Source organism: Sphaerodactylus townsendi, linkage group LG01 (assembly GCF_021028975.2).
Source record: "Sphaerodactylus townsendi isolate TG3544 linkage group LG01, MPM_Stown_v2.3, whole genome shotgun sequence".
Taxonomy (NCBI): domain Eukaryota; kingdom Metazoa; phylum Chordata; class Lepidosauria; order Squamata; family Sphaerodactylidae; genus Sphaerodactylus; species Sphaerodactylus townsendi.
This window is the reverse complement of record NC_059425.1, coordinates 138,416,539-138,526,385: the sequence shown is the minus strand read 5'-3', so window position 1 is coordinate 138,526,385 and position 109,847 is coordinate 138,416,539. Positions and strand designations below refer to the sequence as shown.

The following is a 109,847-nucleotide window of genomic DNA, read 5'->3' as shown; positions in this document are numbered from 1 at the left end:
GGACTTATAAAGGTAGGTTGGCTGTTGAATAGGAATCAGGAATCAGGAAAAGGGGAGTTGAGTGGGAATCAGGAAAAGGGGAGAGGTATGGGGTTTAATGGAAGAGAAAGAGGAAATAGTGAGGGAGGGGGAAATAAAGTGCCCCCCCCCCACAAGTCCTTGTGGGTTCCTGCTTCTAATGTCTCTAATTTAAACTCAGGTCACAGACTTTCTTTGATGTTTTTATTCTTGTTCATTGTGCTTTGCTTTTCGTTGTGTTGGTAATTAATATAACCTTTCTCTAACTCCAATATTTCTCTGTCTCCCATACTTGCAAGACTGTCTCTCCCCATATCGCCCCATTAGGCCCCTCTGTTCATCGGAGGAGGACCTATTGGTGATCCCTGGCCCTAAGGCTATCAGGCTGGCCTCTACAAGGGCCGGGGCTTTTACAGCCCTGCCCCCTATCTGGTGGAACAGGCTTCCAAGGTAGATTAGGGCCCTGTGGGACCTGCAGAGTTTCTGCAGGGCCTGTAAGATGGACCTGTTCTGCCAGGCATTTGGCCTGCCTGGTTAAATACATCGCTGCCATTTCATCTGGCCTCCTGTGGGCATAAAAGTGGGGTGGGGGGAGGGGAAACGCCATCTGACGCTATATGGTTCCTGGTTTTATTATTGATAATTGTTTTATGTTGTGTTTTTAAGCTGTTTTTATTACTGTTGTTCACCACCCTGAGCCCCTAGGGGGAGGGCGGTCTAGAAATTTAATAAATAAATAAATAACTGGTATGCATAATTAAATATGGCCAGAAAAGCTATCACATTTGAGAGAAGCATATCGGAAATAAAAACATGTAATAAGAAGAGGTGTTTCCAATATATGCTCTTATATTTTTTAATCCATTTTCTCGATATCCTCTGGAGTTATATACCATCTGTAAAACATCTTATACCAATTTTCTTTCTGCAGTTGGCTAGAAATTTGGAATATGGATAAAGTCACTCAAATATTTAAGCATTCCAACTTCACCTTTAATGTCTTCTGTAGAAAATTAGTATTATGTGACCACCCAAAATAATAATGATTTTTATTAAATGATTAATATCCATGGAAAAATTAAATCTTGGCAAGAATTGAGGAAAAAGGGAGAAATTTTCAATGGATGATATGCTTCCAAATCATTTCAAGACTAAGGAGAAATTTAAAAATAACAGGTGTCCTGAGAGAAATGTCAGATTTTGAAAAAGAAATTGATCAGCAGAAACAACACCTAATGGGAAGAATCTGTAAGATATTATGAAATATGATTCAAAAACGGAACAAGTTAAGGATTATATGATAAAATGGATGCAAAACTCAAGAAGAGATCAACTTTCAGCAGTGGGAAACATGGATAAATACATTAAATTTACCACTAGCCAACTGCAGAAAGAAAATTGGTATAAGATGTTTTATAGATGGTATATAACACCAGAAGATATCGAGAAAATGGATTAAAAATATAAGAGCATATATTGGAAATGCCAAAAAAAACCCCACCTGACTTTTTTTCATATTTGGTGAACTTGCATCAAAATAAAAACATTTTGGATATCAATTTACACAGAATTTTTAAAGAGTGGTTTTTTATTTTAGATTGTATTTTATGTTCCTTTAGTATAACTGATAATCAGTTCAGATCTCCTTCCTCAGTTTGTATTCTTATATTCTTTTCTCCTGTATCTTTTGTTATAATATTTTGTGAAAAAATAACATTTTTTGTTATTTAATTGATCAAGCAATCTGAAGGAGCTAGAAAAGATTCTGAATTGTAAGGAGGTGTCATTGGCAACCAAGATCACGTAAGCTCATGGTCTAGTATTCCCTATTACTATGGATGGATAAGAAAGTTGGACAATGAAAAAAGCTGACAGGAAGAAAGCAGATTCTTTTGAAAGGTGGTATTGGAAGTGAGCATTATAGGCTCATTGGGTGACTGTAATTCAAGGACCGCAACATTAACTGGCAGCTTGCTACTGTGAAAGAGCCATTGCAGAGGAACCACTGCAAGCAAAGCAATCATGTCACTTGACTTCACCCCACACATAATGCTTTTCAGAACAAGTTCATATTCAGCCCTGAAACTGATGTGGGTTGACCATTCTGAAGCAGATGTAGCCCAACTTCACACCTTTATATCACTACTGATGAGTTGCCTATTGGTGCAATTTAAAGAATGCTTTCTTGTGAGTAAGCCCTCATGAATAGTACTGAGTAGGATTCTGAGAATACCTGCTTAGAATGACACTGTGTCATTTTTTTAGAGCAGGTACTTGTTTTTTGTAATGAATTATATGTAGATCACTGATGTTCATATACTTCGTGTTAAGACACATCTGCACAGCAATTTCCCTGATTTCAGGATCTGCCCTTATTGCGTTTAACATAGGCCTAAAAGACTAAGTGTTAAATTTAAGATTCCTTCACTGGCTGCCTTTCCAAGTACTTCAAATAATGGTGCTCACTGCTCACCTTTGAAGTTCTACATGACTTAGGGCTGTGGTGGCGAACCTTTGGCACTCCAGATGTTATGGACTACAATTCCCATCAGCCCCTGCCAGCATGGCCAATTGGCCATGCTGGCAGGGGTTGATGGGAATTGTAGTCCATAACATCTGGAGTGCCAAAGGTTCGCCACCACTGACTTAGGGCCTACATTCTTGAAGAACTTCCTCCTGCCTTGCTCTGGTGTGGCAACGCCACATTGCCCACCAAGGCCAATTATCAGCTCTTCCATTGTGCTCTGGCTGCTGCAAACCCTACAAACAGCCTCCCAGAAAAGATCAGAGGGGCTCTCACCCTTCTGCCTTTCCAGCTAGGATCAAAACAGAGCTATTATGGAGAGTTTGGGGGCCACCTAAATAATGGTGAGCAAAGGAATGGTGTGGATATACTTTGTTTTTAGTGCTGTTTGTAATGTGTTGCTTTACATTGTTATCCACCACGGCTCCTGAGATGCCTGGGAAAAAGATACATATATAAATATTTTAAACAAACAAATGCTGTTTTTCTCATAGTTTCAATGATTTTGTGATTACTACTTGTAATTTCACTATTTTCTGGCCTCTCTTGTGTATTTCTAATTTTTGCCATCTGATTCCTCATAATCATTAAAAAATGGCTTGCTATGTTAAAGGTGATGTATATTTAGGAACACACCATCTAAAACAGTTTTGTAGAAGTGTTTGAAGTTGGAAAAAAAGATTTTTTAAGAAAGTAAAAGAGAAAAAAAACCCCTTCAACATGCATTTGATTTAGCAAGGTGGCACAAGAGACCTTGAGTGCAAAATGGTTTTCACAAAGGAACCTAAAACTGAGTTCCTGTTGCTAAAAGGATCTTTCATGTTACTTCAGATCCCAGCAGGTGCTTTTAATTTATTCTGTGAAACAAACGTGCTATTTGTGGAGAACTATCCCTTCCTATAAACTATTCTTAAGGCAAACTATTCTTTCCATTCTTTCTCCTTTTATCATTTTTTCCACGAAAAATGTCCTTTTCAAGTATAGTTTTGAGTTTCTATTCTTCATTTTTTAAACACTATCCTCTCAATAAATGTCTGAAAGTGAAAATGACATTTCTTGTATCAGCCAGCATGTGTGGTCTCTATGTTATTCCTTTTAGAGGGAAAGTAAGTATGAAATCTGTTACCAATGATAATGAACACTCTCTTTTCAAAAACAATTTTATGAAATAAAGAACCCATAAGCAACTACTTGCCTCTATAAGATTTATAAAAGACCAACATGTAAATGCTGGAACTCAACAAAAACATTCAGTTCACAAAGTTAATGGTCAGAGTCACATTGTCGTAAATAACGGGAACTGCAGCTTAATTTTTCTGAAATCTCCCTCTCTGATGCTAAAGGCATCATGTTGAGGCATGAATTATAACTAAATACCTTCAAGCAATCCCTCGTTTGTAGTGAGCTCAACAATGGCCTTTCTCATTAGACTGCTGAGTGTATTTCCTTGGCCACAGATATTAGCCAGTAGAGTTCACAGAACACTTACAAATGCCGCAAGACTGAGAGAGAGATTTTTCTAGCCACAAAATGTATTGGTGTTAGTGATGAGAAAATGTGATTTGTCTTTAACAGAGGTACCACCTGGAAGAAATTACATTTTAATCATTTTAAACAATTGTGTAAAGGATGCACATATATGCATGATAAGATGTTCCTCTGAAAAGCCCCGAAAGAAAAGTAAAGGACAGATCAATAAAGGGCCTTCAGTGGTTTTTTTGCTACTGACCTACATCAGGACTTTGCAGGCTGGAAGAATAAAAATCATTCTCTGCTCAGAATATCTTCTCCAAGGGGAGCTGGAAGGACTGGAAGGAGGCTGGCATAAGCAAAACCTTTTCATACAAGTTCTGTGCGTGGAATGAAAAGTGGCTATCTATTCCCATTTCTCTCCCTGGTTTATTCCTTGCCCTGATTTGCCTAATGCATTTCATTGATTAAGGCCTATGTCACTCTCTCTCACACGTGTTTTCTCCACCTGGATGTAGGATAAAAATATACTCCCATGCTCGATGTAAAAATTGTGCAAGTGTCTGTTTTTTAAACATGTTCATGCGTTGGATCCAGAGGAACAAGTGATCTGGCATGAAACTGACCCCACTGGCACCATGCTACCTGGAGTTTTCCCACACATGACAGTAATAGAGACACTGTATATCTAACATGTCCTCTGCTCCATGGGATACCCCACATCCATAACACTGGAGGCTGAAGGAGGCAAGGAGCTGTTGATCAATTAAAATGAAAGGGATATATCCAAGAAGGTCCAGTCTAAATGTATAAACAGCCAGGAAATCATACATGCGTGTATTTCTGAAGCCCCAGTATTAACATCCCTGACTTTAGTCCTGGTTTAATCTGCAGTGTCTAACAAATGTACATTAGCTTGTTTTTTTTTTCTGCCAGAGGAGTTTGTTTAGGTAGGATGAACTGTGTGATGCTGCCATCTAGAGGGCTACAGTGACATTACAGCCAACACAGGGAGCGAACAGAACACATCCTAGGGATCCTATCAGCCCACTTCTGGCAACTTTGTGTGTGTGAGTTAGAAAGGGGGGATTTACAAACATGAATACACATATATAGTGGCAGCACGTGCATGTGTCCGACTTTGTGTATGTGCAGTGGGAAGTTGCTGCAATCCCAACTTCCAACCTTTCATACCTGTACAATAAAATCCTTTGTTGAGGACCCATTATGGGTTAATGAAAAATATATTGATGGCATAAGCCATCATTATTTGCAAACTGTTCTGGTTCATATTCAGGTTCCAGTTGGTATATTTTTGACAGCTATGTTTTAGTGTAGATATGATACATACATTCATCCTCATGGCTGAAGTGACCAGTGTGACTCTGGGGAATAACAAATGGGGAGCTCACCAACTGCTTGCCCCAATGGGATGCATGAGGACAGGATGATTTCTTCAACCTGAGTCACCGACAGCGATTTTTGAGCTGTCCTACTTGAACACTTTGAGATGGCCTAGGAAGTTGTGACAAGGAGTGATGGAACTGAGAAGAAGAGTGATGACTTCTGGAATGACCCAGCTGTCTGTAAGATTCAGACCCACACTGGCTAACAGACAAACTAGAACCTTGATGCTGAGCCCCAGCTGCAGGTGGTGAAGGAAGACTGGCATTGACATCTCCCTCCCTCTCTGGCCTTGTGACCCTTTTGGCAGAAAATCTTCCTGCCTACAGCTTGGAGGGGGAGGGGGGAGGGAGCACACTGTTGGTACAGGAATGTCTGAAGAAAAGCTTGGTACTCTTGTCCATGGCAGACCTGCACATGTGTAATCCAGGTGTGCCTGCACAGAAGTCCACTCAATGAACAACAGTTAAAGGTAAGCACAACATTGTTTTTCTTTATCCCTCTAGGCTCAGTTATCATTTTAACAGCTCCTGATGTTGGCAAAAGGATGTAACTACATATTGCACTATAAATATCATCTGAACATGATGAGGAGAGAAATCCCTCTACACTTTGCCTGGAAGAAAACTATGGCACATGATAAAAATGAACAACTAATCTGTTACCGGTATGTTCTATTGTCTTGGGTATTCTATTGTTCCTTTATGTTTTATTTTATATTTTGGTTTCAAAATTATAATAAAAATTGAAATAGATTGCCTGTACTTCTGCATAAATTTTGATAGGAAATAACATGGGAAAGCCAGAAGACTACACGATTTTTCTGAATGTGTGAATAGACACACACACATTAATATGTGTGTAAATGTATATGTGTATAAATAACTTTTAGTAGATCCACAAGCAAACAATGCCATTGCCTTTCACAGAGCAATCCTAAGTACAATTACACCCAAGTTTACTTCAGTACACTTTGAAGGGTGTAAGTCTGCTGAGGACTGCAGTGATATTTGACTGCCACCATAAATTGGTGTATCTCAAGTCTTCAGGTAGTCACATTTGTCTTGGTTTGTGTGTATTCCAAAGTCAATGTCATTATTCTTGGAATTTGGACAATTAGTGTAATTTAACAACTAACTGCGGTGAACTTGAATACATATATGACATCTAAACTTTGCTCTTCAGATGCCCTTCAGACACACTTCTGAAATGGACAACAGCAACTACCAGTGCCAATTGTCTGTGGAAGGCTTCATTTGCTTAATAATGAACTTACCAGAAACCACTCATTCTAGGCAAGGAAGAAAAGCTTGGGTCAAGTAAGGAACGAAGGATTGTCATTCCAGTGTCAACAATTTGCCAGCCCTGAAACCAGTAACGACAACACTTGGATATAAAACGTATAGGCAAGCTATGTGGAGGGTGGAGAATGTACACTTTGTTTGCAAGACTATAGTTCTGGGGAACAGGAGTTATATAATTTAATTTTAATTTTCACCTCTTGGAGCAGAGGCTTATCTATGGAAAATAGCAACTATGGCAAGCACTAACATTGTGCCCCATCCAAACATCTGGCACCTATAATAATCAAAAATAACAGTTAGAACATACAGTCACTAAGAGAAACTTAGGAATGCCCTTTGTTCAACTTTTTGGTTTTGTTCGTAGAATAGCACTTTATGTGTGATTATTTCTCTGGAGTAATCTCTTAATGCCAGATCCATTAATATGCCTTTCACAAAGTGACAATGTAATGAGAAAATCACAGTTCCTGAAAGCTGGAGGCAGGTGTAGAAATAGTATTAAGAACTGTTGTAAATTCTTCATTTAATTAGCCAGATACTCAGCCTGACACCAACATTCTGAAAAGGTAGGCAGCCTCTCTATAGTACAGAGGAAGGGAAGTAACCGAAGCAGTTCTTGATGCAGAGACTCATGTCCTTTATACTGGGAAACCAGGAGGAAGCTACAGTCAAGCCATGACAGTTGCTCTGTGAGTTCTGTTTTTCATATTACATTTTATCCTTAGGGACAGCCCATCTGGTGTTGACTTGCATATGTAAAACAGTCATCACAATTTAACTACCGAGCCATTGTTTTTCTATCACCTGGTATCAGTCCAAACATCATGATCCAGATGTATCTGCATCAAGTTGCATGTAACAGTTACAGCCTTTAGGTGGGGATAAACACTCTCACAGGAATCAAAAGACCTATTCAGTCAGTTCAGCAGATCTCAGATATGTATTGTGATGTGATTAGGGATGTATAACCTCCCAAATGTAGACCCGAATCTACACCAGCCACTGTGTGTGGATCTTCACTGAACTGGGACATGCACTTTTCAACTGAGCATACACATTTAATGGAGTCATCAGTGATAAGACTAAAAATGATGAGTAGTGTTTGCCAAGATTCATATCTGAATCCAATGGAAGTGTATGTTGTGGAAAGAAATGTTGAGACTTATAGATGTCAGCTTCTCAGTGAGGGACATCTAACAGCCTTATGTTGCATGTTCAAGAAAGACAAAAGAAGAGGAATACGATAGGATGCTAGTGAGCAATAAATAACTTCAAGTTAGTGTTGAAGCTTGTAGCAAAAGAGTAGGTTTACATGCTTTTCCCATGGTTTCAGTCTTGCCTTAAGATATTATCCATTTATACCCAAACTAACTAGTTTCTGCTGGCCTGGTGCATATTGAGCCCCCAACTAGAATATGAAACAGGCCTTCCCTTCTTTTGCAGCTATTATATGTTGTATGTCCAAATGGATCACAGGTAATAAGTGTTGACTCCAATGGTGAAGGTGCATGTCTCAGCAAGACAGATGAGGTGAAGAATTGGACTGTTTATGGAAAGGAAGCTGCCTGATTTCCATGTAAGGCTCACAAACACTGAGCAAACAAAGAGATTTTGGAACGGGTTGATCTAGAAATGACACATTATGATGGTACTCTAATTAGATTAGACTTTAGTTTCGGTAAGGATTAGGACAAAGTAGAACTAATCTCTTGCTTAAGAGAACAGAAGAAGTGAAGCCAGTACTGCAGATAAACTGCCATAGGTAGAGTGGGAGCATAAGAAGGGAGAAAGGCGAATGGCTGAGGACAAAGAGGCTGGCTACAGATTGCGAGAGCTGGGGAACCTTGTGTGCCAGAAAGGAGAGGCGGCAGGTGAGACCTCCTCCCTCACTACTGAGGCCTGCAGACCACCTGTGGAACTGGCTGACACCAAAGGGCAGCAGGTGACCAGGTGGCCCTTGGGCAGAGGTGCGCCACAAATACATGGATTTTTGGAAATAGCTGATTTATGCTGATATATAGCTGATATATGAGTAATACACTATGGGAGCTATGATGTGTTAGTTATAAAATGAACATGCCTGAAGACCTTTCATTGCCATTCAGCGGTCATGGTCTAGCATGGAAGTAGTTGGGTAGTCCTGCTTATTTTTTGTTTTGCCTTTAATAACAAAGTACAAACATGTAAATGAAAAAAACCATAAAACTGAACAAGATGGGTTCAGAGGCTGAGAAATATTCTGTTTGCAAATATTAGAAAAAGACGCATATGAATTAATACCAACTTAAAAATGGGAGATTATAAATATACTACATGGATGCTATTTCACCTGAAAAGATCAGCATTGCTTTACCTGTTCTTTCAGAGGAACACATTCAGACATTTTATCCATTCTGGCTATATGCCATCCTTTGATGTATTATTTCATTTAGATGGATTAATCTGATGACAAGCTTTGGCAATCAGTATTCTGTCAGCAGTTCACTGTATCTAAATTAACTTAGATATCAACTTTCTACTGAACTTGCTACCCTCCTTGGGATGGGTTGCCCATCTGATGACATTTGGTCCTTTATTACTCATCAGGACTTCTACATACATACATAGCCTTTATTGGCATATACATTAATCATAAAGTTACAGTACAAAATACAATAAAATCAAACAATTTATAAATGTATTTAAAATTGTCAATTATCTCAGATTAGAATTTTGCAACTGACTCAGAATAATCCGCATCTGCATTGTCCAGGAGAAATTTTAGTTTCTGTTCATCTGCTAAACCATCACATTGCACAAAGAGTTATGCCCAGTATTTTGCCCTTATGTGCTCCTTTTTTGTGTAGTAGAACAATGTATGTAACCGTATATACTCAAGTATAAGTCGACCCGAATATAAGTTGAGGTACCTAATTTTACCACAAAAAACTGAGAAACTTATTAACTTGAGTATAAGTCTAGGATGGGAAATGCAGCAGCTGCTGGTAAATTTCAAAAAGAAAATAGATACCAATAAAATTCATGAAGGTATCTCACTGGTTGTACAGAAAAGTTGACTGAAAGCAATCTTCATGATCAGAGGACGAACAGGATGAAGGCAAGAACGGAGACTGCCTGGCTGCTTCATGCCAAAAACTGTGAGTACCCACAAGGCCTCCCTCAAAAATGGCTCACTAGAATTTTAAAAATATCATTAAGCAAGGCAGTTTTTAAAGGAAGCAGATACTGTTTGCTAGCACCACCTTGTGAACAGTGTACGCTTTTATCCTTGCATGTTCAGGGACATATTTTATTCAAAGGTAAGATTTAGCCATTAGGAAAATCTACAGTGTCTCTTTGTCTCCTACCACACTTTCTAAATAGCACAGAGGGTTTTTCTGTCCTTAGAACTGTAAGACTCTCTCTTTTCAGCTTTAATTTGTACTGCATTACAGAGAGAAATTTGCACAAAAACTCAGCTTGACCTGATTTACTAGTAACAAATCTTGACTTGCATTTTGCCGTCTTTAAATGCTACAAGTTCAATGGAATCTCTCTCCAAGAGGATGTCATGCCTGTCAGAATACAAATTTCAAGGGCACAGAGTAATACCTAACACAGCATTCAGAGCCAATGGAGCAACTCTAATTGCAAAGACTGTGGCTTTATAAAAGCTGGAGGATTTACAAGCCTAGCTTTACATAAAAACACAAAAGGAAATGGTGAATTTAATACTCAAAGTTGGATGCAGGCAAAATGCTTCTGCCACAGCTGGTGTGATCTCCTTTCTCGGTGTGTAAAAGCTCTGGAATTACCATATATACTCAAGTTCCATCTTGGAACTACTGTATATACTCGAGTATAAGCTGAGGGGGGCTTTTTCAGCATTAAAAATGTGCTGAAAATGTCGACTTATACTCAAGTATATACAGTACTAATGTTTTACTTGCCCAGTATTACAAGGACAAAATCTTTCAGATTTAGGAACTCTTTGGTATTTGCCAGCTATTAAGGCAAAGGGGACTGCATTAAACCTTGCCTTGGTAAAAGTACATCTCAATCTAGGGACAATAAAATATTGAAGGTATTGAGGCATGCATCCTTTACCTCCAACTATAAGCTGATTTGCTGGAGAGCAGGTCTTGTTTGCAGCCATTAGAGATTTTTGATAATCCCATTCCAGCAGTCTATCTTTTAATAATCTATTGGCTTCTGTATAAGTAAGCATAAGTAGGTTGTTTAGAGAGACTCCAATCTCAGTGATTTTTTCAATAATTTTTCTATACCACATTGATAAATTTAATTCAGACAGCATCAAGTTAGAGAAGCTTCCGGGTTCAGAGTGGTAGTGAATGTTTAAACATTATTTTATTACTCTGATCCAGACCAGACTTGTCAAGGTATTTGAATCTAACTCAGTGCATAACGCTGTGTATGATACACAATTTGGGAGGCCCATAAGCTTATGCAAGAATTTAGAATGTATAGTGTTTAGGACCACAGCATACCGGACCACCAAACATTAATTGTGGACCACTTTTGAGTTGAAAGCCATAATTGTGGTCGGTACGTACTGATTTCCTTCTGATTAAGATGTGATATATGTTGAATGTCAGGTCAGTAAACAAAACATCCATTATCCAGTAGATAATTCAGGATGAACAGGTTAACTGGATATGTATTACTGAGACCCAGCTAGAGGAAGATGGTGGTAGATTCCTCTCAGTTCCCAACACATTTCTTGATGCATCACAAGGCTCTGCCTGGTGGGACATCATTAACTTGCTCTATTGTAATTCTATCAATTTAACAGAAAACGTGCTTCTTGAATTTTGACTGTTCTGATTTTGGACTTCTCAGATAGTCCACCAAATCATTTAGGCTGCTCTGTCTCCCTGTCTAAGCTGACCAATGGGGGCCTCCAGCACTGGTTTCATAGCCACCATAGCAGCCAACAGTATCTCACATATACCAGAACATGTTACATACTTATTATTTTGGAGAGGTTGCAACAATGATGGTTTCTGAGTGACTCCATAAGTCATTATCAGGTGGGTTTAATGTAAAGGTAGCACAGGACCTCCACAGAGGTGGGCTATCAATAGAATACCTCTGGAGAAAGCTGATATTCTGGCAGGGGCGGAGTAAGGGGGAACTGCGCCTGGGGCACACGCATGCTCTGCGCCCTGCCATGGTGCCACCATGGAACACCCCGGCCCTGCCCTCATTGTGGTGCACACCTGGGGCGTTGCACTCCCCCACCCAGTTAGCACTACACCACTGTACTCTCGTGTCAGGAAGCTATGAAGAAGATGCCATCTGCTCAGAGACATCAACTGTCCTGGTTCTTTCTAGAGCAGTGATGGAGAAATATTCAAGCTGCATCCAACTGAATATAATTGACATCTTATCTTATCTCCTACTCTGGTGGGGATCGTGTCATTTAATAATGCTACTTCAGGCTGAGAGAAGTCTATTAGATGTAGTCCCCTAGGATCAATTAGTGAATATCTTTATAATATACTATGACCAATTTGACAGACAGTTTCTGGATGAAATTGCTTATATCTGGACCTCACATGAATTAGAGAAGTCTTGTGATTTCTATTGGTCAAATTTCCATGGATACTTTTTTATTTACTGCAGTGGGTAAAAGGATGTGGATAGAATATTAAGAGTCTTGAGATGCTACATGTTTCTGGACTGCTGCACCACCTAGTTAGCAGTGATTTGTTTTAGTAGTGGATGACGATAATCAATGCATGATTCTGCAGTGCATTGTTTTGTGTATTATTTTAATCTTTTATGAATTCTGTCATTGTTATACTTTGCTATGTTCTTTAGATGTTGGGAGACTGTTCATACAGCGGTAGAAAGATTGCTGTAAATGCAGATTGTAGATTGAAGCCAGTAGGGTGAACTTGTGCTTTGGGGCATTGACATCCATAAGCCTGAGCACAGATCACAGGTGCAGGCCCTTAGTAATGATAACCAACCGTAGATGTTAAATGGGAATACGCTAAAAAATATAAATCTTGGATTATATATCATCTTGGTTCAAAAATTCAGGGGATTCTTATGAATACAGACTTGGCATAAAATTTCTTTAAGCCAAGTAAACAGCAACTCATTTGTCTGTCTTTGAGCAACAACTCCCTCGAAACTGAATTTAGATGTAATCACTTTAGTGGGTTTGTTTAAAGAGAACTGATTGATTTAAATTATGACATAACACAATAATGATTAAGGACATATGCTGAACATGCTGCATCCAGAACTAGTGAGTCTACTTTGGAAACACTGACTCTGTAATTTTTATGCATGTACTGAGACACTGTGTGTTATTCTTAGGTGACTTTCATGCTGCAAGCCTAATTCAGTGTAGTTTGCAGGGGCATACTAGTTCTGGATGCAGCATGTTCAGCATATGTACTTAATCATTATTGCGTTATGTCATACTAGTACTAGATGTACTAGATACTGTTTCATCAAGTGTGTGTGGGGTGCAGCCAGATGCTGGCTGGGTCCCCGCGCCCAGCCTTTCCTGCAGTGTGGCAACCTGGTTGGGGCTTGGCAGCTCTCCCCTTGCTGGGGCACTGTTCACTGGCTGAGTTGTTTGCTGTGGCTGGCTCCACCCCAGCAGGCTGGGGAGGGCATGAGCCAGCCTACCACTGCAGCGCCTGCCCAAGCCACCTGTCCAAGCCACCCACCACCGAGCCCCCTCCTGGCCTCCCTGCAGACCAGCTCCTGCCCTCCCCAGGCCCTCTGTCATGCAAATAGGCTTGCAAGTCATCTGCTTCTGAAAATAAGTCAGCAATGTTTACTGGCAAATGGTGATGAAAATTTTGTTGCATATTGTGATTTAAGGCCTTTGCTGTCAATTGTACATATTGTTGTTATGCATTGGTACCAATTTCTTGCTATTCTAAGCATTGCATAAATTTGTATTATTGTATATGTTTGGTGTAAAGCTATGTTGCCTATGTTATTAGAATACAAGTAATTATAGTCCATTACCATATTTTATTAATGGGTATGAGTAAGAATACATAGTAAATATATGCTGTTAGATTATCAAAATGAAGAATAAAATAAAATGTTTCCAAAACTTGTAAATATATCAAAATTTAATAAATATGAATTGTAATAGTTGGAAAAATGTAAGGCAGCAAATTTCATTGAAAGATTTTTTTCTCCTAATTGTATTGTTTGTCAAATTTTTTGAAAAGTAATTAAAATATTAAAAAAGAGAAGCAAATATCTCAACAGTACCCTGAGAAGTAGATCATAAAAAGCTATAGAGACTAGGTCAAGTTTGCACAGATTAAGGCTGTGACGAACTTTTACAACCTAGTGTCTGGGGTTGGGGGATTCCCCCCTCCCTGGATGCCTCCCTGGCCCCAGGCCAGGTCCCCACAATTTACCGAGGACCGGGAGAAGAGCCCCAGCCCCAGCCCACCAGAGAACAGCATGGCGGAGCCTGCTTGCCTGGGCAAATCAGGGCCATGTGGCTTGAACCGGGGGCAGAGCCGGAGCCACAAGGGGCCTGACGAGCACCCGACCAAGCTGGGGCCCATGGTGCAGGCCTGGACGAGCACGGGGGCATCAGTGAGTGCGGTCCTGCAGCCTTGCTTGCCTGAGGTCCCCAAAAAGGGCTGGCAGCCATTGGGACCTCCCCATGCAGCATCTGCAGTCCCAGGGGAGGCGGCCAACAGCCCAACTGAACTACGCTTTGCCGGCTGGGCAGGAGGCAGGATCTTGGGGACACCAGCCATTCCTGGGAATGGATGGGCCCGGGTGGTTGGAAGGGAGTGGGGCAAACCACAAGGAAGGGGCAAGCGATTGTGAGGAACGGGAGGGGAAGAGGATTTAAGGAAGGAAGAGGAGGAGAGTGGAGGTGGAGGTGGAGGAGGTATTGGAAAACAGAGAGAAGCAGGAGTTTGAGGAAGTGGATGAGAGTGAGGGACATGGACAGACGGAGGGGAAGAGGTCTGTGGAAGAAGTGGTGAGGAGGTGGTTGCTATAGGAGAGCCAGGGCACCCAACCAAGCTGTGGGCATGCAAGCTCCTGGGCACCGCAGGCCAGCAGGCCAGCAGAACAGGTCAGACAATACCCAGGTAAGGGAAGGTGGGAAGGACCAGGCCTCAGTGGGTGGGGCCAAGGATGCAGAGCTCCACAACTTTATAGGTTCATGTCTAACATTATCAAGTGGTTCTCACTAATCTCTTTTCAATTCTAGTACAGCATATGCTACATGTGAACCAGTGTAAAGGCTGGTAATTACTTGACAGTATTTTGTTATGATATAGAAAATAATGTGATGGCATGGTGCTTTGTTCACACTTGGAATATAAAAATTAGATCTCATAGACCATGCTAAATCATTAGTAAAATCAGAAGCAATAGAAAACTTCGCAATTTATTAAGATAAAAAGTAACAGCTAAATTTTGAATTTTAGCACTGGCAACCAGTGGGAGGTTTTGGATCAGCACTATGCCACATCCACCTTGAACCTGAAAATGACATCATTGGTGCAATTTTCTAGGATTCCCCCCAAAACTGTGGTTTTACTAATCTCCACCCCCATGCAATTTTTTTGAGTTTTATCAAAAAAGTGATTTCTATACAAATCCTTGGGAGATAGAGCCAGATTGGAGCTAGAAAAGCACAGTGCAGATACAACCTCCAGCAAAAAGCCATGATTTGTTCTGCTACAGCAGAAAAACGGATGTCTGTCACCAACACTGAATTTGAATTGAGCTACTGTAAGAGGTTTGTTTTATCTTCACAGAGCCAAGGGGAGTATTGAACATCTCCCTCCCATCCACTGGTTTCAGAAACAGGAAGGTCTCCACACCCTTTGGAGCCAGCATGGTGTAATAGTTTAAGAGCAGTGGATTCTAATATGGAGAAGTCTTCCACATGAAGCCTGCTAGTGATCTTGAGCTAGTTACAGTTCTGTCAGAATTCTCTTAGACCCACATACCTCACAAGGTGTCTGTTTTGGGGAGGGGAAAGGAAGGTGATAAGATGCTTTGAGACACATTAAAGGTAGAGAAAAAGCAGGGTATAAAAGCCAACTCCTCTTCTTCCATAAAATAAAATACTTATGAGAAGACATGGTCCTTCTTTGGGTTTCTCCTCCATAGCAAATCCCCTCATTTGTTTTATAAGTTATCTTTACTAGATTCAAATGCTTGTTACCATTTAAATGTTAAGTTTTAAATTGGCTTGCTGATTGAACATATGTGTAATCTGTCTCGAGTCCCAGAGAAAAGTGGACTATAAATGAAACAAATAAGTAAATAAAATTTAATTCATTCTCTTGAAGTGTCTTCCCGTCTCCCTGGACATTACCCACATATGATTCAATAATCACTTTCAGCTTACATCTTGGTAGCCTCTCTTGAGCCCAAAGAACTCAAGTTTTCCCATTGTTGCTCCTCCCACGTCCTCTGTCCTGACATAGTTCTTTTCATAATTTATTATTATGAGGTCCTGGGCAATTAGAAGTAAATAGTTCATCTGTCATCCATGATTTCCACAAATTAAAAATCCCAGGTCCAAGGGCCTAACTTAAAACAAACCATATGATAAATTGTAGGTAGAAAGAAGACTAGTTAGAAAATGTGCATGCTCTTCATCTCTTATTCTACCATTTACCCGAAACATTGCTTTGAGCTGTTTTCCTACTTAATATTTTCTGTTATTAATAATTTGAAGTGTGAGGAATGAAAATATGGCATCAGTTTTACTAACACAGCATGATTTTTTTAAAAAAACATCTGAATTATGTAAGCAGTACAAACTGACCTAATTAAACATTAACCAGTTATTTGTTGCTCCTTTTTTAGCTGCTTTTCAGCACGCTCATTGCCTGAGATGATTTCATCTATGTGAGCAGCAGCGGTATTTATTTGTGATGTGTCCCTTTTTCCTTGACATGCCCAATTATGCATGAAAAGCTTTCCGTATGCAATATTACTATTAGGAAGGAAAGTACGTTCACATTATTTAAATATACAATGCTTTTGCTGGATTAATCTTTCCAAATAAGCAAGTGATGCAGCTACATTTCGATTCTTGGGTTATAAATATTCCAAATGCCATTGAAAGTGTGAATAGTATGGTTGCCATTCCAGTGTGAAGAAGTTTTTATGTAGATATTGTTAGTGCCATTCACAGTTCCACCCCGAGCAGAATTATACCCTTCTAAATTATACCCTTCTAAACTCATTCAATAGACTTAAGAGATAACTCTGCTCAGGATGGCACTGTACATCTCTTCATCAGAACACTTGTTACAACTCGACAGTGAGCAATAAAGTGATCTTTGCAGTAGTGGCCTAGAGTGTCCAACAGTCTTTTCAAACCTATCCTAATCAAGGAAACCAAAGCCATGTCATCGGCATATAGATTTGGTACCTTTGTTTTCCCTGTTGATGGGGACATGAACCTGAGGCCTTCCATTTTCTTTATTATGTCATTTATATAGACATTGAATAGCACAGCAGCAAGCACACACCCTTGCTTGACAGTATCTGTATGTTTCCATTGTGGGCAAACAGTAGCGCCTTGGAGCCGATTGAGAAAAATATTTAACGTTATTCAAAAAGCATGTGCGCACAAACACACGCGCGCCAATTTCTCTCTCTCACACACACTCTTCCTAAAGAAGAAATTGCTAACTTAGAAAACCCCTAAATTGAACTACAAAAAATTTAAGTTCTTGGAACATATCTCTGAACACAATAAAACAAATTGCTACAACATGTCAGTTTTATACATAAACTGGTACATGGCACAAATTTCTTTGATCAGGATATTTCAATCTCTATTTTATTTTTTTCTTAATTGCATTTATATGACTCAAAACAAACCTTCAGAGCACTGCTGTAATTTGACCTAATTAATAAAATCATGAAGAAAAGTCCTGAAGTTTGGTTTTATGATTGCTGATATTTTATGTTGTTTTATGTTCACTGTCCTGAGCCTGCGGGGGAAGGCGGGCTATAAATCGAAAAATAGAATAAAAATAAAAAATAAAATAAACACATTCATTTCATAAATTTGATAATAGTAACAGATCTCAGATTACATAGCAAAAAGGTTGACAAGGAATACAAAACAGTAACCACCATTTAGAGAATTAGGTCGATTCCCCACTGGAAATTTAATATAGTTTAAACCAAGTTTTAAAATAAACTGTACCTTTTCATCGGGGTTTCAACCTCCCTATTGCAGATTTATTCTGCGAAGACATGTAGGTCTACATTGGGTTCCGGAAATGCAGCACTCCCCACAAAAAATTGATCTCCGTTTTTTGCCTCTCCCAATTGGCTGCCATGCCGTGCATGGGCGGATCCCTTCTTTCCTGCAAAAAACATGATCACGTCATGATGTGATCACGTTATAATGCTAGATGCGTAAGCACGTCCACCCCTGCCTTTTGTATAAAACATTAGATTGTTTAGGTGATTAAACTGGCGTATGGCAAATCATTTAAGTGGCTGCGCAATCTCACGTTCACCGTGCTCGCATGTTTTCCCATGTCCTCCTAGTGCTTGCATTCTCTTCGGACCCAAAAGGCGAAAATGAAACCAGTAAACGTTGCGCGCACATCGCTAAGTCCCAGCGACCGCTGATTGGTCGATGGGATCTGCGTCACTCTTTAGGGTGGGAAAATAGTGAAGCTTAGTACCTCATCTCTCCCCTCGAGACTGGAAAGAACCATGGCAAAACAGAAATTTGCTCTTCCAAGTAGGTACACAGAAAACGCGAAATAAGGGGAGAGATGAGCAACAAAACCGGGAAGAAACCCCCTTTCTCGGTCAAGCAGTGAGGAGGCATGCTTGAAACCTCATCTTTTCGTGTGAGTAACACGCGATTAATTATCCGTGGGGAATTGACCTTACATTGGGTTTTTTGCCATCAAGTCACAGTTGACTTATGGTGACCTCTGGTGAGATTTTTAAGGCAAGAGATGCTCAGCGGTGGCTTGCCATTGTCTTCCTCTGCATCATGACTCTAGTCATGAGGTCTCCTATCCTTGGAGGTCTCCTATCCAAGTACTAGCCAGGGTAAGAGCTGAGAATGTGTGGTGACCCAAGATCACCCAGCATAAGAATGGGGCCTTGAATCTGGGTTTCCCAGGTCCTAGTTCAGCAGCTTAACCACAATATCACATTGGTTCTGCCGTGTGCCTACAAGATGTTATAAACATTTGCAGGGGGTGGAAGGTGTTGGGAATTCATTTCATAATTTTTTCCTTTTACACTTATCTCTCTAGGAGAGTTTCCTTTTACTGCACTCACACACAGGACTGGGCTGATCCACAATTAACTAAGTGTAAAAGGAAAAACACTTACATTTATTCAAATATCTTCAATTTCACAGCCTTGTTTCAGTTGAGAGGTAGATAGAAAGAAATCTATGCTAAAAATATACTTCCCTATACAAATGGGCAGCTATTGTGCCATCATGCGCATGCAAGAATGTGTGGCACTGTAGGAAAGACCTACAGAGCCATCATGGAACAACCATGTGCCAGGACAAACGATAAAAAAAGAATGGCTGCAGGATGAAGGAGGAGGAAGTCAGTGGGTGGTCTCCTGGCCCTGACAAGGAGGGCAGTCAAGAGAGGAACAACATACTTCGAGAGACACAGCACCCCCCCCCCCCAATTGTCCAGGCGTGCAGAAGGGGGCACTTTCAACTGAAGGGGGAGGGTAAACAGAAGATCTCTGTACTATTGTATTTCATTTATTTCATTTATTGACTGCTTTCCCCCTTATGGTCTCAGGGAGACTTCCAACAATACACAAGTGCAATATCAATATAATAAAACAAGAGTCAAAATTCATATCAATAAATCATCCTAATATCTTTTGGCAACTAGCATTCAGCAGTTATAAAATCATGTATGTGTGTTTGCCATAAGCTATAGAATGGTGCAGGAAATGGTTCTGAGAATTGGTCCAAGAACATGAACAAGCTGAATTTGCTTATACCTTTAAGATATATTTCAATCAGTGTAGCCAGTAAGGCTGTTCGCTGGTAGAAACTGTGACTGCTGCTGCAGTGAAACAGAGGAGAACAAAATACCTTTATTGTTGAGGAGGTTACAGTAGAAGTGGGGATGCAAATGTGTGACTCTGGACAGGCTTGCTGATCTCACTTCGCTTAGTAGCCCGTGTCAGAGGAAGCTAGTTACAGCTGCACACTTGCATAGCACTAACTGCGGCATCTTCTGTGCCCCCCGCAGTTTCTGGCAACAGCAGGAATTCTCCTCCTTCTTGATTACTGTGGAAGCCAAGTGTCTGGAGGCTCCCATTAACAATCTCTTTCAATAGCTGCCGAAGCCTGTTATTTTCAAACTTCATACCCTTTCTACAGTGACTGATCTTTTGAAAAATCCCAGGATATTTGCCACAATGTCCTATGAGCTGAGGTAAGGACACGCTGCATTGCGTGCAAAGCTGTTAGATTAGCTATTCTTGCACAAACGGAACATGTGCTGAGAAATGCACCCAAACTCCTATGTAGTTATGTGTTGTAGGGGAACATGATGAACAAATAGTCTTTTAAGATGGTTTGTGTGAAATTTGTCCTCTAATAACCCCTGGTAACATTTCTGAAGAAACTCAGGGGCCCTGGGAATACAACATACAAATCACTGAAATAAAGTAATGAGATTCGTTACATCTCTCTAAACAGAGTTTGGAATAGCATTAATGAATTTGACAATACACAAGAAAATTCCATTTTATTGGTACTTTGATGTTATAGATATTATGTAATAGCATATCTATTTGAGACTTGAATTCAGAGAAGAGAAAGTGGAACATAAGCACAATAGAATTTGCTTACCTTTTCCTTCTTCCTGAATCTCCTTGGCCTCTGACAAGCAACTCCTGGGGTCATGGGGCTTTCGGTAGAGTACAGTAGAATGTAGCATGGAGGTGGAATGAAGAGAGAGGATAGAATGGGAAGAAATCAGAGATCCTGCCTTGGGTGACTAGAAATGTCCTTAACTTGTGTTACCGCTGGAGAAATGAAAATTATGTTTTCTTTCTAAAAATAACCTTCTTGCACCAAAGTACATCCCATGGAGCCAGAAAATGAAAAGAGCATGTGTGTCAGTGACAAAACTACTGATTGGAAACAAACATTCCTTTCCTTTCCTTTATTTTGTTTCAACATATATGTAGGCATTCTTTAGTACGTTGTAGATTCTTTGATGTTACATTAATCTTGGTTTGATTTTAATAACGTTTGTAACCATTTTGGGGAAGTTGTTGTTTTTGGGTAGAATATGTATGTATGTATGTATGTATGTATGTATGTATGTATGTATGTATGTATGTATGTATGTATGTATGTATGTATGTATGTATGTATGTATGTATGTATGTATTGGAGTAGCTTATAACAGTTTGTATTAGAACTCAAGGAAGTCAATCCTGGAATGTAGCAGAAGCCAGCACCCAGGAAATCCCATCATCACTAACAAAAGGACCTTTTGACTTACAAAGGATGGACTCAGGATGTGGACTGACTGTTGGAAGATGTCACCCTGTTTTACTATTGGACTATTTGAAATTTTACTCTCAGGATCCACAAGCTTATTGGACTGTTCACACTCTTACTTTCAGGATCCAGGAATTCATTGGATCATTTAAACTTTTCTTTGTCTAACACTCTCAAGGAAGCAAGAATGTGCAACCTTTTTTCTGGGATTTGATCTCATCTGCATTTGCAAAAGGACTGTTTTCTCCCTTTGGTGTTTTAGGATATTTTCTCTGTATTAGATGGAAAGGGACCCCCCCTCTGGTTTTACACTGTGGGGGTGGGACTGCCCAACACCCCTTTTCTGGGTTACTGGGGAAAGGTATAAAAGAGGCTGACGCACAGCTATGTGGGGGTTCCTTGCTGAGCTGTTTTGAGGAATCACTTGCCAATAAAGAATCTCTTGTTTTCGAAGAGTCTCCGGTCTCCTGCACCTTTCCTCTTTGCTATGCTGCCAAGAGATGAAATCACTTGAATCACCCCTAGATTCACTCTAAGTTTCCGGGGCAGCGGTAACCGTGTGCAAAGCAAGGACCTCTGTATTTAAGCCACACCATTTACCTTGAAGCATTTCTTCCCTGAATCCTTAACACTTCAGTCAAACAAATGGCTAGACTACAACTGGCAAAATCACAAGCTATTATAAATGAAAATATTTCACATAGTCATTTAATGACAGGGTTCTCTGTTTTCTCAGCAGATTACAACAAGCGTACACTGTTAGCGACATTATTCCTTAAGCTCAAATAGAGGAATAAAATGCAATTACAGCATTATTTGAGAGGATCATAAATTTTAATTAACTCTTCACATTTTTGAGCTCCTGAAAACAAAAATGGTCTGGCCTGCTGGCAATGAATAAAATCAAGATAGATGTGTACTACCTAAAAGCTGATATACCAACATGATAAACTTTCTCAGCTGCCACAGTAAACTATTTGGAACCAAACTTATAACTGCAACACCCATGTGTGAAGCTATGAATTTACACAATGATGTAACATTTTCAAAGACTGGTTTCATATGAAATTTTCTGTATTTTCTGAACGTTTAAAATGTAAATTTTGCACTGTCAGGAAGAGAGATCATCAGCTATCCCTTGTCAACAGTGGTTGATTTGTTTCAGACTGCCCCAGTATTTCTGGGCCCGATATAAAGTGCTAGTGCTCGTCTTAAAGGCCCTAAACAGCTTAGGTCTAAGGTACCTAGTGAACTACTTCCACATGGCTCTACTAGCTTATGCTCTGAAGTCAGCACTTTGTTCTTGTCAGTACATTTAGTCAATAGGTGGAAAAATTGTGTGTACAGGTCTATGGGGCACTCAGTTCTAGTTAAACAATATACTTCATTGGCTCCTGTCAGAAACCAGACTTCCATTTTATATCACTGCTACAGTTGTAGAAGGCTACCATCTTTCACAAGGAAAGAATTGGGGGGGGGGGGGCATTCCCATTTCTATTATTCATTCCTTCTGCTATCACTAAAATATTTTAACAGGCAAAAACCAGGAGAATAACCAAGTTAGCTTATCAAATTTCTGACAAGAATCTGTACATTTGCTGTGTTGTTGCATTAAGTAGTTGAAAGTGTCTGTGAAATAATAATTTTGCTATTTGCCTCACAGAACCTAACAATCTAGCTTATTTTACATTACCATATTAATCCCCTGTGTATTACTTTTATTTGGAAAAAAAACTACCCTGCCCTAGCCTTTCAAATTTCTAGCTATGATGGATGGATAAATGTCCTCCCCCTACCTGTCACTCACCAATTCCCTGTATCGCTTCTTTGTGTATGTGTATATATTAAGCAGCTAACAGCCATGGAATTCTGGAGGAGCAAGAAGGGAGGGGAAAATTAAAAATAAAATCCATAAAACTGCTGGTTTGAAGGCACAGCTAGATGATATGGCATCCCCAGGGAGGCTACAGCCATTTTACTGCAGGAATTCTTTGCAGAAGAAATGACACTCTTAGGTCAGTGATTAAATGTCCTGGAAGAGTGAAATGTTTTCCCACTGGTTTCCCATAACCAGGGGCAAAGCTACAAGGGGATCAGGGGATGCATATTGCACTGGGCGCACGCCTGGGGAAGGCCCACAAAAATTCAGGTTTGTAGTTTTTGTATTTTTTAGTGTTTTTTCAGTTTTTTTCCTGCATGGGGTGCATTTTTTAGGCTAGCAGACTTTCCTGATGATACCACCCAGGTTTGGTGAGGTTTGGTTCAGGGGGTCAAAAGTTATGGACTCTCAAAGGGGGTGCTCCCATCCCCCATTGTTTCCAATGGGAGCTAATAGGAGATGGGGCTACACCTTTGAGGGTCCATAACTTTGGACCCCATGAACCAAACCTTACAAAACCTGGTTGGTATCATCAGGATAGTGTCCTAAATATACTCTGAAAATTTGGTGCTGCTAGCCTAAAAACTATGCCCCCTGTAGGCCAAAAACTGAAAAAACACAAAAAACACAAAAAACACAAATGGACATGGTGATGGGGGCCTCAGATTTTGCAACGGGCTCCATTTTCCCTAGCTACACCTCTGCTGATTACTGTGATTTTTAACGTCAGATTTACATTTACGTCCATGTATTCTTTTGGGTAGAAACTGATTTGTTTGTCCAATAGAGTAAAAAGGTCATTGATGACCACAGATGGCATATAAACATTTGGAAGAAGAGCAAGTAAATGCCTGATACAAATAAATGAACCAGGTACAGCTGGTGTTGTTAGGTCCAGTGACTGCATGGAGTGCATATGGGAATAAAACAGTTATCTTGGTTTATTATAGACCTTGCTCCCATAGTCCATGTAGTTTTGTGCTGAGTCTAGCAAAATTATGTATTCAGATCTATAATTTTTAGGCATTTGTACATAACATTTACTTGATATGTTTACAGTTGCTTTTCTGCTTTTTAAACAATGGCCATTTGTGCACTGACTGTCTGCCACACAACATTTTGATTCACAGCCCTGCTACTTCTCCCATGCCGCCATTTTCTCTAGCCCCTTCTTTCCAGGTTGTTTGCTGCCTCTTTTTTCATTTCTTTTTTCTTCTTTTAGACATTGTTTCAACAATCTCTTACGGGGCTTTAAATTCAAAAAAATGAGGCCCAACTGATCCCTCAGAAATGTTTGGGGAATGCCTACTGCGTGGACATGTTGGAGTGAAAAAACAGTGTGAAGTAAAACTCTGCTCTAGCGTGCCCTGCTTTCCCTGTGCAGGCAAGGCAAAAATCACACTTTCTCCTTTCTTGGAAACTGCAAGCTTCCCTGATCTATGGTGTGGTGAGATCTGAAGGGGTGGGGGTGGGGAAGAGAATGTGTGCAATTGAGAATCTGACCTGAAGGTAATGTCCACTTGACTCAAAGAGACCAAATGTGCACAAACACACCATTTAAATTCTTTTTTCTATTATAGTTATTTTGTCAATTCATTCTCTTTATTATATTCAGTTTTCATTTGTTTTTTTATCCCAAATAGTAAAAAATGGATTTTTAAAGTATTGTACCCTTCACCTAAGGAACATCTATGGGAAATTAAAAGCACATAGGAGAAAACATTCCTCATGTACAGGCTTCTAGAATGCTCCTCATGTGGTGTATTGGTTAAGAGCAGTGAACTCTAATCTGGAGAACCAGGTTTAATTTTCCACTCCTTTACATGAGTGGTGGACTCTAAAGTGGTGCTCAAGGTTTGTTTCCCCACTCCTGCACATGAAGTCTGTTGGGTAACCTTGGGCTCACTACAAAACCTACCTCACTGCAGTCAACCCAAAGCCTTTACACTTCCTACGTAGGAATAACTTATAACTGATGGGAAGGTTTACCGTTCTGAAAAATCCTGATTCCTCCAAATCATAAGAGGCTGTGTGAGTCTCCTCAGTTGGTATAAAATGTCTGACAGATTCATACAATTGTTCTTCATAAGACAGAAAAGTCAAAAGCAGGTGGTGACTAGGATGCCCTGAGACCCTGAGACCTGGGGACATCCCATTTTTGCCATGATTAGTTCCCAATTTTCTATACATAAGTACAACTGAGTGTGAGCCTAGAAACAATAGGAACCTGGATTAAATTTACACCAAAAGACACTGAATTATGCCAAGAAAGAAAGGACTTGAGGGAAGCTCCTCTATCCATCAAGTGTAGACCCACCCCAGGAGGGATTCAATTGAGGGTTACTTCATCCAAAAACCTCTGAGCCTCTTCCTAAACCCAGATTTCTAAAACAATAAGGGATGAGTCAATTCCAGCAATTTCCCAGCTATCTAAATGACAAGACAGGGATGTTCCAGCTCTTCCCCAATTATAACTATGCAGTTATAGATAAATAGGGAGCACTTTAGTCACACTCAGTGCAAAAGGAAAAAAAAATCTCCTCTCCACAATACGGCGAGACGAGTTTGGATTTATATCCCCCCTTTCTCTCCTGCAGGAGACTCAAAGGGGCTTACAATCTCCTTGCCCTTCCCCCCTCACAACAAACACCCTGTGAGGTAGGTGGGGCTGAGAGAGCTCCAAGAAGCTGTGACTAGCCCAAGGTCACCCAGCTGGTGTGTGTGGGAGTGTACAGGCTAATCTGAATTCCCCAGATAAGCCTCCACAGCTCAGGCAGCAGAGCTGGGAATCAAACCCGGTTCCTCCAGATTAGATACACGAGCTCTTAACCTCCTACGCCACTGCTGCAGAGGATTTCTTTTCAGGGGTTCTCTTTTTTGACTGCTCTTTTTTGACAGAATGCACTTTCATTATCCTCACATTTCAGTGCCACTACACCTTCAGCTCTTCATCTCAGGCAAAAACCTATCCCTTGGCTCCACTTTTTATAGCTGGTTTTGCACTTATCCTGTTACCCCAGCTTTACAGTTGACTTCTCCTCTCTATGATCTCATCTCTCTACTCCACAGACATGCTGCTGTGCTTCCCTCCCTGCTTTGTCAATTTCATCTCTTGAAGCAGCTTCTTCCCTGCCAAGGAAAACTTCCCCTTCCCTGTTTCTCTTCAGGACAGGCTTGTATGTCTTGTTATCTTTTATAGGTTTATATTCCGTGCAAGTAGGTAGTAGTTTTAAGGAAATGTTATGGTGCATTGTTTATGATACTGTATTATCATCCTGTAATTTTCATTACTGCCCTACCTTATTGCACAGATTAATTTTCTCTCTTTGTAAAATAAAACCACATTTATTTGAATATTTTGCCCCATTTGTCAGGGTGATCTGTATCTGAACTTTGGTTATCTAGACTTTGGTCCAGATACATAGGCTAAAGATTCCAGACGTTTGTTCCATGCAAGCAGGGGAACACCTTTGCATGCTATCATTCTTCCTTTTCCTCAATAGATTGCCAGTGAATTAATATTTCATTAACCTTTTTTGTCACGATTCCAAGGCCTTCTTTGACATACAAAGTTTTGCAGGGTGTGATAAAGGTGTATTGATTCTAGGGCCATTTCCGCACGGCAGCGGAAACGGCTGGGTCGGCGCTTCTTGCGCCAACCCGAAGCCGCTGGGACCGCGTCCCTTGCGGACAGCGGTCCCGTGCGGAAGAGGCGATGGCAGCCGGCGCTGCGGATAGCGCCGGTGCTCAAGCACGACCCGGCTAGTCCCTGGGCCTCCGGCGCGTTGCCGAGGCCTGGGGACACTCCCCCCTGGCCCTGCGCGCCTGCTTGAGCGGCGCAGGGCAGGGGGGCGTGTCCCCAGGCCTCGGTGACACGCCGGAGGCCCGGGGACAAGGTGAGTGCCTGGTGGGGCAGGCTGACATGAAGCCGCTGCCGTTAAACCGGCAGAAAGCGGCTTCATGCCGGCCTTTCCCCAAATAGAGCGCTGGGAAGCGCACTGAGGAAACGCTCAGCTTCAGAACGGCCGGGTGGGCCGAGGTGCTGGCTTCAAGCGCGTTGCAGCTGCGCCCCCCCGTGCGAATGGCGGCCTGGAGACGGTGTTTTTACCGTCTCCAGGCCGCCATGATTTGCCCGTGCGGAAACGGCCTTTGTTTCCTGAAACCCTACAATCTTTGTGATGAATTTGATTATAAAACATATTGTGAATTATTTATAACTTGAATGCAGACTGTGTTTCATTGTATTACCCAGGGATATAACCTACATGTGTTGTGCTTTGTCTCTAGTCATTTAAAGAAAAAGCAGATGTCTTTTAGTAAAACGACAAATTGTGTCAGCAAATTGTATCTCCTTCAATGGGCCATTATTTTTCTGCCAGACTTTCAGAAAGCTGATACTTTATCCTTTAATGCAAATGATTCACAGAACATTTCCTGGATTATCTTCTGGATCTTGAAGTCAGTAATGTCTAAGACCCGTTATGTGATTCATCCTCCAAACTGAGACTGGGTAAAACATTAGCTCAGAAAAAGAGAAACATGTAAGATGCATTCGTCAGTTCAATGCATAACATAGGAAATATTAGTCCAAATAATGATGTTGATCTGGTGGGGTTTTGCATCTTCTCTGACTGGATTTATTTTCTGTTTGCCTCAGAGACCCAGAGCACTGGTCGCATGTTTTTGGTATTTAGAAGACGGCAAAGAAAGAACTGTTGCTATTCATAAGTCAAGAGGGCCGGCAGACCAAAAACTTAATGCAGCAACAATAGAAAAAGAAGGGTGAGGGATACAGTATATCCATTTTGAGAAAGGGTTTAATTTGTGTTGGCAGTAGCAGATCACAAGAACATAAGAAGAGCCCTACTGGATCAGGCCAGTAGTCTAGTCCAACATCCTGTCTCATACAATGGCCAACTAGTTACTCTGGAGGACCAAAAAAGAGGGCATCTTGGCTGTATTAGTATTCAGAAGGTTATTGCCTTTGAATGTGGAGATTCCCTTTATTCACAATGACTTGTAACCACTGATAGATCTATCAACGAATCTGTCTAATCCCCATCTTCATTCTTAGCTTTATTGTTTGTTATCAGTATTTACTTTGTTGTAATGTTTACTGTTTTATGATGTTGTAAGCCACCCTGAGCCCTGTGGGGATAGGGCGGGGTATACATCGAATTACAAAAATACAAATTAAAGCTCTCTATGTCCATGGTCCTATGGCAGTGAATTCCACTATGTAAATTCCCAATTTTAACCACTCACACAGCTTCAGCTACTGACTGTTGATTCCAAACGACAAAAACAAATGAGTTTCAATAAACTGACTAGGTATTCTAGACAGATAATATTCAATGTTTTTAATTCTGAGTTTAGTGAACGAGAGTTCCATTACTGACAATGCCTACATTTTTATTGGTGCCTGTAATAAATGGAACAAATTATGCTCTCTGGAGATTTAATTAGAATTTTCTAGCTTGTTCCTGATGCAAGTGTGAGCTTTCTAATATACTGATTGGTGTTCAAGTTGATAATTCCACAATGCTGCTGTATAGTTTTTTAAAATTCCCTTTCAACTTTGAAATAAGATGCTAAAGACAGAAAGATGAATGCATATCCTTGTAGAGACCTTCCCTTTGAGAATATTTCCATCATTTCTTTCCTTCTTGTGCAGCAATTAATAGCTGAATGAAATGTTCTGAATAATACCAGCGGAAAGCTGTTCATAAGAAAGTATGAAAGGCCATAAAACATTTGAGCTTAGGGGGAAGTTCTGGTGATAGATATTTTTTACAACTACTACTACTACTATAGGGAAAAGATTCAATATATACTTACTGGTTCACTGTTAAATAAATATTGTAATTGTTTTATGACTTGAAAAATTAGATGTATTCAAGCAGGATTGGAAACCCCTCTGCCTCTCTCCATTTTCTCTTCTTGTTTTCCCCTACCACTACCTTTGCCCTTCTCTACCTCACCTTCTCCCGACCTATTTCTTTCCTCACCCTCATGTCTCTTTTCCTCCCCTTTCTGCCTCTTGCCCTCCCATTGCTGCATCCTTCTCCATTACTGCTTTCTCTACCTCTTCTACATTTCTGCCTTCTCTACATTTCTGCTTTCCTGCTGTCTCTCCTCTTCCAATGCTCTCACTGCCATTTCGTTGCTATTCCTCCCCTTTCTGCCACCATCTCCTTCTCTTCTTCCCACCATCATATCTCCCCTTCTCCCACCGTTGTGATCACCTGCTCTCTTTGCCTTCTGCTTCCCCCTTCCCTGCCACCTATCACTCTTAGGTGATTTCCTCACTGGCGATTAATCCTGGGATAGTCACCTGAAATATCCAGGTTCCCTCGAGATCTCCTCACAGCCGAACCATTGAACACAGATAAGTCCTGCTTCTGGTGCTCCCCCCCCCCCCTTATCATGGGATTTTCCTGGACCTGCTTCTATATGCACCTTTTTGAAAAAACACTCCAATGGGAGCTTAGGAGATGGGGCAACACTTTTGAGTGTCCATAACTTTGGCCCCCATGAACCAAACTTCACGAAACCTGGGTGGTATCATCAGGAGGATGAGATCTTGTAATGTAGCACTGCAAGATCTTGTTTTAACTGAAGGTGAACTTAAATCCTCATTGCTTTTTTTAAAAAAAAAGGTTTTAGATTTTTTTTCTGAAAAAGTTTTTTTAGGTTTATTTAACATTTTCTTGATCCATATCTGGCCCCATTGCATGGATGATTTAATCCACACTCTAGGGCAACACCCAGCACTAGATATTAGATGTTCTCTGATCTTTACCTCCTACTTAAGGATGTATATTTTTGTTTTGTTATATTATTGTTCTGAGTCTTTTCATTTGCCAACTTTAATTGCCAGTGTTTCAGATGGATTTTTTTTTCTTCTATGGATTTTTAAACCATTCGTATGCTATTTTCATGCAACTGATGCAAAATCTGACATCAGTTGTAACATTAATAATTCTATTGAATTTGTTAATAGTATCAAGAAGAAAAGAAGATGGCAGTTCCATGTGAGTGGGGAGAATCCATGTGGAAAAACTGTTGATTTATAATTGAAATTACATATTCACAAAATTTGGTATCATCCTTGCTCTCATCCCTTCTGTCTTCCCCTTGGATGCAAGACATAGGAGATTTGCAAATTGACAAGTACATAAATAAAAATGCACTGTTAATTACCTAAGGCAGTAATATTTATTTATAGCTAGTCTATTTAATGTACTTTTAGATACAGGTTAAAAATTCTATTTACCTGTAATCTTTTCCCTCTGCAAGGCACATTTCTCTCTATTTTCTTTTACACACAAGGGATACATATTCTGTAAACTCAGTCACTGATTACCCTCTAGTGGTTGCTCAGGAGATAAATTCTTGAATGTGCCAACCAAAAGGAATGCCAGAAACATCAGTCATTTTGCATACAGAAATGAAGCATATACCACAGCAAACTGATAAATATTTGTACATCTGGACCAAAAGATATATTTTATCTATTATTTATTTATTGGGGGAATGTATTTGGATCAAAAGAATACACACACACATATACAGAGGCAAAGTAATTGCTGAAAAACAAGTGTGGGTTGTTATGATGATGATGATGATGATGATGATGATGATGATGATGATGATGATGATGATGATGATGATGATGATGATGATGATGGTAGATTTCACAGCTGCCAGATCTTTAGCTGGCTGTTGGCCTTTCATTACAATTCGAGCCTCACCCAGAGGCCTAGGAAGTTGTAATGTATTTTCAGGATGCAGAAAGGAAGTGTTCTGCCATTGGATGCTGATGAATGAAGAAGGCTGTGAAGAGGTTCAGGGTAAGGGTTGAAGGGCAGGGAGCTGGACTGTACCGCCACGCACATTCCTGGGGACTCATCCCGCCACTTCAGAGCACGACACCAAGCACAGGTGATCAGAGGCCAAGAGCAATAAACTTGTCTGCACAGTAATCAATCTGATGTCCATATGCAAAAACCGACAAATGTTTAGTAGTCCCAGGTGATAGTGTGGTTTGTAATCTGTTTTGATTGTATTTGGCCGTAACGGTGTTGTTAACGTGAGTACTTTTTCACAGCCTGTCTGTTAACTTCGGGGTGACATTCAGCATGTTTTTTGCAGCCTGTTTGTGAATGTTGGGGTGACATGCAGCATATTTCTTCACAGCCTGTCTGTGGACTGATGGGTTTGTTTTCAAATAGGTTCACATGAGTTGTGGAAGGCGGTGTTAGAGTGGCACACCATGGTGAAGGACATGAAGGATGTTTAACTGTCACCCTTAGAATGTTTGTGCAGCATGTCTATGGAGTGAGGGGCTGGTTTGCCCTTAGAATGTTCGCGCAGATGGCTAGAGATGAGCAGTTAAAACAGTAAATGTAATAACTCAAGTAAAACTAAATATTTTGAAAAATCCTTTGTTAGTGAGCACCTAAACCACATCATAAACCGGTGTGCCAAATTTCAACTTTGTAGGTTCAGTGGTTATTGAGTTCTTTTGATGAGTCAGTGAGTCAGTCAGTGGTATTTCGCGTTTATAGATATGGGATAAAATGATTGGTATAATTATTCCTATAGCACCATGGTGGTGAACCTATGGCACTCCAGATGTTCATGGACTACAATTCCAACATGGACTACAATTCCAATTGGCCATGCTGGCAGGGGCTGATGAGAATTGTAGTCGATGAATATCTGGAGTGCTACACGTTTGCCACCATGGTGCTATAGGAATAATTATGCCAATCATTTTATCCTCTGGCTGCAAGGATTGCTGAGATAATGCCTGTGAAGGACTCTAAGCACTGAAGAAGAGAATTACATAACTGCTAAGTGTTGTTATTAATTTAAACCTGGGCACACAAGAACTTAGCTCAAGGGTGGCTTGACAGGTTTAGCAGAAGCCTGTGATAGCATAATTCAATATTTCCAGAATAAAATCAACTTGTGTTTCATAGATTACAGCACAACTTTTGACTCTGTGAATCATAAAAAGCTGTGGTTGGTTTTAAAAGAAATGGGTGTGCTACAACATATGATTGTTTTGCTGAGCAACCGGTACTCTGAGTAAGAGGCTGTTAGGACAGAATATGGAAAAACATAATAGCTTCCAATTGGCCAAGATGTATTTTTTCTCCCTATCTCTTCAATCTGTATGTAGAACATATCATAAGGAAACTGGATTAGATTTCAATGAAGGTGGACTGAAAATTAGTGGGAGGAACATTAATAATTTGAGATATGCAGATAACATGACATTACCAGCAGAAAATTTCTAGCTACTAGACTTACACCTTGCTATCCACCTGAAATTGTCTTTGTGACAGCTTCTCAAAGGCATCTGGCTAGCCACTGATAGAGGCAGAATGTCAGGGCAGGTCAGCAGTAGATGTTCATGGACTACAATTCCCAGCAGCCCCTGCTGGCCTGGGTTAATGGGAATCGTAGTCCATGAACACCTGGAGGGCCTGACACCTGTTCTCTAGATGATTTGGGAAGAAAACAGAAATGACAAAATGTTCCATTTATCATTTTTATTTCTAGGATCTGCTCCTCTGAAATAATTGTGCTACACTATCAGTGTGATGAACCTTCCTCTCTAGAGGGCACATTAACACAGATTTACTTTCTTCATTTACAATGTCAGGAAAGGGTTGCAGGCCCCTGTAGTGGGAGCCATCCTGGATTCTGGTGCTGTTTTCCACCTAAATTCTATCCCTGATGACAACCTTTTAACTATCTTAGAAATATCCAGTCTCATATAAATGAACATGGAAAAGCTACTGTTGGGTGCCATGATGTTGTATACCATTGGAAGAGAGTGAAAAGGGAGAGTGCATCGGAGAGGCTGAGTTTAGAATCTGAAAAATATGATCCTGAAAAGCCATTTGGAATTTCAGTTTCATAGAAGGGCTTCTTATATGCTGTTCAAGTTGTTAGATTGTGAAGCACCTATTTTAGATATGGAATTCCAGCTAGCATTATAAGTGATGAAACCCATCAAGGTTGATAACAGGAAAGCAAAGAGGAAAAAAAATCTAGACTCCCCTATGCTGTCCCTCCAACTGTCCGGGCCCTGCGGGATCTTGGCGAGTTCCGCAGGGCCTGTAAGACCGAGCTGTTCCACCGGGCTTTTGGAGAAGCTGGCCGCTAATGGCATCCCCCTTCCCCCTTTTTAACTTCAGTGGCCCTTATTCATTTCTGGGCCTTTCCGTCTCCCTCTCAAGAGGGGCTTTTTAGAATGTCTGGATGCTATATTTTGTATGCTGTGTTTTAAATGGCCTTAACTATTTTAATGTTTAGAGCCTATATTTATATTGTATTTATATTTAAATTATGAGAGTGTTCTTTTGTTAAGTTATGTTGTTTATGTTGTACACCACTCAGAGCCCTTTGGGGGTGAGCAGTATAAAAGTCGTTGTCGTCGTCGTCGTCGTCGTCGTCGTCGTCGTCGTCGTCGTCTTCTTCTTCTTCTTCTTCTTCTTCTTCTTCTTCTTCTTCTTCTTCTTCTTAATAATAATAATAATAATAATAATAATAATAATAATAATAATAATAATAATAATAATAATAATAATAATAATAATAATAATAATAATATCATTACATTTGCTGGGCAATTAGCCGGAGTCTAGTGAATTCTCTTGCAGTACCATCAAAAGTGAGCAGGCAGCTTTTCTAGCATCTTTGACAGAAACCACAGAAGCCACCTATCCACCAAACATCTTCTCTCAATTTTAAAAAAGGTTTGGTTTTCTAAAGAACTGATGACTTTCTACCATATTCTTCAGTTGTTATTTATATGAGTTTGTGCTGTCTTATTGTGGAAAGCCCTTTTTCTTCATATAGTCTAGACTATGTTGGTTGATTTGGGGGTGACATATGGTATTCATTTTAAGTTATAGAGCTGGAAGGAACCTAAAGGTCTCAAATGCACAGAAGTTCAAATTTATTCTTATCTATCAGATCAGGGCAGATTGGTTTGATCAAGATGTTCTGCTAACAAACAGCAGAACTACTGAATGCCCAGATGACTGAATGATCAAAGGGACTGTGTCTGGTAAGAGTTTTCTTTTTCTTCCTTGCACCAGCCTTTTGCTCCCTTTTGTTCTCTTTATCTTTCAGTGTGTCTGATGATATACCTTCCCATTTTCTGCATCTGCCAGCAATATTCAAAGGCAAGAGGCTTATCAGAGTAAGTGGGCTGAAGATTGCAGCTTGTTTATCTTTTCTTTGTATCCATATGGATTACAAATATTTCTTTTTCTTTCCCACCCAGGCTAATTTGAAGTCTCCTTGCCTACACAATAGATGTGGTTTAGATAATTACGTAGCCACGTTTAATCAATACATTGTATGATCACCAAAGTCAGAAGCTCTAGTATGAGGTTTACATTAGTTACAATGACAGCATTCTCTATTTCCTATCTCTAGGGCCTGCTTTACACATGGAGAGGTGGTAGAATAGTATTAAGTACCTGAAGGTCGAGAAAATATAAACCAAGGGCTACTAATTACAAAATCATATATATGTATGTGTGAGAGTGTGTGTACACACAAGATTATTTGTAGGCCAAAAACTGAAAAAATAATAAAAATATCAAAAAACACAAACAGGGGCAGAACTTCGGATCATCCGGAGAGTCTCCCAACAAATCCCTGAAATTTTGGTGCTGCTGACCCCAAAAATTCGCCCCCTGTAGGCCAAAACCCAAAAAACAATAAAAATACAAAAAAATCCCACAAATGGGGGCAGAGCTTTGGACATGTAATGGGGAGGGGTTGAACCCGAGGTAATTCCCCCCACCTATGTCCTTGGATTTGAATGTGCATTTATCAAACCCTACTCAGAAGCTCTAACTGCTATATGACACTGGCTTTCATAGGGGGGCTGCTATTGAACAGTAGGAAGCAGTCAGGCCAAGTTGAGTCATGCAAGTTAGTCTGTATCAAGTCATCCAGTAGCTACTGCAAGGCCCATGCTTGGCCTTAATGTAGAGTTGCCAACCTCCAGGTTGTCTTGTAAGAAAGAAAAGGGGAGGTGGATAAACCAGAGATATTGCAATATTATAAATCTGTATCCAATGGCTTAAACCACGAGCAACATGGGTAATTTTATCCATAATGTAAAATACACAATTTAATTAAAAATGTTTTATATGGTGTAATTTTCACAACTTTATACATTTATAATTTGTATTGGAGTGGGTACAATTTTATATAAAGTACATTTACAATTTGTATTACAGTAAGTACAATTATGTAGAAAATAATACTTCATATATCAACTGTTGGTTCCAAGTAAACACAAAAGACGGGGCTAGTTAACCTATGATATTGGTTAACCTCGTAATGCCTTCTTAGGCCCCTCTATTTTAAATGAAATAAATCCTTATTCTATGGGTTTATAATCACAAATTCTCCTGTGGACTCTCTTCGTAACCATCTATCTCTAAGAATTTTCATAACTTGTAGTTCTCAACAAGAGTTGTGAAAATTACAAGATATAAATAATTGCTTATCAAATTGTGTGTTTTACACTGTGGATAAAATTACCCACTTTGCTCATGCCATTGGATACAGAATTATATTGTTGCCAAACCTCTAGGTTGTGGCTGGAGATCTCCCACTATTACATATGATTTCCAGGTGACAGGAACAGTTCACCTGGAGAAAATGGCCACTTCAGAAGGTGGACTCTGACAGCATACTTCATTAAAGTCCCTTCCCTTCCTAAACCCTGCCCTCCTCAGGCCCCACCCCCAAAATCTTCTGGTATTTCCAACTGAAGCTGGCAACTCTACCCCAATGAATACTCCCTCAAAAGGCCAGAACTACCTTATTTCTTCCCCCTTTTATTCACCAAAATCAACCCTGGAATGTTGCTGTTGCCAGCAATAGCCACTGAGGGTATCCATTTTTAAAGTTACAGTGTCTCTTGTGATAATTTTGGGTTTTTTTGAACACCTTAATTTTTAAAAAAAGTTTTCACATTTTTTTCTGCAAACCTTACACACTTTCAGGTTTATAGAAAGATCTTTTTTGCTTGTTCACAACTATCACTAGATTTAAGTAGTCCCAGATTTGGTTATTTGAATGTATGATGATTTACTATCTTTTAAAAAAGAACCATTGAAGCAATACAGATCTCTGCTCATACAATCATGTTTTTATATTTGAGTTTCAGTTCCCTAGTGACATTTGGCTTAAATGCCAAGTCAGCTGTTCACATGCTGTTTCTGATACAGGTAGATCAGTTTTGTCCCAAATATTATTTTCCCCCTTGGGGCTGTACACTGCAACCTTAAGCAGAGTTACACTTCAAAGCCCATTGACAATGGACTTTGAAGGGTGTTACTCTATTTTCATTTGCACTACTTCAGCACAATTCCATGAACACTTTCCTGGCAGAAAGCCCCACTGCATATACTGGAGTAGGATTCTTAGTAGACTTGCTTAGTATTGGTCTCTTAATCACATTTTTCTTGGGAGGAGAGGAGGACAACAGGTATTATCTGTACCTTACCATGTACTTCCAATCTGGGTGTGTTTAGAACTTTCTTTTCTTTCTTTTTTGAATCCCTTTTTTGATACCCAACATGTATACATGTATTTACAACATACTTTTCTACTCATATGTTGGCTTTGAAATCATCTTGCTGAGATGGTAGCATTCCTCAAGTCTAGGTCAATGAAACCTATGTAATTATGTATATGTAATTTATGATAAGTGTATTGGTTTCCCAATAAGCAACATAAACTTGTTTGAAAAATAGGGGTGTGACACACCATGCTAATCTGACTCATAGTAACTGATCGCAAAGTGCTGATGCTGATGTGGGACCTGCATTGTAGGAGTTATCACTTAAGAGTGTTTGGGAAATAATTAATTCAAAATATAGCAGCTATAGGCCTGATTCTGTCTTCTTGATTACAAAAGTGTTTACATACCAGTACAAAAAGTGCTCCATTGAGTTGCAGTTGTTTATGGGCACAATTCTGACATTCAAAGTTATTTAGGGCTTTGGACCAGGATATGTGAAGAACTGGCTTATCCCATACTAAACTGTCCCCCAATTAAGGGTGCCTAAGGAGACCTTCTTTTGGGTGCTCCTAGTTTCAGTAGTGAGGTAGATCATGGATGAAGATACAACCTTTTCCAAGATGGCCCCACATTTATGGAATTCCCTTTCTAGAGATATTCATATGGTCACTTCTCTGTTAGCTTTTATGCACCAGATGCTGAGTCTTTAAATAGAGCAACCTCGCCACTGTAATCCACGCAACAGTCACTTCGAGAATAGACTACTGTAACTCGCTCTATGCTGGCCTACCTTTGTCTTTGATCTGGAAACTACAACTTGTCCAAAATGCAGCCACAAGGCCACTCACTGGGGCAACCGGTCGTGATCATGTAACACTGATCTTGAAAGAGCTGCACTGGCTGCCGGTCGAGTTCTGGATCATTTTCAGAGTATTGGTATTGACCTTTAAGGCCATGAGCGCTGTTGGACCCACAGAACAGATGCTTCGGAGCAGCAGCAGCAGAAGCCCATTGCTTCACATCCTGCATGTGAGCTCCCAAAGGCATCTGGTGGGCCACTGTGAGTAGCAGAGTGCTGAACTAGATGGACTCTGATTTATTCCAGCAGGCTATTTCTTATGTTCTTATATCTCTAAGACCACATCTCCCCATATTGTCCTCAAAGGCCCCTCCGCTCATCGGAGGGGAACCTTTTGTTGATCCCCAGCCTGAGAGATATCCGGCTGGCCTCGACAAGAGCCAGGGTTTTCTCGGCCCTGCTCTGGCCTGGCAGAACAAATTGCCAGGTGATGTTAGGACCCTGTAAGAGCTTTCACAGTTCCACAGGACCTGCAAGACCTGGCTGTTCCACCAGGGCTTTTCCACCTAGCCAACCGGATTGAATAGAATGGTCAACTCCTTTCAGCTTCTGGGGGTGGGGTGAAGGGAACGACAGGATGATTTGGAAGGGATTATGTTCGCTATCTGTGATTCTTCTAATATATAATTGTTATTGGTGCTTATAGTACTGTTGTTTTTAATTTTTGTATTGTTTCTATTTTAAATGTTTTAATGAATTGTATTAATTTTTTGTGACCCACCCTGAGCTTTGCAGGGATAGGGTGGGATATAAATCTGAATAAACAAACAAATAAATAAAATCTGTTTTTATTTTGCTGCTAGTGTTCATTGTTGTTTATTGGTGTAATTGTTGATTTTTAAAAAAACAGATGATGTTATGAAGTATGCTTGCATGCCCAGTAGTCTGACTTGTTAATTAATGGGGATGGTCCCAATACCTATTTATGTTGTGTTCATGACAGCATGACAGCCAGCATAGTGATATAGTGGTGAAAAAGCAGTCTGGAGAACTGGGTTTCATTTCCCAAATGAAGCCTGCTAGATGACCTTGGGTTATTCACAGTTCTTTCAGAATCCTCTCAGCACCATCTATCTCACAAGATAGATGAGGGGAGAGGAAAGGAAGGAGTTTGTAAGCCGCTTTGAGACTGCTTACAGGAGAGAAAGGCAGGGTATACATTCAAACTCATCTTCTGCTGCTACTGTTTTCTTTCATAACATTGCCGTACAGAGCAATTGATATTTTTGAACATGCACATTCTCATATAGCCCAATTGAATAATATTTCATCAATCTTTGCTGCATTAGTGCTCTTCTTGACAGACAATTGTAACAGACAGTTAACAGTCACAAATTATATAAATCAGTCAGAAATAAATGCTGTTTTAAAAAAATAATCCATTGGGTATTCATTTAAATGGTATTTATTTATAGCATTTTTGCACATGCACAGTTCTGAGGGGACAAAAATTGATACACTTCTGTTTGACAGGCATTCAAATAACTCAGCACTAAGCTGAATAGATGATCACCTACATCTGACCATCACTTGAATACTATAAGTTTGACTGTAAACACACTCACTGCAAAATTTGAAGCATCCCTACATATAATTAGCTCCTGTTTATTAGCCACCTGAACATTCTCTGATGAGAAAAATAAGATATAAATATTAAAAACATGATGGGTTTTATCCAACAATTAGGTGGCTAGCAATGGAAAGTTTTATGTTTCATCAAACAATAACTTTTTCATATTTAAATGATGCTTGGAGAAGTCAGCACCATGGTCTGAGGGATTATATTTTTTATTCCAGGGTTCATAAAATCTACTCCAGAATTGATATGTTTTTAATTTCCAGAGCCTTGATCCATTGGTGAATGGAACTCACAATGACAATTTCCTGTAATCATGCAGTAGTCAGAGAGCTGTTACTTCTTGAAGGAGGAAAAACAATACACTCTGGGACATATGCACAAAGTCTGTAGGCATTAAGGAATTTAAATTATTTTTGAACGTAATTTAACTGAGGAATTTAATGAACTGGGGAGGAATTAAGGGAAGAAATATTAGTGTATATTTATTTATAAAGAAAAAAAGAGTGGACCTCGCATTTGGTGACTGTGAATGGTCACCGTAACCCTCCTTATCTTTCCCCCACCCCCTTTTTTTGTTGCCAGAGAGAACTTTCCTTAAGCCTCACAGCCTAAAGGGCTCCAGAACAACTAAGCTGTGTAGGACAATAAGTATATAGAGAGATAGCTTTTATTGTTTTTGTGTATCCTGACTCTGCCAAGCTGTAATTCTGCTTTATACATTTTTTAAAAAACACTGTTTGTTTTATACCATTTCTCCTTGTTTTATTCATTTTTTTAAATTACTGGTACAAGTTTACTGGCCAAAACCAGAAGCGCTTTGGATATATTACTGAGTCTGACAGAGCCCATGCTGCCAGAGTGTGTCCTTTCACAAACCTTCTAAACCAGGGGTCGGCAACCTTTAACACCCAACGAGCCATTTGGACTTGTTTTCCACGGAAAAGAAAACACTTGGAGCCGTAAATATTTTTTGACACCTAAAATTAAGATAACACTGCATATATTCTCATGCAGGGAGAAGTTCCCTTCTTTGGGGCCCATTTTTACCCATCAAAGCAAAAAAAAAAGAGGGGGGGGAGCCTGTTGTTTTGTACATTATTCAAATGACCAGCAATAGAACCCCCATTTCACACATTTCTCTTTTCTTGTGTTGAAAGATACTGATTACGCCTCCCCCCCAAAGAACCCCCTCAAATTCCACTTGGATGGTGGATCAAAACTGGTGCCTTTAATGGGGTTGCAAACTTCCAGCGGGGGTGAACTTCTCTCCCTTCCCTGAGAAAATGTCTGCCATGGAGGGTGGACCCGACAGCCATATTCCTCACTGAGCATGGCCCCCGCCCTGGTCCCAAAAGCCACAGCTTCTGAGAATCTACCCCCAAATGTCCTGGGATTTGCCCGCTGGGAGTTGGCAACCCGCGACAACCATGGCTGAGGATGATCCCTTCCACAATCTACAAGCTTACCCTCCACTGGCTTACTCTAAAGTAAACCTTCCAAGATCCACGTGCAAGGCTTTCCCCATGCGTGCCTGCCCTCCTTGGCAATGCAGAAGCAAACAATTCCCACCCACCCCCGCCTCCCCATCAAACAGCCCCGACGAGTGCAACCATGCAGGGCTGCAGGTAATAACTCCTTTAAAACCTGACATCGTATTTCCATCCTCCAGGAAAGCCCCTGGAGTTCAGTGGGGCTGCTGAGGGGTCTGCAACCCAAGGTGGCACTGCTGAGGTCCCCCATGTGGTCCCACCCCCTAAGAAGGACCCGGGGGAGGGGGGAATGAGGTCACCCAAAGCAGGGTCGACCCCTGACCCCCCATTCAAGAGGGGCGGACTAAGGTTAGGATTGCACTGAAAATCTGCGCTCCTGCAGCTCCCTCCCTTTTCCCGCCTTTCACCACTCACCTGTTCGTGCTCACTTCGGCAGCACATATACACTCACCTGTTCAAGAGGATTCATCAGCGGTGCTCCACCCCGTGCCATCATCACCAGCATCAGCCAACCGGGCAGCTGAGACAGGAAAGCCAGAAGTAACTTGGGATAGCTGTCTCAGGCTGTGCCTCTCTAGGAATGGAGACTCTTTCCCATTAACCCTTAGGGCGACTCTCTGATGAAGGCTGAGAGGACCCACGTGGAGCTGCAGTGCAAGGACGAAAGAGCCGCATGCGGCTCTGGAGCCGCTGGTTGCAGACCCTTGTTCTAAATTGTATGCAAGGATTTGTTGCTCTCTTTCACTTGAGCTCCCCCTATACTCAGAGACCCCTTCTTGCAAAGGCACACATCAGCCAGAAGTGTGTGAATGCGAAGAGGGTTGGGTTTATGGAGAGGCAGTTGTATCAGTCAAACCAATGGCTCCAAGAAGATTAACAAATGGATTCCAGCATAAGCCTCGTGTAAATCTTATCCCACCTGCTCTTATCTGTGAGGAGAAAATCATTCAGATCAATCCTGTGAACCTTTCTCAGGAGGAGGAGAAGTTGGGGCAGAGGGTGGTGTGGCATGAGGGACTGGGAGTGGGGAGGGTCAAGGGTAATCCTGAACTATCCATCCGCAAACAGACAATGGCACAGCATTTGAACATCCCAGACTTTATTGAACAGCAGAAGGATAGCAGTAATGAGGTCTGATGAGCAGGGTTACAGATGCTGTCTAGTGGAGCTCCTGTACCTCTTGCAGGGAGCCATGGGGAAACAGTATCTTTCCATCATTCAGAATGGTACAGTGAATGGTGCAGCCATTTTCACTAGTTTGGACTAGTGAAATGGCAGCCCCAGGGCAGAGTGTAGGATCTATCTAGTCATCACAGCCATCCCATTTTTCACCAGGAATGTCATCATCCCAGATCTTCTCCATGTAGAATTACTTCTGCACAGTTGCCAAGCAGAGACATAGGCAATGCTGATAGACAGCAAGGCGAGCATGGCCACTACAGACATGCCTGCAATTCCATCACCACCACAGGTCCATTTGCTGACATATCCCTTCATTGCAGCTATCACATCAACTCTCCCTTTTCCTTGTAATGAGCAGCAATTCAACTGTCTCTACTTTATCTGTGGGTGCTGCCGCATAGTGCTGCTATCCTGCAAGGCAATATGTGCCACTGATGTTTGGCCAGGATCCCTGCCAGTTTCTTTCCATCACAGGTAGCACTCCCAAGCAGACTTTCCTGAGCGTATGGTCCATTGTATTTCATGCAGCACATGGGTGGGTGGCTTGCCTCAGCTGCAAAAACCAGCATTGTCAGGTTGGGCATGCAGAGTGGGGGTGAGGAGAAAAGGGGATTGTAAGTGCAGACTCCCAGCCCAGGGGTTTCTGCTCCTGCTTATCTTTGAGGGGTGCAGTGTGTCCAAGGATGCCAGCCAGGCCCAGCACTAAGGCAGACACCACTGGCCGGGACATGGAGCTGCTGCCTGCCAGCAAGCCCCCCACCCCACCCCCAAGGCACCTCCAAAGGTGCAGGGATCAGCCGCAGTAAGGAAATGCCATCAGGCTGGACATTCCTCATCTTCCCCCTTCAATTGCCAGGGAAGACAGGGTGAAGCTTATTGTTTGCGGTCGCCCAGGCCTTGGTGGATGGTGGCAGGCGGCTCTGGCTGTACTAGCCAGAGGTGGGAGGTGTGAGCCACAGGTTTAAACTGGGAGTGTAAGGTTGTGGTTTGATTTTTTCTTTCTGTCTCAGCCAGCTTGGCCTTGGTAGCATTCCATGAACTGGGCTGCGTGCCCGGGATGGTTGCACTCGTTAACCTTGCTGTCTGTGCTTATCATATATGTTTGAAGCTTGCCTTTTTCTATCGTGGGAACCTGGGCTGGGAGCTGTGGGCGGGAATAGAATCGTCCGTAAAAGCGATGAACGGTGGGGGGAAGGTCAGAATCTGCATTTCGTGTACTGTGCATCTTGAAGTTTAAGAAATAAAGAACTCTCTGAAGTTACTGAATTTCTAGTCCTTTCAGGTTCCTTACATTATGCAGATTCTCACAACTTCGTTTTCGGATTGAAAGTGGCTCTTAATCCACTCCATCCATTCCTGTGGATCTCTGATGTCGTCCAACATGCAAAGATTGAGATTCCGGGGTCCGCTGGATGCAGAATACGAGGAGGGTGCGGTAGCCCCCAAAGAGTGTTCCCTCTCCTCCCTCCCGGTGTCCACTGAACTGGAAGAGCCGGCGGAATCCATCTCCCTGGTGACTCTCTCTAAGCCTCGGCTCAGCCGAAGCATGGCCTTTCTCCAACTGCAACAGCAAGTTGGATGGCCCGACGCACGGTCTCAGCCGAACGTCTAGAAGTTCGTCAGGAGTTCTACGATCCAGGTGGCGGGGTGTCGATGGATCGTGCCCCTCGAGAGCGGCACATCACCACCCGCCAACATGTGGATTACAAACCAGTGATGCGGACAGTCACCGAGGAAATTGGAGTGTCGACCATCCACGGAGACACCCAGGGGTCTCTGGAGAATTTTTTGGATTGCTATCTCGATGAGCCTCCTCCTGAACATCAATGGCAGAGCACCGGAGTGCGTCCGAAGGGTTCTCGCTCTTCAGCACTTCAAGATTCCATGGAGTTCACCTTGCCTGCGACTGAGGAAGCAGCCAAAGGGGTGGTGGATTTAACACGGGGGTCCCGGGTTTGGCTTTCCTTCGCAGAAGATACCCGCGTCCGAGATCCTCCGGACCCTAAAGAGCCTCAAGGGGCGACTGCCCTGCCTAGCATGGAGCACCGGACTTAGACCGCTGGGTCAAACAACTGGAAGCTCTCGAAGTGGCCAAGCGTGATTGGCAACAGGAACGTGAAGCCCTTGAGAAGGAACGAGAAGCCCTTGAGAGGGAACGCGAACAGCAACGCCAAGAGTTTGAGATGGAACTGGCGCGGGAGAAGGAGGTCCTCAGGCAACAATACCTCCAGGATCTTACAATCCATGATAAGGTGATGGAACAGTCCAAGCTTGACCTCCAACGTCGGCGGGACAGTTTGAAAGCTCTTCAAACCCAGAGTGAGGTCGACTCTGCGATACAGCGGGCCGAGCGGGAAAGACTGCAGCGTGAAAGAGACGCCCTGGATTATAGACGGAATGCCCTTGCACGCAAGGAGAGGGAACTTACCGAAATGGAAAGAGTGCTCCAGATGAACAGAGAGGCGTCTCAGGCTGCCCCAACCCAAGCGGACGCTGCAACGAGGGCTCGACCCTCCGTCGCCCCAACCTGAGCAGATGCTGCAACGGGGACTCGCCCCCCCCGTTGCTGCAGCTCCCGGAGCCGCACTGATGGGTCCTCCTCACGTAGGGGGCCCCCAGCCACAACCTAGGGTGATTCACCCCCCAGCACCAGGACCGCCCCCGCTGGCCAAGCACCCGCTCCTGCCCCACGGATGGCGCCGGCGGCAGGCAGAGGCTACCCTCGACCTCACATCCCAGCATGTTTTGACGGGACCTCTTCTAAGTTGCCTTATTTTATCCTACAGTTGGATGCCCACATGCAGGAGTTTGACGATTTTTATCGTTCAGAGGCGGAAAAAGTTCGGGATATCGGATCCGTGTTGGATGGAGAAGCTGCCGAGTGGTTCGTGGAACTTTATGAGGTGGGGGCTGATGAACTCCAAACTGTACCTGCACTATTCCAGGGGCTCCGGTCTTGTTTTGAAGATAAAGACGTGGTTAACAAGGCCATTAAGACTCTTAAAACCATTAAGCAAGGCAACAGATCCTTTGCGGATTTCGCCCGAGAATTCCGAGTGGCGGCTAGCAAACTGCCGGATTGGCCGGAGCGCATGAAATGCGAGTACTTCTATGAAGCGGTAGATCCTGATATTTGCACCTGGGCACTCATGCACCGTGAACCACGCACTATAGCCGAATGGATTGAAGTAGGCAGTGCCATCGCCAATCGCCTCACTCGTTCTAAAGCAGGAAAACAGCCAGTGACCAAAGCCACGGCCAAACCAGCTGCCGCTGCCCCACCGAAGAAAATGGGCGGGGGACCACTGGCCGCCGAGTCCACGTTGGAACTCCGCCGTCGCCTAGGATTATGCCTCTATTGCGGGGGGCCAGGCCATATGGCAGCCAACTGCCTGAAGAAACAAAAGGCCCCCATCCTGACTCCACGCAAGCTGACAGCGAAATCTCCTCGTAAGCCAGGACCAAAAAGCCCTCAGGGAACGTCAAAAGCTGTATTTGAAGACGACCCAGAGGAAATCGAAGACAGCGCTGAGCTAGAAGGCGCTGTGAGTCTTTCGTCGGCCCCTGCAGAGGAGAATCCTGCTCCAGACGCGGTGAGTGACGGAGGTGCCCCCATAACTATTATGACCTCTCTGGCCAACACTACTAAACACACGCGCATCCTTGCGTGCGCCCTAGTAGACTCTGGTTGTTCTCACTGTCTCATGAGACCCCAGGTTGCGGAGCAGTTGGGCCTTAAGCGCATTGCCCTAGCCAAACCCATCCCATTCACTCAGATGGATGGCAGTCCATTAGTTAACGAAGGTCCTGCCCGCTTTAGAACCCAGCCGGTGCTCCTACGTTGTGCGGAACACTGGGAGAGACGTAGCTTCATCTTGGCACCGGTCGCCAAACATCCCATAGTCTTGGGCATGCCTTGGTTACTGTCCCATGAACCAACTATACTTTGGAGCCAACGTATCGTCCATTTTACGGATCCCTCTTGTGGGGATCATATGCATGAAGGGGAGCCACCAGAAGACCCTAACGAACTGCCCGGTGGCCCTCATCCCGTGGCTCTCGACGTCACTCCCAGCTCTGATTTAGACAGCATCCCCAGAGTCTATTGGGACTTATCCAAAGTGTTTGAAGAACAGGAGTGTGATCAACTACCCCCCCCATTGGGATACGGATTGCAAAATTCTGTTAGTTCCAGGAACTCAACTCCCCAAGGGTAGGATATATCGGATGAGTCCCGCCGAAGAGAGGGAACTTCGTGCCTTCCTGGATAAGAACCTAGCTCGGAGATTTATCCGGAGGGCTACCAAGAGTACTCACGCTGCTCCTGTACTGTTTGTCAAAAAGAAGGATGGGACCCTCCGGCTATGCACGGACTATCGGGGATTAAATGCCGTCTCCATCTCGAATAAGTACCCCTTACCCCTAATCAAGGATCTCCTGGATGCTTTGGGAAAGGGCCGTATTTTTACAAAACTTGATTTGCGTGAAGCCTATTATAGGGTACGGATTGCTGAAGGTTTTGAACATTTAACAGCCTTTAATACGAAATTTGGGCAATATGAATACCTCGTAATGCCCTTCGGATTATCTGGGGCCCCAGGGGCTTTCCTGTCACTTATTAATGACGTACTGCAAGACTTTCTATTTAAAGGAGTGGTTGTGTATTTAGACGATGTCCTTATATATTCACAATCTGAAGAGGAGCACGTTCGCCTAGTCAGAGCCATGTTGCAACGTCTCCTTGACCACTCCCTATTCGTGAAGTTATCCAAATGTGCCTTCCATCAAACCTCCATGGATTATCTGGGTTATCGGATCTCACCAGAGGGGCTGGAAATGGATCCGGCCAAAGTGGCTGCTGTAGTCAATTGGCCCATCCCAACTACCCGCAAGGAACTCCAATCCTTTCTGGGTTTCGCCAATTTCTACTGCGATTTTATTCCTCAGTTTGCTAAAATCGCCTTGCCCCTTACTGATTTGCTTTGCACCAAAGGAAAAGGCCCGCTGGCATCTAAACCGGGGGCGTCCCTCCTTTGGTCTCCTGTGTGTCAGGAGTCCTTTCAATTACTAAAATCAGCCTTCACCACAGAACCGGTGTTGAAGCACCCAGACCCCTCCTTGCCATTCGTGGTGCATGTGGATGCCTCGGACAAAGCACTGGGAGCGGCCCTACTGCAGAAAAATAAAGATAATAAACTTGTTCCGTGTGCTTACTTGTCAAAAAAATTCTCAGGTCCTGAACTCAACTGGACAGTGGGTGACAAAGAAACGGCTGCTATCAAAGAAGCGCTGACTACTTGGCGGCATTGGTTGGAAGGAGCTGCCCATCCCTTCCAAGTATGGTCGGATCATAAAAACTTAGCAGCCCTTTCTACCCCACTTAAAATGTCGGCCAAGCAATTAAGATGGGCTGACTTTTTCTCCAGGTTTTCCTTCTCGGTGCATTTTTTCCAGGCAAGAGCAACAAGCTAGCCGAAGCACTGTCCCGCCTCCCCAAGGGGGTGGACACTTCATTGTGAGCTATCCCACGTACCATCCTCTCGCCTTCACAACTGGGATTGGCAGTTACCCGATCCCAAACATCTGCCCCGTCCCTCCTCCTTCACCGATCATTCCAGATGTCGTTTCTCCCTTTCTACACCAGTTGGAAGAGGCGGGGCGGCATGACGTCTCACCGGGGGACTCCGATCCCCTTATGCAATTGAGAGGGGGAGTCTGGAGGAGGGGCGAATGTTGGTACGTCCCGCCGACGTTGCGTAAGCAGGTCCTGTTAGCTGGCCATGATGCCAGGCAAGCGGGACATTTCGGATTTTTAAAAACGCTGCATTTGCTCCTACGGCAGTTCTGGTGGTGCACCATGCGCAAGGACATTGAAGGGGCTGTCCGACGTGTGCTGAAGCCAAATCCATTCCGGGCAAGCCTCATGGTTTGTTACAACCCATCCCAGCAGCTTCCAAACCCTGGCAAATAATCTCTATGGATTTCATTACAGATCTCCCTGAAAGCCATGGGAACACCGTTTTGTGGGTGGTGGTGGATCTTTTTTCAAAACAGGCACATTTTGTTCCATGCCCCACCATTCCCTCGGCCCCTAAATTAGCCAAGTTGTTCATTCAACACATCTACCATTTGCACTCCTCCCCGGAAAAGGTAATTTCCGACTGCGGCCCCCAGTTCATTTCTAAATTTTGGAAGGCATTCCTGGAGCTTCTGGGAACCACCTCAGCGATTAAGCTGCCCCATACCTGCGATGCAAAGTGGCCGGCCAATTCCGAACGGACCAACAGAACTCTGGAACAGTATTTACGTTGCTACACCAATTATCATCAAGATAACTGGTTCAAATTACTGCCCTTTGCTGAATACGCATACAATAACGCGGTTCACAGTAGTACCAACAAAACTCCATTTGAAGTGGTGTCAGGACACTCCTTTCCTCCCTTGCCCCTTCTCCCAGACCAGGCGTTGCAGCCCCCGGAGTTTGGCGATTGGATCAAGTCCCTAGCAGAGGGATGGAAATCAGTGTCCTACTCTCTAGCCCAAGTGCAGGAAGCGCAAAAAGCCCAAACAGAGTTCCCTTTGCAGGTCGGGGCATGGGTTTATTTGTCTACAAAGAACCTCCGAGACGTGCACAAATATTCCAAGCTGGGCAAGAAATTTATAGGGCCCTTTCGGATTACTCAAGTGATCAATGATGTGACTGCTCGTTTAGAATTTCACAACACATTGAGTAACATTCACCCTGTGTTTCATTTCAGCTTACTCTAACGGGCTCCAGATTCCGATGCCTGGCGCGACCCATCGGAGGCACCCCCACCAGTGATTATTGACGGCCACAAGCATTATGAGATTGACGCCGTTCTGGACTCCCGCTATTCTCGCAAACGCCTACAATACTTAGTTTCTTGGGTGGGATACCCTTCTGGCCATAATCAATGGATTTATGTCGAGAATATTGATGCCCCCTCTTTAATTTCTGCTTTCCATAAATCTTTTCCCCACAAGCCGGGTGGGGAGGGAGTTTTCTTTGGGGAGGCAGAATGTAAGGTTGTGGTTTGATTTTTTCTTTCTGTCTCAGCCAGCTTGGCCTTGGTAGCATTCCATGAACTGGGCTGCGTGCCCGGGATGGTTGCACTCGTTAACCTTGCTGTCTGCGCTTATCATATATGTTTGAAGCTTGCCTTTTTCTATCGTGGGAACCTGGGCTGGGAGCTGTGGGCGGGAATAGAATTGTCTGTAAAAGCGACGAATGGTGGGGGGAAGGTCAGAATCTGCATTTCGTGTTCTGTGCATCTTGAAGTTTAAGAAATAAAGAACTCTCTGAAGTTACTGAATTTCTAGTCCTTTCAGGTTCCTTACAGGGAGACTGGGCAATGACTTTGGAGACATCAGTCATGGAAAGCCATGGCAGTCTGTCACAGGGAAAGAGGCCAGCAGGAGGACTCAGGAGGCACGACCCAAACAACCACAATCCCCATGATGCCAGCAAGGTGTCAGGGGCAGGGAAAGGGACAGAGGAAGGATAAAGAGGGGGATGAGGCAGGGGGGTGGGGCAGGAGGACAGGAGCAGAAGGAACAGCCATTGTGGCCAAGGAGAGGTGGGCTTGGCTTCAACCTGCAAGACCTGATTGGTGGGAACTGGGAAGGGCTGAAGAGGTGGGCCAACACTGCATAAAGGAAGAGATGGTCATGGCCAAGGAGGAGATTGTATCTGCAGTTCTTAAGACTAGGGAACTACATAGACTGTGGAGGAGATGTAGTTAGTGAACCTTCCTCCCACACCTCTGAGGCCAAGTAGGCCCTGGAGGGCCAGGAACCACACAGATGAAAGAGATAGTCCTGCCTTCTGGGGGAGCGACAAGTACTTGGGGCCCCTTTGAAGGGGGTATACTGAGCTGTTGTGTGTCTGACTACAGAAATTAAGTATTTTAATGGTTCTGAACAGAGAGACCTGTTAGTCAAACTGCAACAATGTTTAGTCATCTCCTTGTATGCTTTTCCTGCAACCATGATTCACTGAGTGTGTGTGACTGGCTGTGCAAGTGGATGATGTTCCCAGCTGCTGCTTGTGTGATTGGCGGTGCTACTGTCAGCATTCTAAGCTACACTGGAATGTGCCACTGTTGTGGTTGGCCCTTGAGCTTCCCCTTTGCATGAGTACCTTTGGACTATGGCATTGTGTTTCTGAGCAGTTCCAGACTGGGGCAGCTTAGAGAGCAGGCTAACACCCACTATATTGCAGACCCTATTCCAAGGTTCTACACTTTGAAGTATCCTTGACTAATTGGACGGTAATTAGAGGGGTTTGTTCTATTATTTCTTTATAGAAAATCACTTGTTTTTAAAAAATATAATTTAACTAGTAACCATACAAAAATGAGATGTTACAAACAATAATTTCACCAGCATCTTAAAAAAAATTGTTTAGTTAATACATCTGAAGTAGTCCTGCATCCCAGGCTCAAGCTATGGGCCATGGATCAAGAGCCCTTTGACTCTTGTCCTTTAACTTGCACCCAAGAGCTTATTCCTCTGGCTTAAGTTCTATACCCTGTCTCACAGAAATATAAATGTGTGGCAGGAAGTTGTTTGGAAGAAGTAGCATGCTTCCATACTAAAAAATTATTACCATGCATAGCATAGCAGATTTCCCGCCAAATCATACACAAGGCAGCACCACCCTTACAATTGCTACTGAGCAGCTAGGGTGCAACAGCTGATTGTGTGTGGCTCCAAGCTGCCTGGTCCTTTCCCTTTCTGCCTTCCCCAGATTTGTCCACCCCCCTCTGCTCTTCTGGGAGGTGCTGCAATGTCTTGACGAACCAACCCAGCTGCCAAGCTGCCACTCATCATGTTGCGCAGCCTGCTGGGGCTCTGGCACAGCACAGCCATCAGGAAGGAGATGAGCCTGGCAGGTGCATCCTTGGTGGGGGTGCTGCTGCTGTTGGTGGTACTGCTATTGTCTGAGTGTCACATGTAGGGTGAGTAGTGGATGCCAGATAACGACTCTGAGGCTTTGCCTACTGAGTAGAAACTTGCTTATACCACACCTTAGAAACTGCCTTTGTATCAGCAATGTGATGTCATTGGTGGAATCACCACGGTCAGTTAATTGTGTGATACTCATGAGAAATATCCAGGTTTCAGCAAGAACTTCCCACTGCTCAACCACCGAACACGGATTCATCCCGGTTCTGGTGCTTCGCTTCCCCTTCTCATGTGTTTTTTAAGAACCTGCATGGAAGTGCAGCTTTTAAACATGCGCTGAAGCCGGATTGGTGGAGAGATTCAGGAGTTGAATGTAAGTTTGTTTTCCCGCTGTTGGGAGTGACGTGGAGCCTTCCAGCCAATCGGAGCGCAGTGGGCTGTGTGCAAAGCATGCTCAGCCCTTTTTTTGTTTTATGCTGGCGGAGGCTACGTTGAAATGTGGCTACAGGAAATGTGATTTCTGTGCCAACCGTAAACTAAAATTAGACTTTTGTGCCAGTGCAGCTACGTGAGTAAAGAGTGCCGAAGCCACGCATAAACGTAGCTTAGTATGAAAAACTGCTACTGTTCTATCTATGCACGAGCGTGTTGACGTAGCTGCGCAAAAAAAAGTTTAAAAAATACCTGCCCCAACACAGCCAATCAGGACAAGAAAGAATGCACTGAGCAGATCGCGCGTTCGTGGGTAATGCTGCACTGTTTGAAACCGTGATAGACATCCATGTCCTCATCATACACAGGCTGCAGAGGGGAGGGTGAAACCACAATGAAAAGGTGCCGTTTCTTTTGAAACCTGGTTGTACCCGGCTTCTCAGCGGGGAAATGCCCATTTCTTGGGCAAACCTAGAGATGACATCATCTGCTATTGATGCAGTGGTGTCCTCCACATCTCTGCCCAGTCTTTCTCTGGGTACCAGCTATTCTCTGATAACCAGAACCTCAGTAAATCCCTTCACCTTTTCTCCTCATCCTTGGTCTCTGGATATGGGAAACCTTTCTGTGCAGCAGTGACTCATGCATGGAGAGGGGCATAGCATGTGAAAGCTACTCATTATGTGAGCCAGTAGAGAGCCACAATGCCAGTGCTATATGTGTAATCATTACTTTTAGAATGCTACAATGCCAAAATGGAGCCTTTGCTGTGTACAAGGGTTTGCAGACATCTCCAGTGCTTAAATGTATATAACAAGATCATGTATATAAAACGTATATAACATAATGTAATTCATACCTCATACTGTAGATGATGGTTTTAACTGAAAAAGAAGAAGTAGCAGTGGAGGGAGATGGCATTTCTCTCTCCACGAATGTGGAAGCAGAGGATGAACAGTATGACAGTCAGCAGAACCAGTTAATGTGTTTTTTTTAATCTTAAGGTTTTTAAAAATCTTTTAAAAATCTTTATTGAATACAAAATCAAAGAAAATGCTAAATTTTATATACTAATACACATCAACAATTTAATATCCACAATTATATGTTTTGGTTTTTAAATAACATGATCTCTCAACCATTGTCCAAAAACAGCTTGTTCTGTAATTGTTCTAGAGCCACTGAGAAATTATTAACAGAAAGAAAATAAATTTCTAATTCTCCATTTTAAATTCTCTTTTTATATTGAAAATTCCAAAAAAACTCATTAAATATAGAGAAGCAGCTGCCCCGGACTCACCCGGGCCTGCTTTTGCAGCTGGCTGCAAGGAGAGTGGCAAAAAGGCCAGCAGATACCCTGGTCACGTGACAGTGGCCTGTCACATGACCAGAGAGGCCTGTCAGGCATGCCTATTTGAAGACCTCAGCCTCTTTGAAGAGGCGATTGGAGAGCGAACCCTCCCTCCCACCCTGTTTTCATTGTTATCGGTTTTGTAATAATTGTTCATACTGATATCTTGCTGGTTATTGTCATGTTTTTTCCTTGTCGCAGTCTGTGTGGTTTTTGGGCATTGGGGCACATCCATTTGGGGGAGGCGCAGCTTGCATGCCAAGACCTCCCCTCAGCTGGGGGCCTCTATTTAGTGATTTCCAATAATGGATTGGCTGCTGATACTGTCAGAGTACATGCAGTTAGATAAACTCTCAGTTATTGTTAAGGAATCATTGTGGAGCAAATTAAAAAAAACCTGGAAGGAATATTTGCAGTTTGTGGAAAAGAATTGTACAAAACAAATCGTAGTAAATATGTGTTAATGGAAAATTAAATAGATATACGGAAAATTAATTATATATAGACATACTTAGAGTTACACTGGAAATATTTTTAGAGGAATTTGAATATATGTTTAAGATTTATAACTTGTTTGACATATAATTGTGGGTTTTTTTCTTTAATTCTTCAGATTCAGTCAACCCGATGGGGAAGTTCATAGTCGGTTATGTTATACTATTTGGCAAGGGAAAGGCAAGTAGAATAACTAAGTATACCAAATGTCAATATGACTAATTAGATTAATTTTATGATATTAGTGAATTTGTGTGTATTATGTATTGATAGTTTTTTTCACTGACACTATTTACTACTTCTAACTATGTAAATATACAAAATTCAGGCTACATGTTGCAAGCAATAATGCTCTGGCACTTAAGAGACATTTCATTCATTTCTGTTAAGAAGAAAGATATGTTGCAAAAAGCAATCCTGGAACCTCAAATATATATATTTTAAAATACTTAAAGGATTATGTAACTGAAAATGGCAATGATCTGATATCTATTCCATTCACAATAGTGCCATTTCACAAAGTGGAAGGAGTTTGTCAGCAAATGCAGATCCTTCGTTTCCTGAGTCTGATCCAAATAGGCTTTAGGTCAGGTGCTCTGTAAGCAGATTTAAAGAGTTCTAAAATACATCTGACTGCTATAAAATGTTCAGATCAGTATAGCAAGGGACACTTCAAGATGCAAATGTTACATCTTCTTTGAATCTGCTGCAGCCTGTATTAAAATAGTATATATATATTGATCCTGCTGACTTAGAAAAACAGCTGTAGTCTAGAGAGCAAAGCATGATGCATGTTATTCTGCACTGAGCAGCAGATTGTTGCCTTAGCAACTCATGTGTGTCCAATTAATGCCGCCTTGCATTCTGTAGGATGGTCCTAGCATCTGGTGACTGAAGAGATATGGCCTACTTATTTATATATAGCTTTATTTTCAGAAGTCAAGCATTAGTTGATAACACTGTACAAAATATGCTACTTGTTTAAAAAAAGGCAAGGCTTAATTAAAAAAAGCATCTTAATAAATCAATGTTGGTTTAATTGGACTGGGATTTTTTTTGTGAATGGATTTCACAAATATGGCAGTTGCACGTGATTATTTCAGTTCTACATATTGGGACAATTCCTATTTTCTGAGTGCAAAAGAAAAATAGTAAAATTTCATGGGCATTGAAGCAATCAAAGAGATCATATGTAACTCACACAGCCCTGCAATGGAATACTTGGGATAGAATAAAAGACTGAAGATAGAAAGGCATGAAGGGTTCAGGACTTCACAAAATAAAATGTTATGAAAGAAAATTCACAATCTGGCGTTGTGGGTTTTCCAGTGTGCTTGTGATATGGCAGCCCAAACCCCACAGGCCAGAAAACTCACAACAATCAATTGATTCTGGCTGTGAAACCCTGAAAATTTACGAAATCTGCCTCAAACAGAAACATCTTCAAGAATGTCCTTGATGTAACTAATTTTCTGTTGTAATATTGCTAGCCTCCATTTCCCAACAGGTCTGCCTTGGAAAAGGAAATGGTATTCCATTGGGATGCAGGTGTGCTAATTCTGACTGAAGCTGTTCCTACATTTCCCCCAATTTTCCCATTTAAAACCTGAGGTGGTCTGGAACGGTGCCATTGCTGCACCACTGTAATGCTGATTAACAAAAAAGAGATGGAGATTGTGATGAACCCCCACACTTTCTTTAACTTCTTCAGGCAAGGAAACCGCTGTCTGACCTAGTTTGTCAGATTTTCCCAGATTTTCCGTGTCAGGGACTAAGGCGCTTCATAAATATGATAGCATATGGTATAATAAAAGCACTTCCCTCAGTCCTGTAAATGACCGAGAAGAAAAAAAGATGCCCATTGACTTAAACCCTTTCTAAGAAAATTAAAAGGTTTATTAACAGAGAGGAGATGGGAAAGGGAGATGAATAACTTGGAGATAAGGAATGGATGAGGCAAAGAAGGCAGAATGATTATATACACACTATTTAGTTTTTCAAGCACCGCCTTATCATTTTTAGTTCTCAGTTACAGTTCAACTTAGATGATATGTAGCTGTTTCTCTGATGGTACAGTTCCTTAAGCTTAAGATGTTCTGGCTAATGGCTTGTTCACACACACAGGGTTCTAACAGGCTTAATAATATTCTCAGTACTCTCACACAGTACTCTCACTTAACAGTTAGAAAACCCTCAACAAAAACATAAAACACTCTACTGAGGAAAAACAAAGCAAAACCCAGTACCCCAGACTAACTGGTACACAAGAATTCTTCCCTTCCCACTGGTTTATATCTATGGCCTTCAGCTTGACCTCTCAATAAATCCCTCCACCATTTCTCCCTCCACCATTTCTCTGGTGCAGTCTGTGTATAATTGCTTTCACACACACACAGCTCGCAGGCTGATATTAGTAGTCAGTCACACTCTCTGAACTACTCCCCTCAGAGATGTTATGCTTTAAAACTCAGTTAGGGCACAATAGCTTTTAATATGTTCTCCGAGGACGCTAACCTCCTCACGCTTTGCATCATCATGCCATTAGGCCAATCAAAGTGCAGGATGCCACAGCCAATCAGGTGACTTCTCCTGTTTCTGTGCCTCTATGTCTCACTCTGAAAGGTGAATGATAATAGCTGCAGACAGACCTTAAAATGAACCTTTAAAACACACATTTCTGTGCAATCTGTTACAGAGATGGAGAGAAGATCAGGCTAGAGAGAAGAAGAATGAAGACGCTATAGCCTGGAAAGCTTCACTGGGATCCAGAACTGAAGCAGGAAGAGGGCACTGAAAGCAGCACAGTTCAAGTAGCTTAGTCTTTTTCACAGGGAAAGCCTTAGAAACACCATAAGGCTTGTTACACTGCTAACTTTTGCTTGGCAGTGTTGCAAGATTGATTCGGGGAATGAGGTGCCAAACGCACTCTTCGACTAGGGCGCTGTTTATTCTAGGGCCAGCCCTGCTGGTGTGTTTGTGCTTGCTCTCCTTCGTTGTATGAACAATGAATGCACTGACCTGTCATCTGTATCAGGCTAAAGAGACGAAGTACTCTTGTACTCTATGTATGTCATCTGATTAGGGTTGCCACCATGAGTTTGAAACATTCCCAGAGATTTGTAGGTGGAAGTTGGAAAGGGTGGGGATTGGAGAGGGGAGGGATCTCAGCAGATTAAAAACCACAGAGTCCACCCTTCAAAACCACATATTTCTCCCCCTGGGGAAATTGATCGCTAAAGCCTGGTGATCAGGCCCCAACGGAAGGATGGTTTTCCTGCTCTGAGGAAAATATGAAGTTGAGAACTCAGCATTTCCCTCTTAACATACAGCTTCTTCCTTAAGCTCAGTTCATTTTTAATTGAGCCACTGTTGCCTTCTCAACCAAATCATCTCTGAATTAAATTAAGCATTAATATTTCGGCTTTGCAGAATGTAACATACCAGAATGTATTCTAGGTTGGATAAAAATATTTTCTGTACTTAAAAACAGCATACTATAAAAAGGTTATTAAATTGGAAAGAACAAGTTTAGAAGGTTGATTTTCATTTTTTTATTTATTAATAAGCTTATACAGATCTTACAATGGAATATTTATAAGCTCTACAATATCTTTAATTATCAGTCCATTCCACAGCCCTGTTCACTTTTGTGCGCACAAGTTGGTATGTTGATATACATTGTACAAACGGTTGTCTTTTGTAGCATTACCTTTTTTTAAAAAATAGTCAAATTTACAAAATTTAAACCAAGTCTTTGTAATATGACCCGTACGTAATGTGTCTGGTTTGTTATCAAGGGCAACCACTTTTTGTAAACTGCTTTGCATATTTAATTTCAGTTGCCAAGCACACAGAAAGTATGTTCACTTTACCCACTAAAACTATTTGGGTGCAAGATACCAATAGGGCTGAAAGACAACTCAGCACACGTCTATCAGTTATGACTATGTAGGAATTTTCTCCCTCAGAAACATTTTAAAACTTTTAAAAAATGAAGCAGTTACAAGTTAATCCTTTTTAGGTGCTCATACAATCACCCCAGAAAAGTCACACTCTGTCCTTAACTTAAGCAGTCTTGGCAAGATAATACAGCTCATAGATAGTTCAATTCTAAGGAGAATTACTCCAGTCTAAGCTCATTTATTTCAGTGGGCATGGACTGAGTAATTCTGCACAGGATTGCTCTGTAAAGTGGGGGCCTTATCTTCATATGGAGTATTTAAAGTAGCAAGTATATATACAATATACTTTTACAGTATGTACATTAATAAATAAATATCAAAAATAATCATCTGTATTGTTCTCAGACCCCTGAGATATCTATGAACAAGTGCAAAAATTAAGGAAAAAGTTTGCCCTGACTGATCACCTGTGTGTGGTGTAGATGTTCTTTTTACTGTTTTGTTTTACAAAAGGAAGGAAAAACTGTTCATTTATGGAACAGAGCCAGGGATTATAGAAGAACCATGAATACCTCCAGCTAATAATGACCAATGCTGATAACTGGCTTAGCAGACTGCAATGACTCTGTCCATGGTTCAGTTATTTTATCACGCAGAACTTAAATTAAAATTGTTTGTTTTCCTATTAACATTAAATTGGTTTCCAGTGGTTTCTAATGATTATTCATTAATCACAGTTACTTGAAACTGTGGTTCAATAGGCATTATCCAGGGTCAATAAGGACTATGTTCAGCCAGATAAACTTGCTTATCATGCCAGGAGTTTTTATGGTCAAGCGTTTTTTGATATTATTCATATAAATATTCAGATGTATAGCCAGTAGGCTACTTTATAAAAGTGGACGACAACAACAGTACTCAAAGGCACTAGTCCATATGAAAGAATAACACTTTACTTTTAAAAAAGTTAGTGTAATTACTTTTGATAAACAACAGAACTTCAAATTGTCAGACACACTACAATATATTTTGATTTAACAACTCTTTTTGGAGTGCAAATTGTCAGATATTCCTGTAACAATATATTTTTAGACATTCCTAATGTCAACCCAGCTTTTTACATGAATATAATTGAAATACATATGTATGACCCCATCCACCTCTGTGATTTTTTGTTCCACATTAGTAGTCGCACATGTGCACAAACACCTGAGATGGAGCCCAGTGCTGACCTTTCAGATAGAAGACATACTTTGGGAAGGGGAAATTAAGCAAGAGGTCTGAGATGAGGAGTGCTTTAACCCTTTCCTGCTCTATCAAAATTCTGCCTTCTGTCCTAGTAGCTTTTACCTTGCTTGGGTCTCAAAGTGTTCTTAACATTCAATGAACTTCTCTTTAACTTGTAGTAAGTATTGTGCCATGAAAACATACAATTATCTCTCACTCCATTCAGTTGCCCAACTAGTAGCAAGATGCTTTCTGTATTTTTCCATGCAACCAATTGAGTGCTTAGGACTGCCCTAATTAGGCTGCATTGTTTCCACTACAATGAGCAAGTATAGATGGAATGTGATAAGAGAAGTTAATTCCAATGCTAACAAAAAAATTCTCCACAATGTGTTGGCTTGTGGAAAGTCTTATCAATACTTCCCCACAGTAATCAGATCTAGGTCACAAGACTTCTGCAGTTGTTACAGAAGATCATTCATATTGCATGTTAGCTTTTTAAAAAACTGATTTAAGTCTTGTAGCTGTTCATGCCAAGGACCCAAAAGACAATGATATAATTGCTATAGTGTGCCTGACAAGCATTAGAAGTTGGCCCTGCTTGATAACAGAAAAGAACCCCCCCGCCTTTTCTTATCTCGAACATCAAGGAGCCCAGAACACAAACTTCTGAAACTCTTCAATCCCAAAGTCTGTCTTTTGAATACATGATACAAAATAGATTTTCACTTAATTTATATGACTCAATCTGCTTTTTTCACAGTAGCATTTTTGTTGCTCATTTTTTTGGCAGTAGCAATTTATAGTCTATTTAAAAATTTATCATGGAGAACTGGACATAACGATTTCTCACATTTTCACAGAAACTGCCTAAGTTTTGCATCAGCAACTAAAAGTCCTGTAACACCTGGTGAGTTTTGTGTAAGTTAGAAGCTACTGGGATCTATTTTTAAAAACCATGGGTTTAAAAACCATAGAGCACTGCAAATAGAGCACTATTTCCAAAGGGACTACGATTATGTGAATTCTGTAGCCTTGTTGGGAGGCACTCTAGTGAGGATCTTTTTCATCCACTATGTATACAGGCATGAAGGAACATTAGCCCAAGGTTGTTTAAGAGGTTATTTCTTTCAGAGGTGCATAATATTGTACATCTTTCAGCTGTTTCCCCAAATCCTGCAAATGGAGGAATTTAGCTGGCAGGAAAAACCTCTAATTATAATATAGCTGTATCAGAGTACAGCAATAAACATTGACTGAATTGTAACTAGTTTACATAAAACAAACAGAAGTAGATATAACAAAGAGAAAACAATAATTGAAAATTTAATACTAGTAACTTTGTTAGCAGATCACTGATACATAAAACAATCACATGTTCGCACACACTATTTAGTTTTCTGTGTTTTATGGGAATGAACCAGATGCCCTGCTAGGATAGACTAAACATAGAGACATTGACCTAAAAGTCTTGCTTAAAAATCTGAGACAAAGTGACTCAGGATTTTTAGCTGAAGCATCACATTTCAAGATAGTTATGACATTATTTTATACCTAACTATATTCTGAAAGGGTTTTCTTAATCTTTGGACTTGCAACATATTCAAAATGTTGTTTTAAGCAAATAGCCAGTATCAAAAAGGACCAGCTTGGGGGTCGGGGGGTGAGGAGCAAGGGAGCAACACACTGAGCGGGTCAGAAGCAGCATCTGATTATTTAAGAAAAATATGTAAATAATAAATTAGGGGAATGAATTTGTACCTTTGCTCTCCTTCAAAAAAATGTAGATCCAGTTCTGGTATCAAAACTTCTCTTCCACCCAAATGGAAACATGTCAAATCACAAGCACTAATCTTGGTAGTACAAGCAAAGATGTTACCACTAAATTTCAAGATACGACACTTCATTTGAGAAAAGAGGAAGATAAAGGCCACTGAAAAACTGCTGTGGCATTTGCCATGTCTGCACCCCCTACTGGAATAGAAGCGATTTGCCCCTCAATAGTATCCACAGTCACAAGGATGGTGTTTAAAACAAGAATAGTTCCAAGGTTTAAATCAGTGATGGGCAGACAAAATATTGCAATTGCTATAGAGATTTCTGAGGATCTTGCGATTGCGCAGATAACTCAGTGACTAGTTTGTTTCATTTGTAGCTTGTAACTGCTAATGTTTTCTAGATACCTTAGCCCCAAAATTTAAATTTAGAATCTCCAACACTGCAATCCTAAAGACCTTTTTAAGACCATTCAATTGATTTAGAACAAGAGATTAAGTTGCACTGTATGTCAAGTTAGGAGGAATGAACGCAACTTTATTATTATTAAGAAGTCCGCCCCACTAGTTTAGCCATATTCAGAGAAAAACACTGATATTTTTAGTCACTAATAATCTAATTAAATTTTATTCTTTAAAGCATTGAAAGTTAGTGTGTAGCCTAAGTCATAAATGTGGAATATGACCATTTTTCTCAAAATCACAAATTAGCTCTTCATTTTTAACATTTAGTAAAATATATTAAATGAAATAATTTAATTTCAAGATGCCCTTATTGTACATATCTTGAGATAAAATTACTCAAGTGAGTAATGCATTTTAGTAGCCTGGAACTGAATTCCCACAATTCCTTCCAATACCAAAGTTGTAGATTTAGGTGTTTAACAGAGGAACTACATAATGGAGCCATTCACAGCTTATAACCATGTGAATTGTTCAGTTTCAAAATATTACCCACCAGTGACATACAATATATATATTCTCAAACTGCAGAAATGTTAATGAAACCAAGAGTCTAGAAAGAAGAAGCTACTTTAGGAGACAATATTCCTTCACTGAGGACAAAAAACATTTTTTTAACACAAGAGATGTTCAATATGAGAAAAAGAGTCTTAAAGGCAGTAGGAACCCAACAGTGTTAATTATGTTTCAGTCACATTGATCAAGAAGCTAATAATTGAAGTGGCTTTTCCAGCTGTGAAGATGTGTACAAAAAGGCAATTGTGCAACTGGCATATGCAATGCAATTCATCCTCATGCAGAAATGCAGTGGGTGAAATGGCCCTAAATCCCAGCCATTTACTGAATAGCATTTGCCACAAAGCCAGACACGCCAAGAAAGATCTCTAGATCCAAATCTGCCTGTGGGTGCAATACTTGTGGATTAGTTGGGACAGAATGGGCCCCACTGGCAACAAGTGACTTGTTTACAAGCAAGAAATGGCCTAGAATTCTGGGAGAATGCTCTGCCTGAATTGCAACACAGGTTTAGCCTGTATTCTTGTGGATATGAATCTTTAACCAACATAGTATATGGGGTTTTAGATGTTTAGAAATGTAAGGCCTTATGAAATATGTATCAAAAGGTGTGGCACATATCAGGCTAGCCCTGTAACTGAACATTTCCCAATAGTACTTTTTGAGTCACAAAATGCTTAGATCAAAAGATACATAATCTTAATTGTGTACTTGATCTAGATAATGGTCGAACATCCTACTGCCATGCTGAAATTTTAACACAGTACAAACAGGGCAAATTATATGCAAACAAGTTTACTTCATTTTGTTCCTTTTCATACAGTAAATGTACATTCCAAGCAAGGTCAATCACATGCAAGTCCCACTAGGTTCAGTGGAAATGTTAAGTACATGCTCATTTTCCCCATACTACTGAAACTGTTAAGAGTTTCAAATCATTTCACTTTGGTTGGATCATGCCATATCCTTTTTGTTACTCATTCATTAGCAACTTCTGTGCTCACTTTTGGAAAGCAACTCACCCACTAAGACTAGCAAGAAAAAAAAAAACAATGGTCCCAAACCAGTTAAGCTATACTGTGCAACAACAGGGAGAATTTCACGACCCAGTTTGGAATGAACGATTTTGAAAGCTAGTCTTCCAAGTTAATCTATTGCTTTTCAAAATGCCACGATATATGTAACTTTTCTAATTACGTTTGGGGACCAAATATTAGAGTTTGGATAAAACCATTAAATAAGAGACATAGTAAATATCAGAAAAGATGTGGCTTTTGTTCTTCTGTTATTTATTATAGACAATACAAGATGGGTAAAAGTAAACAGAATGCTCTGTGAACTTCTCTCTCAACTAAATAGTTTTATTTTCATGATAAAAAATACACAGCTAGCGAGAAGTCTGTTTTTTCATAAATATATGAGGATTGGCTCTTGTATGCAGAGCAGAGAAAAAGAAAGATCTCAGTTCAAGTTCCAGTTCTGCCTCAAACTCACTCCAAACTAAAGCAAATCATGACTTCTCTCTCCATCAGTTTCCAAGGCTGTGCAAATGGTGAATCCTTATTGTACTTTCTTCACAGTAATGCAGGATATGTAACCAGTTCATAGTGGAGAAGAGCTTGAGGTACTCTTGACATAAAGCGTTAGAGAGAAGCCATAATGATGCAGCAGAAGGAATGGTGAGCAGAACAGTCACAGAAATTAGACCTAGATCATAGTAAACTGATCATATGGAAGGAATAGAATCTCACCAGCTAATATTGCTCTTGCAGCGCCATGATTGCAGGAACAATCAGTGCATACGTAAAGTACCTGCAGCATTGCAGTAGTGAGCAGCAAGACCATCTTGTCAGTGAATAGTTCACATCAAACTTTTTGTAGTACATTTGCTTATACCATGGAGATCCCAACCTAGCTAAAGTTAACCATAACCAAATCCCATTAAAACTTAAGGGACTGTTAATCATGACTAACTTAAATTCATTGCTAGATTAGGCATTGAACTTCAAAACACTCTATTCTGATTAATTGCTTCTCCTTTTATTTAACATAACTGGTACTAAATAAGGACTGAGCCCTGTACTTCTTCCCTCTCTTAGTTCAACATTCAACCATTTTTATAAGCATTTAGCACCATGGATCTCATGCAACTAGAGGCAATAAAGAATAGCTTCATGACATCTTAAAAATATAGACAGACCATGGTTTGTCCACTGTTTCATATAAATACCTTTCAAATATGATTCCCCCTTAGGGAAATATTGAACAGGGACAGGAATTATAATACTTTTTGTTAGTGGAAGCAAATCTTTTCTCATAAGCATAAAGTTGAATTTATAGTGGTGGACTCCTATAGAAATTGGGATTATCTAAATTAAATGTTGTTTTCATCAGATGAAGATGTAGGTGTATTTTCCACACATTAATAGAAGTTCAACAGACAAGAAAGAAAAATTAGGACAACCTAATATGTCTGGTCTAAGTAAATACAAACAATATGTTTCAAAGGGTAGGGACAATTTGATAATGATTAGGTCTTAACATTTGAAAGAATCAGAAGGACGTATGAACTATCTGTTTGCTCACAGAAATGTCTTCTCCAACAATTCAACTATAGCCTTGGTTAATTGTATGATTAACCACCAGACCACACTATTTCAGCAATTCTTTCTTACATTACCAACACCAGCAGTCTAAAAGTTTACATAGAGATAACCAGGTTCTTAATAATTACATAATTACAACAAAATTTTATGTTGAAGGGTTGTTGTTAAAACAATCTTCATAAATAATATGTTCTATCTCTTCAGTAACCTAAACGTCATTGTTTTAGAGAGCATAACTTTTCTTTTTCTTTACAACCAAACTGGAGATTCCTCACTGCCAACAATGGTTAAGGCCTGGATCAAGTTACTCTCCTTTTGCTTTTTCCTTCTGCTTTTTCTTTCCATTTTCCATAACTAGACCATTTTCTGGTTTGCTTACACCATTTGCCATAGTGCCATTGGTAATTTTGCCATTCTTTACAGGCTGCTTGGGCATCTTGTATGTCCGATAGTAGAAGTTGCCAAAAAGGATAATGAAAGAGGTAGCATAGAAAATGACACTCCAATGCATCCACTTAGGAAATGGACAATCGATATAAATAGAAAAAGCTGTGTGGCCAATAGTCACATGGAATTGTATCTGAAAGATACAAAAACAGAATATTGAAGACCCTCATCAATATGCTTCTGTTAAGATTACAGTTTATCATTTAAGATTAAAATTACTATCCAAACAGTAAACTCACATGAAAAACACACCAAACTATGATGTCACAGACGTTAACTACCTTTCAAAAGTTTATGAAGATAAGCCTCTACCATTTAAAGAAACGGCATGGTTTTAATATTCAGTAATTAGACATGACCCTTTGAGAGCCAGGGTGGTATCAGACCAGGATCTGGGTTAGTCAAACAGTCTAACTTCACAGGGGTGTTGTGAGGATAAAATGGAGAAGAAAATGATGTAAGAAGTTCTGGGTTTCCATTGAGGAAAAAGATGGGATATAAATGAAGTAAATAATCTGATAGTTTTACTTTGCTTTCAAACATACAGTGAATTCCACATTAAAATAGATTGCTACAAACCAACCATCATCAATGAAGCAGGAAATCAAATAATTTCCTAACATATAATTTAGCTAAGTGTAAATCCAAGTGCTGTTTCTTTTTACCCAATAGAGAAATACTGTCTTGTCCTGAGACTGTGTACTTCAAAAGTATCTTAACATTTACCAAATGTAGAAGTCTTTCATTGTTCTGAAATATCATGCTTCAAAATTTAAATACACAACACTGCGAAAAATCTAGAATCTATAAAATCTTAAGAGGCCAGATTACCTCCTTATACAATATTTTATTGATGTAGCTAAAGCCTACCAGTTACTCTAGAAATAAATATATGCGATCAGACATCTGTGTGTGCAACTATGTACTGCTTGTGATTAGCCCGTGGAAATTATTAACAGAAGCACACAAATAAAAGTGTGGAGACCAATGCAAGAGACTAATGGGAGTGTATAACTTCAACATGCACTGGGACCACAGTGTCACTTTGCGTAGGCCACATGTGTGCATGTGTTTTATAGGCCAGTGAATTAATTGCCTCATTTGCATGGGTACTGTTGGTTTGTCCATACATAACAACTTAGCAACGTTGCATAGTTGCATAAAGCAGGTTCTGGACCCAGGCATTGTTAGCCTGCATAGCTGAATCCAGACTAGATAAGAACACACAGATATTCTGTGCTTGCAATCCCCATTTTCCCCTTGAACAATTCAAGCTGTTGAAATGACTATCAAGCAGTTTTCCTCCCCTACACAATTCTTTTAAGATTCATATGCATATAAGATGCACTTTTAGCTCTAAACCTTACAAGTTGTTTTGCTGGTATACACTTCTTAATGTTATATGTTTCTTACTCTGCAAACACCTCTGGCTAAGAACGCTACTATTATTCATGGTTGCTATTTGAGGCCCATAACGTGATCTGTAAACAGAAACTCAGTTTCAGAGTTGTGTGGGGAAAATTGATTCTAGATCTACTTACCAACATATATAACAGTTTTAGAAAGAAGCATTATCAGAGAGCAACTCAATGTGATAAGGCCGAAGCTTTTCAGTCCCCTGTTTTAAGGCTGAAGAATTTCCCTCGGCTTATACACGAAAGTCCTGCTTACCAGCCGCTCTTCAGGCCTCTCAGCCCAGGCTGGGGCACGGGCCGGAATGACCTCCTCATGCAAGTGCTCGCAGCAGCTGCTTGTTGCCTCCTCCCTCCACCTCCCCGGGCTGGGTTTCAGGAAGCTCCCAGGGCAGCCGAGGTGGAGGTGGAGCTCCATTTGGGGCAATGACATCAGGGGAGTTCACTGCCCAACAAGGAGCCCTCCTCCACCTTCCTGGCAGGCTGGGCTTTCCTCACACCCAGCTGAGGTGGGAGCTCCTTATCTGGGCAGTGACTCCCCTGATGTCATTGCCCAAATAAGGAGCCTCCCTCCCACCTTGGGGCTGGTTTAGAGGTTTCCAGCTGGGAGGTGGAGGGAGCTCCTTATTTGGGCAGTGACTCCCCCCCCGGATGTCATTGCCTCAAATAAGGAGCTTCCTCCACCTTCCCAGGTTGGGCTCTTGAGGAAGCTCCAGCATGCCTCGGGGTGGGGAGCCTCATTTGGGCAGTGACTCCTCGGATGTCATTAAATAAGGAGCCTCCCTCCACCTCCTGGTTGCCTGGGCTTTCAAAACCCATTAGGGAGGTGGATTTATTTTGGGCAATGACATCAGGGGGAGTCACTGCCCAAATAAGGAGCTCCCTCTGCCTCCCGGCTTCCCACCTTTGGCTTATACCTGAGTCAACACATTTTCCCAGGTTTTGCTAGTAAAATTAGGTGCCTCAGTTTATACACGAGTCGGTTTATACACGAGTTTATACGGTAGTTATTTTTTCATTTTTTTCCATTTCACATTTCATTTATATCCTGCCCTCCCCCGAAGGGCTCACTTACCAGCTGCATTATAGTCAAGTAACGTTTCCACCAAAGGTACTTGTGAAATTTTGGGCCACAGGCAGCTAGTCCATAGTACATATACATTATAACATGAATAAAAGAGTTAATTTGAGCTCCAAAAAAAGCTGTTGAGGAAAAGAAACAAAAACATGTCATTATTTTTAATTTTAGAAATACTACTTTCATCACTATTATATTCTCTTCATTTCTGTGCCACAATAACATAAAGTTAAAATAATTTGTGACCATAGTGGAAAACATGGTTTTATCCTCGAGAACTCAACAGCTCTTTACAAGGGCAAGCAGTCATATATTGGGGCTCTTCATTTCACAGATACACTTTTCAATTTTAATTCTAATCTTAAATAAAACAGGCAAAATCAATCCTAAGGGCTGTGTTACATATTATAAAGATGCATGCTGTAGTTCCATGCTTTCAAGGCCTGGGCTTGCCCAGTTCAGATTGGAACCATGGCATATGGGGGAAAAGGAAGGAATGTTAGGGGTGTCTATCAGGATTTTATCCCCAGGCTTGATGTCGTGTCCATTACACTATGGCCCTTTCCACACAAGCCATGAACAGCATCCTAGGGAGGGCAAAAATGCCGCCCCTAGGAGTTGGTTCGGGCATGGGGAGGCTTGCTGCATCCTCCCCCCTTTCCTAAACTTTCACTTGTCCCTCCTCCGCCTTCCAGTTTAGTCACACAGGCCAAGGGACACTTTTTCCCCTGCCCCATGGTAATCTAGAGAGCTCCCACCATTAGTAATGGTACTTCACCTTGTCAAGTTCGAAAGTTATCGCTATGTTAATCCACACCGACAAGACCTCCCACTGGGACCCGGGCTTCAGTAAACAGTCCCAGGGGGGTGCATCAGTGTCGTTTATGCTGATGCACCCCCGCAGCGTGGCCATGCGGAAACGGCCCAAGAGTTTGAGAGTCCCCTTGCCATGGATAGATCACTACTTGCTGGGATTTAGGCCTACAGGGGTGCCAAGACTCTGAGTGAGTGATGATGATCTGCCCCTGTAGCCATATGGAACTACATATGATAGGTTTTCAGATTACACTGGAGGATTTTCCTGCTGATATAGTTGGTGCTCTTGTCTATGGCCTGGTTGACCTCTGGAATGGGGCAATTACCCAGGCAATTGACATGATTGTACCTAGGTGTCCTCTCTCAGGTCAAAGTGCTCAGGTAGCCTCTTGATTTACTGAGAAGCTGTGGGCAATGAAAAGACAGAGGAGATGGCTAGAGTGATGCTGCAGAAAGACTTGAGACAATCTGACAAGGTATGGGCTACAGCTCATTTGAAAGCCCATTCCATGGGGATGATAGCAGCAAAGAAGCAATATATTTTTCTGCTACCAATACAGCCATACAGTATAGACTTACAGAACTCTTTGTTGTTGTCAGGAGTCTATGGGTTCTGTCCAATAAGAGGAGGTGGACTGCTCTGCAGCCTTCTGTGATCATTTGCTAAACACAAATTCTTTCCGAATTGGACTCTGCATTAGCAGGGAGAGTCATCTGTTTCCTTCTATCGGTGATTTTCACCAGCAAGTGAAGACCTTTTTGTTTTATCTGGCACACCCCCAATAATGATAGTGTTCTGCATTAGCTGGAGCAGCAGTGGCATAGGAGGTTAAGAGCTCATGTATCTAATCTGGAGGAACCGGGTTTGATTCCCAGCTCTGCCACCTGAGCTGTGGAGGCTTCTCTGGGGAATTCAGATTAGCCTGTGCACTCCCACACACGCCAGCTGGGTGACCTTGGGCTACTCACAGCTTCTCGGAGCTCTCTCAGCCCCACCCACCTCACAGGGTGTTTGTTGTGAGGGGGGAAGCGCAAGGAGATTGTCAGCCCCTTTGAGTCTCCTGCAGGAGAGAAAGGGCGGATATAAATCCAAACTCTTCTTCTTCTTCCCCCTCTTACTATTGTGTGTTTCTATCTTTTCAATGTGTCAAATCTTTTAATATTTTTATATTCACCACCTTGTGGACCCTGATTGCGAGGAAAGGTGGCATAAAAATATTTTAAACAAATAAATGTTGCATGAAAGAAGAAAAGAAAACAGATTCTTGTTCTGAGAGATTTATGATCTAAACTGGCATCTACTGGGGGTATTCCTGGTTTACAGAATTACGCAGACTATAGTCATTATTGCATTAGCTGGAGGTAGCAGAAAGCTTCTGTGTAAATGCGTGTAGGAAGGAGGGTAGGATGCAGAAACATACCATGGAGCACAATTACAATTTAACAATAAGCCAGTACTGATTACTAAAGCTGTCCTGGTGCTAGATGCAGATCAAGCCTGTTTTTCTAAAACACTTAATGAGCAACTGTGCCAGTACAGCAGGCAAGAGATCTTCAAGCTTTTAGGTACTGAATTATACCCTGTTCAGGATAAAGATGACAGGAGATTTGTAAATTCATCCACCATTTCCATAGGACCCAAGTGGAGCATTCTAGAACAAAGACAGTTCAGGAAATGGGGGATAAATTCAGAAATCTCCGTCACCTTTATCATGAACAGGGTATAACAGAGAAGACTATAGTTTATTTCCATAGTGATTTTTACAAGTTCACCAAAAGGACTGCCAAGATTCAGCTATGTTTAATGATGCGTGTTGTATCATGTAGTGTAATCCCTGAAAAGTGTGACGCCCTTTGAATGCAATTCACTTCAATGTACTTAAAGCAGCAAAGTGCTTAGGATTGCCAAGTCAATATACAATTTCTTTTTATTAAGTGTAGTGACTTGGCAGCAATCGTAAACATATTTATTTATAAATAAGTAGCTCTAACATCAGTGAGATTTAATTCAGAGTAAACATGTACAGAAACAAACTGTGCATTGCTTAATCATCATGGAAATAGGATGAGCGCCATCTAACATATAATTAGGAATCCGATATCTTTGAGGCTGAAGAGGTTTATATTAAGCAAGGTAGATCTATGTGTTGCTTCATACAGCAAGCACCCTTAGAACAAAAAAGCAGAATTTGCATGCAAAATATGAATCATGCATTTATGCCCATGTGACATGGGTTTCATCATCCCTGGGCCTATAGTTATATGCCTTTTATCCCTCCCCCTCTTTTCCCAGAGAAGGAAGGATATACACTCTAACTGCAACATTCCAAAACAGAGCACACATCTATGCTATTAGTTCACAATGAAAAAATATTTAGCAAAATGAATGTTCATTTCCAGCAAAACGTCCACTTTATGCTCTTTATGATGGTAGATGATACAGATTACTTACACTGTCCTCCTGCAACCCACTTTATGCCAATCCACCACAAGGTAAACATAGTGAAATGGTGATAGACATGAAGGAAACTGATTTGGTTAAACTTCTTTCTTAGGATGAAAAATACTGTGTCCAGATACTCAATTCCTTTTGATATGAAATACCACCATAAAGCCCCAGCAATCTGTAATACAGAAAGACATTTCCTGAGTGAGGCCAACAAACAGTATAACCCAGTATCCTACATTAAAAAACACGGAAGCCTATAAAAACAGGGCAGTTAAGACTAAAAGGTTCTAGACTTTTCAGTCCACTCTGCCAATATTCAAAACACAAGAGACATACTAGATGTTTACACTGAGCTTCCTCCACACCACTTTATTTAAAGCATGTTAAAGAACCTTACACATGAAGAAAAATAAAATGCAGGCAAACAGATTCATATGGGATGCTACAAAACTCAAACTAATTTTTGATTAAAGCAGGGCACCTTGGTCAACCTAGCCCCACACTGGAATGTTTGCTGGTCCATTAAAGCAGTTTAAGTCATCTAGGCCTTCACCTGAGGCACAAGGAATGCATAATGCATTGTAGAAGAAGCAGAGATTCCTTCTAAAGGGAGCAGTTTTATTCTGGGATGTCACCTTTTCCTATACTGCAGTGTTTTGTTGCAGGAAAATGTGAAATTGACAAACAATAGGTCAACGATGATGGAAGACTGTGCTTAAAATATGGTTTACCAGCCTCATGGATGGTGCCTAGAAATAGCTGGATCTACTGTGACTTGATCACCATTCCCAGATATTTTCTTCTTCTTCTGTCTTCTGAAATCTTCTATATGCCCTCCCCCAAGCTTCCTGGATGGTTGGGATACAGGGTACACATTGAGTGAAAAATGAATTGAAATCTCAGTTCGCACTTATTTCTGTGTAGGTTTCCTCTGCTCATGCCGGGACATCTTTAGATACAAACCTAGTACCTCTGATATTTCTAATACAAAGTTAATGCTTGTAAGTTCTGGTCATTTTGTAACTTTAAAGTTTCGTTCCATTATAACTTATTTTAGCTTTTGAAAGTCAATTGTACCACTGAAATACAGGAAAAAAAACTAGCTCATGTATTTAAAAAATCAATTCCATGTTATGAACCTTTCATTTTCATTTTTATTTATTTAAACATATTCCAGTTTTTTTTAAATTCAGTGGCTTAAAAGAAGACTAACTCCTAGCATCTAGACAACAGGATAATTCTGCAAAAGCTAAAACATGGCTGAAGTTCATTTTAATTGATTGAATGATAATTTTCTTATTCAAAAAATTTATGATAAATATACAATATTCTATTTACAGTTGGGGACTCAAAGTTGTGTTTTCAAGATCCTACACTGAAACACTAATCACTACACTAAGGTGACCAGATTTTCACGTTTTAAACGCGGGACGTGTGCGTGCGTGCGTGGCCGCAGGAGCACACTGCCTTTTGGGGTGCTCCCCAGGCGTGGGAGGGTGCCACACTGCCTTCTGGGGGGCTACCCTGTTTCCTGCCTTGTGACAGAGCGGGAAACTGGGGAGCGCCCCAAAAGGCAGTGTGCTCCTGCCGCCGCATGTGCGGGAGGCTGCCGCACTGCCTTCTGGGGTGCTCCCCTGTTTCAGGGTTGTAAAAGGGGAGCACTCCAAAAGGCAGTGCGGCAGCCTTCCAAAAAGTGGGAGAATTAAGCAACCCCGCGGGACGCAGGACAAATTGCTCAAAAGCGGGACTGTCCCGCCAACAGTGGGACATCTGGTCACCTTGCACTACACCACATTGGCTTTTGTGGGGTGCCAGCTGTTGAATTGTGACAAGTAGCTAGGCCTGGGTAAGTCATGAAAGTTGAATGGTATCAAGTTGCCCAGTTGTTGGTGCCAGGCCTGGTCCCCATGAGTCTGCTCTCAAGGCCAAAACAGCCCTGGAAAGGACCCTCGCCCCTTCTGCCTTTTATTAGAAAAACCCCCCAAGGCACGTAGGCTGACAATATTATCATGGTTGTCAAGCAACTCCACAATGTCCACTGCAGAAAGTATCCATTTTTTAAAAAGCTACAGGTGCTGCTGCTATTATTTTTTAACTCCCCATTTTTTAAGATTTCAGATTTTTCTGCAAACTTGGGGCTTGTTCAGGTTTATAGAAAGATCTATCTTGTCTTACTTCAAATCACCACCTTTAATTATCCACAGTTTTGGCCACACTGAGACCTATTTATATTTATACCTACTGGTATTATGAAAACACTAGTGTGACCATATGCGCTGAAGATTAAAATTACTTTTTAAATTTTGGATAAACAGGATTATAAACAAAGGAGTGTAATTAATGGGTACATTTTTATGGTGTAATCGTTTTTTTTCAACACCGTTATATAGTTGGTGTGTGCCTGGTGGCAGGTAGAGGAGGGGAGGGGGAATTGGAAGCTATATGCCCAGGATCCCCAAAGAACTGGAATCAGCCCTGCCAATATACCAAGTTATGAAATTATTATATGAAATTCAGTGTATTGTAGTCCTACAGTAAAAGATTTATGAGCAGAACCTATTCCAGATTTTGGGGGGAGGGGTTGTGTGGTTTCTGGGCTGTATGGTTGTGTTCTAGTAGCATTTTCTCCTGACATTTTGCCTGCATCTGTGGCTGGCAACTTCAGATGATCCTCTGAAAGTGCCAGCCACATATGCAGGCGAAACGTCAGGAGAAAATGCTACTGGAACACAGCCATACAGCCCAGAAACCACACAGCCACCCAGTGATTCCAGCCATGAAAGCCTTCAACAATATATTCCAGATTTTTGGGAGTCTGGATTGTTGACTGGATTCCAATATGAGTACTACCAAAACTTTTTGGAGCTGAAATTGTTTACTTCTACATAGTTCTATGTTTGAAACTGTATTTCATAAGGATTGATTTTGCAGTTTTTCAGTTTTCTTGCCTATTTCTTTCTATTTTCACAAATGCATGCCAGATCTGGCAATTTCTTCCTTAGAGATTGTTAATAAATATTTACATTATATTTTGGATATAAAGAGCATGTCAAATAAGCATCATTGTATTCCTGAAATTCTACACTGGAAATTTAGTAAATTGGAGGAAAATACTTTTATTGTTGCTCAAATAATTCGTTTATCAAATTCTAAATCTGTGTCTCTTTCTTAAGACACTTTTGATATCAAGGTTCCCAAAAACGTTATGAGTTGGTTGAAACTAATGGAGTTTTCTTTGTTAATAGCACGTTGGTTCCTTTCCCAGGCCATTATGTCTCAATATGCTTTTTGTATCCAGCAACGACACTTGTCAACCTTGTGTCCTACCACAGAGTGCCTCACTTAAGAATGGATTTAGTGCCTTATAACTTAATGCTACAAAAGCAAAAGTAAAGCAGAGGATATGGGCTATATAAAATGGTGAAAAAGGTATAACATTTGGTGTAATGGGAAGAAGAGGGAAAAGACAAAGGAGACACCTACAGAATGAGGAGTTCCCAGATATAAAGTTTGTCCAAAGCAATATTAAGATATGTATTGCTCAATGTGCAGCATTATTTGCCTGCAAGCTAGGTAGTCATGCATTTAACTCCCACATCAGGGTCTGTTCTTCAACCCACTAATGACGCTATAACAAAGTAAGCACTAAAAATGTATTGATGAAAGCTACACCTTTCATAACAACATTAAAAAACCAGCATGTTGCACTCATTTTCAAGAACGTATTAAATAAAACTGAAATTTCTTCAGACTTACAAAATATATAAAAATTATTTACTGAAATAATTATTAAAGTTGGCATGATGCTGTTCTCACATAAATGCTGGTGTCACAACCTAGGCTTACAAGATACATGCATTCAGAACAAAATAAAATAAAAACTCTTAAACAGTTTGCCCATGGCCAAAAAGTCAGTCGGTGATACTGATAGGAACAGAATAGTTTACATCTGGTTATGCAATGAGGTAATAGTTAATGTACAGACAGGTGACACAGCTAGTAACAGCAGCACAAATGCAGATCATAACTTAAAATTGTACTATTTAGAAAACTGATAGACAGGAATATCACCATAACTTTCTAAAATGCTTACTTTAAACAGGCTCTAAATATAACTGAATGGTATTATAAATATGTACGATTATTTCTGTTTCAGCAACCCCTCATATATGTAACTTCTACATCCATTAAAAGACGAGCTGGCATAGAAAGTTGACATTAACAACCATGATTAAAGGGTCAATGAGAGATCCAATTCTGATCAATGTGCATTGTGTTTTAAAGCTGACGTAACATTTATAATAACGTTAAATGAAATCAACTTTTATTGTTGATCTTTCTTTGATCTAGTAGAGTTGTGCTGTCGTTAGACTACTACCATGGGCACAAAACTACTACTAAGCTATGACCCGTCCCCCAAAAGAAAGTGGACTACTGATGAAGAACGTTTCATATATTAGTATTCTTCAGTGCTAATGCTGGTGCACAGTTATCAGCATAACCCAATATGAACGGAAGTTGCACAGTAACAGCTGCTACTTGATAGTCCCATTGTCTTTCCTCAAGATAAGCATCTTTCAGTGTAGGCAAGATTTCACTCTTTGGTTGAGATGCTAGAATTGACTGGAGAAGGGTGCTCCCAGTCATTAGTTATGTTGAGGGAGAGAAATGAATACATGTAGCTAAATCTCATGATTTTATCACTGGTGTCACAGCTTCACCAAAACACCCTGAAGCAAAACACAAGCGGTTCCTCCCTAGGTCTAACATAATGCAATGAGAAGGAACTGATATGGTTGTCATCTGTTTTGATAACTTACAGCACTACCCACAGTCTTTAAAAAAATACTGGAGCCCATTGTTTTGAACCCATGCTATCTAAATTTCAGCCCCCATGAGTTCTCATGAATAACTGGAAACCATAATATACGTGGCTATGAACCATGCACAAAAATTGTAGATACACATCTATTTCATAAGTATGATAGTTTCCTATTGCTACATATTCTTTTGAAATCTTTTTAAATTAATGATGTACTCATACCTGATTCACACATGTCCTTTGTGATTTACAGCAGAACTACACATTAAGTTCCAGGATAATTTTAAAAAGATTTTTTTCTTTGCCAAATGTAACTGCTAGAATTGCATTTTACAGGGAATAGCAGAACAAGGTGAGGAGCTTTTTTAAAACTTGCCCCTTTCCCATTTGGAATGACTACCATTAAGTCACTTTTATTCTCCTGGGGAAAAATTAGGGGTATTTTTTTAATCTAAAATAGGAAAAAAGTATGCTGCAGCTGAGGAAAAATATTACTGACAAAGGTGTGAAGAAGTATCAAGGAAGAGCTATTAACATAGCAGTCAGAAGTGAACTAAATAGGAAAGTGCTTGATTTTCCCTTGGACATGCATAGAAAGACAAAGCTCCGAAGAGGATATTTCAGCACCAAAATTTTGGAGCAGCAATAGCTCATAGTTGGATCATATCATATTGAATACTGCTGAAACTGAACCTGGCATAATTATTTCACTTGCTGGCACCAAGGCATTCTGAAGCTGTGTGCCTACAAGGAACCAAGGTCCCAGTAGCTCTGCTGCCATCTTCTAATGCCCTTTTGAAAGGATGCCATACCGCTCTTCATTAAGTGGCATTTGACACACATTTGGGGGGATGAGGATATTCCTTGTTACTCATCCTACAGACCACTGTTGGAAATAACTTCATAATGTTCTGAAGTTTGTTTGTGGGCACAGAACATATATGTATAACTGAATAGATGCAAAAAGGTAGTTCAACCTTTAATAAATGCATGACAGTCAGATAGGGCAGGCCTCATTTCCATCATACCAACCCAAATTTCCATCACACCAACCCAAACAGCAAACAAACAGAAAAGATAGGCTGGCCTGGTCTGGTGAAAGTTGTTTGAGCTAGCAACACCTAATCTTCAGTTGTAAATTATATAATAATTATTTGATTAACAACTGTGGGATTAGAGAGCCCTGAAGGCATTATTTAGATATTGTTCTGAAAACAAAATGTCTACAAATATCAATAAAACTTAAATAATTTCCTTTGGAACGGCCGCATACCCACTAAATAGCTGTATGAAAAGTGACTATAAAAACGACCAAGTTTGGTCATACAAATAATTGGAGGTTATTTTTGATGACAAATTATGATGGAAATTGAATGATGAATCTATTCTAGTGAAGGCCAAAAGGGAGATTGGAGCAATTATAAAAAAAAATTGTGATTAGAGTGCAGTATATTACTGCAGCACATTAAATTATTTACCACTATGATTACTTATCAGCTTCTGAACACAGCACCAGTTTGGGTGCAAATGGCTACTCCTATCAAATTAATTCAATTCAAATTCCCAAGAACAATTCTTGAGGTGCTTGGATGAGTACTCTCTATGGCCCTTAGATTCGCAACTGATGTTACATCACTTATACATTTTCACTTCCTAGCAGATTTTAGATTTAGAATCCAACTTTTGTTCATCAGTGATTAGAACAATTTTCTTGGCATCCTAATGACTGATTCTTATACTCCAATTTGGTTCAACCCAACAGATGAGAAATTGACCACTTTTGATCTTCACCTCCCTTTGTAAAATCTATGGGGTTAAGCAAAACTTATTTAGCAATAAATGGGCACATAAGGGACACTGATTTCCAAGAAACACTCATGGTAAATCCCATGGTATTTGCTCTCCCAGATCATTTAATGTAGCTCCAAAGATCCCACATCAACATGTGCATTACCTATCTATAGTAACAGTTCTAAGATATTATCATGAATTTATGTTAACTAGATTTAACATGCTATCATAGGCACTCCTGGCAGGAAGATATAAAAATATTTTATATAATTGTAGATTTTGTTGCCCTGTTAAGCTGATTGAGACATTAGCTCATATATTTTTCCACTGCAGATTCTACGTTCAGGGATCCTTGGATGTATTGGAACCTGTGTTGGCTGATAGGAAATTATTCTCCAAGCAGAAGACTATCGAAATCTTACTAGCGGGATTTGACCAAGGAACTAGTGAATAATTTATTCTGAGGACAGTAAAATTTTATGTAGATAACTAATTTTATGTTAGTGTTTTATCTGTTTTACTCTTTCTGGGCTGGAATAAGGACTGACTGATCTTAGGTTGCTTTTATAATAAAAACACTCCAAGAAGCTATTCTACTGAAGCTGGTTCAGATAAAGGTTCATAAATAGCATTTCATACCTAGGTACAATAACATCTCCAGATCAAGACTTTATACAAAAACTTTGTTGAATGTGTTGGTTTTAGATTAAGCCTGTAGGTCAGCTACTGACTACGGTTAAGTAACAAATAATATACTTCAGACAATGAATGCTTATCAGACATAAGATTCAAACAGGGACATGATCATTTGCAAGTCAGTCTCTAGGTAATGTGAGAACTGCGGTGTGTATATTTTCATATTTAATGAGGTACATTTAAATAATGCCGATGATGTAACAAGAAATGTTAAACATAATAATTAAGAGCTACAAATTACCAGGTCCCTATTAGAATATTGCATCTGATAAGCATTCACTGAGTGTCCTTAGACAAGTTTCACAACTCCATTTGCAAAATGAATGCAATAATAATGATATTTGCCAAGTTGTTGAACAGATTACAAGGAAATGCATGTAGAGTAGAGTTATTTTACAGGCAGTGGGAGACTGGGTATGGTGGTGGAGGGAAACATAGAAATTGAGACAGCAGTCAGTGATGATGTCACGCTTCTCTAGAAATCATTGCAAACTCTACATGATGTTTCCAACAATTCCTAGAGAGGACTGAAGTCACATCCACCAAGAACCAGGGAAATTATACCATTGGGATGTCTTACCATTCCAGGGATGTCATACCATTGGTCCAATGCCTTTTAAAAAAATTTTCCTACTGCCACTCCAACCGGGGGGCAGGAAACAGGAGCAGGGAATCGCTTGAATGGGTTTTGGAAGCCATGATGTAAAATGTTTTAAAAACTAAGAGTGTTACAGAAATTATAAATACCATATTTACCCTACAGGAACACAACCCTGAATGTAAGATGACCATCCCTTATATGCAAAAAGTTTTTTTAATTACTAGGATAGTCTATTTATCACTCAATCAAAGGACATTTATAAATGATCCACTGATGGATAGATATCAGAGGTTACTACTCACCCTGACTTCATATTCATTATCTGAATAATCCACAGTCTGGCAAATATAGCTGTACCCTCGAGCTTTTGATGCCATAAATAGCTGAAAATATTAAGTTCACAAATTAATCTTCCACAAACAACAATTATTCAAGAAACCAAAACAATGGAAAACAATATTTACTAAAATGTTGAATTTGTAGAGGAATATTTCTTCACATAGGGCTGTAGTTTCACTCTCTTTCCAGTCATGCTCCTCCTGTTATACCAGGTATGGTAATACATAGCAGGCCAGTCATTTCAGATAGTTATCCTCACATGCGTAAATGTAAATTAATTAATACAGAGTTGCCAGAAGTCTAATTCTTCCCCATGCTCCTAGCACTCAGTTATTCTTAGCTGTAGCAGGAATAGAGTTGTGTACAGTGTCTTCATTGAGACTGGCTACTGGATGCTACAAGCTAAGGTATAGTAAGGTCTTGGATCTACCTGGTTAGAAGATGTCTGACAAAGCAGTTCCAGCTTGAGAAATTCTCTATAGCAATGTAGGAGTATGTGTGGTGGTTATAGAAGTGTCCCTTCTGAAGTCACTCTGTATCTTACTCTCTCTATAAAAATTATGCAGGATAATTATGCCTGCAACTCAAATATACTAATTTAACAACAGGTCTATCTAGAGTTACTACAGGCCCGGATAAAAATATCCTGTCCCTTTAACAGACATTTAATGTGTAGAAATGGGTAGCTGAACCTTTTCTTGGCATGGAAGTAAATAGTATCACTGATAAATAACATTCCACTAAACCTCTGTTAAAGGGGAAAAACATTTTTCTTTGGGCCTGTTAGCAACCCTACATCTATCACTTCCTAGCATTCAGAACTAAACCCAAGATACAGTCAGCTGCAGTTCTGAAAATATAAAGAAGACTTATACTGTCAATTACTGACTTAACTGTCTGTCCAATTTTCTGCACCTCTCACACATGTGTGTAGGACCCATTCAGCAAAAGTTGATGGAAAAATTATTGTCTATAACAAATCACTGTCCGTAAACATAAACTGCTTGGAAATTTTTTTTCACCAACCCTGATTTAAAAAATATATGATTCAAGAAGCAATTATAACATTAAATGACCCTCAAGACTTTAACGTCAGAATTCCAGTTTACTGTTCTGTAATGAAAAATAATCTTAATGATCAAAGTATTTCATTTTTGCATGTGTCTGTTAGGAACCAGGATTAAGCCTGAATTGTTTAAAACACTTTGAATACCTCATTTACAGTAAACCCTGCTCTTACTGTGCCTAGGGCTCACTCATTAGAAGTACTGAGACATTCGTACAGTTCTTGCTCGGTTGGTTGAATCAGATGGTTGCTGGTGTTCCAAAAAAAGGCCTTCTGGGTGACAGTTGTGCACTCAGTGTGAGGTTGCAGGCATTCTAAACTTTATATGAAAATTTACACCACAAATTATATGCAAGATAATATGGACTCAGTACATACAGACTAGTTTGCCACACATTTCTTTGGATTCAATGAAAGTTAAAGCTAAAATATAACTAAATTCCACTTGGAATTACTCTTTGAATTTTGCTTTAACTTATTTTCTTAAAAGCTCACCATAGTAAACATAACATAACATTTGCCTTTTTCTAAAAAAAGCTATTTAGCACTATTGAGAGCAAATATATAACATAAACACAACACACTAATTTCAGTTCCAAATCAGTCCAGCTATAAAGATGAATTCAATTCTCAGTATACATAAAGAGAATCATCATATGATTATTTAAGTGATGTAATTAAAATTCTGAACTGTAAGTAGCCAATTAATCCATGTACAGGAAAATCAGTAGTACCTCTTTGAAAATATAGAAGTTCAGTAGAACCATTCCAAAGTTGTAAATAATCAACAGTGATCGCAACTGGAAAGGCTCCCTTGTCTTCATCCATTTGGGGCCCAGCCAAACAATGAGGAGGTAAATAGTGCTTATAGTCAGTGTTGGAAATGGAGAATGCATCAAGGGCCAGTTATCAACCCGTTTGTCTAGAGGAAAACAGAAGAAAATGACTCAACAAGTTTTCACGCAACATTTTCATTTAAATAACTGTGCATTACAGTATAACTGCTGCATAAATAATGAGTCAGTTAACTAACATGTTCTGTCTTTGCAGCTTAGCAATGACAATGAAATGAATACAATGAAATGTAATGAATGAAAATTACATTACGGAAAATTCTAAATTGATAATATCAATCTTGCATTTCCCATAGTGAGAATAAATGACAAACCTGCTAAAAATAATGAACAAAAACAGATAATGGCTCCATTTTTGAGGAAACCCAGTTTTCCTTGGGTGACCATCAAGCACACTGCTACCAGCGCCTTGTCTAATTCCATCAGATTTGCCTAGAGTGCTGGGTTCAAGATCCCCATATTTGGGTAATCCTATTTGCATGTTATGATTTTTTCTTCCTGGTAACCAGCACAAAAATGCTGAGGAAAGATTTCAAAAACCATGTATTTTCTCATGCCTGAGATTACTCCAAAGTTGTCTGTGAGAGAAAAAAAATGGAGCAACACCCTGTGCCCTCTATTCACTGGTTTTGTACTTCCAGCAGTGCATACACTTCTTTCAATTCAATAAAAGTGAAAATAGAAGCACAGGAGTATCATGTTTGTACTTTTCCTGCCTAGTCTTGACAAAAGCCACACACAGAGAGGGTGTTTTAGCCTAAGGTGAAATGAACAGTTCTCCCAATCAGCTGAACTAAGGTGCAAGCTAGACATGACTACATCCTTGCACCTGTCCCATGGACACTGTAGCCATTTGACAGTGACTTCAAAATGCTGATCAGGCCCACAGCAGGTTGGACGGAGGTGCTCTTGTCTTTCCACACACACCTTTTCAAGTGTGGGAACAGCCACAAACACTGAGACCCAGGATTGTTTCAGCACTTGAAAAGGTAGTGGTGGTGAGGATAACAGCTCTATATGGGACAGATTCTAACTAGCATTTCAAAATCACTTTCAAATGACTATGGTGTCTTCATTTCAATAAAACTGATCATCAATGAAGTGTGAAAAGGACTGCAGGCTTAAAGTCTTATCCTAGCTTACTCAGAAGTAAATCATGTTCATTTAAATGAGGGTAGTTAGTATCCAAATAAGCATGCAGAGCACTACATCTTTAAATCTCAAATATCTCCCAACAACACAGTTTTTCTGCACAGAAATCCACCAGTGGTACGTCAAAGTGCACTGAAGGACGCAGCCCAAACACACAATCGAGCAGAGGCTAATTCTGCAATCAATGGCTGGATTCAACCTAGACTGCAAACAGTTAAATAAAATTGTCAGTATATTTGAAAATGCAAAAGGAACTGGCAACTTTCAACAAAATGAACAGATATCAAGTTACAGATATCAAGATATCTAGTGTACCTGGCACCAGAATAGGAAAACTTTACAAATTCATGATCAATGCTTTAAGAACATCTAGGTGTCTGCATTAGAAGAAGAAGAAGAAGAGTTTGGATTTCTATCCCCCCTTTCTCTCCTGCAGGAGACTCAAAGGGGCTTACAATCTCCTTGCCCTTCCCCCCTCACAACAAACACCCTGTGAGGTAGGTGGGGCTGAGAGAGCTCCGAGAAGCTGTGACTAGCCCAAGGTCACCCAGCTGGCGTGTGTGGGAGTGCACAGGCTAATCTGAATTCCCCAGATAAGCCTCCACAGCTCCACAGGAGGCAGAGCTGGGAATCAAACCCAGTTCCTCCAGATTAGATGCACGAGCTCTTAACCTGCTGCTCCCATTGTAGCAAACAACAATGTTGTCTGTGGCCCTTTCCCCACTTACCTTAAGCCCCGCGCTACTCGAGGAGAGTAGGTCCCTCGGCATCTCCCTTTAACTGAGAGAGGGCGGGCTACAGCGCGAGCCAGCCTGACGCTGCTTTTTTTCGTTGTCGCTGCCTCTCAGCTGCAGGCATTCCTGGCATGCTCTTTCAAAGGGCACCTTTTATGACCCCGCCAAGAGAGCCGGGGTCGGGACGCCTCGAGCGCTGATACAGGGATGCTTCGCTGCTGGGAATTGCACGCAGCAACCCTCGGAAAAGGGTAAGTGGGGAAAGGGCCTATATGAACAAATTATAAAACAGAGCCATGACAAATATGTAAAATTATATATGGTAAAGAGAAAATAAATTGGTAAGACTTTTTCTTCTCTTTGTTTAATAGTAGAAATCAGGGTAATCTTATGGGCTGTAAATTCAGTATGGGCCAAAGGAAGCTATTCTTCACAGTACACATAATGAAATTCTTAAATTCACTGCTACAAGATGTAGCTACGGCTAGAGACATTCATGGAAAATAAGTATATCAATAATCAAATGAATAGCACTTGTTGAGAGGCAACAGAGGGTGAAAAATGCTGCCTTCATTTCAGTACCAGATTAACCTACCATGTTTCTCCGAAAATAAGACAGTGTCTTATATTAATTTTTGCTCCCCAAGATGCGCTATGTCTTATTTTAAGGGGATATCTTATTTTTCCTCTCCACAGCTGCATGCTCTGGTGTTCTGCTTGATGGGCATGCTTCCAAACAAAAACTTTCCTACGCCTTACTTTTGGAGGATGTTTTATATTTAGCATTTCAGCAAAACCTCTACTACGTCTTACTCTCAGGGGATGTCTTATTTTTGGAGAAACAGGGTAGTAGCAAAAGTAGAATATGTTATATGGTTCCTGCAAGCTGCTGGGTGAAATCAGCATCTTACCATATTTTCACAATCTGGTAACACTTTTGTTTACATGTCAGGGGAGCATAATGCTGCATCCTACATGCTATGGCAGTGATGGCGAACCTTTTCGAGACTGAGTGCCCAAATTGCAACCCAAAACCCACTTATTTATCGCAAAGTGCCAACACGGCAATTTAAACTGAATACTGAGGTTTTAGGAAAAACAGTTGGTTCCGAGGCGCATGTTACTCAGGAGTAAGCTTGGTGAAGCAACTGTGCAACACTTCGAATGGGTGAATCAAGGCCCTAGGAGGGTTTACTCAGGAGGGTTTACTCAAGCCCCATTGCCAGCAACCAAGTTTACTCCCAGGTAAAGGAACATGCCCAGGCCAGCCTAAGTGTGTGTGTGGGGTGATTTTCTGCCCCCTCCCACATGATGAACTCTGTGCACGTGTGCCCACAGAAAGGGCTCTGAGTGCCACCTCTGGCACCCATGCCATTGGTTCGCCACCGCTGTGCTATGGGTTCTCTCTGTGTGTGGGCATATCTTGGCTCCTTGGTGTGACGTGTACACTGGTGTGGTGTCCTTTGTGCTATCTCCCACGATCCCACAGTATGGATGGATTCTGCCCAACAAAAATATAATATCTGTTTTGATCTGTTTTGCTAAATATCTGTTTTGGCATACTGTGTTCCCACAGTGTGAGAGAACACAAGTGTCACCAGCCAAAACAAACACTTTCCCCACCTGCTGCACAGAGCTTTTGTCAGTTTTCCAGTTGTGCCCATCATTTTGTGTGCTGCTGCAGAGATTCTCTGTGACTCTGCCATTTGGGGAAGGTTTACCACAGAGGTTTCCTCTGCTTGCAGCTCAACCGTGTGTGATTTCTCTGTAAAAAGTAGCTGAAGAAAATTACACAGCAATCCCATGTACGTGTCATTTTTCCTTTTTTTGTTTTGAGGGGAATGTCTGCGAAGCTATTGTGACACAACTATGTGCACATTGCAGCTTCTCTAATCATGTCACTGTAGCTTCGCAGACATTCTCCTCAAAACAAAAAAAAGGGGAAATGACCTGTGTGCAGGATTGCTAGGCAAAACAAACTTTATTCATCTACTTTTTAACAGGGAAATCTCACATGAATGAGCTGCAAGCAGTGGAAACCACCCTGGGCAATCTTCACAGAGAATCCTCTGCAGCACACAAAATGGCGGGTGAGAGTAATGAAAATGAAAGTAAGAGGTTTGGGCAGGAGAAATAAAGTGTTTCCAGCCTGCTTTTGTTTGCTCAGCAGGCAAGAAACATCTTCAACCTGGGTTGGGGGAAAAAGATTGCTAGTTTAGCAATTTTTTAAAAACCCAGGTTGTCAAAAATAAAATGGACTGACATTGTTTTGGGAAAGAGAGCTATGCGTTCTTCCCCAAAATGTTTTTTATCATGTTTTCAGGATGTTATATTTATGCTGTGTGGAATCCACCATAGACTGTCACACTGCTGGAGCGTATGCCTGCCCCACAGTGACCATGCAACATGGGTCCCTTTATAACATATGCTACAGGCCCTGCACTAGCTTAATCTGGCCCTGATTCATATCTGTTCGAAGGTAGTTTTGGGCTACAGGAGCAAACATGATGCTGGTCTGAGCCAGTAGAAATTATTATACATTTTTATATTCTTGAAACAGGAAATCTGTATTGTCTTCTGATTTGACAAATAGCAATACAAATTATGGCACAGCAAAAATTAAGGTCTTTTCCCAAGATCATTTCAATTAGTGAAACTTTCCTAACAGCTGCTCTCAAGCACAGTCCAAACGACTCTTGCCATATTTCCCAATTATTTTTAGAAAATCTCTCATTTAAGGAACAGAGAAGGGTGTTTTTTTTAATCTGGAAGAGGTAGAGTTGCCAACTTCCAAGTTGGCCTGGAGATCTCTGAGTATTATAATTGAGCTCTAGACTACAGTTCCCCTGGAGTAATAGGCTTTTGGAGAGTGAATTCTATGCTACTATGCCTCACTGAGCTCTCTGCCCCCTCCAAACCCCAAACTTCCCAGGTTCTGTCTCCACATTTCTAGGAATTTTCCAACTTGGAATTTTCAATCCGGGGGGGGGGGGGGAGAGAGAGTAATCAGGTTTAATTGTTCTTCATTAGAATATACTGCCAACTATTTTATTTATTCCAACAATCTATCTGCCTGCTTTTCTTCCACACAGAGGTACCCAAGCCAGGAAACAAGAAGTAAAAATAATACTAAGAATAAAACTAAATGCAAAAGGCCAAGATAGGTTTTTTGCCAATTGCTGCTAGTAGAAAATGTCATGAATGACAGAAACATCCTATACAGTTAACAAGGAACCTGTTGGCCTTCTAGTAAGTTAAGTTAAGCAGCTCTTACAAAAACTGAGATACAAGACAATGGTACTGAGTGCAGCATAGCACAGAGTAAAAGAGATAACCTGAGGGCAAGACCCAGGATAACCAACTCCTCAACAACAATCAAAAAGAAGTTATAGAAACAGGTTTGTGGAAAACACTATAAAAGTTAAGGTGCTCAGATACCACGAGAGCCAGTGTAGTTAGAATATTCTACTAGAATATAGAAGTGCAAGCTTAATCTGCATGTTGTCATGTTATTGTCAGGTAAAATGGAGAAAGGAGAACCACATACCGTATATACTCGTGTATAAGTTGACCCACATATAAGTCGAAGCACCTAATTTTACCCGTTTAAGTGAGTTAACTTAGCTGAAGGAATGTCCTATAGTTACAGAAGGACCATGTATATATTTTAGTATTTAGTATTTTAGTACCAGTGTCTATAATTGTGAGCAATAATGGGCAAATTTTGTATGCTGATTTTGTATGTTTATTTTATGCCAATAAAGGCTTGTGACTGACCTAATTTTACCACAAAAAACTGGGAAAACTTATTGATTCACGTATAAGTCGAGGGTGGGAAATGCAGCAGCTACTGGTAAATTTCAAAAATAAAAATAGATACCAATAAAATCACATTAATTGAGGCATCAGTAGGTTAAATGTTTTTGAATATTTATTTCAAAGAAAAACAGTAAACTAGCTCTAGTAAGCCCCTGATTCTCCCTTTTAAATGGACTCCAGAAAGGAGGGGGGGTGGTGTGATTTAAAGGGAGTAATCTGGGGAAATTGTGAGGGGTGCCTGTCAGGGGGGAGGGAATGTTTATGTTAGCTTGGTACTCAACATTTCAGAGTATCTTTAGGAGACTCCCTCCTGATTGATTACCAGCCAGTGGTTTGGGTGGGAAGTTTGGTTCAGGGGTCCAAAGATATGGACCCTCAAAAGGTCCATCTACTATTAGCTTCCATTGGAAACAATAGGGGATGGGGCACCCCCTGGGGAGGGGGTCCATAACTTTGGACCCCCTGAACCAAACTTCACCAAACCTGGCTGGTATCATCAGGAGTGTCACCTGATGATACCCTGAAATTTTGGTGCTGCTAGCCTAAAAACTACGTCCCGGGCAGCCAACAGAGTAAAAACCCTAAAATATTTTTTTAAAATACACCTCACTTGCTTATAAGTCGAGAGAGGCTTTACAAGCACAAAAAATGTGCTGAAAAATTCGACTTATATGCGAGTATATATGGTACATCACCCAAAACTCAAAGAGCATACAGATTGTTTTAGATGGCTCTTGTATCAAATTATAGTAAGAACACAAAACAGTCTCTCTTGTTCTGTCACAGGCATTAAAAACTGTTTTCTAGGCAAAACGGATAACTCCAATATGATGCCGGCCTGACCACAAAAGACATACCTCAGTGAAAACTATACCTACTTTCTTATTCCTCCAGATTCTTATATTAGGTTAAAGTACTGCATTATTATGTTAAGATACTGCAGAAGAACAGAAAATCTTCTGACAGAACATATACAGCTAAATGTATGCATTCTTATCCTTTAACATAACTTTATTATAAATATAAGTTGTTTAAAAATAATTCATATTGGCTAAACACCATGTCCATCAAGTCCAATATCCAGAATTTAACAATGACCACAATTAAAAACTTTGCAGAAGTATTGAAATAACATGTACAACTCTACACTAACCTAACAAATCAAGACACTGTTCGGCATGTCTCAAAGACCAATAAAAGCATCATTTTGCACTTCTGCTAATTAAGCTGTTGGTTTCAATAGAACATATACTTATATGCTTCATTAATATTTGAATAAGTTGTTAGCTGCATTTGTAGTTAAAGGAATTTAAGCACATATTTACCTTCTCCTATATTAATATACAATTTATTGTTGCTAAAAAAAACCCCTGAAGAATCACAAACCTATATGCAAATTTCTAATTATGCCTTAACTCAACACGAATTTTTCTCATTTTCCTCACCTGTATGTTTTTGTTTCTTTGGAGGGGGAAGAGGTTCTCTTTCACATGTGTTTGCTCCCTCTAGTGGTCAATTTGATATTATAAAAGGGAACTTACAAGCGAGGAAAATTAGAATACCCATGCAACAGCACAATCACTGTAACGTAAAAGTATATCACAGTGGCAAAATAGATGGGCCAATTACTCCCAATGTGTTTGCTGCATGGTGAAGGTGAATGTGTGCTGTGGCAAGATTTCTTGTATGGATATATTTCCTCTAGCCCTGCTTTCACTTTCCACTCTCTCTGTGGCAGGTAAATTCACTTATAGCATGAATTTAATTTTGCTTTGCTGCCTGAGCGGGTCAGATTTGCCAGTAGGCACTGCTTTGCCCCATACCTCTTCTCTCCACCCACAGCCAACCTGCCTAGTCTTACCCCCCACATTCCCTCACACTGCTTTGCATGCTTCCCCCTCATCTTCCTCCCTGCTGTGACTACTTCCCACTTCTTGTCCTGCTGTATCACTTCTATTGCCCACTCTAGTATATTTCTATATTTTAAAAAATTAAATAACTATATCAATACTTTGATAAATCACTACTAAGACTAAAAAAATGTAAAAATAATAAGTCTAAACATCCAATTTGCCCCTGTAATAGATCAACAAACGGGGATGTCTCCAGCATTGTGGTTTTATACACAAGCAATTAGTGATTCCAGACCACACTGAGAAAAGTTTAGCAAATGGCAGATCACGTTTTGCAGTTTGTATGCCATCATTACTGCCCCCTCACTTCCCGCTATAAAAGACAATCAGTGTTTGGACAAAGTGTACAGATGCTGCATTCAAGACTTTTTGCTTTTCCCCGCCTTTTAATGTCAATATATTGATCTGTCAATAGATTGATATATCTATCGATAGACTGATGGATCAATATATCAATCTATTGATAAAATTAAAGATAAAAACAAAAGATTATATTAAAAATTAAGAAGAATGCATGTGTGAAAGAAAACCTGCGAAACATCACGCCCGCCAGATGAAAACAAAAAAAAATAGCTGATGAGTAATGCCTGCCTACTGTGGACAGGGTGGTGGATAATAATGCTGAACATGCCCCGAAACAAGGACTCCCCGGCCAATTCTCTTTGAAGTTGTGGGAATCTTGCCATATGTAGTGTACTTCAGCCTCGGAACCTGATCTGAGAATTAAATGAAACAGAATTACATGCTTAACCTGAATGGATCGTTCAGGCTGTGCTTGGGCTAGATATTCTCTCCATTTGACAGTTTCAACTTCTGACAGCTCTAAATTGGGAGACTATGATACAAACAAGTTGAAACCTAGGACAAGCGGTCAAAAAAGAGGAGAGACATCTATTGTAGTCCACTTGGAAGTTCCTTGATACAGTCCTTCCTTATGATAAACAAAGATATACACAGAAATCCACACAACTTTTTCGGATTCTGAAAGAACTTTCTTCTAACCTCCATCCCTCCCCAAAATAAGCATTGTACTTGTACTGAGAATCATCAAGAAGAAGAGTTTGGATTTATATCCCCCCTTTCTCTCCTGTAGGAGACTCAAAGGGGCTTACAATCTCCTTGCCCTTCCCCCCTCACAACAAACACCCTGTGAGGTAGGTGGGGCTGAGAGAGCTCGGAAAAGCTGTGACTAGCCCAATGTCACCCAGCTGGCATGTGTGGGAATGTTCAGGCTAATCTGAATTCCCCAGATAAGCCTCCACAACTCAAGCGGCAGCTGGGAATCAAACCCGGTTCCTCCAGATCAGAGTGCACCTGCTCTTAGCCACTATGCCACTGCTGCTCAAGAAGAACTTACAATAAATGACTGCTGAAAATGGTAGGCACCACAATAAAATTTCCAGGTGCCCTGGTGCTTGAGATTCATTGAGCCTTGTCTTAATCCCAAATACTTTCATCCCCAAGAGATATTCTTAAGCATTTCATCTTAAAGGATCCTAGCCAGATCAAGCTGTCATCTCAATATTTTTTGCATAACCAAGATTAATTAACTGATACTTAACATAATTCCCATAAGGACCTACAGTGTACCACTCCACAGGTTATAAGCATGTTCCTATGACATCTTTTGTCCGAGCTGTTAAGATTTAAGAATGTAAAAAGAGTCCTACTGGATCCGATCAATGGTCCATGTAGTCCAGGGCCCCCAACCTTTTTGAGCCTGAGAGCACATTTGGAATTTTGACATGGCATGGTGGATGCAGCAACAAAACAGATGCCATAAGATTGATGTCCTCAGCGATGGAGCCAGTCACAAAATGATTGCCACAGCTTAACTTCAGTAACACAGTGCAGATCCATGTATTGTGGTGGCACTGCTACAAGAACAATTTTTCAAAAAAAAATCTGCACAGCTGAGCTCACTTCCTAAAAACACTTGACAGGCACCATGGTGCCCATGGGCACCGCATTGGGGAGGCCTGATCCAGAAAAACATCCTTTTTTTACACAATAGCAAACCAGCTGCCCAGGAGAGCCCACAAACAAGGCATAGAGATCAAGGCCTTCTCCTGATGTTGCCTCCTAGCATTGGTATTCAGAGGTTAGTGCCTCTGAATGTGGAGATTCCTTTTAATCCCTATGGCTAGTTGTTAATCTCCATTGGCCGTGCTCTATGTTTCAAATACTGCATGTCTGTCACTTTGTAAAGACACAAGTTATTGCTAGAGGGACCAGATTTCCTACTGTAGTAGAACAGAGACTTCCCACTTCCACTCTCACTGCAGCATCAGGGGAAAAATTGAGGGATAAAAATGATGTTGCAGCAATATCATAACATCATTTTCCAGACATGATGCCACATGTCATAATGTTCTAGCAATCCTACAAACTCTATCGTAAGACTGTAGCAAACTGTGATCACTTCTGGTGACATGGCCAGAACTGATGATATGACATCACACCACTGGCCCTGCCTCCAAAGTACTCTAGTTATTGCTGTCACTCTTACAAATCACCACCGTGTTTTAAGAAGCAGACATTTTTCTCTGCTTTTCAAAAACTGCTGTTATGTCTATACAAGTTTTATATATATGCCCACAGATACTACGTAGAAAGAAATTAGCCTCTTTCGAGGTCAAATATACACAGCTTCTTCATTTCAAAATTCCCAGTGTCTTTACCTGATTAGAACTGACAGAGGGACTGAGTGGTTCAGTGGATTAATGTATTTGTCTTTTAAATCCTGAAACCCAGATTCTAATTTGATCACAAACAAAATGGTGGTATGTTAATAGCTCAAAAATAAATCTATACCTATGACATAAAAGAAGCTGCAAGTTTGCTGAATAACTACAAACCAGTAGTCTGCATATATGCTCAGAAGCATGTTATTCCAAGCTCAACGGGCTTACTCTTAAATAAAATGTGCACAGATTGCAGCCTGCATTTTGCAATAAGAAAGCACAAACAAATACTGATTTTCAGATATTTGAAAAGGAAAAATGAATGTTAACAATGGATGAGGTCAATGGATTTTCACATATTAATAATCCATTCCTTTTGCATAATTAAGAACATCAAAATTACAATGAAATGCTTTAGAAACTTCTACCACTCTTTTCAAAGTGCTGAGTGAGCAATGTAACTCTCCACACCCCCTCCCCCCACCAAGTCACAGCCAACTTATAGTGACCCCATAGGCTTTTCAAGCCAAGCTGATTTAATATTGCCTGTCTCTGCACAGTGATATATCCCTTGGTTGTTTCACATCTGAATACGTCCCAGAATTGACTCAATTTAGCTTCCGAGGTCTTAGAAGATCAGGCATGAGAAGATTGCACTTTATCTTTTACTATTTAGTGCAGGACGGGAAAAATCAGTAAGCATAACCCAGATAGAGTTAAAGCCCCAATTAATTCCGTGTGAGAGCCTAAACATGCATATGATTCTGTAACTAAAAATCAATGGGATTTGAAAGTGCCAAACTGTGATGTGAGTTTTTCATCCTGTCTTTTTCATCCTCAAACAAACTTTGGAAAGAATTTTTTTTGTTTTTAAGTTGTAGGAAATTTTGGTCAATGTCTATTATATAATTTGAAATCGATATTTTGTTTAATTATGACATAAAAAGCAAATTAATTCCTTAGGTATAAACCGCTACTCATTAATTCATCTGGTGAGCCTTGCCAAGTATTATTAGCTACACCTGCTATTTTCAGCACAAGGGCATTACAGGGCCAGTGCAGCACATGTCTCTTGTCCAATCAGCATCTCATCTTCTGATCCCTGCAGCTGCATCCCAGAAGGGGAAATCTTCACTGCGAATAAACCTTACAGCCCTTCCCAAGAACAGTTTTGTCCACAAAGCTAATAAACTAAAATAAATATGGGCTTAGCCTATAGAAAATATTGGTGTTTGCACATCAACAAAAAAGATTTTACATGACTTTAATAGGCATTCTTTAGTCTACCTTAAACTTGATGCTTATAAGAATTTAAATGGCTCAGTTTTAGAACTAATGGACATGGCTCTGTGTACAACGACAGGACAAAACCTTCGTTACACATAGTCGATTCTGAGCTGAGTAAAATACACTGTGGAAAATACAGTCAGTCACAAACATCTGAGAGACTGATAAACACCTTGTAAAGTGAAGTCTCAGATATAACTCAGATATCTATTACAGCTCATTTAATCAATTGCAACATGGTAGGATTCCGTTTCCATCCCCCATCCTCCTGGTCACAAAGTCAATGAGACTTGCAAATTCCAGTATAAAATAAAGAGGCATATGTCTCAAAGTGCATGCATGTCGAAAATAAATTCCCATTTATGTGCATATTTTTCTTACATTTTCCCAAATCCTCTCAAAAAGATGGCTATAGATTACTGTTTGCCAACTAAATTATAGGACTAGTCTGTATGGGGTATGAAAACTTGAGACCTATCAGAATTGCAGTTACATGTGTTGAAAATAAAGAGATAATACAATTATTCAAATATAGGTTTGAATACATCAGTATACCAGTACATGGGAAATCCATATTGCTGTTGTTCAAGGATCTACCTGAAATGATAAACAAGGAACTGCATAACCAACTCAGTAACACAAATTATGACTTTCCCCCCACGAATACTCTAGCTTCCAACTTATGCATTCCGCAGAGCCAACAGAAAACTGTAGAGATTCTGTAGAATCTGAAGGGTTGTTATGGCAAAATGCAAAGAAGAATTCCAGTTTTAGATAAAACAGTAAAATATTGTTTTGGAAACCATAAGCAATGGGAAGAAAATAGGTTATTCTCACTTTGAATAGTCTAAAATATTAATGGAAATTCATCAAGAACTTCTTTATTCTGTGCCTAGATTTTGAGGGAAGAACATACCAGGTTTATAGTGCCATCCTAAACACAGTGACATCATTCTAAGCCAGGGGTAGGGAACCTGCGGCTCTCCAGATGTTCAGGAACTACAATTCCCATCAGCCCCTACCAGCATGGCCAATTGGCCATGCTGACAGAGGCTGATGGGAATTGTAGTTCCTGAACATCTGGAGAGCCGCAGGTTTCCTACCCCTGTTCTAAGCCCATTGAAACCAGTGAACTTAGAAGGGTGTACATAAGAACGTAAGAACTAGCCTGCTGGATCAGACCAGAGTCCATCTAGTCCAGCACTCTGCTACTCGCAGTGGCCCACCAGGTGCCTTTGGGAGCTCACGTGCACGAGGTGAAAGCAATGGCCTTCTGTTGCTGCTGCTCCTGAGCACCTGGTCTGCTAAGGCATTTGCAAACTGAGATCAAGAAGGATCAAGATTGGTAGCCATAGATCGACTTCTCCATAAATCTGGGATTGACTATAAGTGTCCCTGAGGGTGGTCTCCGGTTACAAGAGAACCTCTGAAGCATGCGAACAAGTGGCCTTGACATGCACCAGTAGAACACTACACATACACCTTATGTCCAGTCATTCCTTCCATCCAGATCTCTTAATAAATCACTCTACAAACACTTCATAACTCTGATTGTCAGAACAGTTTTTCCACAGACATAACACTTGACTGGTACCTATCCTGGTGGTTAAAGTAGGCTAATATTTCACCAGCAGGACAAGTCAACTGAACCACTCATTACATTTGGTTCGTGGGTTGACAGAAAGTGGCTGTTGTGAAATAATTAAATCAGGATTAAGCAAATATGTGACAAATAGTTCTGCAACAGTGTGGCACAGTCAGTGTTTTCATTGAGGTCAGAATCTGGAGCAGAACTCCAGGGGTCTGTCTCATCAGTTTACCAAAGGTAGATATCTGTATATGTATACCTGTGGCTCAGTACAACAGAGCAGGGCATTTGCTTCTGGAGAAGTACTCCTCAACCATATTCTATAGTGACTGTATCTGATGTCAAGTCACAGCCGACTTATGGTGATCCAATAGGGTTTTCAGGCCAAGAGACATTTGGAAGTGGTTTGCCATTGCCTTCCCATGGAAGGGCCAACCCTGCTTAGCTTCTGATGTATGATGAGATTGGGCTAGTCTGGGCCATCCAGATCAGGACCTAAACCAACTTGTCATGCATAATTTGCATGACTAAAAACTGGATTGAGGTGAAAGTCTTGCTGGCAGGCAGTGAAATCACGGGTGAGGCAAGCTGGAGAATGTTGACCTTATAACCTGGGCAGTGGGGATATGTCACTATCTCCATGCTATTGGCATGGCTATTGCTGCATTAATTTGTAAGATTAGATACATCTGGCAAAAACAACAGCAATGGTGGCTTCTAACGAGCAGCACAGCTAGGCTGTAATCTTTCTCAGAAAAAGCAACCAACTAAGAACACAGTCTACCAGAAATGAATAAAAGTAGAGCACAATGGCACAATGAAGAACAGCCCAACTGAACAACTTTTATTTTTATACATGGAATTTATTCAATAAAAATTCCAGGCTGTTGTAGAATTCCCAGTCATTTTAGTGGAAATGTAAGTCCCAGGTTACAGCCGTATCTACAAAGCATAAAATATCTGTATCTATATGCCTCAAGGAAGAATGAACATCTAAATCTAAAATATTCTGCCTTTGCTTTTTAAATCTAGCTTTTTCTTGAGCCATGCACCTGACTCCATTTACCTCACATGATGAGAATAAGGAAACCCACACACCAGGAGCTCGGTGTATATGTAGGCCTCTAGAGCAGATGCAATTTGGGTACATATTAAACTCCAGATACAGCAATCTAAATCTTACTCTGAAAAGGCCACATTGTGTAATTAGAGAAAAAGTCATTCTTCAATGAATTTGCTGTTGTCTCACACGCATGGTCATTCAGCTCATTCCATGTTGATATTGTTTCCCATAGATAGAATACCGATTACAATTTCCTTGTTGCGTGATAAGAAAGCCCCCATCTATTGGGAACTGTAAAATATTTTAAAGAATCTAGAACGCACATGAGCTCACATTGCATAGAGAGTTTCATGTGGGTACTTTGTGTTGGTCTGCAGTACGAGCTAGATTTGAATTCAGTAACACCTTAAAAAGAGCTGTCCACAAAATGCTGCCCTCTTACTTCAGTATGACTATAGCGGTATACTGCACACAGGATTTGGTTAAACTCCTGCCTGGAAATGGGTTTTCCACAACATGGAATGTGCACTTTGTGCAAGAACAATGCAGTTTGTTTTCAAAGTTAAATTTTGTATATTTCAAAGTAAAAAGTTCTTCAGATCCTGAAAAGAAAAGCCACTGTCACCTCATTTCCTCGCAGAATGTTCTATGCTAAGTTACTTGTGGGAAACATAATGCTGCTGGGAAAGTTAACAACTTGCAGAACAGAAATCAGAATGCAGGATTGATACTGCAAAAGCAGAAGTCTCATTTTCATACAAGTTCAGCTTAGAACAGGTAGTAGGTAACAAGTGACCTTCCTGGATTTAAGCCTGTCATGAGCTTTCTTGCAAGATGAATCTAGCCAAGATGAATCTGGAAGACAGAAGCGTCTTGCAAAATGTACCACTGATTTCAGCCAACAATGTTTCTACATATAAATTGAAGCCCGTTCCCAACCATGCAACAATGAGACTGATTAAAGTATGTGCTCAGAAACTACAGCTTATGCATTCATAGGGATTTGGCTGGAGAAGTACTTGCTGTATCATCCCATAACAGGTTCTGTGTGTATCAGATGTGGATTCATTTAACTCCTAGTGCTGCTGTGATCCTTTAAAATTCTCAAAAGCTCAAAACAGATGGGTATATTCTTATCATACAATGGGCAAATGTTGCAACAGTAGGAAACAAGGAGTGAGCAAAACAATTTTGCATGTGAGACATCAGAAAATTTAAAAATAACACCTCTATCTCTTGAGTAACACCTTGTGAGCACCACATCAAAACTGATTTGAAAACTTCTACTGGCCACATGACTTATAGTGCATGCGGAGATAGCAAAAGGGCACTAGTGAGAAGGCCCAGAATAGGAATCAGTGCACATAAGGCCCTCTTACCTTTTAATTTACATCAGGTGGTTGATCTTTAAAAATGGTACACGCTCAAATAAAACATCTCTATGAGAAGTTGCAATTGATGTTACCACCCATTACTTTTGTTCACATTTCTCACAATTGTTGACATTTCTCAGTCTCCAGGTATAAGCACCCCATATTCAGTTGTTATGTTAACTCAGTGGAGTTGGCAAAGATTCCCACTTACAACTTCTGTGGCTATCATCTTTTCAGTTATTTTGTGCCAGCTCCTACTAATCCAACATCATTGTTTATTTGCTAATTTGTTTTTGTGTATACTGAATTTTTGTAGAAAACAACTTAGGTTTCTTTCACCAGTTAACTATTCAAATTGAGCACATGGAAGGAAAATTAACTTTCAACATAATGGATCACTGCCAACTGATCCAATAAACATTAATATCCAACTGAGCTTTTGACATTATACCAGATTAATTAAAGTGAACATTTATAAGATTTTTAAAAGCCAGTCATTTACATTATTGTACTCCTATTTTCCAATTTTACTGAGTGAGGCAATTGTCAATATATATAAATTTATAACAGTTGATTGTAAATGTTTATAAGGGACACTAACACAAGAAGTCTGAATAAACTTACCCCACATCATCCCTAATACAATATTCTAATACTATAACAGTTAACTTTCAGCTCTACAACATGGCTACCAAATGTGATATAAAAATCTTCCTTTCTCCACACAAAATCCAGTCCAGTTTCTCAGTGCTAACATATAAGACAAAGTTTTGCAATACCAATACTACCAGCAGCTGTGGCCCACATTGTGCTCTCTTCTGTCTTATGAACTTTCAAATTGCGCTTACCATGAAAAATGTAATTTTCACACATCACATTGCTATCCCAATACTACAAGTTAGGAAACAAATACAGGCTGCAATGACTAAATCCATTCAATTATCCTTGGTGGATTCCACACAGCATAATAATCTGTGGGGATTCTTGGAGATTTTGTCTGCTTGCAGTTCACTGTTTCGATGTCAAAAATAGATGAATACAGTTTGTTTAGCCTAGTGATCCCATGCATAGGTTGTGTTCCCCTTGTTGTTTGTTTGGAGGGGACCATCTGCGAAGCTACAAAAACCCAAATATGTGCCTATTGCAGCTTCTCTAGTCATGTTGCCTAACTTCACCCCATCCAAACAAACAAAGGAATGGGGACGCTAGGCTAAACCAACTGTATTTGTCTACTTTTGACAGTGAAATAACAAAATGGATAAACTGCAAGCAGAGGAAATCCCCATGGAGATTTTTCACAGAGAATCTTCCTGCAGCACACAAAATGGCAGACACGAGCAGTGGAAACGAAAGTGTGAAATTTGGGCAGGAGAAATAAAGAATCTACATTGAGGGGGAAAGATAGCTTGTTTAGCGATTTTTGAAAAACCCAGATTGAGGAAAACATTAGGGGCTGAACTTGTTTTGAGGAAGAGAGCTATGCAAAGTTTTCCTCCAAAATAGATTTTATAATGTCCTAAAGACGTTATATTTGTGCTATGCGGAATCCACCCTTGTGAGACAAATACCTCCTTTGCAGCAACTAAACTCAACCAAAATGCTGTAAAGCAAAGCATTTTCCCAGAGTTATGTTCATGAAATTGATAATTTACTTTTAAACAATGGAAGAATTTTAAAAAGTGGAGAATTTTATTTTAAAATCAAAGTGTACAGTTCTAAGAATAATTTCCTTGCTATAGTATTAAATGTTACTTTTAAAAAGATGCTATTATTCAAACAATATATCAACAACATATTGAGTTGTTAACATGCTCTCATTTGTGGATACTTAATCCTGGAGACTTGTGTCATGGATAGATCTTTCCGCAAAAGAAAGCCACAGGTTGCTGGACAATCTAAAATCTAAGAAAACAAAAAATAATAAAAAGGGTTAAAAACCCAAAATAATAGAAGCAGCCCCTATAGTTTTAAGAAATTAATGTTCTTAGTCACTGTTGCTGGGCAACCACAACATTATTACTAGCCTTCAAATCTTGGTTTGTTAGTAAAGGTCAGGAGACCTTTACTTAGGGCTGTTTCATAGTGGAATCATTGGAACCAAACCTACCCACATCCACCAGTTTACTTGCTACCACATGACTTGCATTACTTATCCAGGCCTGGCTGCTTGCTAGCATTCAATTACAGCTGCACATGTATAATTATTTCAGATTACGTTTTGGGAGACCCAGTTTCCAATCTCCACTTGGCTGTGGAAGCTCACTTGGTGATCTTGGGCAGATCACACTCTCAGCTTAACCTCAAAGGGTTGTTGTGAGGATAAAATGGTGGAGAGGAGAACAATGTAAGATGCTTTGGCTCCCCTGTGGCTGAGGTCTGGAGTGGTTAGAGCATTGGAATAAGACCTGAGATAACTGGGTTATCCCTTGCTCAACCATGGACACATCTCTCAGCCTAACCTACCCTCACCAGGTTGTTGCTGTGAGGATTAAATGGAAGAGAAGGGAACAGTGCAGAAAGCTGATTTGGTCCCCACGCAGGGAGAAAAGCAGGATATGAATAAAAAATAAATAACTATATATAAGAAAAATACAGTTTTTAAAATAGCTGAAGATGAGGGTTGGTGGTGGGAAGGAGAGAAAAGAGCAGGAATAAGTCACCAGGAGGAGGGAAAGAGGAAATGATGTGGAAACTACAATAGAAAGGGCGGTATTCTTACAAGTTCTTACAGGCTCCCAGAGGCATAGCTGGGCCAGAGTGCACCCAGTGCACACTCTGTGTTTCTCGCCCACCCCCAGCGCCCTCCTGCCCCTCCGCCCTCCCCTTTACCTTAGTTCAATCTGGCAAACCAGCCTGTTCCCTTTAGGCTGAAAACAGCCTGGTGGGAACTATACTTCCCATGAGACCCTGGGGCTCGCAAGGTCTCCTGGGAAGTGTAGTTCCCACCAGATCATTTTCAGACTGAAGAGTGCAGGGTGCTTCTCCAGCCTGAACTGTTTCACTAAGGTAAGGGGGGGGTGCCATGGGGGGCAGAGGGGGGGCACCGTGAGGGGCAATTTTCCGCCCCCCCAGATGCGTGCCTGGTGCAACATGCCCCCACCCCCTGGTAGCTCCTCCTCTGCAGGCTCCCCACTATGCAACTGGGTCCAGATTGGTCAGTACCACACAACTCAGCCCAGTCCAGTAGCTGGCACTGTGCAACTAGCTCAGACTTTCCTCAGGAAAGTTTGCCAGGAGGAAGGAAGGAGGAAAATACAAAGGGGGGGGGAGTGGAGAGGCAGATAAAGATAGGTTGGCTGGTGGGTGAAAAGAAGAATGGGAAGAAGGAAAAGAAGAGGGGCTATGCAAGATTTAAGAGATGAAAAAATAGTGGGGACAGCAAAATAAGGTGCCCCAAATGCAAGTTCTTGTAGGTCCTCCTCTTCTTATTACATACCAGTGATAGAAAGGTACCAAATACTTTTTTCTGTCATTGGCTGCATACAAGCAGCAGCTTTCCACACTGCAATTTAGTGCTAGATTCCAAGTATGGGCAGATGCTCATCGGGGAGAATGAAATACAAAATAGCTGTTTGCTGAAAAAGCCTGGGGATAACTCACAGCTAGATTCTACCACCTCTCCTGCTTTAAAAACTCCCTAGTTTCCCACAAGGGCCAGCAAACAGAACTAGACATTCAGAGACTCTAACAGTACAATTCTAAGCGGAGTTACACCCTTTTAAATCCAGTGAAGTTAATCGTCTTAGAAGGGTGTGACTTTGTTTAGGATTGCATTGCTAATCTCTTAAATTGTGGGTATATGGGCTGTCCTGCACCTTTGAAGAGTTTGAATGAAGAGTTTGGGTTTATAACCTACTTTTCTCAATCAGAAGGAGTCTCAAAATGTTTTACAAATTGCTTCCCTTCCCTTCCCCTCCCCACAACAGATACCTTATGAAGTAGGTGGGGCTGAGAGAGTTCTGAGGGAACTGTGAGAGGCTCAAGGTCACCCAGAAGGCTTCATGTGGAGGCACAGAGAATCAAACCTGGTTCTGCAGATTAGGGTCCATTGGTCTTAATCACTACACCATGGCTCTCTTGCTGCAGTACATCCAGAGGTGGGATCCAACCAGTTCTCAGAGAAGTGGTTACTAATTTTTTTCTGACTGCCGTGAAGGGGTTACTAAAGCAACCTCCCTGCCCAGTAGGGACTGGAGGTGGTGTGCGCGGGTTTGCCACTGTTTGAATCCCACCACCATCGGAACCTGTTATGAAAATTTTTGGATCCCACCACTGAGTACGTCCCTTTATCCTGTCCTCCACTGCTCCTGAGGATCATGGGATTTTCTAGAATGATACACTACATAGCATGAGTGAAAAATGGATCATGTGCCTCATTGATGTGTATAAGTGCTTTCTGCTGACTCATGGGGATCTCTGAATATGGACCATAGCAGGGAAACTCCAGTACTGATATACAAGGAAAGAATTGATACTCTGTATTCCAGAGAGTAAAATAAATTTGAACTTAAAGCAAAAAGACATATTCATTTTGTTTCAGTAGCCAACATGACTTTTATTCTAATGAACACCTCACTGCTTCACAACTTTGCACATAAGCAAGTCTAACACGTAAGGCTTCCTCAGTAGAAACAGAAGATGTGTGCAAAAGACCCATAGGAGGAGAAACAAAAGGACACATGGAATCTCGTCCATAAAGTCACTTCCAAAGAAATTGTATCAGGGTTATAATACTAGAGCGCCATTCCTTCCACTATTTGAGTTATGAAGAAACAATACCAGAGAGAAAGAGAGAAACCGAATCTGCTTTCAGAAATTTGGGAGTGTTGGAAGCAAGGAAGGGAAACTGTGTAGGTGTCTTACTGAGAATAAAATTACTTCATGCATTGTGCAACGCTGCCATATAGTGATGTTTCAAGATGGCGAAATGTAATTCATTGAGCAATTCTTTGAGCAAAGCCCTTATGATATGATTGCAGGGCAAGACTATAGAACAGTATAATTTCAAGATGAAATGGATTGAGTAATGATGCTACAAAGCAACGAAAGTTCTGATTTATCTGTTGAGTGGCGCCATCTCAGGAATCAAAACCACACCAATATTTGCATGCATATTTTGATAGCACGCATTTCAACAAAATGTGTATTTTTTAACCATTATTTTAAAGGGAAAACAGGAACCAACAACAAATAAAAGAATACAATTTTCAGGCCTATGAAAGACTTATCCAGACCCTTGTTGATTTTTAGAACTTCTCAATAAATCAGAAAACATAACAAATAGAAAACATAACAAATAAAGCAGAAAACATAACAAATAGAAGTAGTGTTAGGTTAGAGAGTGTTGCTCTACTGTTTTTTATACTAAAATTTAAAAATAGAAAAAAGAACAGCTACCACAGCAGAATAAGTTGTGAGCTGGAAGTCTCTGATTCAATTTTCTGCAAGATCATGAAATGTTACCAGGTGATGAGAAGGAAGCTATTCACTGTCACCCTCCATCTGTAATACTGATTATAATAATATTTACTAGAAGTGAAACCCACACACTTTCAGAACAAAGTACCAAGATGCTTTGGACTCAGTTACATTAAAATCACCTCTAGTTTTTATCAACAGAAATGCTTTAGAGAGCAGCTGTTACAGTTACTTAGCTAATGAATATGAATTCCTATGTAAACATCTACAGGAGTGAACATGAAGCTGTTGTTCTGCTGGCAGGCTTCCACTCCTGTGGCAGAGAAAGGGAAGTCAATTTTTGCCAACGCCTTATCATCCTGCAGATCCCATTGTGCCCTACACACTGTTCCTGAAAGTCCCATGACTCCCATCCCAGGAGCACAGTTCTGGGGCACTCAGTGGCCTGCTGCAGGTGGGGGAGGTACAGAAGTCCCACTCCACAGATCTAATCCAAAATATAACTGGACATAGTGGTTAAATATCAGAAAATTAAGTGAGACCATTGCATTATAATGCTACTATTTGAAGTGATAGGAAACAACCAAGCATCACCACAGCATTAATATCAAATTCCAGCAGGGCTCGGCAGGGCTTCCATAATTTCAACAGTCACTCCAGTAAATGGAAGTGATGCAACTGAAGTCTTTGAAGTACTCCTCCTAAGGCATTTATGAGGTACTGATGTAGTGTCACAAATATCATTTGTACTACAGAAGGCTATATACACACCTAAGTCACTGAACAAATGCAAACAGCCTAACAGTTTGAGCCTAACTATATTTAGTTGCCAATAACTCCCGTTAATGTAGAAGTCTAAAGAATACAATTGAAGCCTTACATTTCTTCCCTATACCTTGTCATTACTGTGTTCACTGAATGATCTGAAACACTTGAAATTTACACGAAAAATCCTTTTTTTTTAAATCAATTTTTTGCTATTCGGCCATACCACACATTTGATAGCAGGCTATATAAAGAGGCATATAAGGGAAAATAAATTAGGCACAGCTTCCTTAGAAATCAAGATGACATCTGGTAATCTCTAAGAAAACAGGAGACACCCAAGTGACTTCCTATACTGGCACAGGGTCTCCTCATCTTTCAGAACCAATATTTTACACCAGCAGCATGGAATAATTTGGCAGCAAGCATGAATGCTACAATAAGTGCTTTTTCTTGCAATGTATTAAAAAGTGAACTGTAGGAAGAAAACAAAGGTCACACCAATTGAAGAACGAAGATGAAGGCAAAGCAATGGGTCAGGGGCAAATCAGTAATGCATAACCATCATTGTACTACTTTGTCACAGAAATCATTTCTGTTTGTTTTAAATACCCTGCCTGAATGTAACTATGTATTATGTATTACCTACATGGGAATAAAAAAAATGAAAAATAGAAAAAACTAGTACTAAACATGTACTTCTAGCATATCCTACTTGGCCTTTGGAAGAATACCTGCCGGATTCACATATCTGAAATACGTCAGATAGTGAGATTGCAACAGGAGGCAAATATGACTCTCCCTACAATAAGATTGGAGAAACAGCAGAAGGATGTGGGGCCAGGAAAGGCAAAGAGGCTCAAGAGTCAGGGGTTGCTGGAGTCCAGAGTCCAGACTTCAGGCATCCCAACACTCTACACTAATGAAAGTGATCCCATATTGCCGAATTGTCTCAGTTTTTGAAAGAGCTGGATGATTATCTCGATAGCTCCATAAGATCATTTTCCTAAATTTTAACTCACACACATAAAATATGTTTTGACTTGGCAAGCATATGTTTGTGGCTATCTCCATCATACAGTTATATTCCTCGGGAGGCAGGCTTGGATGTGGCAAAAAACAAGTTTCCACTGCTTAACCTGTCAAGCAACCCTAAGCCATTGCTTAAGCTGCCATATTATCAACCTTCATCTGTAATCCGTCTGAAACTGTGAAGTTGTTCCACTAATACCAATCTTAAACGCCACCATCCTGAACTATTTCACAATTCGTGTTTGATTTGAAGCCTTCCCGGTTGCTACATCTTCAGCATCTTCATGATAGTGTTTGTGCTACAATTATTGGGTCTCTGCTCAAAAAATGAAAAGGGAAAAGATCTGGCCATCCTCACCATGAAACTGAAGTATGAGACCAGGCCCTGCACTATATTTCCCTTACTAATGAAGAACTCTTGGCCAGCAGAGATGAAAATGGCAGAGAACATTTAGTCCACTTTGAAAAACACCGATGTACATGTAAGCAGCATTAGATCTGACATGTTATACAAAGGCTGCTGCCTGCAATATGAAAAAGCAAATTTGCTCAATGGCCTCTACTTGTTGCTGCTGAAATAATGGAAGATGGTACGTGTGCCTGTGGACATGTGACAATCACACACCTTTCCTTCCAATGGCAGTTGATTTCTGTTACTGTGAGAAACAGCTGCTTCAGTAAACCAGATGACACTGGCATGCTGAGAATGAAAGAGCGGATGTCAGGAATTGAGCACAAGTGCAAAGATTTACACCTATAAGTGATTACTGTTGCTACAATTCCTCTACAATGCAAAGGAAACTGTGTAGAATTAGAAGCCGGAGCAATAACATTCCTACCTGACAGGTGAACTAGGATTAGGGCTCTCACATGATATGCCATGTAGAGAGCAATTCTAAGCAGGTCTACTCAGAATCCTATTCCAGTCTATTCAATGGGGCTGACTTCCCAGGAAGAGTGCACTGTTAGTGACCTCGGGTGGTTCTTCTTCTAAGCTGCCTCCCAGGAAACATGAAATGGAGAAGGCCAGCAGCTCCATGTCAAATAAATGTGAAAGGGGAGAAAGAAAACAGCGGCCCGGAACTTCAGCTTCTCCCTGCCGCTCGATATGACAGACTCTGGTGTCTCCTCCGGCCAGAGAGATCGGGATGGAGCCCACGGCAATATCTGCATCCGAGGGGAGGCGGTGGCGAAAAGCAGGCCCGTTCGGCCCGCTGGCTTTCCATCCGGCGCTGCAGCCTTGCCAGCCGGGTTAAGACAAGAACCAAGGAGCCATTTTGACCGCTGTGTGACAGTGACAGCAGGCAAGGGACCCGGCGCGGGGAGGGGGGGAGGCAGCAGGAGGGGGAGGGAGAGATTGAGAGAGAGAGAGGTCCTTTGCTGGGAAACGACGCAGCCAAAGGATTGCCGGGGGTGGGGGCCAGAGAGCGAAAGCTAGCGGGAAACAGAGCCAGCAGGTGCAACCTGGCCCGACTGCAGCGAGCGGACGCATAGCCAAGAGGTTGGTTGCGCGCAGCTGAGCGCCACCCTGGCTGCAGGCAGCGCGTCCCCGGGCGGCGCTCTCGGTTACCTCGGATGCTCCAGGACCAGCGGTACAGCTCGAAGGTTTCATTCACCACGTTGGCGAAGAGGCCCGGCCCTCCGACGAAGCGGTCCATGGCTGGCTTAGCTGGCGGGCGGCCGAGCGAGCAGCAGCAGCGGCGGTGATGGACGTGGAGGACGAGCTCGGGGGGGGGCGCGGGCGGTCTGCGGCTCTGCTCCGGGCTCCTGCTGCTGCTGCTGCTTCTCCCCTCGCCGACCTGTGAATGAAATTTAAATCTCTGTCTGCGGGTATCAATCTCCAGGCTCCGCCTCGCATGAGCCGACTCCCGTGCCCGGGGGCAGGGAGGGGAGGAAGAGGCAGCGGCACAGGCGCTCAGGCTGCAGCTCCTGGGATGGACCGGAGCGCTTAGCGCGGCTTCCGTCACGTGGTCCGCTCAGACAATCCCCCCCCTCTTTCCCCCATGGCATCCCACAGACCAGGGCGCTTGCCGGGCTGCGCAGGCGCGTGGAGCGGCGGTGCGCTTGCCGCGCTGTTAACGAGGATATTGTGGGGGACCTTCCCTTGGGTATGCGCAAGGGTGCGAATTAGGAGGAGGTGACCCCGTTTCGTTCTTTCCTATGGAGTGCTGTGGGGTGTGAGTTCCGGCTGCCTGCCAAATTCTTCCATCACTGCTTTTCCATCCGGAAAGGAGGCAGGGATCCACCCATTCCATTTCTGCCTATCATATAGCTGTTAAAACCATGGCAGCTTCAACCTTGGCCAGAAAAAAGAACAGGTCCATCCCCCCCCCCCCCCCCGCCCCATTATTTCTTAAGAACAAGGGAAACCCTTTTGGGTCAGGCCAAAGGATCCCTCTGATCCAGAATATTTTATTCAATAGTGGTGAAACATACTTCTGGGAAGGCTCTTGGTGTTCCTAGAAGTTTGGAATTCTGCATGCTGCCTTTGAAGATGGAAGATCCACTAAGCTGTTCTAACAACTGTCAATTCACCTGTCCTTTAGGAATGTGGCTTGTCTTTTAAAGAACAAATGACCATCATGATACCTTGTGGCTGTAAATTCTGAACGTTTAATGATGGGTTGTCTGGAGCATTTCCTTGTCCTGAATATACTGCCAATCAATTTAATTGTTTGAGCCTAAATTCTAATATAGTGGCATGAGAAATAATTTTCTCCAGCTTTCTGCATACCACTCATGGTTCTATATACTTCTTTCCAGGAAGAAGATGGTGGCTCTTAACTAGTAGGGAAATTTCCCAGTTCCTGGGCAACTTAATGAACTCAGCATCTCTTCTTCCACACTTTTCCACCTCAGCTTTGGAAGAGGGTCACACAGCATGCATATGGGAAGGAAGGTTTCGGTATTCCATCCTCATCTGGTAAATCTATCGGATACATGTTGGTATATCCAAAATGTGTAGCTTGCAGAATTAGAAATGTTGTAACTTAAATCTATCCTAAATGCATGTCTCATAATCTGGATATGTTATGACTACTTGGTATGGTTAGTCAGAGTCATTTATGCACTGTAAAATTATTCTCATTACAAGTGGAAATCTGAAAGGATTTGTGGGAGGAATCTCAGTCCCCCCCATTCCTGTCCCTTTCCTGCAAGACTACATTAAAGCCTGAGTGGTGTAGGGTTAAGAGCAGATGGATCCTAATCTGGAGAACCTGGTTTGATTCTCCTCTCCTCCACCTGAGTGACAGAGGCTTGTCTGGTGAACCAGATCTGTTTCCACATTCCTACATTCCTGCTGGATGACTTTGGGCTAGTCACAGTTCTTTGGAACTCTCTCAACCCCACCTACCTCACAAGGTGTCTGACACTGTCTGTTGTGGGGAGAGGAAGGGAAAGGAGCTTGTGAGCCACCTTGAGTCTCCATACAGCAGCAGCAGAAGAAGCAGAAGAAGAAGAAGAGGAGTAGGAGGAGTAGGAGGAGTTTGGATTTATATCCCCCTTTCTCTCCTGTAGGAGACTCAAAGGGGCTTACAATCTCCTTGCCCTTCCCCCCTCACAACAAACACCCTGTGAGGTGGGTGGGGCTGAGAGAGCTCCGGAAAGCTGTGACTAGCCCAAGGTCACCCAGCTGGCATGTGTGGGAGTGTACAGGCTAATCTGAATTCCCCAGATAAGCCTCCACAACTCAAGCGGCAGAGCAGGGAATCAAACCCGGTTCCTCCAGATCAGAGTCCACCTGCTCTTAGCCACTACACCACTGCTGCTCCCTAGAGAAAGGTGAGATATAAATCCAAACTACAACTACTACTACTACTACTACTCTTTCTGGGGTACAAAAAAATGCTGTTGGTGTACACCTTAAAGTCTTATATGCCAATATTAGAACAAGAAAGTTAAGTAATTTCAAACAGCTAGTGATAGGATTATTCAAGGGTAACAAATGCTATTTTACCAGGACATACAGATATAACACTGCAATTTGCAGAACATAACTATGCTTAAGATTAATTCCTCACAATGAACCCATTTTTTCAAGACCTACAAAAAAGGAGAAAAAAGTCTGAATACCATACAATAAAAATCAACTGCAAATTGTGCAATGTTAAGGAAGAAATGGAGAAGCTAATTACTAGTATGGCATATGTGCTCAAATAAACACTTCCCTGCACACTGCTCCAATGAGACAACCTCTAAACTACCCAAATTCTATGGTGAAACCTTGTCCATAAGCAGACATTCAAATGTTTTAATAACTTTTATGTATAATTTTATTTATTTATTTATTTATATTTTAGATTTCTAGGCCGCCTCTTCCCCGGAGGGCTCGAGGCGGCTCAACAACATGGCTGTTATCAACAGCAACTCAAACAACATAACTTAAACATTAAAACTCCAGCAGCAGTTACACACAATTTAAACAATCCAAACAATTCAAACAGTTTAAACAGTTCAAACAGGCGCCCATTCCTAAGGCTATGAACTTTAATCTCTATTTAGTAATTTTATATTTATATTTATATGTAAATTGTGCTGTTAAATTGATTAGACTGATCTTTTGATTGCAATAAATGTTGATTGATAAACACTTGGTATAGTCACATACAAATGCAAAACCCCCAAAAACGTATATTGTATCATAAAATTCAAAAAAAGACAGAACCGGAAGATAAGAATGGACTTATCTGAAATGAAATGGAAAGGTTATTGTCATTGGAATGCTTTTTGTTTTAAAATGTCAGTTAAAGATTATCACATATAAATAGTAATCAGACACTGAAAGCTTGGCATAGAAAGAGATTGTGGGTGACAATGCCTTTGTGGGTGACAATGCCTTTGTGGGTGACAATGCCTTTGTGCTCCAGAGATTTCAAAATATTTTTAAAATGGAACTTTTTTACATGACATTTGTAGCCACCCAGATTGCCCCACAGGACTTGGATGGCATTGGGGTACTCCTGGTAGCCTGACCAGGAGAAAATATGGCTGGCCAGGATGGACAGTGGAACACTGATGGGAAGGCAGGGCCTGCTCTAGGCGGCAGACTGGTAAAAGGTGGCCAGGCACTGGGGGAAAGGAATGGAGCAGTTTCGGTACCATGGGAGGGAGCTGGTGGGCTCATTCAGTCTGAGAGCAGACTGAACAGGTTTGCTTCAACCACCCTAGAGATTGTCATTGATTTATAGGTCAGGCAAAGATGACAGGGGCTGGGAGAAGCCTCAGAGAGAGATCAGGCCACAGCACCTCAACCTTGACTTGGAGCACTGGGAAGGCAAGGGAATGTGAATGGTGGATAAAAGGCTTAGACAAGGCTTTTGAGCTCTGCAGCATCAGACAAGACAGGCTCACCAGGGTGCCTTGGACCCAAGACAACTCCTCAGTGAATTGTGTAGGAAAACCAAGGGCAGGTCTTCCAGGGACTAGGAGGCATGGTAGCGTGAGGGGAGCATTAGGTACATGGTGGATCAGGAGCACACTGGGAGACACTGACATATGGGAACCAGCGAGGTCAAGGAAGATAAGGAACTTGATTGCTGTCCAGAGGTTAGGTGCTAAATCTGAGGCCACAAGTTACTGCTTGTATGTGTTGTTCCATCAAGTTGCTTTTGACTTACCACAACCCTATGAAACAGTATCCTCAAAAATACAGTTAACAGTTTTGCTCAGGTCTTGCAAACTGAAGGATGTGGCTTCCTTTATAGAGTCAATACAACTCGTTTGGGTCTTCCTCTTTTCCTAATGACTTCATCTTTTCCTAGAATTATTGTCTTTTCCAGTGAGTCTTCTCTTCTCATGATGTGACCAAAGTATGATAACCTCAGTTTAGTCATTTTAGTTTCTAGGGACAGTTCAGGTTTGATTTGATCAAGAATCCACTGATTTGTCTTTTTAGTAATCTACCATATCCATAAAACTCTACTCGCGCCATATTTCAAAGGAATATATTTGGTTCCTATCAACTTAATTGTCCAACTTTCACACCTGTACATAGTATTAAAGAACGTTATGGCATGAATCAACTTGATATTTGTTGCCAGTGATACAGAAGAATGCCAGTGATACACAAGAATCTTTTCTAGCTCCTTCATGGCTGCCCTCCGCACTCTCAGTCTCCTTCTGTCACAGGTCCTTTCTGCACATGCAGAATAATGCACTTTCAATCCACTTTCAATGCACTTTGCAGCTGGATTTTACTGTGCAGAATAGCAAAATCCACTTTCAAACAATTGTGAAAGTGGATTGAAAGTGCATTATTCTGCATGTGCAGAAGGAGCCTTCATCTCCCTTTTGATGAATGATGGAGCCAAAAAATAGAATGTCTTGAACAATTTAAATTTTCTTATTGTCAACATTACTGTTGAGTAATTCTCCAGTAGTCATTTCATTATTCTTTGTGATGTTCAGCTATAGTTCTACTTGGACACTGCTTTAACTTTAGTCACTTCACTATTTCATGCCAGTAATCATCAACATATCTTAAATTGTTAATGTTCATTGTGGCGGAACGGGCTTGTTTTGCCTGGCACGCCCTATTCTGCTCCCAAGCTTCTCCCAGGGGCTGCCAACTTTTCCTGTGGAGGGCTTGCTTTCTCTCTGGGTAAACTGCTGCCACCACCTGATCATTTGAGGAACTGGCCACTGGGGAAGGCCAGGATCCCCCAACTTCTTTCCAATCATGAGGCCTTGCCTCAGTTTCCCTTGGTTCCCTTCTCTTGGGTTCCACAGGGCAGATTGGAGGTCTCGGATGAAAAGCTGATCTCCAGTTGCCAGCCTTCCTCCCCCCTCCTAATTAGTGCATCCAAGACTGTGGGGCATTCACGGTACAGAAAACTATTCTCCACATCTAAGGTTTAAAATGGCTACAAGTATATTTTTAGCACTGCACCAGATTGAGCAAGGGTTTCCAAAACAAAGGAGATGTAAACGCAAATCCATTTCCTCTTGTTAAACATACCCTAGCAGTTGTTGAAAACAGGGTAGGCCCTTAAAGCTTAGAAGGTTGCAATTCTCAAAGAGTTCTCATTACCTAGCAGGCTGAGTGAGCTCCCTGGATGAGCACATGGTTAAAAAATGGCTGCTCCCTTCCCAGCCCCAGCAAGAGGTCTTCTTCCTTCAGTGACCTAGCAGAAAGAGAAAGAAAAAGAAACCTCGCCCCTCTC

General features: G+C 41.1%; 1 protein-coding gene across 1 annotated transcript; it reads right to left on the bottom strand.

The window, feature by feature from the left end:
* Positions 1–56,533: 56,533 nt before the first annotated feature.
* Positions 56,534–104,623, bottom strand: ELOVL4 (ELOVL fatty acid elongase 4). Its single transcript, XM_048495503.1, has 6 exons — positions 104,255–104,623; positions 79,737–79,924; positions 77,900–77,980; positions 69,691–69,862; positions 66,420–66,547; positions 56,534–64,065 (listed from the first exon to the last, which is right to left on the bottom strand). The coding sequence occupies exons 1-6, from the start codon at positions 104,340–104,342 to the stop codon at positions 63,790–63,792; spliced, it is 933 nt and encodes a 310-aa protein (XP_048351460.1). The 5' UTR covers positions 104,343–104,623; the 3' UTR covers positions 56,534–63,789.
* Positions 104,624–109,847: the final 5,224 nt, after the last annotated feature.

Bases quoted from the DNA above. Each gene is read 5' to 3' on its own strand.
- ELOVL4 (XM_048495503.1), bottom strand. From the start codon at position 104,342: ATGGACCGCTTCGTCGGAGGGCCGGGCCTCTTCGCCAACGTGGTGAAT. The intron at 79,925-104,254 runs GTAACCGAGAGC...GTTTTCCTCTAG, and splicing joins CTGGTCCTGGAGCATCCGAG to ACAAACGGGTTGATAACTGG. The intron at 66,548-69,690 runs GTAAGTAATCTG...TTTCCTCAACAG, and splicing joins GTGGGTTGCAGGAGGACAGT to CTTTTTTTGGAGCTCAAATT.